Source organism: Rutidosis leptorrhynchoides, chromosome 9 (genome assembly GCF_046630445.1).
Source record: "Rutidosis leptorrhynchoides isolate AG116_Rl617_1_P2 chromosome 9, CSIRO_AGI_Rlap_v1, whole genome shotgun sequence".
In the NCBI taxonomy this organism is placed as follows: Eukaryota; Viridiplantae; Streptophyta; class Magnoliopsida; order Asterales; family Asteraceae; genus Rutidosis; species Rutidosis leptorrhynchoides.
Window position 1 is genome coordinate 104,296,753 of NC_092341.1, and position 144,179 is coordinate 104,440,931.

Here is a 144,179-nt window from a genome sequence, read left to right on the forward strand (position 1 = left end):
TAGAATAAAAATCTATGTCCTAAAACTAGAATAGCGAGAAATAAGAAAGAAAAAGAGTTCGTCGAAAAAGGTCGAAAAAGAAAAATGGTTGAAAAATAAAAGGTGACGGAAAAATAAAAGAAACTTATAACACTTAAAAACACTTGACTAACCTAACCTTATTACTACAACTAACTTAAAATTATAATCGCAAATTGAGATTACTAATTGGAATGATAATTGATACATAGGTAAAAGTCGTCTAAAAATATTAAAGCTTACAGGAAAAACTATATCCCAAATGGAAATAACTTAAAAAGAAACTAAAACTTAAAAAGGCGTCGCAAAATTCTAAAATACCTAAATCTTAGTCTAAAGAAAAACACTTAAGGAATTCTACGGCAAAGCCTAAATATCTAGAAGTAAAAATAACTATGGCAAAACTAAGTTTAAAACTAAATATGAGCGAAAAATACAAATATTACGCTAAAACAATTAAAAAGGGACAAAATATAAAAATATACAAAAAGTTGTAAAAAGTTACAAATTTTTATAAAAATATTATTTTTATATTATTTATTTATTAAAACTATTAATTTTATATTTTATTTAAACTAATTTATCTAAATAAAACAAATAAATAAAAACTAAACTAAACAATATAATATAAATAAACTAATTAGGGTTTAAAATTAATTAAAATTAATAAAACCCGTAATTAATGCGAATTAGGGTTCCTGTGTACCCGTGTCAGGTCTGCTCCGCGAGTCGCGGTATTCGATGCTTCAAACTCCGCGAGTCGCGGGGTTTCAAAATTCAACTCAGGTACAGTTTTGAAATTCGACACGTTTTTCTTTTTTATTTTTTTATTTTATATTTTCTGTTTTATATTTTCTGTTTTAAAATCTAAAATATTTATATAATAAAAACTTATATTTTAAAAACTAGAATAAAAATAGAACTACTTTATAATTTTATAAAAAAATCTTAAAACTAGATTTATATATATATATTTTTTCGGTTTTTTTTATGTTTTAAATAAAAACAAAATATTTAAATAAAACTTATATTTTTATAAAATAAAAATAAAGAAACTTTATAAAACTTAAATATTTAACAAACTCTTAAAAATATTTATATTTTTGTTTTCTTTTTATATTTTCGAATAATTTAAAACGTATTTTTTTAAAAAAAAACGTATTTTTATAAAAGTAAACTAAAAATAAAAATCCTTTTTTTTTATATTAGCGTTGCGCTTCCGGATTTTAAGCGATTCCCCGGCAGCGGCGCCAAAAATACTTGATGTCGTGCGAGGTGTACGTGAAATACTATATATTTTTGATACGAAAAGCGATACAAATTACACAAGTTTTAATTATTTAGAGAATGGATATACTTAAACCTTGCTACAACACTTATAGGCAGTGTACCTAATCGTACAGTAGTGTAGTTTTTAGTAAGTCCGGTTCGTTCCACAGGGAAAATCTTTACACAAAGCTTAACGCTATATTAGTTTACTTTTGTAAAAATACAAATATATATATAAGTAATATTATTATTATAAAGGGGGGTTTTTACCGTTTAATGACCGGTTTGTCGATTTTAAAACTTTAGTCGCAGTTAAAACCAAATGTAAAATAATAAATAAATACAAGACTTAATTTAAAGCATAAAGTAAATAACGATAATGAAATTGCGAATAATAAAAGTGCGATAAAATAAACTTGCGATAATTAAAAAGTACGATAATTAAAAGTGCAATTAAATACAATAACGATAAAAATGCGATAATTAGAAGTGCAATTAAATATAAAATAAAGGAAATTAAATATGAAATAAAAGAATTATGCTTATTTAAACTTCGGTAACCATGATGTTTGACGTGTTGATTTTAGTTTTATGCCCATGGGTTAATTGTCCTTTGTCCTGGATTATTTAATATGTCCGTCTGGTTTTTGTCCATAACAGTCCATCAGTCATAAATATAAAGTGCGGGTGTCCTCGTCAAATTATCCTTATACCCGAAGTTAAATATTCCAACTAATTGGGGACTTAAACTGTAACAAGATTTTAATACTTTGTTTAATAATTACACCAGGATGTCGACTGAGTGTAACCCAAGGTTTTAATATTTTGTTATCAATTATACCAAGTGTCCTTGTACATAATTTCACCCCTGTTTTAATTATTCTAGTGGCTATTAATCCATTCCCGTGTCCGGTTAAATGAACGATTATTCGTACATATAAGTACCCCGCCCATCGTGTCTGATCGAGTGTATATGGTAATTTATAGGGACGCCCAATTGTAAATCTTTATATTAACATTAACAAACTATCATTTAGTTAAACAAATATAAAGCCCATTAATAGCCCATAGTCTAATTTCCACAACTGTCGTTCTTTTGTCCAAACCCCAATTATGGTACAAAGCCCAATTACCCAATTTTAGTAATTAGCCCAACATCATGATTACTTCGGATTAAATAAGCATAATAATAACTTAGCTACGAGACATTAAATTAAAAAGGTTGAACATAACTTACAATGATTAAAAATAGCGTAGTGTTAGATGGACAGAATTTCGACTTACACCCTTACAACATTTGCTAACATACCCTTATTATTAGGATTAAAATTAAAATTAAAATTAAAATATAAATTATAAATATAAATATTACGTATATATTGAGAGAGAGATAGATTATTGATGAAAAATTGATCAAAATTCGTTGGGCTTTATAGGGAGTTTCAGTTTTGGGGGCTCCGCGACTCGCGGCCCATTCCTTCTTCAAACTCCGCGAGTCGCGGAGTTTGTAAATACAGCTCACTCCATTTTGGCTCTTTGTTTACTGACGGTTTATTATATAAATATAATATATATATAATTTATATAATTAATTATATATTATATTATATTTATATACATAGTTAACTTGTAATTTTTAGTCCGTTGCGTCGAGCGTTGAGAGTTGACTCTGGTCCCGGTTCCGGATTTTCGAACGTCCTTGCGTACAATTTAATATCTTGTACTTTGCGTTTTGAATCTTGTACTCTTGTAATTTCGAGACGTTTCTTATCAATAATTGGAACCTCTTTGATTGTCTTTTGTATTTTTGAGCTTTTTGGTCGTTTGCGTCTTCAATTCGTCGAATCTGTCTTTTATCTTCACCTTTTATTATTTAAACGAATATCACTTGTAAATAGAACAATTGCAACTAAAAGCTTGTCTTTCTTGAGGAATAATGCTATGAAATATATGTTCGTTTTTAGCATTATCAGTAAGTTATATATGTGTATGTATAATTGTTGCACTCACTAAGCCTTGCTTACCCTCTCGTTGTTTACCATTTTATAGGTTCCGGCTTGGACAAGGGTAAGGGCATACGGTTGGATTAGTTGTCTCCCGCTTATTTTAACAGGGGGTGCTTTTGGGTTAGCTTTTGAAGTTGGCCTAACGTTTTGGGTAGTTTAGCCCCAAACCATGCTCGAGTGTCGTTTGGATTATAAACTATCATTGTAGTGGGTTGAACTTGTATTAAACTTAATTAATGGCCTTCGTGCCTTTTGCAAACATTTAAATTGTTGTACGTTTAAATGGAACTTGTGAAATGGTCTACATATTTAATTGGCGCGTAAATGTGTATTATAAAAAAAAAATTTATCGTATAGAATACGGGTTGGGTTATTTCAAGTGGTATCAGAGCATGGTCTAAGGGATTTAGGCGACTCGAGATAGGTGCCTAGACTTAGACTTTGTTGTGTGAGTGCTTTATGTGGGACTTGTAGGACTTTGGGTCTAATCGAAAATTGTTAGTGCTTTGGTTTATGTGAACTAACCTTGTGCTAATTATTTTGTGTTGTGTTTAGCAATCATAAAGCAAGGCGGACGTTGTACTAGCAAGTTAATGCGACGTGCTCGCGTAACAACGATTAGCTACCGTTGTTACGGGTGCAAATCGTGTCAAACGAGTAATGTACGATGATTGTTGAGCAAGATGGAGTAGTGTGGTGCGCATGTATATACTTACGTGTTATGCCTTTCGTTCATGGTTTATCCTTTTCCATTTTATAGAATGAAGACGAGAAACGGACACGATAACGATATCGGTGGTATAAGCGAGGACCCCGAATTCACGGCCAAAGTTGAGGCCATCTTGAAGAACTACAAGGAGGATTTTCTTGTTAGCGTGAGAAAAGTTTTCAAGGAATCGGTTGACGAGCATATAACTGATTTAATTAATGAACGAATGAAGGCCATTGTCGATGAGGCTCTTGACACTAGAAACATTTATCCTCGTGGTGAAGGAGGTGAAGGAAGGCGGGACTTCCACTACAAAAACTTCAAGGATACTCAACCTCCGATGTTTAATGGGGTGAGGGATCCATTGAAAAGCACTTGTTGGATTTCCGATATCGAGGGGGCGTTCTGTACCGCAGAGTGTCCTCCCGAGAAGAAGACGAGGTATGGGTCTAGCATGTTACGTGAAGAAGGCAAGTTGTGGTGGGACGATAAAATCAATTTATATGGTGAAGAGCAATGCATGAGTTTGACATGGGAGGAGTTTAAAAAGGAATTCTTCCAAGAATACCGAACTTCTTCCGACCTTGATAGAATCTGGGACGAGTTGCATCATTTGCAACAAGGTTCAATGGACTTGGTTACTCTCAAGTCTACCTTTTTGGCAAAGACTCGTTTTTGCCCGGAATATGTTGGTGACGATCACAAGCTAATGAAAGATTTCTACCGTACCTTGAACGATGAGTTAAAGGGTAAGATTAGTCGGGGAATGGCTAAGACTTTTGAAGAGCTATTCGAGTTGGCTCGGGGTTTTGAGCCAGAGGTCCCAAGAAAAAGCGATTTCACTTTTTCAAAAAGAAAGTTTGAAGGTTCGAGTCATTCGAATTTTTCAAATAAAAAGAACAAGAACAAGAAGGGTTCCGAAAGTGTCAATAGTGTGAAGAAGGGCGCTACCGGTGATTTTGGGAACTTTGTCCCTACTTGCTACAATTGTGGGGCATGTGGACATATGGCTCGAGATTGTCCGAAGCCAACTTCAACAAACAAGCTCACTTGTTTTAATTGCAACAAAGAAGGACACCGAAAGTCAGAGTGTCCCGATTTGAACAACGATAATGTTAAAAGGCTAGAGAAGGCGGCGGGTACGGCTCGAGGGCGAAACTATTTGATGACTAACGACGAAGCCAAGCAATCCAACGAAGTTGTCTCAGGTACTTTCTGAAATGTCCCGTTCTTATTGGTTAAAAACGTTCCATATTAATTGATTTCGTTGCGAGGTTTTGACCTCTATATGAGACGTTTTTCAAAGACTGCATTCATTTTAAAACAAACCATAACCTTTATTTCATCAATAAAGGTTTAAAAAGCTTTATGTAGATTATCAAATAATGATAATCTAAAATATCCTGTTTACACACGACCATTACATAATGGTTTACAATACAAATATGTTACAACAAAATAAGTTTCTTAAATGCAGTTTTTACACAATATCATACAAGCATGGACTCCAAATCTCGTCCTTATTTAAGTATGCGACAGCGGAAGCTCTTAATAATCACCTGAGAATAGACATGCTTAAAACGTCAACAAAAATGTTGGTGAGTTATAGGTTTAACCTATATATATCAAATCGTAACAATAGACCACAAGATTTCATATTTCAATACACATCCCATACATAGAGATAAAAATCATTCATATGGTGAACACCTGGTAACCGACATTAACAAGATGCATATATAAGAATATCCCCATCATTCCGGGACACCCTTCGGATATGATATAAATTTCGAAGTACTAAAGCATCCGGTACTTTGGATGGGGTTTGTTAGGCCCAATAGATCTATCTTTAGGATTCGTGTCAATTAGGGTGTCTGTTCCTTAATTCTTAGATTACCAGACTTAATAAAAAGGGGCATATTCGATTTCGATAATTCAACCATAGAATGTAGTTTCACGTACTTGTGTCTATTTTGTAAATCATTTATAAAACCTGCATGTATTCTCATCCCAAAAATATTAGATTTTAAAAGTGGGACTATAACTCACTTTCACAGATTTTTACTTCGTCGGGAAGTAAGACTTGGCCACTGGTTGATTCACGAACCTATAACAATATATACATATATATCAAAGTATGTTCAAAATATATTTACAACACTTTTAATATATTTTGATGTTTTAAGTTTATTAAGTCAGCTGTCCTCGTTAGTAACCTACAACTAGTTGTCCACAGTTAGATATACAGAAATAAATCGATAAATATTATCTTGAATCAATCCACGACCCAGTGTATACGTATCTCAGTATTGATCACAACTCAAACTATACATATTTTGGAATCAACCTCAACCCTGTATAGCTAACTCCAACATTCACATATAGAGTGTCTATGGTTGTTCTGAAATATATATAGATGTGTCAACATGATAGGTCGAAACATTGTATACGTGTCTATGGTATCTCAAGATTACATAATATACAATACAAGTTGATTAAGTTATGGTTGGAATATATTTGTTACCAATTTTCACGTAGCTAAAATGAGAAAAATTATCCAATCTTGTTTTACCCATAACTTCTTCATTTTAAATCCGTTTTGAGTGAATCAAATTGCTATGGTTTCATATTGAACTCTATTTTATGAATTTAAAAAGAAAAAGTATAGGTTTATAGTCGGAAAAATAAGTTACAAGTCGTTTTTGTAAAGGTAGTCATTTCAGTCGAAAGAACGACGTCTAGATGACCATTTTAGAAAACATACTTCCACTTTGAGTTTAACTATAATTTTTGGATATAGTTTCATGTTCATAATAAAAATCATTTTCTCAGAATAACAACTTTTAAATCAAAGTTTATCATAGTTTTTAATTAACTAACCCAAAACAGGCCGCGGTGTTACTACGACGGCGTAAATCCGGTTTTACGGTGTTTTTCGTGTTTCCAGGTTTTAAATCATTAAGTTAGCATATCATATAGATATAGAACATGTGTTTAGTTAATTTTAAAAGTCAAGTTAGAAGGATTAACTTTTATTTGCGAACAAGTTTAGAATTAACTAAACTATGTTCTAGTGATTACGAGTTTAAACCTTCGAATAAGATAGTTTTATATATATGAATCGAATGATGTTATGAACATCATTACTACCTCAAGTTTAATAGGTAAACCTACTAGAAGTGACAAGAAATGATCTAGCTTCAAAGGATCTTGGATGGCTTGAAAGTTCTTGAAGTAGGATCATGACACAAAAACAAGTTCAAGTAAGATTTTTACTCGAATTAAGATAGTTTATAGTTATAGAAATTGAATCAAAGTTTGAATATGAATATTACCTTGAATAAGAAAGATAACCTACTGTATATAACAAAGGTTTCTTGATCTTAGATGATTACTTGGAATGGATTAGAAAGCTTGGAAGTAAATTAGTAAACTTGAAGGGATTTTTGAAGTGTTCTTGAAGTGTTCTTCCTATGATGATTATAGCTTGATTCTTGAAGTGATTTTTGATGAAGATGATGATTAATTACTGGAAAAATACGTTCATAATAGTGTGGGTGTGTTGAGAGAGAATTAGAAAGAGAATTGGAAGTGAAATGGAGTGAATGATGAGTGGTAATTGGTGAGTGGTGAGTGGGGTTAAAAGGAGTTCTAGTTAGTTGACTAGCTCATGGTAGAAGTTAAAATTGATTAGTCATACATGACATAATCAAGAGTGGAATCCCATGCTAGTTCCTATTGGTATATACCCATAGTAAGTACGTTTTGAAGCTGTGTATAATACGGGTAAAAATACGACTAGAATTCTTGATGAAAGAAAAGAATGTGAAAGTAACTTTAACCATTTTCGTTAAGTATGAGTGTTTTGATATATGTCTTGAAGTCTTCCAAAAGTATTTTAATACATCTAAATACACTACATGTATATACATTTTAACTGAGTCGTTAAGTCATCATTAGTCGTTACATGTAAGTGTTGTTTTGAAACCTTTAAGTTAACGATCTCAATTAATGCTGTTAACCCATTATTTATTATATCTAATGAGATGTTAAATTATTATATTATCATGATATTATGATATATTAATATATCTTAATATGATATATATACATTTAAATGTCGTTACAACGATAATCGTTACATATATGTCTCGTTTCGAAATCCTTAAGTTAGTAGTCTTGTTTATATGTATATAACTCATTGTTAATATACTTATGGAGATACTTACTTATCATAATCTCATGTTAACCATATGTATATCCATATATATATCGTCATGTCGTTTTTACAAGTTTTAACGTTCGTGAATCGCCGGTCAACTTGGGTGGTCAATTGTCTATATGAAACATATTTCAATTAATCAAGTCTTAACAAGTTTGATTGCTTAACATGTTGGAAACATTTAATCATGTAAATATCAATCTCAATTAATATATATAAACATGGAAAAGTTCGGGTCACTACACTTTCTTGGTTAATTCTAATCCGGCAAGGATTCTTTTTGATAGCGGTGCAAATTTATCGTTTGTGTCTCCAAAATTTGTGCCTAAACTTGATAAACCGTTAGATAAGTTAGGTCGTCCAGTAGAAGTTGAAATAGCGGACGGCAAGATGGTGCTAGTGGTTGATGTGTGTAAAAATTGTGATGTTGTGTTTGGTGCCGAGAACTTTGAAATTGATCTTATCCCGATGACTTTGGGCGACTTTTATATCGTTGTTGGTATGGATTGGCTCGATAAAAATAGAGCCGATATTGCATGCCATGAGAAATTTATCCGTGTGAAGACCCCAAGTGGGGGAGAGTTAATTATTCACGGCGATAAACGAAGAAGACTTGTGCTGATATGTTCTTTTGCACGGGCACGTCGTTTTCTTGTTAGTGGTGGCATGGCTTTTCTTGCCCATGTTGTTGATACTCGTGATGAGCCACCACCCATTCGTGAAATTCCGGTGGTTAGTGAATTCGAAGACGTTTTTCCGGACGAGTTACCGGGTGTTCCGGCGGAAAGACAAGTTGAATTTCGCATTGAGTTGGTTCCGAGAGCTACTCCCATTGCTAAAAATCCTTATCGTTTAGCACCACGGAAATGCAAGAGTTGTTAAATCAAACCCAAGAATTGCTTGAGAAGGGTTTTATTCGACCGAGTGCTTCGCCATGGGGCGCTCCGATTTTATTCGTGAAAAAGAAGGATGGTAGTATGCGGATGTGCATCGACTACAGGGAGTTGAATAAAGTGACGATCAAGAATCGTTATCCATTGCCTAGGATCGAAGATTTGTTTGATTAACTCCAAGGTGCGACGTTTTTCTCAAAGATTGACCTACGGTCCGGCTATCACCAAATGCGAGTCCGTGAGGAAGATATTGAGAAAACGGCTTTTCGAACGCGTTATGGGCATTTTGAGTTTGTAGTTATGCCTTTTGGTCTTACGAATGCACCGGCGGCATTCATGGATCTTATGAACCGAGTGTGCCAACCTATGTTGGACAAGTCAGTGATTGTGTTCATTGACGACATACTAGTCTACTCGAAAAGTATGAACGAACATGAACGCCATTTGCGTGAAATTTTGAAGACGTTACGAAGGGAGAAGTTGTATGCTAAGTTCTCCAAATGTGAATTTTGGCTAAGGGAAGTTCAATTCCTTGGCCACATTGTGAACAAAGATGGCATTCAAGTGGATCCGGGGAAGATAGAGACGGTGAAGAGTTGGAGACAACCGACTACTCCTACGGAGGTCCGAAGTTTTCTCGGATTGGCCGGTTATTATCGTCGGTTTATCCAAGACTTTTCTAAAATCGCTTCTTCATTGACGAAGTTGAAAAGGAAGAACGCGAGATTTAATTGGGAGGACGAGCAAGAAATTGTTTTTTAATTGCTTAAAGAGAAGTTGTGTCAAGCTCCGGTGTTAGTGTTGCCGGAAGGAGTGGAAGACATGACGGTTTATTGTGATGCTTCGTTAAATGGGCTCGGGTGTGTTCTAATGCAAAGAGGTAAAGTCATCGCTTATGCCTCTTGATAATTAAAGGAACACGAGACGAGATATCTGACTCATGATCTTGAGTTGGCGGCGGTGGTGCATGCGTTGAAAATTTGGCGCCATTACTTGTATGGTGTCAAGTGTACTATTTATTCGGATCATAAGAGTTTGAAACATCTCTTTAATCAACGAGATTTGAATTATCGTCAACGCAGGTGGATGGATGTGGTGAAAGATTATGATTGTGAAATACTTTATCATCCGGGCAAGGCAAATGTGGTCGCGGATGCGTTGAGTTGAAAGAGTCATCACCCGGCGTTACGATTGGGATTGTTACGTATGATTATTACTAACGATTTTCTTGAAAAACTTAGTGTGATTCAAATAGAGGCTTACGTTCACAACAAGCATACGGAACGAATTGTGGGGCAATCGGAGTTCATTACTATGGGTTCGCGTGGTCTGTTGTCTTTTTAAGGAAGAGTGTGGGTACCTAAGATGGGTGATTATCGACAAGTGCTACTTGATGAAGCACATAAGTCAAAGTATTCCATTCACCCGGGCGCGACGAAAATGTATCTTGATTTAAGGAAAGATTATTGGTGGTCGGGCATGAAACGTGATGTTGTGAAGTATGTTGAGCAATGCGTCACGTGTTTGCAAGTTAAAGACGAGCACCAAAAGTCGTATGGTAAGTTACAACCGTTAGAAATCCCGAAATGGAAATGGGAGCACATTACCATGGATTTCATCACGAAGTTACCTAAAACGGCAAGAACCCAATTTGATTCGATTTGGGTTATAGTAGATCGATTGACGAAAAGCGCTTTGTTTCTTCCCATTAAAGAAGCAATATAGTCGGAGACCTTGGCTAAGTTGTTTATCAAGGAAGTTATCTCTCGACACGGAGTTCCTATATCTATTATTTCGGATCGAGATACCCGTTTTACATCTCGGTTTTGGGAGAAATTTCATGAAGATATGGGTACGCAATTAAAATTAAGCATGGCGTATCATCCTAAAACGGACGGTCAAACCGAACGTACGAATCAAACTTTGGAAGATACGTTACGTGCGTGCATTATTGATTTCGGTGGTAGTTGGGATGAGCATTTGCCTTTGGTGGAATTCTCGTACAATAATAGTTATCATACTAGTATCGGGATGCCGCCATATGAGATGCTTTATGGGCGTAGATGTCGAACCCCGATTTGTTGGGGTGAAGTGGGACAAAAGGAAATCGGGAGTACGGATTTGGTTTTAGAGACGAATAGTAAGATTGATATGATTCGAGAGCATTTGAAGAAGGCTCAAGATAGGCAAAAGTTGTATGCCGACAAACGTAGATGAACGATCGAATTTCAAAAAGGTGACATGGTGATGCTTAAGGTTTCGCCATGGAAAGGTATTATTCGATTCCAGAAATGAGGAAAGTTAGCTCCTCGGTTTATTGGACCATTTAAAGTTTTAGCTCGTGTTGGTGAAGTCGCATATCGTTTGGAATTACCCGAAGAGCTTGCGGGGATCCATAATACATTTCATGTTTCCCATATCCGTAAGTGTCTTGCGGATGATTCATCTTGGGTACCATTAGACGAGATCGAGCTAAACAATAAGTTAGAGTATATTGAGGAGCCGGTTGCTATACTTGATGAGAAGGTCAAAAGGTTGAGACATAAAGAGGTTAGGACTTTTAAAGTTCAATGGCATCGTAGTAAGGTTCCGAGTTTACTTAGGAGCCCGAAGAGTTTGTGTTGGTTTATCTTCCTTCTTGTCATGCGGCTTGGATCGCGAGGACGCGCTCCGATTTAAGCGGGGGAGAGTTGTAACATCCCGTTTTCCCATACGTATCGAAAGGAACTTACTTAATCATTTGTACGTTTATAACTCATTAGCTTATGCATAAATGTATGAATATATGTGTAGATATACATATATATATACACACACACATATATGTATACTTGATAATGTGTGCATGTATAAGTTTAAACATGGGTTTGGTTAGCGTTAAGTCTTGTGAGACTATTGTTGAAGGCTAGGTGAATATAGGAAGCGGGTTTGGAATGTACAAATTAAATAAAATTGAAAATTGTTTAAGTTGGTCGAGCTGTTCAAATACAGCCTTAGGCCGCGCCGCGATAATTGGGTCCGCGCAGCGGCATATCAAGAAAATCTGGATCAGAAGTTGGGTTAAAAGGGGTCGTTTTTCCTTCGATAAGTCGCGCCGCAACAAATTGGCCGCGCCGCGGCATCTCTGCTGTTCTGACTCCGATTTCTACTCAATTTAAAAGGGTTTTAGGGGTAATTTGGTCTTTTTGCTTGTAGATCAGATTGGAGCATTAAATCACAGCCACTTATTCCATTTATTTCATTTCCTTTTCTCTTTTCTTTCCAATTTCTCTCCCAAAATACAAAACCCACTTAGATTAATCTTGGAATTTGAAGGTGAAGATTTGTGAATCAAACCTAGGAGCAAGAATTAAAGTTGTTCTCCTTGTTGTTAGCTACAAGAGGATAGTCTTGATAAGTTCTAACTTTATGTTTTAAGTTTTAATTGGGTAATGGCTAGGGTTTTGGTTACTAGAGATTTGTAAGACCCATTTGGGGGTAAAATGGGTGAATTTGGGTTATGTTGTTGTAATAAAACCCTAATAGCCACAATCTAGGGTTTTAGCCTTGTGATTTGAAGTTGTAAGTGTTAAATGGCGTTTTTAGTCACTAACATACTTGTTTAAAGTTAAAGAGATGTTATTGGGTCATGTTTGACTAAGTTGGTAAGTGTGGGTGTTATAATGGGTCAAATGGGTAATGTTGACCTAGTTTGGGTGAAATGGGTATGAATTACCCTAAGTTCATGTTAGTTGAAGTTGGCAAACTTTAATTCACTAGCTTTAGTGATTAAAGTCGGGTCTTGGCCATTTAAGGGCGGTTTTGGGTGTGGTTGAGTCATTTAATGCTAATTGGGTCATTAAATGCTCAAAGTGTGAGTAATGTGGTAATTGCCATTAGTTGTGTATTGAATGTGTAACTATGTATTAGGTACTTTGCTCGAAGTATACGGAAGCATTTAAATCACCACCGAAGTGTTAAGGTGAGTGGAATTATTATATATGCATGTATATAATTTATTTGCTTGTGGGGTATGGCTTGAAGTTCGTTGTTGACGATACCATACCCTAGAGTATATTATGTTGTTGACGAGGGTTTAAAGTTTGTTGTTGACGATACCTCACACGTATGGACTTAAAGTTCGATGTTGACGATGCCATACAATTATTATAGTGACGTTGATGAGGGTTTAAAGTTCGTTGTTGACGATACCTCATATGTGGGTTTAAAGTTCGGTGTTGACGATACCAAATTAATATAGGCGAATGGGATTTAAGTTCGATGTTGACGATACCATTCTTTGGGCTAGCCTTGAGATCTTGAGTACTATGAATGTTGTGAACATCATCGTTATACTTGTGTTGTAGCATATTGTATTGTTGTGTTATATGCTATTGTTATACTAGCCTTGTTATCGTGGTACTTAGCGTTATACATGTTATACTAGTATGTATGCGGATTTGGTAAGTGTTTGCATGTAAGTAAGTTATATATGTGTATGTATAATTGTTGCACTCACTAAGCCTTGCTTACCCTCTCGTTTTTTACCATTTTATAGGTTCCGGCTTGGACAAGGGTAAGGGCATACGGTTGGATTAGTTGTCTCCCGCTTATTTTGACAGGGGGTGCTTTTGGGTTAGCTTTTGAAGTTGTCCTAACGTTTTGGGTAGTTTAGCCCCAAACCATGCTCGAGTGTCATTTGGATTATAAACTATCATTGTAGTGGGTTGAACTTGTATTAAACTTAATTAATGGCCTTCGTGCCTTTTGCAAACATTTAAATTGTTGTACGTTTAAATGGAACTTGTGAAATGGTCTATGATAATGCTAAAAACGAACATATATTTCATAGCATTATTCCCCAAGAAAGACAAGCTTTTAGTTGCAATTGTTCTATTTACAAGTGATATTCGTTTAAATATTAAAAGGTGAAGACAAAAGACAGATTCAACGAATTGAAGACACAAACGACCAAAAAGCTCAAAAGTACAAAATACAATCAAAGAGGTTCCAATTATTGATAAGAAACGTCTCGAAATTACAAGAGTACAAGATTCAAAACGCAAAGTACAAGATATTAAATTGTACGCAAGGACGTTCGAAAATCCGGAACCGGGACATGAGTCAACTCTCAACGCTCGACGCAATGGACTAAAAATTACAAGTTAACTATGTATATAAATATAATATAATATATAATTAATTATATTAATTATATATATATATATATATATATTATATTTATAAAATAAACCGTCGGCAAACAAAGAGCCAAGGCTGAATGAGCTGTAAAAACGAACTCCGCGACTTGCGGAGTTCGAAGGCTAAAAGAACCGCGACTCGCGGAGCCCCAAAAAATAAAAATGCCTATAAAAGCCAACGCAGTTCGATGAATTTTAATATCAATAGATATCCATCCATCTATCTATACGTAATATTTATATTTATAATTTATATTTTAATTTTAATTTTAATTTTAATCCTAATAATAAGGGTATGTTAGCGAATGTTGTAAGGGTGTAAGTCGAAATTCTGTCCGTGTAACGCTACGCTATTTTTAATCATTGTAAGTTATGTTCAACCTTTTTAATTTAATGTCTCATAGCTAAGTTATTATTATGCTTATTTAAAACGAAGTAATCATGATGTTGAGCTAATTACTAAAATTGGGTAATTGGGCTTTGTACCATAATTGGGGGTTGGACAAAAGAACGACACTTGTGGAAATTAGACTATGGGCTATTAATGGGCTTTATATTTGTTTAACTAAATGATAGTTTGTTAATGTTAATATAAAGATTTATAATTGGACGTACCCATAAATTACCATATACACTCGATCGGACACGATGGGCGGGGTATTTATATGTACGAATAATCGTTTATTTAACCGGACACGGGAATGGATTAATAGCCACTAGAATTATTAAAACAGAGGTGAAATTATGTACAAGGACACTTGGCATAATTGATAACAAAGTATTAAAACCTTGGGTTACACTCAGTCGACATCCTGGTGTAATTATTAAACAAAGTATTAAAATCTTGTTACAATTTAAGTCCCCAATTAGTTGGAATATTTGACTTCGGGTATAAGGATAATTTGACGAGGACACTCGCACTTTAAATTTATGACTGATGGACTGTTATGGACAAAAACCAGACGGACATATTAAATAATCCAGGACAAAGGACAATTAACCCATGGGCATAAAACTAAAATCAACACGTCAAACATCATGATTACGGAAGTTTAAATAAGCATAATTCTTTTATTTCATATTTAATTTCCTTTATTTTATATTTAATTGCACTTCTAATTATCGCACTTTTATTTATTGTTATTGTATTTAATTGCACTTTTAATTATCGTACTTTTTAATTATCGCACTTTTATTTATCGCAATTTCATTATCGTTATTTACTTTACGCTTTAAATTAAGTCTTTTATTTATTTTTAATATTTTACATTTGGTTTTAACTGCGACTAAAGTTTTTTAAAATCGACAAACCGGTCATTAAACGGTAAAAACCCCCCTTTATAATAATAATATTACTTATATATATATTTGTATTTTTATAAATTTAAACTAATATAGCGTTAAGCTTTGTTTAAAGATTTTCCCTGTAGAACGAACCGGACTTACTAAAAACTACACTACTGTACGATTAGGTACACTGCCTATAAGTGTTGTAGCAAGGTTTAAGTATATCTATTCTATAAATAAATAAATATCTTGTGTAAAATTGTATAATATTTAATAGTATTTCCTTGTAAAATATAAGCTATTTTATATACACCTCTGCTTTGACATCAAGTTATTTTTGACGCCGCTGCCGGGGAAAATCTAGCTTAAAAGCCGGAAGCGCAACGCTAAATATATAAAAAAAATTATTTTTAGTTTACTTTTATTAAAATACGCTTTTGTAAAAATACGTTTTTAATTATTCGAAAGCATAAAAAAGAAAACAAAAATATAAATATTTTTAAGATTTTGTTAAATTTTTAAGTTTTATAAAGTTTCTTTATTTTTATTTTATAAAAATATAAGTTTTATTTAAATATTTTGTGTTTATTTAAAATATAAAATCAAAATCCGAAAAAAAAGAAAAAAAATTATATATATATATATATATATATATATATAAATCTTGTTTTAAGATTTTTATTTATAAAATTATAAAGTAGTTCTATTTTTATTTTAGTTTTTAAATATAAGTTTTTATTATATAAATATTTTTATTTAAAACAGAAAATATAAAGCATAAAACAGAAAATATAAAAAAAAAAACGCGTCGAATTAAAAACTGTACCAGAGTTGAATTTTAGATCCCCGCGACTCGCGGAGTTTTCCTGCTTCGGGCACCGCAACTCGCGGAGCAGCCCTGACACACGTGACAGAAACCCTAATCAGCATTAATTACGGGTTTTATATTTATTAATTAACTTTTAACCCTAATTAGGTTTAATTTTAATATATTAATTAGTTTTACTTTTTATTTAATTTATATATTTAGTTAAATTAGTTTAATTAATGTAAAATTAATAGTTTTAATAAATAAATATTATAAAAATAATATTTTTATAAAAATTGTACTTTTTACAACTTTTTGTATATTTTTATATTTTGTCCCTTTTTAATTGTTTTAGCGTAATATTTGTATTTTTCGCTAGTTTTTAGTTTTAAACTTAGTTTTTGCCATAATTATATTTTTATTTCTAGATTTTTAGGCTTTGCCGTAAAATCCCTTAAGTACTTTTTCTTTAGACTAAGATTTAAGTGCTTTAGAATTCTGCGACGCCTTTTTAAGTTTTAGTTTTTTTTTAAGTTATTGCCATTTGGGATATAGTTTTACTTGTAAGCTTTAATATTTTTAGACGCCTTTTACCTATGTATCAATTATCATTCCAATTAGTAATCTCAATTTGCAATTATAATTTTAAGTTAGTGATAGTAATAAGGTTGGGTTAGTCGAGTGTTTTTAAGTTCTATAAGTTACTCTTTTTCTTTCTTATTTTTATTTTTCGATCTTTTTCCGACACGCTCTTTTTCTTTCTTATTTCTCGCTATTCTAGTTTTAGGACATAGATTTTTATTCTACATCTTATCTAAATTTCTTAAAATTACGAAAATTTATTTTAAGTGGTTAAATTGATAGATATCAAAATTTTCTGGTTCGTAGTAATAGTTGGATTTGTATGTGGACCGGGTTATTGGAGCCAAACAGTCCTCAATTATATTGAGACCAAACGAATCCTGCCCCTCTGCTGCATCTTTTGGCTATTCGAAACGTGGGCAAAATCAGAAAAGTCTATTAATTGGATAACTTAAATAATTTTTCTTTCCTTTTAAAAAACTAATAGGATATTCAGTGAATGCACCGAGCAAGACGTTCACCACCTGTAACTAGATCAAGACATCTAGCTAATATTGTCGCCGTTGATAATCCATTTTTTGAACCCGACCTCACAATTGAGAATCCGGAGAATATTCAGGGACAATTCATAGATCCTGAACCATTAAATTTTCCTCCGGAACCACCAATCATTCAAACAGAGATTGTTGAGGAACGAACCATTAAATCAGAATCCTTTAGTGATTCCTATTCTACAAATTCAATTATGGAAGTAACAGAACCTTTAAGTATGGAAGACCGAATGAGAGCTAAACGCACTGGCCAAGGTCACGCAATTACTCATCCAGACATTAATGCGCCAGATTATGAAATCAAAGGACAAATTCTACACATGGTGACTAATCAATGCCAATTTAGTGGTGCGCCGAAGGAAGATCCAAATGAACATCTTCTTACCTTTAATAGGATCTGCACACTATTTAAAATAAGAGAAGTAGAAGATGAACAAATATATCTCATGTTATTTCCCTGGACTTTAAAGGGAGAAGCCAAAGATTGGTTGGAATCGTTACCTGAAGGGGCGATCGATACATGGGACGTTTTAGTTAAAAAATTTCTTAAACAATTCTTTCCGGCATCTAAAGCCGTAAGACTTCAAGCAGAAATTGTTACGTTCACACAGAAACCGAATGAAACTCTATATGAGGCGTGGACCAGATTTGGAAAATTATTAAGAGGATGTCCGCAACATGGTTTAGACACCTGTCAAATAGTACAAATATTCTACCAAGGATGCGACATCACTACAAGAAAAGACATCGATATAGCAGCTGGTGGTTCCATTATGAAGAAAACCGAAACTGATGCTTATAAAATTATTGATAACACTGCTTCCCACTCACATGAGTGGCACCAAGAAAAAGATATCGTTAGATCATCTAAAGCAGCTAGAGCCGATTCTAGCCATGACTTAGATTTCATTTCCGCAAAGATAGATGTTGTCGAGAGACGAATGGAAAAGATGACTAAGGATATTCACTCAATACGAATTAGTTGTGAGCAGTGTGGAGGACCACATTTGACAAAAGATTGTCTCAGTATTGAATTAACAATGGAACAAAGAGAGAATATTTCATACATAAACCAAAGGCCTGGAAATAATTATCAAAATAATTATCAACCGCCAAGACCGATTTACAATCAAAACCAGAACTATAACCGAAATATTCCATACAACAACCAACAAGGTCCTAGCAATCAACAAGTATCTAACAATACTTACAATCAGCAAAGACCTAATTTTCAAAACAAACCACCACAACAAACCGATGATAAAAAGTCAAATTTAGAAGATATGATGACGAAGCTAGTTGAAACTCAAACGCAGTTTTTCACATCTCAGAAACAAACTAATGAACAAAATGCTCAAGCATTTAGAAATCAACAAGCTTCTATTCAAAACTTGGAACAAGAAGTAAGTAACCTAGCAAGGTTAATAGGTGAAAGAAAACCGGGAAGCCTACCTAGTGATACAAATGCTAACCCCCGGAATGAAACAGCTAAAGCCATTACCACAAGAAGTGGTACAACACTTAAACCACCTTAAATACCTGTAACTTCTGATGAAGCTATTCCTACTCCACAAGAACCACAACCTGAACAAGATAAGGAAAAAGAACAGGTAGTTGAGAAGGTTAATGAAGATAACACAGTTAAGGCTAAACCTTATGTTAAACCATACCAACCACCACTTCCTTACCCGAGTAAAATGAAAAAAGAGAAACTTGAAGCCGAGCAATCCAAATTCTTGGATATGTTTAAACAGATATATGTAAATCTTCCTTTCATTGATGTGATTTCAGGAATGCCTAGATATGCTAAATTTCTGAAAGATCTAATCTCGAATAGAAAGAAAATGGAAGAACTCTCGGCCGTTACTATGAATGCTAATTGTTCAGCAGTGCTGTTGAATAAGATACCAGAAAAACTATCTGATCCAGGAAGTTTCACAATTCCATGTTTTCTGGGTAGTCTTAGTTCAATAGAAGCATTGGCAGACTTAGGTGCTAGTATAAATTTAATGCCGTATTCACTATACGCTAAACTAGACCTTGGAGAATTGAAACCAACAAGAATAAGCATACAACTAGCCGATAGAACAATAAAATATCCTAGAGGGATAATGGAGAATATGCTAGTTAAAGTTGGTACTTTAGTATTTCCAGTAGATTTTGTTGTTCTGGACATGGAAGAAGATTCTCAAGTTCCACTCATATTAGGAAGACCATTCTTAAACATGGCTAAAGCAATGATAGACGTGTTTGGTAAAAAAACTGACCCTAAGTATAGAGGATGAGAGTGTTACCTTTTCAGTTGATAGAGCAATGCAACAACCGCAATCTGCAGATGATACATGTTATTATATTCAAACTATAGATTTACATGCAGAATTATTAGAAGAATTTCCAGAATTACAAGGAACAGGAGAATGTTCTTTAGGAGAAGGTAATGAACCAATTGATGAAGCTGAAATGTTAGCTACACTTATAGCTAATGGATATGAACCAACAACAGAAGAAATTCAAATGCTAAAAGAAGAAGACATATATCGATATAAATCATCGATAGAAGAACCTCCGAAATTAGAGTTAAAGTCACTTCCAAAACATTTGGAATACGCTTATTTACATGGTGAATCTGAATTACTTGTAATAATATCGTCTTCTCTTAATGAAAATGAGAAATCACAACTCATTTCTGTGTTGAAAGCTCATAAACCAGCCATTGCATGGAAGATTCATGATATTAAAGGAATAAGTCCTTCGTATTGCACACATAAAATCCTTATGGAAGAAGGTCATAAAACGTATGTGCAACGCCAACGAAGACTAAATCCTAATATGCAAGATGTAGTTAAGAAAGAAATTATTAAACTGCTAGATGCAGTTTTAATATATCCAATTTCTGATAGTCCATGGGTAAGCCCAGTTCAATGCGTGCCTAAGAAGGGTGGCATGACTGTCATTACAAATGAGAAAAATGAGCTTATTCCTACTAGGACTGTAACAGGATGGCGTGTATGTATTGATTATAGAAAATTAAATGACGCCACCAGAAAAGATCACTTTCCCTTACCTTTCATTGATCAAATGTTAGAAAGATTAGCCAGAAATAGTTACTATTGTTTTCTAGATGGATTTTCCGGATATTTTCAAATTCCAATAGCACCCGAGGACCAAGAGAAAACCACGTTCACGTGCCCTTATGGTACTTTTGCTTACAAACACATGTCATTTGGACTTTGCAACGCCCCTGCAACCTTTCAAAGGTGTATGATGGCGATTTTTCATGACATGATAGAAGAATGCATGGAAGTTTTCATGGATGACTTTTCAGTCTTCGGTGATACATTTGAATCATGTCTAGTTAATCTGGAACGAATTCTTATTAGATGCGAACAATCAAATCTAGTACTTAATTGGGAGAAATGCCATTTCATGGTTAAAGAAGGCATCGTTCTTGGTCATAAAATTTCAAAGGAATGAATTGAAGTGGATAGAGCTAAAGTAGATGTAATTGCTAAACTTCCACATCCAACCAATGTTAGAGGAGTTAGGAGTTTTTTAGGGCATGCCGGTTTTTACCGACGCTTCATAAAAGATTTTCTAAAATTGCCACTCCTATGAATAAACTCCTAGAAAAGGATGCTCCATTCATCTTTTCAGATGAATGTATCAAATCTTTTAATATTCTTAAAGAGAAACTCACTAATGCGCCGATCATGATAACATCAATTTGGAATCTACTGTTTGAACTAATGTGCGATGCAAGTGATTTTGCAATGGGAGTCGTTTTAGGACAAAGGATTGAAAAACGAGTTCAACCTATATATTATGTTAGTAAGACGTTACAAGGAGCACAAACAAATTATACAACTACTGAAAAAGAACTCCTTGCTATTGTCTTTGCTTTTGACAAATTTCGATCATATCTCGTTCTAGCTAAAACGGTGGTCTATACCGACCATTCTGCTCTTAGATACCTATTTTCGAAACAAGATGCTAAACCAAGATTAATCCGTTGGATCTTACTCTTACAAGAGTTCGATATTGAAATCCGAGATAAAAAAGGAGCAGAAAATCTCGCCGCTGATCATCTTTCTCGTCTTGAAAATCCCGAATTAGAAGTTCTAAATGAATCAGCCATACAAGACAACTTTCCTGATGAATATCTATTGAAGATAGATTATAATGAAATCCCATGGTTTGCAGACTATGCAAACTACTTAGTTTGTGGATTCCTTGAAAAAGGATTATCATACCAAAAACGAAAGAAATTCTTCAGTGATATAAAACACTATTTCTGGGAAGATCCACATTTGTTTAAAAGTTGTCCCGATGGAATAATACGCCGATGTGTATTTGGAAATGAAGCTAGTAAAATCTTAAACCATTGTCACACAGGACCAACAGGAGGGCATTATGGGCCTCAATTAACAGCAAGAAAAGTTTATGAAGCTGGATTCTATTGGCCTACAATTTATAAAAATGCACACCTTCTTTGCAAATCCTGTGATGCTTGTCAAAGGGCCGGAAAAATAAGTCAACGTGATGAAATGCCACAAAATGTCATTCAAGTATGTGAAGTATTTGACATTTGGGGTATTGACTTTATGGGTCCATTTCCAAAATCTCATAATAATCTCTACATTCTCATTGCCATTGATTATGTATCTAAATGGGTGGAAGCACAAGCTCTCCCAACTAATGATGCACGAGTTGTAGTCAACTTTTTAAAACGTCTTTTTGCAAGGTTTGGAACACCGAAAGCTTTAATAAGTGATCGGGGTACTCATTTCTGTAATAATCAACTTGAGAAATTTCTTAAAAGATATGGAGTAACTCATAAAATCTCCACTGCTTATCATCCACAAACAAGTGGACAAGTTGAAAATACCAACCGAGCTTTAAAACGTATTCTAGAGAAAACTGTAGGATCAAATCCGAAGGAATGGTCCATTAAATTGGAGGATGCACTCTGGGCTTTTAGAACAGCCTACAAAACTCCAATTGGAACTACACCTTTTAAACTCGTTTACGGAAAAGCATGTCATCTTCCAGTAGAAATTGAACACAAAGCATTTTGGGCTTTGAAGACATGTAATCTTGATTTACATGAAGCCGGACGTCTACGATTAAGTCAACTAAATGAATTAGAAGAATTAAGACATGAAGCATACGAAAATTCGTTAATCTATAAGGAAAGAACGAAGAAATGGCATGATAAAAGAATCAGAAGTTCAAAAGAATTTAAAGAAGGAGACAGAGTTCTTCTTTTCAATTCACGATTCAAGCTATTTTCTGGAAAATTGAAATCAAGATGGTCTGGACCATTCATAGTCAAAAGAGTTTTCCCATACGGAACGATAGAATTAATAAATTCAAATGGGATTGAATTTAAGGTTAATGGTCACAGAGTTAAACATTACATAGATAGTCCAATGGAAGTTGACAATGAAGTTAATCACAATTTCGATACCACAGCTAACTAAGTGTGGGGAGATTCAAGTCTTTTAAAGGATAATATGTATTTCTGTTAGAGTTAGATTTTCTGTTTTCGTGTAGTTCTCGAAAATGGAACCCGAATGGTCTTTCCCTAGCAGACCCTAAAGAACTAGTCTTCTTCCCCCATTCTGAATTTTTATTTTTATTTAGGAAATGAAGACTGCCTGTGAACTAAACCATGGTCTAATGCTACACGCTTTGATCACTAAACGTAATAATGATACACTACCGAGTGAAATTGTATCAGTAATCAGAGAAAGATTGGACGGAGTAAGAAAAGAATCCAGATGCGAAGATAATAAGTTACAATTTGGTAAAGGAAAATCAAAATCCGTAGCGAAAAGAAGAGCACGACACCTTGAAAGATGTCACATATGCGGAAAATGGTCACATGGAGGTAAATGTTCAAATAATCAAACCTATTCAAATACCGAATTTGTTACTTTATGCAGAGACGGACCGTTCATATGTTTAGAAGAAAAAACACTGAATGCTCGAGGTTACGCCTATGTAGCCATGGAAAACCAATTAAACCGACTATCTTATGAATGGGATAGATCATATAACTAAGAATACTATCTCACAGGTAAGTCTGTACAGTTTTTTTTGTTTCTATTTTTATTTTTATTTTTAACCTTTTGATAATAAACGCTAATTTGTTTGCTATAAAGTATTAAATTGGTATTGAATAAAATTAGGTTTGGCGACCGAAATTATTGATATCATACAAAAATTTATTACATCACTGTGAAATTTAACGTTTATTCTTAAGGTATAAATATCTTTAATCAATCAACTTAAAATATTTTAAAAATTCATCATGAGTTAAATTAGGTCATGAAACCGAAATTACTTTACCGAAAAGAGGGGCGCATGTTTTTGATAATATTTGATTGATTAAAGTGGGATAAAAGCCAAAAAGATTTTTAATTTTATTTTTACAATGTTTTAAAATTAATATATAAAAATTAAAATAATATTGTAAACTTTTTAAAATTAATATATTTAAAATTGTAAATATTTGAAAAATTAATCTTTTCAATATAAGTTTGTATGTTTAAAAACAAAAATATAATATAAGTTTGGTGTGAATTTTTAATTTTTATTATATGAATTTTGAATTTTATGCATTTTAAATTTAAGTTTGGTGTGAATTTAAAAACAAAAATTTACTTTATTTCGCTAAGTTAAAAATATGATTTTTAAAATTTGTCGTAAGTTGAAGACTAGGTCTTTGAACCGAAATTGCTTTACCCGAGGAAGGGACGAGAACTTTTATTACCATTATTTTTAATCTTATTGAATTAAAGTATGCCAAAAACATTAAAAAAAAACCCAAAAATCTAAGCTTTTAAAACAATCGCTACAAAAAGACAAATTTTAAAATTTTGTCGAAGGACGGACTAGGACATCGATCCGAAACGACCTCGTCCTAAATAACAAAGGAAAACAAAATTTTAAATTTATTTTATATTTGTTTTATAAGTTAAGATTTTATTTAAAAAAAAATATCAAACCCCGCGACTCGCGGAGTTTGAAGGGTCAAACACCGCGACTCGCGGAGGGACCAAAACCCAGAAAAAAATAAAAACGTAAACTGATCAGTCCACACACCACACCACAAAAAAAAATTGCGAAATAAAACCCGAAAAAGACCTCCCAAATTCACAATTTTTCACCGTTAATCATCAAATCTTTTACTAAAATCATGTTAAGAAGGATGCTATCAAGGAATTACTCAAGAAAAAGGGTAAATTTCTACACCTAAACACCATTTAATCCGAAAATTGGTGTTCTTGAGCAATTTTATACCCAATTCGATTTTGATGCTTTTTAGTGTAATTATGCTTAAATTGCTTATGTATTATGCTTGTATAACCTAGATTGATGCTATTTAACATGATTAGAAGCCTTAAACTTCAAATATTGAGTAATCTAGGGTTTGTGTTCTTGAGCAATTTGGGGCTTTTTGATATAAACAGGTTATGGCCGATTTTTGTCATGAATTGTTGCTAAATTAAGTAGTATAACATGTTTAGGTAGTTAAATGATCCAAACTTTGAGCCTAAACATGATTTTGAGAATTAAAGTGGACTTTTTCAAGTCTAAAATTCATGAACTTGATTTTTGAGAGATAATGCCAATTGAGACTTGTTTAATTGCTAGTAATGATTATTTTGACATGTTATTTGATTTGAATGCTTATGAACTTGGCGAACATTTTCGTATATGCTTATTTGAAAAAGTGTAGATTTGATAAATATATGAAAATGAGCTTAAGTTTGATATAAATTGAACATGTTATTGTAATTATTTTGATTGATGATTTTGCTGACATTAATGCACATTTGGATGCACAAAAATTGTGTTTGATGTGTTTTGCAGACTGAAAGGGGTGAATTTTCATCCCAAGCTCGCAATGCTCCTCCTGAGAATGCGGACCAACAGGAGGTGGATAACTACTACAAGCAAGATATACCTCATCCAGTAATGACATTTTCTGATATGCACTTAGAAGATTTGCACCCGAACTTGAGATTTGACAGACGTTGGATAGATTATCCAAAATACCAAAGAGGATTGCATACTCTTCATTCTAAAGCTGTTGAGGTACCTAGGGTCATAGAATGGGGACCATTAGAAGCTGTAGAATTGGCCGGGCCAATTAGGGAATTACTTGCACAGAGGTATGGTAATTCTACTTTCAACGATTGGGTACGGTTATTCAACATGCGTAGACCTGTATATAAAGTATGGTGTGAAGAATTATTGTGTAGTATAGAAATAAATGATCGGGTAGCTAGTTTAACCGATCGATCTTTTATTAGATTTTTGTTAGGAGGTTCGATGCGACACATGTCTTTACTAGACATGGCTCAGGCCTTACGTATATATACGCCTGAGGAGTTAGCATCTGCCGATTGTAGAGGGTTGATACTAAATGGTAGAAAGATAGACGAAAATTTTGATACGCATGGTGTATGGAGTCAAATGACTAGCCATCCCCGATTTAAAGGGGGAAATTACTCTTATTTGGATATAGATAGAGCTGAATTAAGAGTAATTCATAGGTTTTTAGCTAATTCGATTACACAAAGAGGTAAGAATAAGGAAAAGGTAAATGAACAGGATTTATTTTACCACATGTGTATTCGAGACCCACAAAGCGCTGTAAGTATACCATATTGTATGGGTTATTATTTATCAGCTATGGTTAGGGGGATGAGACCACATAGCATAATAGGAGGTGGTATATTTATTACTTTGATTGCTGAATATCTCAATGTGGATATAAGTCGGGGGGATTATTAATCGAAGAACCAGAACCCCAAGATACAATAGGTTTAAATCTATACCATGGTGCTAAAGTTTTGAAGAGGCGAAATAACGCCGCAGTACGATATAATGGTAGACATCCACAGGTTGAGAGAAACCAACAGCAAGGTAATGTAGGAGGGGGAAATGAAATGGCAGAAATGCAAAGGTTTATAGCTTCACAAGAGTATGAAAATGCTAGACATAGAGCATTTGAAGATTGGCAAGTTCATCAAAACCAAATCATAGCTTATTGCCAACATATAGGTAGAAACTATATTCCTACCCCAACGCCCACATTCCCTCCCTGGTCTATAGAGATGCAACCACTGTATCCTACGTATAACCCAGGAGAAGCATTTTATAGCACATATGGTTATGCATGGAACCCCTTCTGGTATCAGTATCATCCCTAGTCTACTTAGTTTTTTTTTTATTATTATTATTTGTAATGTTGATACATTTAATACTTATGTTGGATTTATAATAGTTTTATAATTTTCTAAATTTTATTATTAGATTTTAATAATTTTTGAATGTGGGGTAATATACCAAACTTCAAAAATATGTATATATGTTTGCAGTTTATCTTATGTACACAACAGGGTAAAACAACGCATTTTCAAAGACTGGCATTAAGTTCAGCAAAAGCAACTAATTTTGACGACAAGATGCAAAATATATGTGAAATAACAACAAGACGGAATGAACAAATGATATGCACCATTTATCATTCAGCAAGCAAACACAAATATGTTTGGAAACTTTGGTAAAATTTAATCATTTCTACGCTAATTACCCTCAATAATTTAAATTGTTACTGATTTCTTGCAAATGAGGGCATTGCAAGATCTTAAGTGTGGGAAGGGGTTAAATTCTTTCGGATTTTTAATATTTTTTACTTCATACACTTGATTACCATTAAAAATACTAGTAAAGCAGTAGTTGTATTAGAATCTAGTGCTCTCTGATAATAAAGAACAGCCCTAGTCTTATATACTGACTACCCACTTCTAGTAAAAATTTTCAAAATTTTCAACTAAATGAACTCAAAATCATGTTTATACATATTTATGAATGATAAAACTAGGTGTTAACACCGAAATTATTGTTACCTCGGAAAGGACATAAATTGAGAAACAAACCAAAATGTTAAAATTCATTTAAAATGGAATAGAGGACAATAAAAAGGAAAATAAAAGCCAAGTGTGAGAAAATTCTCCAAGTTATTCAAAACATATGTCACATATTTCTGTAACAAATAACTGAAACTACTTTTGCTTTGGACCAAACTAAAAAGTTTTACCTGATTTACTGTAAGAAAGATGGATCTACACGATGAATCAATTCCATCGTTAAAAGGAAGTAAAGTCTTTCGAAAAAGAAACGCGCTTCTTGATTTAGGTCATGAAGTTGTCGTCCAGACCAGCTGTAGGTTGACGAAAAACCTAGAAAAGTCATCACTAAAATTAGCAGGAAATCCACGGACCTCAGCATTAAACAGGGTCGCCAAGTGGTCAGATTTATCCTAACCATGAGAAGGATTTATCTCGTACAATGGGGGGGCACCGTGCAAATTAGCTTGATAAGACTAATGAATCAGATCCCCAGAAAGGATAATCTCCTTAAAGATCAAAAATCAGCTTTTAAGACTGATATTACTCAATCCTAGAGATTGACCTTAAAGATTGAGAATTACAAACTCATGGAATTCGATGATATCTAAACTCGAGCTTGAACGAGAAAATATTTTGATCAAATTATAAAACGATTTGTTTTCTGAAAACCCATTTTCAATGCGTTCATTACCATTGAACGTAAAATCCTAGGAATTCACCTGGAATTCATTAGGTCGCCTGAACCAAATCGGGTGTCAACCGTAAGAACGGTGGTTGCATAGCATTGTCGAAGAAAGGACCTTGTGCCAGACCGGAAAAATTATAAGGGTGAGCTTTACTATTGCTCCTACAAAGGATAGTAATTGCGTCCGACACGTTAAAAGACCATAATTAAAAGCATGTCAGAGGACATTGCCTTAACAGTTGCTTGTTCAACGCTTTCCTTTACAACCGGACGGTAGTTTATCGAAAGGTAATATACGGAGCAAGTAAACTGGACGTGTTGCTTTCCTAATACAAGGTTAGCAAGTGGATGACACAAAACCGCAAGTTTTGAGCTATAATTTTCAAATCTGAAACCCACCAAACCCACAAAAAGAACTTGCAAACACCGGTGAAGGGTTATTCCGGAAAACTTATCTAGGGTAAAAGCTAGATTTAATTTTCAAAAGATCAAATGTTTTCATAAAGATCCAATTTCCTTAAAGGATCTAAATTTTTATAGTCATATGGGACTGTAAACCACAACGTTACTACCATTGTTTATACCGCCGTAAAGAAATCACTGATGTACAAAGTGTGAAGAATAAAGAAGTGATTCTAGTATTTCAAGACTATATTGCTTGAGGACAAGCAACGCTCAAGTGTGGGAATATTTGATAATGCTAAAAATGAACATATATTTCATAGCATTATTCCCCAAGAAAGACAAGCTTTTAGTTGCAATTGTTCTATTTACAAGTGATATTCGTTTAAATATTAAAAGGTGAAGACAAAAGACAGATTCGACGAATTGAAGACACAAACGACCAAAAAGCTCAAAAGTACAAAATACAATCAAAGAGGTTCCAATTATTGATAAGAAACGTCTCGAAATTACAAGAGTACAAGATTCAAAACGCAAAGTACAAGATATTAAATTGTACGCAAGGACGTTCGAAAATCTGGAACCGGGACATGAGTCAACTCTCAACGCTCGACGCAATGGACTAAAAATTACAAGTTAACTATGTATATAAATATAATATAATATATAATTAATTATATTAATTATATATATATTATATTTATAAAATAAACCGTCGGCAAACAAAGAGCCAAGGCTGAATGAGCTGTAAAAACGAACTCCGCGACTTGCGGAGTTCGAAGGCTAAAAGAACCGCGACTCGCGGAGCCCCAAAAAATGAAAATGCCTATAAAAGCCAACGCAGTTCGACGAATTTTAATATCAATAGATATCCATCCATCTATCTATACGTAATATTTATATTTATAATTTATATTTTAATTTTAATTTTAATTTTAATCCTAATAATAAGGGTATGTTAGCGAATGTTGTAAGGGTGTAAGTCGAAATTCTGTCCGTGTAACGCTACGCTATTTTTAATCATTGTAAGTTATGTTCAACCTTTTTAATTTAATGTCTCGTAGCTAAGTTATTATTATGCTTATTTAAAACGAAGTAATCATGATGTTGGGCTAATTACTAAAATTAGGTAATTGGGCTTTGTACCATAATTGGGGTTTGGACAAAAGAACGACACTTGTGGAAATTAGACTATGGGCTATTAATGGGCTTTATATTTGTTTAACTAAATGATAGTTTGTTAATGTTAATATAAAGATTTATAATTGGACGTACCCATAAATTACCATATACACTCGATCGGACACGATGGGCGGGGTATTTATATGTACGAATAATCGTTCATTTAACCGGACACGAGAATGGATTAATAGCCACTAGAATTATTAAAACAGGGGTGAAATTATGTACAAGGACACTTGGCATAATTGATAACAAAGTATTAAAACCTTGGGTTACACTCAGTCGACATCCTGGTGTAATTATTAAACAAAGTATTAAAATCTTGTTACAGTTTAAGTCCCCAATTAGTTGGAATATTTGACTTCGGGTATAAGGATAATTTGACGAGGACACTCGCACTTTATATTTATGACTGATGGACTGTTATGGACAAAAACCGGACGGACATATTAAATAATCCAGGACAAAGGACAATTAACTCATGGGCATAAAACTAAAATCAACACGTCAAACATCATGATTACGGAAGTTTAAATAAGCATAATTCTTTTATTTCATATTTAATTTCCTTTATTTTATATTTAATTGCACTTCTAATTATCGCACTTTTATTTATTGTTATTGTATTTAATTGCACTTTTAATTATCGTACTTTTTAATTATCGCACTTTTATTTATCGCAATTTCATTATCGTTATTTACTTTACGCTTTAAATTAAGTCTTTTATTTATTTTTAATATTTTACATTTGGTTTTAACTGCGACTAAAGTTTTTTAAAATCGACAAACCGGTCATTAAACGGTAAAAACCCCCCTTTATAATAATAATATTACTTATATATATATTTGTATTTTTATAAATTTAAACTAATATAGCGTTAAGCTTTGTTTAAAGATTTTTCCTGTGGAACGGACCGGACTTACTAAAAACTACACTACTGTACGATTAGGTACACTGCCTATAAGTGTTGTAGAAAGGTTTAAGTATATCCATTCTATAAATAAATAAATATCTTGTGTAAAATTGTATAATATTTAATAGTATTTCCTTGTAAAATATAAGCTATTTTATATACACCTCTGCTTTGACATCAAGTTATTTGATAGTGCTCCAAATGAACATATATTTAGTAGCAATATCCTCCCAACATGTAAATTATTTAGTTGTAATTGTCCTATTTTAAGTTGTAATCGTTTATATTACATAAGTGCGAAGACAAAAGGCGAAAACGACGATTTGAAGACGCAAATGACCAAAAAGCTCAAATGTACAAGATACAATCCAAGTGGTTCAATTTATTGATAAGAAACGTCTAAAAATGACAAAAGTACAAGTTGCGGAACGCAAAGTACAAGATATTAAATTGTACGCAAGGACGTTCGAAAATCCGGAACCGGGACATGAGTCAACTATCAACGCCCGACGCAACGGACCAAAAATTACGAGTCGGTTATGCACAAGAATATAATATAATATATAAATAATTATATTAATTATTTATATTTTATATTTATATATTTATTATGTCGACAAGCTAGGAGCCAAAAGTTTGTGAGCTGGATTTTCAAACTCCACGACTCGCGGAGTTTGAAGGCCAAAAAATCCACGACTCGCGGAGCTGCCAAATTCCAAAATGCCTATAAAAGGTCACGAATTCTGCGAGTAAAAATAATAAATAATAATAATAATACTCTGTAATAAATAAATAAATAAATATATATATAATATATATAGTATAGGGTAGTTTTATATTAGATTAGTTCGGGTTATGTAAAGGTTATTTTACGGGTTTTTGAAGTCAAAATTCTGTCCGTGTAACACTACGCGATAAATACTCAATGTAAGTTATGTTCTCCTTTTTAAATTAATGTCTCGTAACTAAGTTGTTATTATGCTTATTTAAATTGAAGTAATTGTGATATTGGGTAAATATTAAAAATGGAGTAATTGGGCTTTGTACCATAATTGGGGTTTGGACAAAAGAACGACACTTGTGGAAATTAGACTATGGGCTACTAATGGGCTTTATATTTGTTTAACTAAATGATAGTTTGTTAATTTTAATATAAAGATTTACAATTGGACGTTCCTATAAATAAACATATACACTCAATCGGACACGATGGGCGGGATATTTATATGTACGAATAATCGTTCATTTAACCGGACACGGGAATGGATTAATAGTCTATGGAATTATTAAAACAGGGGTGAAATTATGTACAAGGACACTTGGCATAATTGATAACTAAGTATTAAAACCTTGGATTACACGCAGTCAATATCCTGGTGTAATTATTAAATAAAGTACTAAAACCTTGTTACAGTTTAAGTCCCCAATTAGTTGGAATATTTAACTTCGGATATAAGGATAATTTGACGAGGATACTCGCACTTTATATTTATGACTGATGGACTGTTATGGACAAAAACCAGACGGACATATTAAATAATCCAGGACAAAGGACAATTAACCCATGGGAATAAACTAAAAATCAACACGTCAAACATCATGATTACGGAAGTTTAAATAAGCATAATATATTTTATTTCATATTTCCTCGTACTTTTATTTATTGTCATTTTAATTATTGTTATTTATTTTATATTGTTATTTAAATATCGTCATTTACTATACGCTTCGCTTAAAATATAAATCGACAAACCGGTCATTAAACGGTAAACCCCCTTTTATATATTATTATATATAATTATATATATTTTGTACAAATATAGTTGTTTAAAAATATAGTGTGCAATAAGCCCGCTCCCTGTGGAACGAACCGGACTTACTAAAAACTATACTACTCTACGATTAGGTACACTGCCTATAGTGTTGTAGCAAGGTTTAGGTATATCCCATTTGTAAATAAATAATTAAAACTTGTGTAATTTGTATCGCTTTTCCTAGTAAAAATATAAACTATTTCATACCCCCACGCTACGACATCAAGTTTTTGGCGCCGCTGCCGGGGAACTTGGCGAAACGCTAGATTTTTAATTTATTTTTGTATAAATATATTTATATATCATTTTAGAAAAACAATATAAAATAAAAAAAACCCCCAAAAATGCAAACTCCACGATTCGCGGAGTTTGCAGGCTTAAAACTTCACGACTCGCGGAGCCACCCTGACAGACGCACCCAGAACCCTAATTTGGCATTTATTACGAGTATAATTTAATTATTATTATTAAAACTTAATTAGGTTTATATTTAATATTAATATTTAGTTTTAGTTTTTAAATTAATTTGTATTTTAAATATTAATTAGTATTATTAAATATATATATAAATTAATACTTTTATAAAATAAATAATATAAAAATAATATTTTTATAAAAATAAATAATTTGTATAACTTTAAGTTTATTTTTATATTTTGTATCTTTTCATTTGTTTTAGCGTAATATTTGTATATTTTTCGTTCGTAGCTAGTTTTAAGACATAGTTTTTGCCGTAGCTTATTTTTATTTTCTAGATTTTTAGGCTTTGCCGTAAAATCCCTTAAGTGCTTTTTCTTTAGACTAAGATTTAGGTGCTTTAGAATTTTGCGACGCCGTTTTTCGCTTTAGTTTTAAATAGATTTTAGTGCCTTTAAGTAATTGCCGTTTTCTGAATAAAATTGCATTTACCTTTAGACCTTTAGGCGCAACTTTTTAGATATAATTTTTAGACTTTTAAGTTACGACGCGCTATTTTCTTATTTTTATTTTTCGACGTTTTTCGACGCGCATTCTTTTTCTTTCTTATTTCTCGACGCTTTAGTTTTTAGGACTTAGAAATTTTCTCTATTTCTTATCTAATATCTCAAACGGAAAGAAAAATTATTTAAGTGGTTAAATTAATGGACGTTGACAATTTTCTGCTTCGTAGTAATAGTTGGATTTGTTAGTGGCTGAGTTGTGAGCTTCCGATTTAAAGGGTTCTGGCTCCCTGCTGCATCTTTTGGCTATTCGAAACATGGGCAAAAGCAGAAAAGTCTATTAATTGGACAACTTATATAAGTTTTTCTATTTTTATAACTAATAGGATAATTAGTAAATGCACCACATTGTAGCTAAAATTTGGCCATCGCAATAAAATGGAAAATTTTGAAAACAAGGCTATGGAAACCCTTTTTGATATCCAAAATCAATTAAATCAATACTCTCAAACGAGTGTTGATGACAATTCGTTCGGTCAATCTTGGATCACGAATGACGAAACAAAAACTGGTTGTGAAATCTGTGGAGATTATCACTCAACATGGGAATGTTATTATTACGTTCCTATGGAAAATTACGCACCCACGGAACCTGAATGGAATGATTATGAAGAATACAATTCAAATTGGGATTATTCCCAAGAATATATCCAAACTCAACAACCAGTAGACGAGGAAAATTACGTGTCTGAAAATTTATTAGACAATATGAAAATCAAACTCGAAGAACTCAATGCTCAAAATGAACAAATGAGAGAGTTTGTAAACCGGCAAGCTGAAACTCTATCAGACTACACACCTGTTGATCTGAGGAGTATTGTGCAAGAAAATCTCATATCATCGAATTTTAATGAATTCGAGAGCTCCGAAATTACCAACTATCCCGATGATACTTTTTATTCAGTCTTACCAATTTCACAACATATCGACACATTAGCCTCTACCGACGAAATCATCGATCCATCAATGGATAAAGAAGAATTAAGGGTGACAAATTGGTACTCTTGGGATACGATAACGTTGAAAATTTTACCCCCGAGGCCAAACCGAACTTCACCATTCCACAACCTTCCAACCCAATATTCTCAATAGACGAGTCATCCACCGGAAATGAACTACGAGCTGTAATAGATAATGACACCTCGAATTTCACTCAATTGGGTAATAGAGGTGAAAACTTTGATCCTGAGAATAAAAGGAAGGAAATATTAGGAATTGTCCACCCTATAGAAATAAGTATGTCGGTGTATATCGATCCATTTGACCAAGAACCAGAAAAGAGACATATCCATTTACTAAAAGCTACACTTAAAAAAGAATTAAGTAGTGACGATCGGGTGAGTCTAAACTTTAAACCCACTGATATATTATACACCACCCGAGATGTAAATAACTGGCTCACTATTTTAATTCGTGGAACTTATTCTACCGACTTCACATGTCGTCAGCTAAGTGTGGAGAAGTCTAACCTCACTTAACGTTAAATTCGGGGTTCGGGTTAATGCATAACTCGTTAATAAAAATGCATGATAAGTTAGGGTAAAAGACGCATTTTCAAAAATTATCAAACAGTTCAGAAAAGCAACCGTTTTTGAAGAAAAACATGTGTGATAAAACAAGATGGAATGAACGATGAGGTGCACCATCTATCATCCTGCAATTTTATGGTATCTTTAACTAATTTCTACACTAATAACCCTCGTGAATTTATAATTATAGTCTGATTTCATGCAAATGAGGGCATTGCATGATCTCAAGTGTGGGGAAGGGTTATAAATTCTCTCGGGTTTGCACTTAGTTTATTTGCCAAATTTTGTGAAAATTTTAAAAATTTTCAAATAAATGAATTCAAAATCATGTTTATACATATTTATGAACGATGAAAATTAGGTGTTAATACCGAAATTATCGTTACCTCGGAAAGGACATAAATTGAGAAACAACCCAAAACGCTTGAATTCATTTAAAATGGAATATAAGAGAATAAAAAGGCAAAGAACATAATAAATAAAAGCCAAGTGTGGGGAGAATATACCAAGTTATTCAATAAAAAATTATCTATCACATGTTTCTGTAAAGTTATTGCAGGTGCTTTTGTTTTGGACTAAATTAACTGTTTTACCCGATTTACTGTAATGAAAGATGGATCTACACGATGAATCAATTCTATCATTAAAAGGAAGTAAAGTCTTCCAAAAAAGACACGCGCTTCTTGATTTAGGTCAAGAAGTTGTCGTCCAGACCAACTGTAAGTTGACGAAAAATCTAGAAAAGTCATCACTAAAATCAGCAGGAAATCCACGGACCTCAGCATAAAACAGGGTCGCCAAGTGGTCAGACTTATCCTAACCATGAGAGGATCTGTCTCGTAAAATGGGGAGGGCACCGTGCAAATTAGCTTGATAAGACTAATGAATCAGATCCCCAGAAAGGATAATCTCCTTAAAGATTAAAAATCAGCTTTTAAGACTGATATTACTCAATCCTTGAGATTGACCTTAAAGATTGAGAATTACAAACTCATGGAATTCGATGATATCTAAACTCGAGCTTGAACGAGAAAATATTTTGATCAAAATTAAAACCGATTTGTTTTCTGAAAACCTATTTTCAATGCGTTCATTACCATTGAACGTAAAATCCTAAGAATTCACCTGGAATTCATTAGGTCACCTGAACCAAATCGGGTGTCAACCGTAAGAACGGTGGTTGCATAGCATGGTCGGAGACAGGACCTTGTGCCAGACCGAAAAACTATAGGGTGAGCTTTACTATTGCTCCTACAAAGGATAGTACTAGCATCCGACACGTTTATAACCATAATCAAAAGCATGTCATTAGACATTGCCTTAACAGTTGCTTGTTCAACGCTTTCCTTTACAACCGGACGGTAGTTTGCCGAAAGGTAATATACGGGACAAGTAAACTAGACGTGTTGCTTTCCTAATACAAGGTTAGCAAGTGGGTGACACAAAACCATAAGTTTTGAGCTAAAATTTTCAAATCTGAAACCCACAAAACCCACAAAAATATTTTGCAAACACCGGTGAAGGGTTATTCCGGAAAACTTGTCTAGGGTAAAATCTAGCTTGAATTTTCAGAAGATCAAATATTTTCATAAAGATCCAATTTCCTAACAGATCTAAATTTTCATAGTCATGTGGGACTGTAAATCGCCTTTCAAATGTGCACTTTGCTTTGGAAACTGAAAGTAAATCGGCTATTTGATTACAAGTGTCGTTGACCTAAACCCGAGGCAACTGTGGATGACACACCCACCTTTAACCATGGTTCTATCATTACTACCATTGTTCATACCACGATCTCAAAATCACTAATATATAAAGTGTGAAGAATAAAGAAGTGATTCGTGTGATGTATTATATTTCAAGTTCTGTATTGCTTGAGGACAAGCAACGTTCAAGTGTGGGGATATTTGATAGTGCTCCAAATGAACATATATTTAGTAGCAATATCCTCCCAACATGTAAATTATTTAGTTGTAATTGTCCTATTTTAAGTTGTAATCGTTTATATTAAATAAGTGCGAAGACAAAAGGCGAAAACGACGATTTGAAGACGTAAATGACCAAAAAGCTCAAATGTACAAGATACAATCCAAGTGGTTCAATTTATTGATAAGAAACGTCTAAAAATGACAAAAGTACAAGTTGCGAAACTCAAAGTACAAGATATTAAATTGTACGCAAGGACGTTCGAAAATCCGGAATCGGGACATGAGTCAACTATCAATGCCCGATGCAACGGACCAAAAATTACAAGTCAGTTATGCACAAGAATATAATATAATATATAAATAATTATATTAATTATTTATATTTTATATTTATATATTTATTATGTCGACAAGCTAGGAGCCAAAAGCTTGTGAGCTGGATTTTCAAACTCCACGACTCGTGGAGTTTGAAGGCTAAAAACTCCACGACTCGCGGAGCTGCCAAATTCCAAAATGCCTATAAAAGGTCACGAATTCTGCGAGTAAAAATAATAAATAATAATAATAATACTCTGTAATAAATAAATAAATAAATATATATAATATATATATAGTATAGGGTAGTTTTATATTAGACTAGTTCGGGTTATGTAAAGGTTATTTTACGGGTTTTTGAAGTCGAAATTCTGTCCGTGTAACACTACGCGATAAATACTCAATGTAAGTTATGTTCTCCTTTTTAAATTAATGTCTCGTAACTAAGTTTTTATTATGCTTATTTAAATTGAAGTAATCGTGATATTGGGTAAATATTAAAAATGGGGTAATTGGGCTTTGTACCATAATTGGGGTTTGGACAAAAGAACGACACTTGTGGAAATTAGACTATGGGCTATTAATGGGCTTTATATTTGTTTAACTAAATGATAGTTTGTTAATTTTAATATAAAGATTTACAATTGGACGTCCCTATAAATAACCATATACACTCAATCGGACACGATGGGCGGGATATTTATATGTACGAATAATCATTCATTTAACCGGACACGGGAATGGATTAATAGTCTATGGAATTATTAAAACAGGGGTGAAATTATGTACAAGGACACTTGGCATAATTGATAACAAAGTATTAAAACCTTGGATTACACGCAGTCGATATCCTGGTGTAATTATTAAACAAAGTACTAAAACCTTGTTACAGTTTAAGTCCCCAATTAGTTGGAATATTTAACTTCGGATATAAGGATAATTTGACGAGGATACTCGCACTTTATATTTATGACTGATGGACTGTTATGGACAAAAACCAGACGGACATATTAAATAATCCAGGACAAAGGACAATTAACCCATGGGAATAAACTAAAAATCAACACGTCAAACATCATGATTACGGAAGTTTAAATAAGCATAATATATTTTATTTCAAATTTCCTCGTACTTTTATTTATTGTCATTTTAATTATTGTTATTTATTTTATATTGTTATTTAAATATCGTCATTTACTATACGCTTCGCTTAAAATATAAATCGACAAACCGGTCATTAAACGGTAAACCCCCTTTTATATATTATTATATATAATTATATATATTTTGTACAAATATAGTTGTTTAAAAATATAGTGTGCAATAAGCCCGCTCCCTGTGGAACGAATCGGACTTACTAAAAACTATACTACTCTACGATTAGGTACACTGCCTATAGTGTTGTAGCAAGGTTTAGGTATATCCCATTTGTAAATAAATAATTAAAACTTGTGTAATTTGTATCGCTTTTCCTAGTAAAAATATAAACTATTTCATACCCCCACGCTACGACATCAAGTTTTTGTTTGGTGCCACATCAAGTTATTTGATAATGCTAAAAACGAACATATATTTCATAGCATTATTCCCCAAGAAAGACAAGCTTTTAGTTGTAATTGTTCTATTTACAAGTGATATTCGTTTAAATATTAAAAGCTGAAGACAAAAGACAGATTCGACGAATTGAAGACACAAACGACCAAAAAGCTCAAAAGTAAAAAATACAATCAAAGAGGTTCCAATTATTGATAAGAAACGTCTCGAAATTACAAGAGTACAAGATTCAAAATGCAAAGTACAAGATATTAAATTGTACGCAAGGACGTTCGAAAATCCGGAACCGGGACATGAGTCAACTCTCAACGTTCGACGCAATGGACTAAAAATTACAAGTTAACTATGTATATAAATATAATATAATATATAATTAATTATATTAATTATATATATATATTATATTTATAAAATAAACCGTCGGCAAACAAAGAGCCAAGGCTGAATGAGCTGTAAAAATGAACTCCGCGACTTGCGGAGTTCGAAGGCTAAAAGAACCGCGACTCGCGGAGCCCCAAAAAATGAAAATGCCAATAAAAGCCAACGCAGTTCGACGAATTTTAATATCAATAGATATCCATCCATCTATCTATACGTAATATTTATATTTATAATTTATATTTTAATTTTAATTTTAATTTTAATCCTAATAATAAGGGTATGTTAGCGAATGTTGTAAGGGTGTAAGTCGAAATTCTGTCCGTGTAACGCTACGCTATTTTTAATCATTGTAAGTTATGTTCAACCTTTTTAATTTAATGTCTCGTAGCTAAGTTATTATTATGCTTATTTAAAACGAAGTAATCATGATGTTGGGCTAATTACTAAAATTGGGTAATTGGGCTTTGTACCATAATTGGGGTTTAGACAAAAGAACGACACTTGTGGAAATTAGACTATGGGCTATTAATGGGCTTTATATTTGTTTAACTAAATGATAGTTTGTTAATGTTAATATAAAGATTTATAATTGGACGTACCCATAAATTACCATATACACTCGATCGGACACGATGGGCGGGGTATTTATATGTACGAATAATCGTTCATTTAACCGGACACGGGAATGGATTAATAGCCACTAGAATTATTAAAACAGGGGTGAAATTATGTACAAGGACACTTGGCATAATTGATAACAAAGTATTAAAACCTTGGGTTACACTCAGTATTATGATATCCTGGTGTAATTATTAAACAAAGTATTAAAATCTTGTTACAGTTTAAGTCTCCAATTAGTTGGAATATTTGACTTCGGGTATAAGGATAATTTGACGAGGACACTCGCACTTTATATTTATGACTGATGGACTGTTATGGACAAAAACCAGACGGACATATTAAATAATCCAGGACAAAGGACAATTAACCCATGGGCATAAAACTAAAATCAACACGTCAAACATCATGATTACGGAAGTTTAAATAAGCATAATTATTTTATTTCATATTTAATTTCCTTTATTTTATATTTAATTGCACTTCTAATTATTGCATTTTATTTTATTGTTATTATATTTAATTGCACTTTTAATTATCGTACTTTTAATTATCGCAAGTTTATTTTATCGCACTTTTATTTATCGCAATTTCATTATCGTTATTTACTTTACGCTTTAAATTAAGTCTTGTATTTATTTTTTTTTTACATTTGGTTTTAACTGCGATTAAAGTTTTAAAATCGACAAACCGGTCATTAAACGGTAAAAATCCCCCTTTATAATAATAATATTACTTATATATATATTTGTATTTTTATAAAAGTAAACTAATATAGCGTTAAGCTTTGTTTAAAGATTTTCCCTGTGGAACGAACCGGACTTACTAAAAACTACACTACTGTACGATTAGGTACACTGCCTATAAGTGTTGTAGCAAGGTTTAAGTATATCCATTCTATAAATAAATAAATATCTTGTGTAAAATTATATAATATTTAATAGTATTTCCTTGTAAAATATAAGGTATTTTATATACACCTCTGCTTTGACATCAAGTTATTGCGTTGATAGTTGACTCATGTCCCGGTTCCGGATTTTTGAACGTCCTTGCGTACAATTTAATATCTTGTACTTTGTGTTCCGCAACTTGTACTTTTGTCATTTTTAGACGTTTCTTATCAATAAATTGAACCACTTGGATTGTATCTTGTACATTTGAGCTTTTTGGTCATTTGCGTCTTCAAATCGTCGTTTTCGCCTTTTGTCTTCGCACTTATTTAATATAAACGATTACAACTTAAAATAGGACAATTACAGCTAAATAATTTACATGTTGGGAGGATATTGCTACTAAATATATGTTCATTTGGAGCACTATCAAATATCCCCACACTTGAACGTTGCTTGTCCTCAAGCAATACAGAACTTGAAATATAATACATCACACGAATCACTTCTTTATTCTTCACACTTTATACATTAGTGATTTTGAGATGGCGGTATGAACAATGGTAGTAACGATAGAACCATGGTCTACACTTTATAAATTATGTGCCTTTTACAAACATTTAAATTGTTGTACGTTTAAATGGAACTTGTGAAATGGTCTACATATTTAATTGGCGCGTAAATGTTTATTATAAAAAAAATTTATCGTATGGAATACGGGTTGGGTTGTTTCATCACCTAACTCTGGTTACGGTGCTAAGACGGTGGATCTCACCCAACTCTGGTTCAACGAACTCTTGTTTATGTTGATCTTGTGAGAGTATGAGTTAAAACATCTACAAATTTAATAATCATTGATGAACACAAAACTTTCTTTTCATATGAGCTCGAAATCTAAAATCATGATTTACAAAGTTTTAGATGTTAGATTCCAACATAAAAGACGTTGCAAATAAACATCTGAATGTTCTTGATTTTTTTCTCAAGCAGATTTGAGGTTTCAAATAATTGTAGTAGATGTAAATGAACTTGAATCTATGTTTAATTTGAGTTACACTAACCAAATCGTTCGAGAGACCAAAGTGGATCTCTAATTAATAACTGAATCGATTCTTCTATTCTTTTGCTCGATCTGTTGTTGTCATGTAGAAATTTAATAGTAATCTCATTTTGATTTGTAGGCAAGGATCAAGGGAAAAGGATTTTGTTACAAAAAAAATGATGAATAGAACTCAGATCCAAAAATTTTGTTTTTGATTTTATGTTTTAATGAAAATTGCTGTTGGTTGGATGATAATAATGATGAAATCTAATGATAAAATGTTTTGTGTAACAGAGGGACCAATGAAATTAAGATTTATAAATCTGAGGGATCAATAATGTAAATGTCTAGAAATGAAATTAAGATGACCTGGAAGATTACCTGTTATAACAGGTTAAATACATACAGTATAGCAATTTTAATAGTTGAATGCATACAATAGGTAATTTGAAAGTTGGATGCATACAATAAGAATTTGGTAAAAGTTCAATGCATTTTGAAATAATTTTCCCTAAAACTTCAGTAGAGCCAGTAGGTCCACATGGTTTAGAAATAGATGGAACAGAGTGTTCCATCTCATCATCAGAAAACCCAGCAACTTGGATTGGAGAGGGAAATGCTGCTGGTTCTTCTTCATCATCAAGAGCTTGCTGAGTAGGCTCTTCAAACAATAACTCTTCATCTTCTTGACTAGTAGATGAAATAGGGGCAGTTTCATCAAATGTAACATTAATGGATTCTTCAAAACAACTCCTTCTTTTATTGAAAACCCTATATGCCTTTGACATGTTGGAATATCCCAAGAATATACCTTCATCAGCCTTAGCATCAAACTTGCCTAGCTGATCCCTATTGTTTAGAATGAAACAGGGAGTGCCAAATATATGAATAAATGAAATTGAGGGTCTTCTGCCTTTGAGAACTTCATAAGCAGTTTTCTGATGTCTTTTCACAATTAAAGATCTATTCTGGGTAAAACAAGCAGTGATCACAGCTTCTGCCCAATATGAATTTTTCAACCCAGACTCAGCCAACATAGATCTTGCTGCTTCAATGAGAGTTCTGTTTCTTCTTTCTGCAACACCATTCTGTTGAGGTGTTCTCACAGCAGAAAAGTTCTGTGAAATACCTTTGTCAGCACAAAATTCTTCCAATGTTGCATTTCTGAATTCTGTACCATGATCACTTCTAAGCTGCTTTACCAGTTGCTCATTCAGTAGTTTCATTCTTTTGATAAAATTGATAATTTCATCAGCAGCTTCACTCTTTTGCTTCAAAAAGAACACTCAAGTGTATCTGGAATATTCATCAACAATCACCAGTGTATACTTCTTCCCACTACAGCTGGCTATATTAACAGGACCAAAAAGATCCATATGAAGAAGGTGAAATTGTTTCTCAACAGATGAAATCTGCTTTGATTTGAATGAGGCATGGTGATGCTTCCCTTTTTCACATCCAGGACATAATCGGTCCTTCACATAAGACATTATGGGTAGCCCAGACACCAAGCTTTTACTAGATAACTTATGAATATCTTTGAAGTTGAGATGTGAGAGTCTCTTGTGCCATAACCACTTGAGGTTGTCTACTGCCTTTGAATAAAAACAAGTATCAGTTGTTGTGACTGCTGTGTTCATGTCGATTTGATACGTGTTCTCATGTCTTTTTGCTATCAGCAGTGGCTTCCCTGTCTTATCAAAAATAGTGCCATTTTCCTTCTGAATTAGACTATCTTACTTTTGCTTGTCAGTTGGCTTATGCTGAGTAAATTATGTTTAAGCCCAACGACATATGCTACATTTGAGAATGTAACATTACCATTTGTTAAAGTACCAAAACCCTTTGTGTAACCCAACAAATTATCTCCATATGATACAACTGGACCATCCTTTTCTTGATAGTCCATCAGCAGGGACTTACATCCGGTCATATGTCTCGAATAACCACTATCGAGATACCAGATTTGCTTGTTTTGAATGCCCAGTATAGTAGCTAAGAGATTAGTTCTTTTTGGGAACCCATCTAAGGATGGGTTCTGGAAGGGTCATCTTTGATGATCTCTTCCTGTTTGCTGGCTTGCTTGAAGAGGCAGCAACAGTTGGGTTTAGGGTTAGAGTACACCGGTTGGTTAAGTGAAACTTGCTGCCACACTTGTATAATTTTCTCACATTTGGTATCGGTGATTGGTCATAAACGGAGTAAATGGGTGCTGATAATGCTAAAAATGAACATATATTTCATAGCATTATTCCTCAAGAAAGACAATATTTTAGTTGCAATTGTTCCATTTTCAAGTAATATTCGTTTATATTAAATAAATGCGAAGACAAAAGGCGAAAATGAAGATTTGAAGACGCAAAGGTCCAAAAAGCTCAAAAGTACAAGATCTAATTAAAAAGGTTCAAATTATTGATGAAGAACGTCTAAAAATGACAAGAGTACAAGTTACAAAACGCAAAGTACATGATATAAAATAGTACGAAAGGACGTTCGAAAATCCGGAACCGGGACATGAACCAACTCTCAACGCTCGACGCAACGGTGTAAAAATTACGAGTCAACTATGCACAAGAATAAAATATAATATTTAAATAATTCATAATAAGAATAATATTAAATAATAAAAAGTTGTTAATTGAGCATAGTTCAGGGGTCGTAAATGAAAATTCAAATTTTCATTTCACCTATAAAAGGCTTTGCAATTCATCGATTTAGAACCATCCCTTTTTATCCCAAAAATTCAATCTCTCTCTCTCGTTTATATGTAACATAAATATATATATATTTATAATATTAATTTTAATTTTAATAATAATTTTAATTATGATTTAGTTAAGTTATGGTACAAATTAATTACGGGTTTTAAGTCAGAACTCTGTCCGTGTAACGCTACGCTATTTTTAACCACTGTAAGCTATGTTCTTCCTTTTTAATTTAATGTCTCGTAACTAAGTTATTATTATGCTTATTTGAGCCGAAGTAATCGTGATGTTAGGCTAAAATATTAAGATGGGGTTATTGAACTTTGGACCATAATTAAGGTTTGGGCAAAAGACCGACACTTGTGGAAATTGGACTATTGACTATTAATAGATGGGGGTATTGTCTAATTGAGTGACAACTCATTGGAGTCTGTCGAACCTATCTTCAAATTAATTAACCTAATAATTAATAATGATTATGGTTGTCCTATTTAGTGACGTTCATATGGAATCTGTTATAATCATTTAATTAATCAATTGGGTTGGGTAATTGATTATTCATTCTGATCAAGTGGATGAATTAATATTCATAAACTAATTAAAACAGGGGTGGATTACATACAGTGATAACTGGTGTAATTGTTGACAGAAGTGATAACTGCGTCACAGTTTAAATCCTTAATCAGTTGGAATATTTGACTTCGGGTATAAGGGTAATTTGACGAGGATACTCGCACTTTATATTTATGACCGATGGACTATTATGGACAAAAACCAGATAGACGTATCAAATAAACCAGGACAAAGGACAATTAACCCATGGTAATAAATTAAAATCAACACGTCAAACATCATGATTACGGAAGTTTAAATAAGCATAATTCTTTTATTGTATTTCTCATCGTATCTTTATTTACTGTCATTTTATTACTCGCAATTTTATTTACTGTCATTTTATTTATTGTCATTATTTTACGCACTTTAATTATCGTCATTTATCTTTGCGCTTAAAATATAGAATCGACAAACCGGTCATTAAACGGTAAAACCCCCCTTTTATAATAATATTACTACTTATATAATTATATATATTTTGTATAAATATAGTTGTTAAAAATATAGTAAGTATCACCAGCTCCCTGTGGAACGAACCGGACTTACTAAAAACTACACTACTCTACGATTAGGTACACTGCCTATAGTGTTGTAGCAAGGTTTAGGTATATCCTACTCTATAAATAAATAAATAACTTGTGTAATTTGTAACGTATTTTGTATTAAAAATAATAGTATATTTCGTACCCCCACGCTACCACATCAAGTTTTTGGCGCCGCTGCTGGAGAACACTAAAACGCTATATTTTTAATTTATATTTGTAAAAATATAATTATATAAAACAAAGTAATTTTGGGGACAAGTTGTGTCTAATAGATTTTTTTAATTAGTTTTTATAGATTTTTACTAGATTTCACTAGATTTTCACCCTTCTTTTTATTTGTTTCTATCGTGACCACCAAAAGCAAAAGCAAAAGCAAAAGCATTGGGTCCCACTTCTTAATTGCCTACTAAAAATACCTTATTCATTTTCTTGGATGTTGTGCTTTAATAGAAATCAAAAAAAAAAAAAGAACGAAATGAGATTTGGTACAAGTTAATGACTGTAATTAATTTAATTGTTAATAAATCTAGTCGCAGATCATTTATATGAGATTTGGACTTATTTCATTTTACAAAATTTGAAAAAAAAAATATTTTTTTAAAAAAAAAAATATTAATTTCGTAAAAAAAAATTAAAAAAAAAATCTTAAAATCGTTAAAAAAAACGTTTTTTTTTAAAGAAAAAAAATTAGTTTAAAAAAAAAAAAAAAAAAAAAAAAAAAAAAAAAACGAGTTTTGAGCCTACATCAATTTTGAATCTGCATTATTTTGAGCCTGCATAGTTTTGAATCTGCATCAGTTTTGAACCTGCATCAGCTTTTGAACTTGCATTCAATTTTGAATCTGCACTCCCATTTTGAGCCTGCATATTATAAAAAAAATATATATATATTTTTAAAAAAATATTTTTTTTAAGATTTTGTCTATAAAAAAAAATGTTTTTTTTTAGTTTTATTACCTTTAGATTTTTAGACTATATTCGCAACTTTTAGTATTAAGTTTAGTTTTGCCATAGTTATTTTTACTTCTAGAATTTTTAGGCTTTGCCGTAAAATCCCTTAAGTGCTTATTCCTTAGACTAAGTTTTAGGTGCTTTAGAATTTTACGACGCCGTATTTCGCACTACTTTCTTATTTTTATTTTTCGACGCCTATTTTTCGACCTTTTTATTTTTCAACATTTTTCGACGCGCAATCTATTTCTTCCTTATTTCTCGACGCTCTAGTTATAGGACATAGAATTTTATCTACTTCTAATCTAATATTTCTTAAACGGAAAGAAAAATTATTTAAGTGGTTAAGTTAATAGACGTTGACATTTTTCTGGTTCGTAGTAATAGTTGGATTTGTACGTGGAACGGGTTGTTGGAGCCAAACAGTCCTCAATTATATTGAGACCAAACGAATCCTGCCCCTCTGCTGCATCTTTTGGCTATTCGAAACGTGGGCAAAATCAGAAAAGTCTATTAATTGGATATCTTATATAAGTTTTTCTTATTATTTTTATAACTAATAGGATATTCTGTGAATGCACCGAGCAAAACGTTCGCCGCCGGTCATACGTTCACCACCTGTAACTCGATCAAGACATTTAGCAAATATCGCCGCCGTTGATTTTTCTTTAGAATCGTCATCCAGTCGACCAAATACTCCAACTCAAATTTCCGATAATCCAGTTTTTGAAACAAACCTCACAATTGAGAATCCGGAGAATACTCAGGGACAATTCCGAGACCCTGATCCACTAATTATTCCTCCAGAACCTCCAATCATTCAAACAGAGATTGTTGAGGAAGAAACCATTAAATCAGAAACCTCTAGTGATTCGGATACAACACATCCAATCATGGAAAATCTAGAACCTCTAAGTATGGAAGACCGAATGAGAGCTAAACGTACTGGCCAAGGTCATGCAATTACTCAACCAAACGTTAATGCGCCAGATTATGAAATCAAAGGACAAATTCTACATATGGTGACTAACCAATGCCAATTCAGTGGTGCGCCGAATGAAGATCCAAATGAACATCTTCGTACGTTCAATAGGATCTGTACACTATTCAAAATCCGAGAAGTGGAGGATGAACAGATCTATCTCATGTTATTTCCCTGGACCTTAAAGGGAGAAGCCAAAGATTGGTTAGAATCGTTACATGAAGGGGCGATTGATACATGGGATGTTTTAGTTGAAAAATTTCTTAAACAATTCTTTCCGGCATCTAAAGCCGTGAGACTTCAAGGAGAAATTGTTACGTTCGCGCAAAAGCCAAATGAATCACTATATGAGGCGTGGACAAGATTCGGAAGGATGTTGAGAGGATGTCCTCAACACGGATTAAATACTTTTCAAATAGTGCAAATCTTCTATAAAGGCGTAGACATCGCTACAAGAAAAGACATCGACATAACAGCTGGTGGTTCCATTATGAAGAAAACCGCAACTGAAGCTTACAAAATTATTGATAACACAGCATCCCACTCTCATGAGTGGCACCAAGAAAAAGATATCGTTAGATCATCTAAAGCGGCTAGAGCCGATTCTAGCCATGACTTTGATTCCGTTTTCGCAAAAATAGATGCTTTCGAAAGACGAATGGAAAAGATGAATAAAGATATTCACGCAATACGAATCAGTTGTGAGCAATGCGGTGGACCACACTTATTGAAAGATTGTCACTTTGAACCAACCATGGAACAACGAGAGAATGTTTCCTACATGAACCAAAGGCCGGGAAATAATTATCAAAATAATTATCAACCGCCAAAGCTAAACTTTAATCGAAATCAAAACATTCTTTACAATCCAAATGGACCAAACAACAACTCGTATAACCAACAAGGTCCGAATAACCAACCAACTCAAAACAACACTTTCAATCAACAAAGACCTAGCTTGTATAAACCACCACAACAAACCGAAGAGAAAAAGCCAAATCTAGAAGAAATGATGGCAAAGCTAGTTGAATCTCAAACACAATTTATTACATCTCAAACCCAAACAAATGATAGGTTTGATCAGTCATTAAGAACTCAACAAGCTTTCATTTTGAATCTAGAAAAACACGTAGGTACTCTTGCTAGCATGATAAGTGAGAGGGAACAAGGAAAGCTACCGAGTAATACTGAAGTAAATCCTCGAAATGAGAATGTTAATATGGTTTCAACAGACTCTGAAAAACCAACTCCAGAAGATGGGAAGGTTTTAAATGTTAGTAACAATGAAGAAGTTACACCACCACCACCACCACCCAAGTATGTAAAGCCAGTGGTGGCACCATATAAACCACCCATCCCGTTTCCAAGAAAAGGAGTTGAGTATGAGCAAGTAATAGGTAATAAAGTTGGTGATACCATTGGAAAGAAGAAGAAGAAGAAGAAGAAGAAGAAGAAGAATAAGAAAGTGCAAGAAACAAAAGCCGTAGAAGTAAACCCGGTGAAGACAGTTCCACCAAAACCTCCACCTAGGGTAGGTGATCCGGGTGAATTTATTGTTCCTTGTCTACTTAGTGATTGTGTCATGTATGATGCACTAGCAAATTTAGGTGCGAGTGTAAGTGTTATGCCTCTTTCCTTATATAAGAGATTAGGTGTAGGTAAGTTAAGTCCAACGGATATGAGTGTTCGACTCTTTGATCAAACCATTAAGCACCCAGTTGGAATTGCTGACAACCTACCCATTCAAGTAGGCAATTTAACCTTTCTAGTCAAATTCATTGTCATTGACATAGAAGAGGACCCAAACATTCCTCTAATTTTAGGTCGACCATTCTTAGCGTCCACTGGGGCGTTCTTTGATGTAAGAAATGGTAGAATGACACTTAGTAGTGGTGACAAATCGATCACCTTTATGATTCGAAAGTCTAAAACTCCACCAACCAAAATCGTTGAACCAGCAAAAACGATTGGTAAGAACCATGTTGTTTTACCAACTCCAACGGTAGTTCTTAACAATAATAAAACGCCTAAGTGTGGGGAAAATGAAGTAACACCTAATGATGACATGATAACAAAGAACCCCGTTGTTGATACGAAATTAGATAATCCCGTTATTAATAGTTCAATGAAGAAACTTATTAAACGGATTCGCGATACTAGAACCAAGGGGAACTTTAAGTTATGTAACCGGTTAGTATCCAATCTATCACCTAAAGAAAAGGAGAAACTAGTTGAAATTATGGATATTACACAGGAATCCGACCAATGGCTTAAAGAAAAAGTCACGGATATGCAAGTTGATTATGGACCAAGAGAAATTGACGATGAAGTTAATCACAATTTCAACACCACAGCTACCTAAGTGTGGGGAGATTCAAATGTTCTAAAAAGAAGACGATGTTATCTAGAATTAGTTATTCTGTTCTCGTGTAGTTCCGAGAATGGAATCCGATTGGTCTTTTCCGCTAGCAGACACTAAAGAACTAGTTTTCTCCCTCCATTCTGAATTTTTTTTTTAGGTTTTATATGAAATTAATATGCTTTTTAAATTTAATTTTTGTGTGTATTTAAAAACAAAAATTTACTTTATTTCATTAAGTTTAAAAAAAATGATTTCTAAAATTCGTCGTAAGTTGAACACTAGGTCATTGAACCGAAATTGCTTTACCCGAGGGCGGGACGAAAAATTTTGTTATCATTATTTTTAATTTTATTGATTTAAAGTATGCCAAAAAATACTATGTTTTATAAATTTTTGAACGTGGGGTTATATACCAAACTTCAAAAATATGTATATATGTTTGTATTTTATGTTATGTACAAAACAGGGTAAAACAGCGCACTTTCAAAGACTATCATTAAGTTCAGCAAAAGCTAATAATTTTGACGACAATATCAAATGTGAAATAACAACAATATGTTTGCAAACTCGGTATTTTTAATCACTTTTCTACGCTAATCACCCTCATGAATTTATAATTGTAGTCTGATTTCATGCAAATGAGGGCATTGCATGATCTCAAGTGTGGGGAAGGGTTATAAATTCTCTCGGGTTTACACTTGGTTTATTTGCCAAATTTTGTAAAAATTTGAAAAATTTTCAACTAAACGAATTCAAAATCATGTTTATACATATTTATGAACGATGAAAACTAGGTGTTAATATCGAAATTATCTTTACCTCGAAAAGGACATAAATTGAGAAACAACCCAAAACGCTTAAATTCATTTAAAATGGAATTGAAGAGAATAAAAAGGCAAAGAAAGAAACTAAGTGTGGGGAGAATGTACCAAGTTATTTAATTAAAAAACTATATATCACATGTTTCTGTAAAGTTATTGCAGGTGCTTTTGTTTTGGACGATACTAATCAGTTTTACCCGATTTATTAAAATACTTTTGAAAGAAAAGATGGATCTACATGATGAATCAATTCCATCATTAAAAGGAAGTAAAGTCTTCCGAAAAAGACACGCGCTTCTTGATTTAGGTCATGAAGTTGTCGTCCAGACCAGCTGTAGGTTGACGAAAAATCTAGAAAAGTCATCTCTAAAATCAGCAGGAAATCCACGGACCTCAGCATCAAACAGGGTCGCCAAGTGGTCAGATTTATCCTAACCATGAGAAGGATTTATCTCGTACAATGGGGAGGCACCGTGCAAATTAGCTTGATAAGACTAATGAATCAGATCCCCAGAAAAAGGATAATCTCCTTAAAGATTAAAAATCAGCTTTTAAGACTGATATTAGTCAATCCTTGAGATTGATCTTAAAGATTGAGAATTCAAACTCATGGAATTCAATGATATCTAAACTCGAGCTTGAACGAGAAAATATTTTGATCAAAACTACAAACTGATTTGTTTTCTGAAAACCCATTTTCAATGCGTTCATTACCATTGAACGTAAAATCCTAGGAATTCACCTGGAATTCATTAGGTCACCTGAACCAAATCGGGTGTCAACCGTAAGAACGGTGGTTGCATAGCATGGTCGGAGACAAGACCTTGTGCCAGACCGAAAAATCATAGGATGATCTTTACTATTGCTCCTACCAAGGATAGTTGATGTTTTGCGAGGTGTATATAAAATAGTTATTAATTTTAGCAGGAAATACTATTAAATACGATACAATTTTACACAAGATATTTATTTATTTATAGAATGGATATACTTAAACCTTGCTACAACACTTATAGGCAGTGTACCTAATCGTACAGTAGTGTAGTTTTTAGTAAGTCCGGTTCGTTCCACAGGGAAATCTTTAAACAAAGCTAAACGCTATATTAGTTTACTTTTATAAAAATACAAATATATATATATGTAATATTATTATTATAAAGGGGGGTTTTTACCGTTTAATGACCGGTTTGTCGATTTTAAGACTTTAGTCGCAGTTAAAACCTAATGTAAAATATAAAATAAATACAAGACTTAAATTAAAGCGTAAAGTAAATAACGATAATGAAATTTCGAATAATAAAAGTGCGATAAAATAAACTTGCGATAATTAAAAAGTACGATAATTAAAAGTGCGATTAAATAACAATAAATAAAAGTGCGATAATTAGAAGTGCAATTAAATATAAAATAAAGGAAATTAAATATGAAATAAAAGAATTATGCTTATTTAAACTTCCGTAATCATGATGTTTGACGTGTTGATTTTAGTTTTATGCCCATGGGTTAATTGTCCTTTGTCCTGGATTATTTAATATGTCCGTATGGTTTTTGTCCATAACACTCCATCAGTCATAAATATAAAGTGCGAGTGTCCTCATCAAATTATTCTTATACCCGAAGTTAAATATTCCAACTAATTGGGGATTCGAATTGTAACAAGGTTTTAATACTTTGTTTAATGAATACACCAGGTTATCGACTGCGTGTAAACCAAGGTTTTACTACTTTGTTAACAATCACACCAATTACCCTTGAATGTAATTTCACCCCTGTTTTAATTATTCTAGTGGCTATTAATCCATTCCCGTGTCCGGTTAAATGAACGATTATTCTTACATATAAATACCCCGCCCATCGTGTCCGATCGAGTGTATATGGTAATTTATAGGGACGCCCAATTGTAAATCTTTATATTAACATTAACAAACTATCATTTAGTTAAACAAATATAAAGCCCATTAATAGCCCATAGTCTAATTTCCACAAGTGTCGTTCTTTTGTCCAAACCCTAATTATGGTACAAAGTCCAATTACCCAATTTTAGTAATTAGCCCAACATCATGATTACTTCGTTTTAAATAAGCATAATAATAACTTAGCTACGAGACATTAATATAAAAAGGTTGAACATAACTTACAATGATTAAAAATAGCGTAGCGTTACACGGACAGAATTTCGACTTACACCCTTAAAACATTCGCTAACATACCCTTATTATTAGAATTAAAATTAAAATTAAAATATAAATTATATATATATTTATATCGTATATATGAGAGAGAGATATATTTTCTGTGTTTAAACTCGGCAGAAAACTGGCTTTATATAGGACCTGACCAGCATTTTCACTCCATGCGACTCGCATGGATTTTGTGCCTCTGGCCATGCGAGTCGCATGGCCACCCTGGATCCAGCCAAATTGCTTTGTTTTCTTCTTGCCGACGTAATATAATAATAATATATAATATATAATTATATATAATTATATATATATTATATTATATTCTTGTGCATAGTAGACTAGATATTTTTGGTCCGTTACGTCGGGCGTTTCTTCTAGGCTCAGGTCCCGGTTCCGGATTTTCGGACGTCTTCGCGTATTATTTTAAATCGCGTACTTTGCGTCTTGTAACTTGTACTCTTGTTATTTTGAGACGTTCCTCATCAATAATTTGAACCTTTTTGATTGAATCTTGTACTTTTTAGCTTTTTGGACCTTTCCGTCTTCAATTTGTCGAATCTGCCTTTTATCTTCACTTTTTAATATTTAAACGAATAGTGCTTGTAAATCGAACAATATCAACTAAAATCTTGTCTTTCTTGGGAAATAATGCTGTAAAATATGTGTTCATTTTTAGCCTTATCAATATTCCCACACTTAAGCGTTGCTTGTCCTCAAGCAATATAGTCTTGAAACACTTGAATCACTTCTTTATTCTTCACACTTTGTACATAAGTGACTTCAATACAGCGGTATAAACAATGATAGTAACGATGTGGTTAAAGGTGGGTGTGTCTTTTTATGGTTGCCTCGGGTTTAGGTCAACGACACTGGCAATCAAATAGCCGATTTATTTTCGGTTTCCAAAGCAAAGTGCACATTTGAAAGGCGATTTACAGTCCCACATGACTATAAAAATTTAGATCCTTAAGGAAATTGGATCTTTATGAAAACATTTGATCTTTTGAAAATTCAAGCTAGATTTTACCCTAGATAAGTTTTCTGATTTAATCCACCATCGGTGTTGCAAAATATATTTGTGGATCAATAGTTTGGCTAAAACTTTTAGGTTCGTGTAATCCACTGCTATCCCGGTATCGGAAAGCACACATCCACTTTACTTGTTCCGTATATTACCTTTTGGTAAACTACCGTCCGGTTGTAAAGGAAAGCGATGAACAAGAAACTGTTAAGGCAATGTCCTATGACATGCAGATGATTATGGTCTTATTAAACGTGTCGGATGCTAGAACTATCCTTGGTAGGAGCGATAGTAAAGATCATCCTATGATTTTTCGGTCTGGCACAAGGTCCTGTCTCCGACCATGCTATGCAACCACCGTTCTTACGGTTGACACCCGATTTGATTCAGGTGACCTAATGAATTCCAGGTGAATTCCTAGGATTTTACGTTCAATGGTAATGAACGCATTGAAAATGGATTTTCAGAAAACAAATTGGTTTGTAATTTTGATCAAAATATTTTCTCGTTCAAGCTCGAGTTTAGATATCATTGAATTCCATGAGTTTGAATTCTCAATCTTTAAGGTCAATCTCAAGGATTGAGTAATATCAGTCTTAAAAGCTGATTTTTAATCTTTAAGGAGATTATCCTTTCTGGGGATCTGATTCATTAGTCTTATCCAGCTAATTTGCATGGTGCCCCCCCATTATACGAGATAAATCCTTCTCATGGTTAGGATAAATCTGACCACTTGGCGACCCTGTTTAATGCTGAGGTCCGTGGATTTCCTGCTGATTTTAGTGATGACTTTTCTAGATTTTTCGTCAACCTACAGCTGGTCTGGACGACAACTTCATGACCTAAATCAAGAAGCGCGTTTCTTTTTCGGAAGACTTTACTTCCTTTTAATGATGGAATTGATTCATCGTGTAGATCCATCTCTTCTTTTCTTTCATCGGGTAAAACAGTTTAGTTTAGTCCAAAGCAAAAGTATTTTCAGTTATTTGTTACAGATATATGTGACATATGTTTAAGATAACTTGGTAAATTTTCCCACACTTGGCTTTTTATTTTTCTTTTTATCGTCCTCTATTCCATTTTAAATGAATTTTGACATTTTAGTTTGTTTCTTAATTTATGTTCTTTCTGAGATAACAATAATTTCGGTGTTAAAACCTAGTTTTATCGTTCATAAATATGTATAAACATGATTTGAATTCATTTAATTGAAAAATTTTACTAGAATTGGGTAGTCAGTATATAAGACTAGGGCTTGTTCTTTTTTATCAGAGAGCACTAGATTCTAATACAACTACTGCTTTACTAGTATTTTTAATGGTAACCAAGTGTATAAAGTAAAAAATTTTAAAATCCGAAAGAATTTAACCCCTTCCCACACTTAAGATCTTGCAATGCCCTCATTTGCAAGAAATCAGAAACAATTTAAATTATTGAGGGTTATTAGCGTAGAAAAATGATTAAATTTTACCAAAGTTTCAAACATATTGTCGTTTGATTGTTGAATGATAAATGGTGCACGTCATTTGTTCATTCCGTCTTGTTGTTATTTCACATATATTTTGCATCTTGTCGTCAAAATTACTTGCTTTTGCTGAACTTAATGCCAGTCTTTGAAAACGCGTTGTTTTATCCTGTTTTGTGCATAACATAAAATACATGCAATACAAATATAATCATACATGCAATTTGAAATGGAACTTTGGCATCCCACTTTCAAATTATAAGAAAAATATTAGTACACAATAATAATAGAAATATCAAACATTACATAAATGTAATTAAAATGTTAAGTGTTTAAAATAATAAAAATATAAATTACCAACTTATCTCTACTGATCAGGAGGTGGGTTATGAGGAAAATTAGGATATGGATCCCAATTCATGTTCGCGTCCGGGTTCCATGGCTGTTGATAGGTGAACTGGTATGCTGCGTCATAATCATATAAATCATAAGGTGGTCTCATTTCTGGCTGATGTGCAGGATAGTATGCGGGTCGGGTCGGATAATCCCATCGGCCATGCTCTCGTTGCCGGGAATGCTCGTAGTCATTCCGACGTTGCCATGCCTCGTACTGCATATGCCTATCATAGTTCGTCATGTATTCATCCTCCATACGAACGCCTAAATCAAGAGCAGTCTCCCGAACAACTCCTATAATGTTGTTCGCCTCTTCCATTTCGTCATCCGAACCTCTTTCTACCTGTCGCTGAGGTCCCTCGTATCGATATACCCGACCACGTCTCATCAATAATACCCTTGCACCGTGATAAAGGTTTGAACTTATAGTTTCACCTTCGTCCTCTATTTCGTTCATTGGACCCCCTTGGTGCTTATCCACACCTAAATACTCTCCAATGAGAGTAATGAAAATACCACCACCTATAATACTCCCCGATTTCATCCCCGAAACTACATTAGCGAGATAATAACCAACACAATAGGGAATGTTAACGAAACTCCTCGGGTCTCTAATACACTTGAGGTAGAACAAATCGTTTACGGTCAATTTCTCTTTATTCTTACCCCTTTGTGTAATTGTGTTTGCTAAGAATCTATGAATCACCCGGAGTTCAGCTCTATCTATATCTAAGTATGTATGATTTCCACTGGCGTGAAATTCATTAAAGTGGGACATACGCCTCCAGACGGCGTTAATATCAAATTCCCTATCTATCCTTTCTCCTTGGGCAATCAGGCTATTACAGTCGGGGCTCAAAAGTTCAGCAGGGGTGTAAATCTGTAAGGCCCTGGCTAAATCTATCATGGACATTCTGTACATGCGTCCACCTAACAGAAATCTAATAAAGCTTCTATCATCTATCCTCCTAACATCACTGTTTAACTTAATAGTACTAAGTAATTCTATACACCATTCCCTATATATGGTTCTACGAATGGAAAATAGGCGCATCCAATCGTTAAACTGAGAATTACCATACCTTTGCACCAATAATTCCCGAATCAGTTCGGCAAGGTCAACTGTTTCCAAAGGTACCCAGTCAATTGCCCTTGGTATTTCAACAACCTTAAAGTAGAGAATGTGCATGTTCTTTTGATAATCTGGATACTCTATCCAACATCGATCAAATCTCAGATTTGGGTGTAACTGATCTTCATTAATGTCTAAGCTCAGAATCATTTGATGTGGAGCGAATTGACGAAACTGATTCATGAATAATTGATCTTGATCGTGATATGGAATATGTTGATCCTCATGTTGTTCTTCTTCTTGTTGCATATGTTGTTCTTGTTCATAAAACATTTCCTGTTCGGGCTCTGGTTGTCTGGACGATGATGCACCGTCCGTATCTGTATTTCTCTGCAAAACACATTAAACACAAAATTTGTGCATCCAAATATGCATTAGTGTTAGCAAAATAATAACTTGAAACAATTATGATGACATGTTCAATTCATAACACATTTTATACACATTTTCTTAACAATAACAATTCTACACTTTTACATACGAAAATGTGTACAATGTTTTATCACATTTAAACTCTTAAACATGTCAACAATAATCATTATAGCAATTAAACACTTGTTACATGGCATTCAAATCAAACTAGTGCTCATTTTCATATTTTTGTCAAGTCTACACTTTGTCAAATAAGCATATACGAAAAATGTACATCAAGTTCATAAGCATTTATCTCAAATAACATGCCAAAATAATCACTACTAGCAATGAAACAAGTTTCAAATGGCCTTTATATCAAATTATCCAAGTTCATTAATTTTTAGACTTAAAAAGTCCACTTTAATTCTCAAAAACATGTTTAGGCTCAAAGTTTGGATCAATTAACTACCTAAACATGTTACACTACTTAATTTAGCGACAATTCATGACAAAAATCGGCCATAACCTGTTTATATCAAAAACCCCCAAATTGCTCAAGAACACAAACCCTAGATTCTTAAAATTTTGAAGTTTTTAGCTTCAATTCATGTTAAATAGCTTCTATCTAGGATATACATGCATAATATAACATTAATTTAACACTAATTTCACTAAAAATTAACAAAAATTAAATTAGGTAAAATGGCTCAAGAACACACATAATTCGAATTTAAAGAGATTAGGGGTGAAATCTTTACCGTTCTCCTGAAGGGGTTGAGACTACTGAATCTAGGCATGATTATTGTGAAATTTTTGCAAAAAATTTGGTGAAAATTGGTGAAAAATTGAGAGAGTTTGGGAGGTTTTCGTATGTGTTTGTGTGTGTATTGTGAAAGAAGCAGAACTCGACTGGAACTTGTACCTGGCCTGTTTTTAACAGCCATGCGAGTCGCATGGTTTTGTGCATACCCCCATGCGAGTCGCATGGGGTGTAATTTCTGGTATTTTTTTTTTTTTTTTTTTTTTTTAATAATAAACCTTATACTTTTAAAACATAAAATTAATAAAATTTTAAAAATCTTGTTTCTTTTTAAGACGAGGTCGTTTCGGGACGATGCCCTAGTCCGTCCCTTGACAAAATTTTAAAATTTTGTCATTTTCAAGCGATTGTTTTAAAAGCTTAGATTTTTGGAATTTTTAATTAATTTTTTTTTTTTTTTTTTTGGCATACTTTAAATCAATAAGCTTAAAAATAATGATAATAAAAATTCTCGTCCCGCCATCGGGTAAAGCAATTTCGGTTCAAAGACCTAGTCTTCAACTTACGACGAATTTTAAAGATCATATTTTTAACTTAATGAGATATAGTAAATTTTTGTTTTTAAATTCACACAATTTAAATATAAAATTCAAAATTAATATTAAAAAAAATCACACCAAACTTAAAATTTGAAATGCATGAAATTAAAAATTCATATTTTAAAAATTCACACCAGACTTAATTTAAAAATTCATATTAAACTTATATTAATTTTTCAAATATTTACAATTTTAAATATATTGTTTTTACAAAGTTTACAATATTAATTTAAGATTTATATATCAATTTTAAAAATATGGTAAAAATAAAATTAAAAATCTTTTTGTCTTTTTATCCCACTTTAATCAATCAAATATTATCAAAAATATGCGCCCCTCTTTTCGGTAAAGTAATTTCGGTTCCAAGACCTAATTTGACTCATGACGAATTTTTGAAATATTTTGGGTTGATTGATTAAAGATATTTATACCTTAAGAATAAACGTTAAATTTCGCAGTGATGTAATAAATTTTTGAATGATATCAATAATTTCGGTCGCCAAACCTAATTTTATTCAATACCAATTTAATACTTTTTAGCGAACAAATTAGCGTTTATTATCAAAAGGTTAAAAATAAAAATAAAAATAAAAACTGTACAGACATACCTGTGAAATAGATTTCTTAGTTATATGATCTATCCCATTCATAAGATAGTCGGTTTAATTGGTTTTCCATGGCTACATAGGCGTAACCTCGAGCATTCAGTATCTTTTCTTCTAAACATATGAACGGTCCGTCTCTGCATAAAGTAACAAATTTGGTATTTGAATAGGTTTGATTATTTGAACATTTACCTCCATGTGACCATTTTCCGCATTTGTGACATCGTTCTAGGTGTCGTGCTCTTCTTTTCGCTGCGGATTTTGATTTTCCTTTACCAAATTGTAACGTATTATCTTCGCATCTGGATTCTTTTCTAACTCCGTCCATTCTTTCTCTGATTACTGATACTAATTCACTAGGTAGTATGTCATTATTACGTTTAGTGATCAAAGCGTGTAGCATTAGACCATGGTTTAGTTCACAGGCAGTCTTCATTTCGTAAAAACCTAAAAAAAAATAAAAATTCAGAATGGGGGGAGAAGACTAGTTCTTTAGGGTCTGCTAGGGAAAGACCATTCGGGTTCCATTTTCGAGAACTACACGAAAACAGACAATCTAACTCTAACAGAAATACATATTATCCTTTAAAGACTTGATTCTCCCCACACTTGGTTAGCTGTGGTGTCGAAATTGTGATTAACTTCGTTGTCGACTTCCATCGGACCATGTATGTAATGTTTAACTCTGTGACCATTAACTTTAAATTCTATCCCATTTGAATTTATTAATTCTATCGTTCCGTATGGGAAAACTCTTTTGACTATGAATGGTCCAGACCATCTTGATTTCAATTTTCCAGGAAATAGCTTGAATCGTAAATTGAAAAGAAGAACTCTGTCTCCTTCTTTAAATTCTTTTGAACTTCTGATTCTTTTATCATGCCATTTCTTCGTTCTTTCTTTATAGATTAACGAATTTTCGTATGCTTCATGTCTTAATTCTTCTAATTCGTTTAGTTGACTTAATCGTATACGTCCGGCTTCATGTAAATCAAGATTACATGTCTTCAAAGCCCAAAATGCTTTGTGTTCAATTTCTACTGGAAGATGACATGCTTTTCCATAAACAAGTCTAAAAGGTGTGGTTCCAATTGGAGTTTTGTAGGCTGTTCTAAAAGCCCAGAGTGCATCCTCCAATTTAATGGACCATTCCTTCGGATTTGATCCTACCGTTTTCTCTAGAATATGTTTTAAAGCTCGGTTGGTATTTTCAACTTGTCCACTTGTTTGTGGATGATATGCGGTGGAGATTTTATGAGTTACTCCATATCTTTTAAGAACTTTCTCAAGTTGATTATTACAGAAATGAGTACCCCGATCACTTATTAAAGCTTTCGGTGTTCCAAACCTTGCAAAAAGATGTTTTAAAAAATTGACTACAACTCGTGCATCGTTAGTTGGGAGAGCTTGTGCTTCCGCCCATTTAGATACATAATCAATGGCTACGAGTATATATAGATTATTATGAGATTTTGGAAATGGACCCATAAAGTCAATACCCCAAATGTCAAATACTTCACATACTTGGATGACATTTTGTGGCATTTCATCACGTTGACTTATTTTTCCGGCCCTTTGACATGCATCACAGGATTTGCAAAGAAGGTGTGCGTCTTTGTAAATTGTAGGCCAATAGAATCCAGCTTCATAAACTTTTCTTGCTGTTAGTTGAGGCCCATAATGCCCTCCTGTTGGTCCTGTGTGACAATGGTTTAAAATTTTACTAGCTTCATCTCCAAATACACATCGGCGTATTATTCCATCGGGACAACTTTTAAACAGATGTGGATCTTCCCAGAAATAGTGTTTTATATCACTGAAGAATTTCTTTCGTCTTTGGTACGATAATCCTTTTTCATGGAATCCACAAACTAAGTAGTTTGCATAGTCTGCAAACCATGGGATTTCTTTATAATCTATCTTCAATAGATATTCATCAGGAAAGTTGTCTTGTATGGCTGATTCATTTAGAACTTCTAATTCGGGATTTTCAAGACGAGAAAGATGATCAGCGGCGAGATTTTCTGCTCCTCTTTTATCTCGGATTTCAATATCAAACTCTTGTAAGAGTAAGATCCAACGGATTAATCTTGGTTTAGCATCTTGTTTTGAAAATAGGTATCTAAGAGCAGAATGGTCGGTATAGACCACCGTTTTTGCTAGAACGAGATATGATCGAAATTTGTCAAAAGCAAAGACAATAGCAAGGAGTTCTTTTTCAGTAGTTGTATAGTTCGTTTGTGCTCCTTGTAATGTCTTACTAGCATAATATATAGGTTGAAATCGTTTTTCAATCCTTTGTCCTAAAACGGCTCCCATTGCAAAATCACTTGCATCGCACATTAGTTCAAATGGTAGATTCCAATTTGGTGTTATCATGATCGGCGCATTAGTGAGTTTCTCTTTAAGAATATTAAAAGATTTGATACACTCATCTGAAAAGATGAATGGCGCATCCTTTTCTAGGAGTTTATTCATAGGAGTGGCAATTTTAGAAAAATCTTTTATGAAACGTCGGTAAAAACCGGGATGCCCTAGAAAACTCCTAACTCCTCTAACATTGGTGGGATGTGGAAGTTTAGCAATTACATCTACTTTAGCTCTATCCACTTCAATTCCTTCTTTTGAAATTTTATGTCCAAGAACGATGCCTTCTTTAACCATGAAATGGCATTTCTCCCAATTAAGTACTAGATTTGATTTTTCGCATCTAATTAGCATTCGTTCCAGATTAACTAGACATGATTTAAATGTATCACCGAAGACTGAAAAGTCATCCATGAAAACTTCCATGCATTCTTCTATCATGTCGTGAAAAATCGCCATCATACACCTTTGAAAGGTTGCAGGGGCGTTGCAAAGTCCAAATGGCATTCTTTTGTAAGCAAAAGTACCATAAGGGCACGTGAATGTGGTTTTCTCTTGGTCCTCGGGTGCTATTGGAATTTGAAAATATCCGGAAAATCCATCTAGAAAACAATAGTAACTATTTCCGGCTAATCTTTCCAACATTTGATCTATGAAAGGTAAGGGAAAGTGATCTTTTCTGGTGGCGTCATTTAATTTTCTATAATCAATACATACACGCCATCCTGTTACAGTCCTAGTAGGAATAAGCTCATTTTTCTCATTTGTAATGACAGTCATGCCACCCTTCTTAGGTACGCATTGAACTGGGCTTACCCATGGACTATCAGAGATTGGATAAATTAAACCTGCATCTAGCAGTTTAATAATCTCTTTCTTAACTACATCTTGCATATTAGGATTTAGTCTTCGTTGGCGTTGCACATACGTTTTATGACCTTCTTCCATAAGGATTTTATGTGTGCAATACGAAGGACTTATTCCTTTAATATCATGAATCTTCCATGCAATGGCTGGTTTATGAGCTTTCAACACAGAAATGAGTTGTGATTTCTCATTTTCAGTAAGAGAAGACGATATTATTACAGGTAATTCAGATTCACCATGTAAATAAGCGTATTCCAAATGGTTTGGAAGTGGCTTTAACTCTAATTTCGGAGGTTCTTCTATCGATGATTTATATCGATATCTGTCTTCTTCTTTTAGCATTTGAATTTCTTCTGTTGTTGGTTCATATCCATTAGCTATAAGTGTAGCTAACATTTCAGCTTCATCAATTGGTTCATTACCTTCTCCTAAAGAACATTCTCCTGTTCCTTGTAATTCTGGAAATTCTTCTAATAATTCTGCATGTGCATCTATAGTTTGAATATAATAACATGTATCATCTGCAGATTGTGGTTGTTGCATTGCTCTATCAACTGAAAAGGTAACACTCTCATCCTCTATACTTAGGGTCAGTTTCTTACCGAACACGTCTATCATTGCTTTAGCCGTGTTTAAGAATGGTCTTCCTAATATGAGAGGAACTTGAGAATCTTCTTCCATGTCCAAAACAACAAAATCTACTGGAAATACTAAAGTACCAACTTTAACTAGCATGTTCTCCATTATCCCTCTAGGATATTTTATTGATCTATCGGCTAGTTGTATGCTTATTCTTGTTGGTTTCAATTCTCCAAGGTCTAGTTTAGCGTATAGTGAATACGGCATTAGATTTATACTAGCACCTAAGTCTGCCAATGCTTCTATTGAACTAAGACTACCCAGAAAACATGGAATTGTGAAACTTCCTGGATCAGATAGTTTTTCTGGTATCTTATTCAACAGCACTGCTGAACAATTAGCATTCATAGTAACAGCCGAGAGTTCTTCCATTTTCTTTCTATTTGAGATTAGATCTTTCAAGAATTTAGCATATCTTGGCATTCTTGAAATCACATCAATGAAAGGAAGATTTACATTTATCTGTTTAAACATATCCAAGAATTTGGATTGCTCGGCTTCAAGTTTTTCTTTCTTCATTTTGCTCGGATAAGGAAGTGGTGGTTGGTATGGTTTAACATAAGGTTTATCCTTAACTGTGTTATCTTCATTATCCTTTTCAACTACCGGTTCTTTTTCCTTATCTTGATCAGGTTGTGGTTCTTGTGGAGTAGGAATAGTTTCATCAGAAGTTACAGGTATTTCAGGTGGTTTAAGTGTTGTACCACTTCTTGTGGTAATGGCTTTAGCTGTTTCATTCCGGGGGTTAGCATTTGTATCACTAGGTAGACTTCCCGGTTTTCTTTCACCTATTAACCTTGCTAGGTTACTCACTTCTTGTTCTAGATTTTGAATAGAAGCTTGTTGATTTCTAAATGCTTGAGCATTTTGTTCATTGGTTTGTTTTTGAGATGTGAAAAACTGCGTTTGAGTTTCAACTAGCTTCGTCATCATATCTTCTAAATTTGGCTTTTTCTCGTCGGTTTGTTGTGGTGGTTTGTTTTGAAAATTAGGTCTTTGCTGATTGTAAGTATTATTGGATACTTGTTGATTGCTAGGACCTTGTTGGTTGTTGTATGGAATATTTCGGTTATAATTCTGGTTTTGATTGTAAATCGATCTTGGCGGTTGATAATTATTCTGATAATTATTTCCAGGCCTTTGGTTTATGTATGAAATATTCTCTCTTTGTTCCATTGTTAATTCAATACTGAGACAATCTTTTGTCAAATGTGGTCCTCCACACTGCTCACAACTAATTCGTATTGAGTGAATATCTTTAGTCATCTTTTCCATTCGTCTCTCCACAGCATCTATCTTTGCGGAAATGGAATCTAAGTCATGGCTAGAATCGGCTCTAGCTGCTTTAGATGATCTAATGATATCTTTTTCTTGGTGCCACTCATGTGAGTGGGAAGCAGTGTTATCAATAATTTTGTAAGCATCAGTTTTGGTTTTCTTCATAATAGAACCACCAGCTGCTATATCTATGTCTTTTCTTGTAGTGATGTCGCATCCTTGGTAGAATATTTGTACTATTTGACAGGTGTCTAAACCATGTTGCGGACATCCTCTTAATAACTTTCCATATCTTGTCCACGCCTCATATAGAGTTTCATTTGGTTTCTGTGTGAACGTAACAATTTCTGCTTGAAGTCTTACGGCTTTAGATGCAGGAAAGAATTGTTTAAGAAATTTGTCAATTAAAACGTCCCATGTATCGATCGCCCCTTCAGGTAACGATTCCAACCAATCTTTGGCTTCTCCCTTTAAAGTCCAGGGAAATAACATGAGATATATCTGTTCATCCTCCACTTCTCGTATTTTAAATAGTGTGCAGATCCTATTAAAGGTACGTAGATGTTCATTTGGATCTTCCTTCGGCGCACCACTAAATTGGCATTGATTAGTCACCATATGTAGAATTTGTCCTTTAATTTCATAATCTGGCGCATTAATGTCTGGATGAGTAATTGCGTGACCTTGGCCAGTGCGTTTAGCTCTCATTCGGTCTTCCATACTTAAAGGTTCCAGATTCTCCATAATTGAATTTGTTGAATCGGTATCACTAGATGATTCTGATTTAATGGTTCGTTCCTCAACAATCTCTGTTTGAATGATTGGTGGTTCCGGAGGAAAGTTTAGTGGTTCAGGATCTACGAACCGTTCCTGAATATTCTCCGGATTCTCAATTGTGAGGTCGGGTTCAAAAAATGGATTATTGGAAATTTGAACTGAAGTTCTTGGTCGACTGGATGACGATTCTAAAGAAAAATCAACGGCGGTTATATTTGCTAAATGTCTTGATCTAGTTACAGGTGGTGAACGTACAAAAGGTGATGAACGTCTTGCTCGGTGCATTCACTGAATATCCTATTAGTTTTAAAAAGGAAAGAAAAATTATAATAAGTTATCCAATCAATAGACTTTTCTGATTTTGCCCACGTTTCGAATAGCCAAAAGATGCAGCAGAGGGGCAGGATTCGTTTGGTCTCAATATAATTGAGGACTGTTTGGCTCCAATAACCCGGTCCACGTACAAATCCAACTATTACTACGAACCAGAAAATTTTGATGTCTATTAACTTAACCACTTAAAATAAATTTTCGTAATTTTAAGAAATTTAGATAAGAAGTAGAAAAAATTCTAAGTCCTAAAAACTAGAATAGCGAGAAATAAGAGAGAAAAAGAGTTCGTCGCAAAAGGTCGAAAAAGAAAAAATGGTTGAAAAATAAAAGGTGACGGAAAAATAAAAGAAACTTATAAAAACTTAAAAATACTTGACTAACCTAACCTTATTACTACAACTAACTTAAAATTATAATCGCAAATTGAAATTACTAATTGGAATGATAATTGATACATAGTAAAAGGTGTCTAAAAATATTAAAGCTTACAGGAAAAACTAAATCCCAAATGGAAATAACTTAAAAAGAAACTAAAACTTAAAAAGGCGTCGCAAAATTCTAAAGCACCTAAATCTTAGTTTAAAGAAAAAGCACTTAAGGAATTCTACTGCAAAGCCTAAAAATCTAGGATTACTACGGTAAATACTATGTCTAAAAACTAAGTACGAATAATAAAAATATAAAAATTACGCTAAAACAATTAAAAGATACAAAAATATAAAAGTTATAAAAAGTTATAAAAATATTAGATTTTATAAAAATATTATTTTTATATTTTTTTATATTATAGTATTAAGTAAATAAATAATAAAACTAAACAAAAGTAAAAATAACTAAATAAATTAAAAACTTAATTATAATAATAATAATAGTTTTAGGATTTAAATAATAATAATTAAATAATATCCGTAATTAATACGGAATTAGGGTTCGTTTGTGGTCTTGTCAGACCCCTCATGCGAGTCGCATGGAATAAGGGGGTGGGTCATGCGAGTCGCATGGCCATTCTGAACTGGTTCAATTGGACTGGTTCAAATGACAGGTCACGTAATTATTTAATATTTATTTTTAATTTCTGTTTTATATATAATATAAGATAAGATATAAATATATAATTTAAATAAAAACTTAATAAAATACTAAAATAAAATACAAATACTTTAATATTTTGTAAATAATAAAGAAAAACTTAAAATACACTTTAAAATATAATTTTTTTTTTTCGATTTTAAAAGATTTTTTTTTTTATATTTTTAATTTTTAAACAAAAATATAAATTTTACAAAAACTAATTATAACTAAAAAAAAATATATGGCGTTTTGCTTCGGCGTTTCCCCGGCAGCGGCGCCAAAAATACTTGATGTTTTGCGAGGTGTATATAAAATAGTTATTAATTTTAGCAGGAAATACTATTAAATACGATACAATTTTACACAAGATATTTATTTATTTATAGAATGGATATACTTAAACCTTGCTACAACACTTATAGGCAGTGTACCTAATCGTACAGTAGTGTAGTTTTTAGTAAGTCCGGTTCGTTCCACAGGGAAATCTTTAAACAAAGCTCAACGCTATATTAGTTTACTTTTATAAAAATACAAATATATATATATGTAATATTATTATTATAAAGGGGGGTTTTTACCGTTTAATGACCGGTTTGTCGATTTTAAGACTTTAGTCGCAGTTAAAACCTAATGTAAAATATAAAATAAATACAAGACTTAAATTAAAGCGTAAAGTAAATAACGATAATGAAATTTCGAATAATAAAAGTGCGATAAAATAAACTTGCGATAATTAAAGAGTACGATAATTAAAAGTGCGATTAAATAACAATAAATAAAAGTGCGATAATTAGAAGTGCAATTAAATATAAAATAAAGGAAATTAAATATGAAATAAAAGAATTATGCTTATTTAAACTTCCGTAATCATGATGTTTGACGTGTTGATTTTAGTTTTATGCCCATGGGTTAATTGTCCTTTGTCCTGGATTATTTAATATGTCCGTATGGTTTTTGTCCATAACAGTCCATCAGTCATAAATATAAAGTGCGAGTGTCCTCATCAAATTATTCTTATACCCGAAGTTAAATATTCCAACTAATTGGGGATTCGAATTGTAACAAGGTTTTAATACTTTGTTTAATGAATACACCAGGTTATCGACTGCGTGTAAACCAAGGTTTTACTACTTTGTTAACAATCACACCAATTACCCTTGAATGTAATTTCACCCCTGTTTTAATTATTCTAGTGGCTATTAATCCATTCCCGTGTCCGGTTAAATGAACGATTATTCGTACATATAAATACCCCGCCCATCGTGTCCGATCGAGTGTATATGGTAATTTATAGGGACGCCCAATTGTAAATCTTTATATTAACATTAACAAACTATCATTTAGTTAAACAAATATAAAGCCCATTAATAGCTCATAGTCTAATTTCCACAAGTGTCGTTCTTTTGTCCAAACCCTAATTATGGTACAAAGTCCAATTACCCAATTTTAGTAATTAGCCCAACATCATGATTACTTCGTTTTAAATAAGCATAATAATAACTTAGCTACGAGACATTAATATAAAAAGGTTGAACATAACTTACAATGATTAAAAATAGCGTAGCGTTACACGGACAGAATTTTGACTTACACCCTTAAAACATTCGCTAACATACCCTTATTATTAGAATTAAAATTAAAATTAAAATTAAAATATAAATTATATATATATTTATATCGTATATATGAGAGAGAGATATATTTTCTGTGTTTAAACTCGGCAGAAAACTGGCTTTATATAGGACCTGACCAGCATTTTCACTCCATGCGACTCGCATGGATTTTGTGCCTCTGGCCATGCGAGTCACATGGCCACCCTGGATCCAGCCAAATTGCTTTGTTTTCTTCTTGCCGACGTAATATAATAATAATATATAATATATAATTATATATAATTATATATATATTATATTATATTCTTGTGCATAGTAGACTAGATATTTTTGGTCCGTTGCGTCAGGCGTTTCTTCTAGGCTCAGGTCCCGGTTCCAGATTTTCGGACGTCTTCGCGTATTATTTTAAATCGCGTACTTTGCGTCTTGTAACTTGTACTCTTGTTATTTTGAGACGTTCCTCATCAATAATTTGAACCTTTTTGATTGAATCTTGTACTTTTTAGCTTTTTGGACCTTTCCGTCTTCAATTTGTCGAATCTGCCTTTTATCTTCACTTTTTAATATTTAAACGAATAGTGCTTGTAAATCGAACAATATCAACTAAAATCTTGTCTTTCTTGGGAAATAATGCTGTAAAATATGTGTTCATTTTTAGCCTTATCAATAGTACTAGCATCCGACACGTAATTAGACCATGAACAAATGCATGTCATGAGATATTGCCTTAACAGTTTCTTGTTCATCGCTTTCCTTAACAACCGGACGGTAGTTTACCGAAAGGTAATATACGGAACAAGTAAACTGGATGTGTGCTTTCCGATACCGGGATAGCAGTGGATTACACGAACCTAAAAGTTTTTAGCCAAAATATTGATCCAAAAATATATTTTGTAACACCGATGATGGATCAAATCAGAAAACTTGTCTAGGGTAAAATCTAGCTTGAATTTTCAAAAGATCAAATGTTTTCATAAAGATCCAATTTCCTTAAGGATCTAAATTTTTATAGTCATGTGGGACTGTAAACCGCCTTTCAAATGTGCACTTTGCTTTGGAAACCGAAAGTAAATCGGCTATTTGATTGCAAGTGTCGTTGACCTGAACCCGAGGAAACTGTGGATGACACACCCACCTTTAAACCACATCGTTACTATCATTGTTTATACCGCCATATCAAAATCACTGATGTATAAAGTGTGAAGAATAAAGAAGTGATTCGTGTGAAGTATATTTCTATTTCAAGACTATATTGCTTGAGGACAAGCAACGTTCAAGTGTGGGGATATTGATAATGCTAAAAATGAACATATATTTCATAGCATTATTCCTCAAGAAAGACAATATTTTAGTTGCAATTGTTCCATTTTCAAGTAATATTCGTTTATATTAAATAAGTGTGAAGACAAAAGGCGAAAACGAAGATTTGAAGACGCAAAGGTCCAAAAAGCTCAAAAGTACAAGATCCAATTAAAAAGGTTCAAATTATTGATGAAGAACGTCTAAAAATGACAAGAGTATAAGTTACAAAACGCAAAGTACACGATATAAAATAGTACGAAAGGACGTTCGAAAATCCGGAACCGGGACATGAACCAACTCTCAACGCTCGACGCAACGGTGTAAAAATTACGAGTCAACTATGCACAAGAATAAAATATAATATTTAAATAATTCATAATAAGAATAATATTAAATAATAAAAAGTTGTTAATTGAGCATAGTTCAGGGGTCGTAAATGAAAATTCAAATTTTCATTTCGCCTATAAAAGGCTTTGCAATTCATCGATTTAGAACCATCCCTTTTTATCCCAAAAATTCAATCTCTCTCTCGTTTATATGTAACATAAATATATATATATTTATAATATTAATTTTAATTTTAATAATAAATTTAATTATGATTTAGTTAAGTTATGGTACAAATTAATTACGGGTTTTAAGTCAGAACTCTGTCCGTGTAACGCTACGCTATTTTTAACCACTGTAAGCTATGTTCTTCCTTTTTAATTTAATGTCTCGTAACTAAGTTATTATTATGCTTATTTGAGCCGAAGTAATCGTGATGTTAGGCTAAAATATTAAGATGGGGTTATTGAACTTTGGACCATAATTAAGGTTTGGGCAAAAGACCGACACTTGTGGAAATTGGACTATTGACTATTAATAGATGGGGGGTATTGTCTAATTGAGTGACAACTCATTGGAGTCTGTCGAACCTATCTTCAAATTAATTAACCTAATAATTAATAATGATTATGGTTGTCCTATTTAGTAACGTTCATATGGAATCTGTTATAATCATTTAATTAATCAATTGGGTTGGGTAATTGATTATTCATTCTGATCAAGTGGATGAATTAATATTCATAAACTAATTAAAACAGGGGTGGATTACATACAGTGATAACTTGTGTAATTGTTGACAGAAGTGATAACTGCGTCACAGTTTAAATCCTTAATCAGTTGGAATATTTGACTTCGGGTATAAGGGTAATTTGACGAGGATACTCGCACTTTATATTTATGACCGATGGACTATTATGGACAAAAACCAGATAGACGTATCAAATAAACCAGGACAAAGGACAATTAACCCATGGTAATAAATTAAAATCAACACGTCAAACATCATGATTACGGAAGTTTAAATAAGCATAATTCTTTTATTGTATTTCTCATCGTATCTTTATGTACTGTCATTTTATTACTCGCAATTTTATTTACTGTCATTTTATTTATTGTCATTATTTTACGCACGTTAATTATCGTCATTTATCTTTGCGCTTAAAATATAGAATCGACAAACCGGTCATTAAACGGTAAAACCCCCCTTATATAATAATATTACTACTTATATAATTATATATATTTTGTATAAATATAGTTGTTAAAAATATAGTAAGTATCACCAGCTCCCTGTGGAACGAACCGGACTTACTAAAAACTACACTACTCTACGATTAGGTACACTGCCTATAGTGGTGTAGCAAGGTTTAGGTATATCCCACTCTATAAATAAATAAATAACTTGTGTAATTTGTAACGTATTTTGTATTAAAAATAATAGTATATTTCGTACCCCCACGCTACCACATCAGGTGCAGTAAGATCGGGTCTACTTTCAGATATAGCAGTTATGAGCTGGTCTAGCTTAACAGTCATTATCTCAGTGATAGATGACTCAGCACATGATTCCACAATTTGATTCACTTTAGCTTTTCCCTTAGGGACAGTTTTCTTTTTGGAACCAGTACCATAATCATGGTATACTGCTTTGCCTTTGTTGTTCGACGAACTAGTGTAGGAAGTTACTGACCCGTCAGCTGATGCTGGTCAATTCTTGTGAATCTTGATTGCTGCCTTTGACTTGCCAGTATTGCGTTTTGCTGGCTTGTCAGCAGCTACTGGTTGACCAGTACAATTTTCATCAGCTGGCTCAGTATTGGTAGAATTTGAACATGAAGGGGAATCGATTGATTTTAACTTTCTTTGATTGTTTTCAGTGATTTCCCTTTTAATATGTCTTTCCTTTGGATTCATATAGTAAATGCTTGAGGGATCAGTAGTTTCATCAATTGAAGTACTGGTTTCCTTCAATTTTACTTCATCCTCCAAAATTTCTTTCATGGACGGTGGTGGGGTCTCAGTAGGTCTGACAAACTTATTTGTTAAGACCTTTTTACCCTTAACTATCTTGGCAAAGGTATTTGGCAAGACAGCTTCAGGATCTGTTTCAAGAATGGGGTCCATGTAAGTAACTTCTGCGAGAGCAGCAGCAGCAAAGAAAGCTTTAACTTAGGCAGGCACCTGCTCATTTACACACTTAGCTATGCGCTGAGCAGATGTACACCATGAAGCAACAACCTTCTTGAGGTCGTTTAGCTGGTTCTTAACATCTGCTGCCTCAACGTGAAGAGAATTTAAAGCAAAATTTTGTTTTTCAAGTTTTGAAATTTCATCCTTCAAGATCTTAATTTCATCAGTTTTGCTTTTAAGTTTATCATTTAAAGATTTGTCATCATTTTTCAAAACTTCTTCACGTTTACTGCCTCTACATAAATCAACTCTTAGATAGTCAAACATTTCAGCTTTTTCATCATCAGTATAAGTTCAAAAATTATCAACCTTATACAGCATTTTAGATTTCCATTGAGGTGAATCCTTTTTCAGATCAGATTCCCTCATATCAGCCAAAAACATACTACCATTATCATCCTCATCAGACTCCTCGACCTCCTTGGCCATCAAACACAGCTTTTTACCAGAAGCATAACCAGCATCATCATCATCATCAGTATCACTGTCAGAAGATGAAGAAGAGCTGGTTTCATCCCAATTATCATGCTCAGCAACTAGAACCTTTTCTGGCTTCTTTCCCTTCTTATCAGCCTTTGCACTTTCCTTCATCTGAGCCTTCATAGCTTTGTACTTATTCTTGTACTTATAAGCTTTTGAGAAGGAGTTAGCATGTGATGTTGAAGGTTTCCTGGACATGCATTCAGCAGAAAATGTCCAACCTTCCCACAATTGTAACACTCAGATTTAGGACCCTTGACTGATTTACTGATATACCTAGCACTAAGTTTCTTACTCCCTTTGTATAGCTCGCTGGTTCTATTATGATTGAACCTTTTGAACTGCCTAGCCAGCAAAACCATACCTTCAGCAAACCCTTCTACATCATCTTCATCATCACTGCTTTCTTCAGACCCAGTACCACTATCCACCACATCTTCAGCTGCCATCAACTTTTGAACCAGTAAAGCTTTTTGAGCTTTCTTTTTAGCAGCAGCAATAAGAGCATTATCATCAGTTTTTGAGGATTTTGAGGTGGTGGGGGCAGACTTAAAGTTTTCTTTTAAATTCAGTTCAAGTTTAGCTTCTGCCTTCTCATAGTTCCAAAGTGTACCATAAAGAGAGGACATGTTAAAATTATTTAAGGTCTGGGTGGTTCTTAAGGGGTCAGTGACAGGTTTCCATTTAGTAGGCAGTGAGTTAATGAATTTGTTTACTTGTTCAAAATCAGTATATGTGATTTTTAAAGTAAGCAGGTCAGCAACTAAGGAGTTAAACCTAATGAAGGTTTGCTTAAGGGTCTCATTCTTATAGGCAAAGAACATTTCATACTCTCTTTTCAAAGTAATAATCTTGTTCTGCCTAACCTCATCCATGCCTTCATAAGTAACATCTAGATAGTCTAATATAAGCTTAGCATTCAGCTTTCCCTTAATCAGTTTGAACAGGTGGTTAGGTAAAGTTATAGCTAACAGAGTTCTGATCTTAGGGTCAAGTCCAACACGACGTTTGTCCTCAGCATCCCATTTGGCTGGAGTGAGAATAACCTCTCTGCCAGGAATGGCAGGAGTGTCAGCAGTGGCTGGAATGCTATCAATAGTTTCAGTTGGGACAAATGGACTGTAACATCCTGCCTTTTTCCGTTCACTTTTCCGTTTACTTATTTAAAGTTCGTTATGTAATTATAACAACTTCTGTTAAAACGCGTTCTAAAAATAATTCGTTTAGGTAATTCACGCACCCGCAACCGAACTCGAGGGACTAGTTTCGTCAATTGATCAAAGTTGTGACTAGATGGACTAGTCAACACCCACCTCCTCCATTCATTATCCTTTACTTTTTCATTTTTCTTTAATACTTTCACATTTTCTCTCAAACTCAAATCTAAAGAATCATCATCCAAATCCGATATAGCAAGTGTCTTACAAAACAAATTACGTATTTGGAATCCTTGAAACTTCCTCTTCAATTCCATACCGATTTCATCAAGTTTGGGTAACTTTCTAAAAACACTAGATTTTGTGTTCTTGATGTTTTTGACTTATAAAAGTGTTAATTAGTGTCTATGGCTCAAGTCTAACATGAATATGTGATTTATATGCTCGATCTCGTTATTTTAGGTAATTAGCATGAACTTGAAAGTTTGGTGTGTTTGATCTTGAGATTTGGTTGCTTAAATGTTGTTAGATGTTATAAATGCATGTATTAATTATGTTACTAGCATCACTAGCTTCAATTTGATGTGTAGGTTGACTTGGAAAGACTCCATAAACTTAATTGCAAAAATTGTGATTTTAGGTTAGGGTTTGATAGGAGTAAAATAGATTTTTGATGCACCAAATGCTATGCAATGTTATTTTTAAGTGATTAGTTGTATTGTATACGTAATTACCTACGAAACGGCGTATTATATGTGTGCATTTATTTTCCGAATCATCAAAGTGCAATTATGAATTTGAAAGCATTTATGGTGAACATTTAATGAACTTTCAACTTGGAAATTCGATTTTTGCAAATGATGCTTTCGATTGATGAAATGTGTTTAGTTGTGTTCCACATCAAATTACCTTTCCAATGATATAAGATACGTGTTCTAAGTGTTTACGGTTTGTGAATTGTGCTAAATTGAAGATTGGATTTAGACTTGAACAATTGAAACTGACCAGGCACCAGACCACGTTAAGTGTCGCGGCGCGGCCCTCTTTGGTCGCGGCGCGGCATTTGTCGTGTTTGGCTTGTGATCACCATGACACTTTTACGAAAAATGTTTGCTATGCTACGCACCTCTGTTTCACATGTAACTTGTTCTAATATGCTTATATATGATTAAAAACCTCAGAAAAATAGTTCGAGACCCGACCCGAACGTGTTGACTTTTTCGTTGACTTTGACCCGACCAAAGTTGACTTTTAATCAAACTTAACCAAATGTTTGTGCAATCGTTCTAACTTGCTTTTATACTTGTATCTTGCGTGGAACTTGAAAATTGATTTCACATGCTATATAATCGAGTCGTAACGAGCCATAAGACTAATTGAACATCTTTGACCAACCGTGTTTACCGTTAGTGATACAATCTATTTGTTTAGGTCAAGACTAGCATTCGTTCTTGCATACGTTACTTTGCGAAGTACCTTATTTTACTCGTGCACTCAAGGTGAGATCATAGTCCCACCTTTACTCTTTTAAACTTACATTTGGGATGAGAAAACATAAACGTTTCATTTTACAAAGTGAACACAAGTACAAAAACGAACATTCTACATACGAGTTAAAACAAAATTCCTCAATTCGATTATCATTAGTTACACTTGCCGGGTGTAAGCGAGAACTTATGTTGTATGGCCATATGGGTTTGACAAACCCTCATTCGGACGGTTCGCTACCGTTATTCGGATGAAATATATTTTCGAGAAACAGTGTATGTTCTAACACTATTGTGATGGGGTTCTATGGATGGAAAGTTAAGCCTTGATAATTAGGTGCTCGTGATAACAAATTTTAGAATGGTTAACTATTATTCAATGAAACAAATCTTGTGGTTCATTTGTACTTACTTACTTAAACCTATGATTTCACCAACGTTTTCGTTGACAGATTTCTATGTTTTTCTCAGGTCCTTGAACGTGTTGTGATACATGCTTCCGCTCATTACTTTTGATACTTGCATTGGATGTCGAGTATATATGCATACATGGAGCGTATTTTTGCTACTTTTAAATTGTGTCGCATATGTTTCAATTGTACTTTAAACTTTGTAATGTAACTAGTTGTCGAACTACTTTGTAAACCTTGAAACATCCTTACTTTTGAAATGAATGCGACATACTTTTGGTCAAACGTTGTTTTAAAGACTTATGACCACGTAAAGGGACCTAAGTAGATGGCGCTGCCAATAACGATTTTGTCGGGTCGCTATAGATGGTATCAGAGCGTTGGTTGTAGGGATTTAGAGTTCATTGGTGTCAACCCCAAGTCATAGGGTACATTAGTGAGTCTAGACTACAACCATCATATAGACTTGAAGTAGGAATTACTTGACTACTTGTGCATTTATAATCGAACGTTTCTACTCATATCTAACTCTTATTTCATCTTAATCTCACGTTGTTTAATTTGATTGACACACCACCTTGACTATATGAAATGATGTCGAATGCACATATGAATCAGGGTAATATAATTTCCGGGATTATATGACGGTGACTCATATGAACGTTCCGACATTATGACATAAAGAATTTAAGGTGAGTCAAGGAAAAATTTTCTCTCTATCCTTATTCCACATCACGGTTAGTATTATTAAGAATACTAATCAACGATATTCTTGTGTTTTGAAGGAACAATGCCTCCTCGCCGTGTGCCATGCCATGAGACTCCCGAACAAGCCCTTCAACGGATGATAGCCACCACCGTGGATGCGGCCATGGCCGGTCACTCCTCCAACAACAACAATAACAACAACCACAACAACAACAATCAAGGGGCCGGTAACTCAAGCGAAGGGTGCTCCTACAAAGCCTTCATGGTGTGCAAACCTCATACTTTTGATAGGACCGGGGGACCGGTTACTCTCACTCGATGGTTCGAACAAACAGAGGCCGTTTTTAGCATAAGTGGTTGTCGGGACCAAGATAAGGTCAAATACTCCACTCACACTTTCGCCGGTGTCACCCTCATATGGTGGAACACCTATGTACAATTGTTGGGTACCGATGAAGCTCACGCCCTCTCTTGGGCCGACTTAAGGGAAAAGATGATCGTCGAATATTTCCCTCGTGAAGAAACCCGAAGGCTCAAACAAGAGCTAAGAACTTTGAAAGCGGTCAGAAACGATCTCAAGGCCTATAATCAACGATTTTCTGAACTAGCCTTGATGTGCCCAAACCTTGTGAACATAGAATCCTTAAGGGTTGAACTTTACATGGATAGTCTTCCAAAGAGCATCAAACATGGAGTCATGTCATCCAAACCCACTAATCATCAAGAAGCTTTGAACATGGCCAGCAAATTGATAGAAATGGTGGACGAAATTGTAGTGCCGGCACCTAAAGCCGAGGATAAGTCGGGTAACAACAAAAGAAAATGGGAAGCCTCCCAATCAATCAACAACAAATTTGCCAAGAAGCCTTTCACCTCCGACGGCAAGAAGGGTTATGCCGGAAACCTACCGCTTTGTAACAAATGCAACAAGCATCACTTTGGTAAATGTGGCAAGCTAATTTGCCATCAGTGCCAAGGAATTTGTCATAAGGCCAACGAATGTAAAAGTGCCGCCCCCGTCGCTAGAAAGGGGCCCAATGCACCAAAGACGATCACTTGTTACGAATGTGGCCAAACGGGCCATTATAGAAATGCATGCCCGAAGAAGAAAGATAACCCCAACACACGCGGCCGAGCTTTCAACATTAACACCGAGGAAGCCCGAGATGACAAAGAACTAGTCACGGGTACGTTTCTTCTCAACAATTCTTATGTCTCATGCTTATTCGATTCGGGTGCCGATAAGAGTTTTGTATCCAAGACTTTGACTCATTCTTTTAGCACTCCACCACTCCCACTAGATACTATTTATACCATTGAAGTGGCCAACGGGAAACTATTGAGTGCCGACAAATTTTATCGGGGGTGTACGTTAAACTTAATGGGTAAAGAGTTTGAAATTGACTTGATACCTATGGAACTAGGGAGCTTCGATGTAATAATTGGTATGAATTGGTTAGCAAAAACAAAATCTCACATCCTTTATGATCTTAACGCAATCCGAATTCCTATCGAGAATGGTGAACCTTTGATTGTTTATGGTGATAAGAGTTGCACCGGACTCAACCTCGTCTCGTGCCTTAAAGTTAGAAAACTACTTCGTAAGGGTTGTTTTGCGATCCTTGCCCACGTTTAGAAAGTCGAGTCCGATGAGAAGCATATCGATGATGTGCCAATTGTTAGTGACTTTTTCGATGTATTTTCCGATGAATTGCCGGGTCTTCCACCTCATCGACCGGTAGAATTCCAAATCGATCTTATTCCGGGAGCCGCACCCGTAGCACATGCACCGTATAGACTTTCTCCCTCCGAAATGCAAGAATTGCAAAGTCAAATCCAAGAACTACTTGACCGTGGTTTTATACAACCTAGCCATTCACCATGGGGCGCTCCGATTTTATACGTTAAGAAGAAAGATGGATCCCTACGAATGTGTATCGACTATCGTGAACTAAACAAATTGACGGTTAAGAACTGATACCCTCTTCCACGCATCGATGACCTCTTCGATCAATTACAAGGATCTCGTGTATATTCGAAAATCGATCTCCGCTCAGGTTATCATCAATTAAGGGTTAAGGGGGAAGATGTCTCCAAAACCGCTTTCCGGACTCGTTATGGTAGTTATGAATTTCTTGTAATGCCATTTGGTCTCAATAACGCACCGGCGGTGTTCATGGACCTTATGAACCGCGTGTGCAAACCGTATCTCGATAAATTCGTTATTGTGTTCATCCATGACATCTTGGTCTATTCTAAAAGCGAAGAAGAACACGAACAACACCTCCGACTCATACTCGAACTCCTTAGACAAGAACGACTCTAGGCCAAATTCTCCAAGTGTGAATTTTGGTTGAAGGAAGTTCAATTTCTTGGTCATGTTGTAAGCGATCAAGGTATTAAGGTCGATCCCTCAATAATCGAAGCCATTAGCAAATGGGAGACTCCTACTACTCCTAGTCACATACGTCATGTAACATCCGTGTTACATTCGTCCCACATCGGTTGGAAAGGGGAATGAAGCATGCCTTATAAGGGTGTGGAGACCTTTCCTAGCATGACGCGTTTTGGGACCACAAGCACAGCAGATCCCATGAGAACTCTACAGTTAAGCGTGCTCAGGCGATAGCACTACCAGGATGGATGACCTCCTGGGAAAGTGCTCATCGTGTGTGGTTGCCAAGAAAAATCCGTACGCCTACGGGCAAAGCGGACAATATCATGCTACGGGGAACGTTTACCTGGGATGTTACACGTCAATTCTTGGGTCTCGTCGGGTACTATCGTAGATTCATCGAAAACTTCTCTTTGTTTGCATGTCCTTTAACCGCGTTAACTCACAAGGGAAAGAAATTCATTTGGGCGACCGAACAAGAGTCCGCGTTTCAAATCTTGAAGACAAAGCTAACCACCGCTCCTATCTTGTCACTTCCCGAAGGCAATGATGATTTTGTTGTATATTGCAATGCCTCGAAACATGGTTTTGGGTGCGTATTGATGCAACGAAAGAAAGTCATTGCTTATGTCTCTCGACAACTCAAAATTCATGAACGAAACTACACGACACATGATCTCGAACTCGGAGCCGTTGTCTTCGCACTTAAAATGTGGAGACAGTATCTTTATGGAACCAAGAGTACTATCTTCACCGATCACAAAAGCTTTCAACACATCTTCGATCAAAAGCAACTAAACATGAGACAATTACGGTGGATTGAGACTTGAACGATTATGATTGTGAGCTTCGTTACCATCCCGGGAAGGCAAACGTAGTAGCCGATGCCTTAAGTCTAAAGGAAAGAGCGGTGCCTCTTCGTGTCCGAGCTTTAAACATCACCATTCACACCAACCTCAATAGTCAAATTCGTGAAGCCCAAGACGAGGCTCTCAAGGATGAAAACATCTCTCTCGAACACTTGAACATCCTCACCTCTCGATTCGAAGTTAAGGAGACCGGACTCCGATATTTTGCCAGAAGGATTTGGGTGCCTAGTTATGGGGATTTACAAAACCTCATTCTAGATGAAGCCCACATGTCACGATACTCGATTCACCCCGGTGCCAATAAGATGTACCACGACCTCAAGGAACAATATTGGTGGCCGAACATTAAAAGGGACGTCGCTACGTATGTTGGAAAATGCCTAACTTGCTCCAAAGTCAAAGCCGAACATCAAAGACCGTCCGGACTACTTCAACAACCCGAAATCCCGCAATGGAAGTGGGAAAGGATAACGATGGATTTTATCACCAAACTACCAAAGACGGAGGGCGGTTATGATACTATTTGGGTTATTGTTGACCGTCTCACCAAATCCGCTCACTTCCTAGCCATGAAGGAAACCAACAAAATGGAGAAACTTGCACAACTTTACATTAAAGAGATCGTCGCCCGTCACGGAGTACCCTTATCGATTATTTCCGATCGAGATGGCCGTTTTGTTTCTAGATTTTGGCGTACCTTACAAGAAGCATTTGGAACGCGTTTAGACATGAGAACCGCATATCATCCGAAAACCGATGGACAAAGCGAACGCATAATTCAAACGTTGGAAGACATGCTATGAGCTTGCGTTATCAATTTCGGAAAAGCTTGGGACAAGCACTTACCTCTCGCCGAATTCTCCTACAACAATAGTTATCATGCGAGTATCAACGCCGCACCATTCGAAGCGTTATATGACCGAAAATGTCGTTCTCCTCTTTGTTGGGCCGAAGTAGGCGACACACAAATCACCGGACCTGAACTCATTCATGAAACAACCGAGAATATCGTTCAAATCCGAGATAGGCTTAGGATGGCCCGAAGTCGTCAAAAGAGCTATACCGATAAACGACGCAACGACCTTGAATTTCAAGTCGGTGATCACGTAATGTTAAAAGTCGCACCTTGGAAAGGTGTAATCTGTTTCGGGAAACGTGGGAAGCTAAATCCGCGATATATTGGTCCTTTCAAAATCTTGGAGCGTGTTGGAACCGTTGCTTATCGTTTAGATCTTCCGCCTTAACTGAGCTCCGTTCATCCTACTTTCCATGTATCGAACTTGAAGAAGTGTTTCGCTGAACCCGAACTCGTCATCCCTCTTGAGGAACTTACTATTGATGACAAACTCCACTTTGTGGAAGAACCGGTTGAAATTGTGGACACCTCCGTCAAGACGCTAAAACAAAGTAGAATCCCGATCGTTAAGGTCCATTGGAATGCCAAAAGGGGACCTGAGTTTACTTGGGAAAGACAAGATCAAATGAGATTCGGAAACGTAAGATCTCGAGGAAGAAACAACGACTACTACGCCTACTTAAATTTCGGGACGAAATTTCTTTTAAGGAGTAGGTAATGTAACATCCCGCCTTTTTCTGTTCACTTTTCCGTTTACTTATTTAAAGTCCGTTATGTAATTATAACATCTTCCATTAAAATGCGTTCTAAAAATAATTCATTTAGGTAATTCACGCACCCGCAACCGAACTCGAGGGACAAGTTTCGTCAATTGATCAAAGATGTGACTAGATGGACTAGTCAACACCCACCTCCTCCATTCATTATCCTTTCCTTTTTCATTTTTCTTTAATACTTTCACATTTTCTCTCAAACTCAAATCCAAAGAATCATCATCCAAATCCGATTTAGCAAGTGTCTTACAAAACAAATTACATATTTGGAATCCTTGCAACTTCCTCTTCACTTCCATACCGATTTCATCAAGTTTGGGTAACTTTCTAAAAACACTAAATTTTGTGTTCTTGATGTTTTTGACTTATAAAAGTGTTAATTAGTGTCTATGGCTCAAGTCTAACATGAATATGTGGTTTATATGCTCGATCTCGTTATTTTAGGTAATTAGCATGAACTTGAAAGTTTGGTGTGTTTGATCTTGAGATTTGGTTGCTTAAATGTTATCAATGCATGTATTAATTATGTTACTAGCATCACTAGCTTCAATTTGATGTGTAGGTTGACTTGGAAAGACTCCATAAAGTTAATTGCAAAAATTGTGATTTTGAGTTAGGGTTTGATAGGAGTTAAATGGATTTTTGATGCACCAAATGTTATGCAATGTTGTTTGTAAGTGATTAGTTGTATTGTATACGTAATTACCTACGAAACGGTGTATTATATGTGTGCATTTATTTTCCGAATCATCAAAGTGAAATTATGAATTTGAAAGCATTTATGGTGAACATTTAATGAACTTTCAACTTGGAAATTCGATTTTTGCAAATGATGCTTTCGATTGATGAAATGTATTTAGTTGTGTTCCTCGTCAAATTACCTTTCCAATGATATAAGATACGTGTTCTAAGTGTTTACGGTTTGTGAATTGTGCTAAATTGAAGATTGCATTTAGACTTGAACAATTGAAACTGACCTGGCACCAGACCACGTTAAGTGTCGCGGCGCGGCCCTCTTTGGTTGCGGCGCGGCATTTGCCGTGTTTGGCTTCTGATCACCATGACACTTTTACGAAAAATGTTTGATATGCTACGCACCTCCGATTCACATGTAACTTGTTCTAATATGCTTATATATGATTAAAAACCTCAGAAAAATAGTTCGAGACCCGACCCGAACGTGTTGACTTTTTCGTTGATTTTGACCCGACCAAAGTTGACTTTTAATCAAACTTAATCAAATGTTTGTGCAATCGTTCTAACTTGCTTTTATACTTGTATCTTGCGTGGAACTTGACAATTGGTTTCACATGCTATATAATCGAGTCGTAACAAGCCATAGGACTAATTGAACATCTTTGACCAACCGTGTTTACCGTTATTGATACAACCTATTTGTTTAGGTCAAGACTAGCATTCGTTCTTGCACACGTTACTTTGCGAAGTACCTTATTTTACTCGTGCACTCAAGGTGAGATCATAGTCCCACCTTTACTCTTTTAAACTTACATTTGGGATGAGAAAACATAAACGTTTCATTTTACAAAGTGAACACAAGTACAAAAACGAACATTCTACATACGAGTTAGAACAAAAATCCTCAATTCGATTATCATTAGTTACACTTGCCGGGTGTAAGCGAGAACTTATGTTGTATGGCCATATGGGTTTGACAAACCCTCATTCGGATGGTTCGCTACCGTTATTCGGATGAAATATATTTTCGAGAAACAGTGTATGTTCTAACACTATTGTGATGGGGTTCTATGGATGGAAAGTTAAGCCTTGATAATTGGGTGCTCGTGATAACAAATTTTAGAATGGTTAACTATTATTCAATGATACAAATCTTGTGGTTCATTTATACTTACTTACTTAAACCTATGATTTCACCAACGTTTTCGTTGACAGATTTCTATGTTTTTCTCAGGTCCTTGAACGTGTTGTGATACATGCTTTCGTTCATTACTTTTGATACTTGCATAGGATGTCGAGTATATATGCATACATGGAGCGTCTTTTGGCTACTTTTAAATTGTGTCGCATATGTTTCAATTGTACTTTAAACTTTGTAATGTAACTAGTTGTTGAACTACTTTATAAACCTTGAAACATCCTTACTTTTGAAATGAATGCGACATACTTTTGGTCAAACGTTGTTTTAAAGACTTATGACCACGTAAAGGGACCTAAGTAGACGGCGCCGTCAATGACGATTTTGTCGGGTTGCTACATGGACCATCTGTGGCAATACCAGGCATATGTGGGTCAATAGACTCCAGGTGAAGCATGAACCTTGCCTTCCAAGTTTCATACTCATCTTCATCGAATTTGGGTGATCTATTGGATGAGCCATTTTCAAGGTAAGCTGTATTTGAGTATGCAGCCATGAGAGAAATCAGATCCAAGATATTAAATTATCAAGACTGAAGTTCTGATACTAGTTTTTGGTCCCTTGATTAACAGCAGGAGTATTGAAGAGGGGGGTAAATACTATTTCTTTTGATTAACTAACCAATTAAACACAGTTTAGTATTCAAGCATGTAATTTAAATAGAGTCAAAGGTAATTTTTCAACTGTTATTCTTTATTGATTAAATCACAAAGAATTACAACTATCCTTGGTAGAATGATAGTTGGTTGATACAGATTTACCTAAGTATAGCTATGAGGATAAACTTAAAGCTATTACACGTTTTGGACTCTAAATAACAAAACCCACACCACTAGTTGTTACAATAGTGGATACAACAATTTATAGCAGTCCTATTAACCGTGTAATGGTTCTATTGTCCACTGGTACATAGGATGTCTGTACTTGTGGGGACAACTGCATCAGAGAGCGTGCTCTCCTCTTTCCTCTTTGGTAGCTATTTGCAGGAACACCTCAATTCGGTTTGGCACCACTATTTGCTTAAACAAATAGAATGTTGTGTTCCCTAGGCGTTGACAAAGTATAGCACATGTCTGCACATGCGTTAAACTTCTGCATTCCCACGTGGTCTTGTAAGGTCACTTGTCAGCCACTGACGCGTGTCCTTTCCTGTTCAACTTTGTCTTTGACTTCTGTTGAATAGTACAATTGATGTAGACCACTCGGAAACCACCATGCTTGTAATGGAGCATGGCTGTCTTGTGTTGTATGCTGCTTACCAGGTTTACTGGTTCTTCTTATGCTGAGTCACTTGATATTCTTGAATTGCTGGGTACTCATCCTGTGTTGATTTGAAGAATACACTCTACCTTGTGCTGGCAGACTAGGCAGCATACTGAACACTTGACATAGCAATATTTGTTGTCTATACATAAACAAACTTGTGCTGGCTGCACATAACATTTTAGTGCAAATAAATTACAGTTTTGTCATAATTAAATCCTTAATTATTTTGGGTTACAAAAAGATTTATGAATGCAAGTTTAAACATTATAACACATGCATGCTGACTGTAATCTTGGTCATTGATACCATGCAACAATGGAAGCTTTTTAAAAATTACCTGAGAATAAGACATGCTTAAAACGTCGAAAAAAATGTTGGTGAGTCATAGGTTTAACCTATATAATAAATCGTAATAATATACCACAAGATTTCATTTTCATAAATAACATACAGGCATCTTGCAATCTATATAAAAATCATTCATATGATGAACACCTGGTAACCGAACTTAACAAAATGTATAACACCCCTGATTTATTTTTTATTTTTTTAAAGTCACAGCAGAAGTCCTGTTTATAAAATATGATACGTAATATAAACGACACCTGTATTACATTACAGTAATATCATATCAAATATTAAAAGTCCATTACATATATTAAAAACTGGGTGTTACGTTAAAACAACGACACTAGTAACAAAAGATGCGACATCAGAGTTTCGACTTGTCAAACATATCTTCCAGCATACCATCTTCACCCTGATATCTAACATACAACAGAACTTAAAATGCAAAGGGTGGAAATATGGGGGATTAGCACAACTGCTAAGTGAATGGAATCTATCTAATGGATCAAGTCTAAGCATCAATCCAGCAACCAAATAAAAGTATGCTAACGTCCTAACCGCATACAAATAAAGACAATGACAATATGAGGATCGGCGGCTTGTACGAGCACACGACTCCTAGCTGATCGGGTGTAACGACCCGGCTTTTTCGACTTGCTTTTGTGCTTTGTGCTTTCACGAAACTGCGTATATGTGCGTACTGAGCTAGTTTATGCTCTGGGATCTTATTTAATGATTAATTACTTTCATTAATATCTTACAATGTGCTATTAAGTGTGTAATCACTTAACTTGATCCCCGAATGCTTTTATGACGATTTGTGTCACTTGACGTTTGAAACGAGCTATGTACTTGGTACACGTTTAACTTTGGTCATAATCGGAATATTATGACTACGAAACACTAATTGTTATTTTATAATAACAATTACTTGGGTTTTTGGATGCTTAATTACGCTTAGTAATTTACTAAAGCACACTAGTTAGTCTTGTTGGACTTTCTACCTTGTTGGACTTTAGCCCACCCTACACTAGCTAGTGGACTATTAAATTAGCCCAATTTTAATAAGTTAGTTACCCATATTAATGTAAGACAAATGCCCATTTATTAGAGGGAACATACTAGCATTTTTGTTAAGCATTATCCTTAATGTTGCATGAGATCCTAACATAAGCACCTACTTTAGACAACCATTAACCAAAAAAGCAAAAATGTGTCCCCCTTGTCCCCCCACCAACTCACGGCCACCATCACCCTCCCACCTCTTCACCACCTATAAATACAAGCCTTATTTCACTCATTTCACACTTGATCTCATTTGAAATTTACACACACTTACTCTCTAATTCTCTCTCTAGTCTTTCTCACTCAAAAAATGTAAGTTTTGATTTTTTTCTTCTTTTTCTTCCCTTCATCTACACGACATCATCATCATCATTTTATGGATCTAGCTTTTAGCTTTTGATCTTGTTATATCTTAAAGATTCAAACTTGGGTTTGAATCATTCAAGAACATGGAAGATTCAGGCTTTCTAGCTTTAAATCTTCACTTATTTTGTAGATCTAAATCTTTTTAGCTTTAATCTTGTTATTTTGTTATAAAGATTCAAACTTGTGTTTGTAATCTTCATGTATCTTAAAGATCCAAGCTTTATGCTTCAAGATCTTCAAGAACACTAAAGATCCAAGCTTTTTAGCTTAGGGTTTCATTATTATGTTAAAGATCTTAGCTTTTTAGCTTATGGTCTCATTACTTTCATTATTTTGTTAAAGATCTTAGCTTTCTAGCTTATGGTCTCATTAATCTTGTAAAGATCCAAGCTTTCTAGCGTAGGGTTTTCTTAATACTTGAGATCTAAGATATTATCGTAGATCTCACTTACTTGGAACCTTTTTGTATTTGTTGTGATGATAAAGATCAAGTCTTCATCATCACATATGATATAGATGCATGAACTTGTGTAAAATGGACAAAGGTTGAAGCTTTATTGGATTTATGCAATAAAGAGGCAATCTTGATGTTCAAAACTTATAGAATGATAGATTTTACTCTTAGTTATGTGTTGATGGTTGAACGTTGGTCAAAGTGATGCTAAAACATCAAAGAGTTGTACACTTAAAACTTACAAGCATCAAGGATGAGAACCGTGATGAGCATCAAGCACCAAGAACCTCACTGGAGCACTTGTTTGCTGTTTCTTGGGGTCTGATCAGACTCCTAGGCTTCTGTAAAACTGATTTTCAGATAGTTCGTCTCAAGTATATGACTTTCCGTTTAGTCCTCGACTTAATCCGATATACGGTTTAGGATTTATAGCCTTCCGAAAATCACTACGCCTTTGTAACGTTGTGCTGAAATTTCTGACCTACTCGCACTTAATCCTTCGCCACGGTCAAACGAAGATGAGTTAGGTTCTGAAAATTGGTCAGCGGTTAGAGGACTCACATACAGAGCCATGTCCACTGACTACGCGTATTTTCGATTTGTATAGAGGTCGTAACAGCTGTCCGAAGTCAGCCTATTGTTTCGATCTCTATTCTTGTTAAACTTACCTTAGTGTTGATGAAAGATGATGATAATGATGATTTCGATGATGACACTTAAACTTAATTTATTCAATTTTACACTTATGGGGACAACATACTCACCTAGTGACCTTTGACTTAGGTTGACGACCTTTCGGACCGACTTACTACCTACATACGTTTCGTATCGACTTTTACTGCTTATTCACTGTGAGTTATAGCTTCCATTTTTCTACTTAACTATTTTCGGACTGAGAATACATGCGCTTTTTATGTTTTACTTACTTGATACGAGAACTTAAACCTTACATATGTGTGGATTATATAACGGCATAAAGATTCCCCTTAGCACGGTAATGTTTAATCATTGGTTTTGAACCGATGAACACGAATATTAGATATGGATCCATAGGGTTTGACATCCCCACTCGGGCTAGCCGCACTAGCATTTAATAGGTGTTTGATACTTCGAGGACATACGCACTCGCCAAGTGTACTTTTATGGGGTATTACTACTACGTTAAGTTAGTTACCGGGTGCCCACGGATAAGCATATACTGTTCATACCGTTTTAAAACACTGATTTAAACTGCTGGTTGAAGCACTGAAATCTCATGGTCTACATTCCATTACTGATTACAAACTATAGCTCACCAACATTCGTGTTGACTTTTAAGCGTGTATTTCTCAGGTGCTTAGACGATGTTGCTTCCGCTGTTAGAATTGCTATCTTGGTGTTATAGACTTGCTGTTATGGACCTGCTGTGTTAGATTTCCTCTGCATTACTTAGAAATGTCTCAATCATGGAACTTTTATCTTGCATTCGTAACTTATGTTATTTTCAAATAATGACTTTGTAACGACCTTTGTGTCACGTTATCTTTTGTAAATGCTATCTTTTTATGAATGCAAAACTGGTTTTCAAACAGCATGTAGTATTTGACCGTGTAAAGATCCTGTTGTTAACGAATCGTACACGATGGTTTTGTACGGGGCGTCACATTTGGTATCAGAGCATTGGTTGTAGGGAATTAGGTTTCATTAGTGAGTCTTGACCGAGTCGAGTAGGATTCGCTAATAGGACTAATCTACAACTTGCTCGTTTACTTGTTTCTGCGGAACCTGCTGCATGCTACTGTGTTATATTACTGCATGATACTGCTTACTACTACTGCATGCCACTGCTTACTTCTACTACTGTATGAACTTGCTACATGCTACCGTTTCCTTGTACTACTATGTAAACACGCTGTATGCTTTTGCTTATTCTCGCTACTGCATGCTACTATCTGCTTTTAGCATGTTACTTTGGTACGATACTGTTACTATTGCCATGCTGCGTACTGCTGTAGATGATCTAGGCTGCTGTAGTTGTTATGCCTGATTACGCTCTTGCTACATGTCTGCTATTCGCTGTACCGACTTGGAGAACTTATCCTTCCCAGTTCAGATGTTTTTCTGAACTACTTTCCCACTCGTCTAACCCTAAGAACTAGTAATGTAATTTACCTGTTACTACTGATCCACCGTTCCAGAGATCGAAACATTACTTTACTTAATCTAGAAGGAGTACCCCTCGAATTACACGCCCGTTAAAGTTAATCCTCGGAGGAGGAGATATGTGAGGACTTATCGGAGTAACCGCATCCCGAGCTCACCCTAATTAGCCACGTACAACGTATGAACATTAGAAGGATGTTCATTTTCTGCAAGATGACTCGTATCTCGTACACTTTCATGACCGTCCCTTATCTCTTTCATCCTTCACCGCTGCTCGACGATCTAACGACACTTCTGGACTTAGGTCCCCAACACTCTTAGGCATTGGAAGAAGTCGGGAGGACATCTCCTTTCACAAGGTCAGAGTGCCTTCTACTGATGCTCAGCCATACCCAAAGACTTGGGAGTCACCTCAAGACATATCGTATTACTACTTGCTACATGTACAACTCGACGCGATACCCAGATTGAATTTCTAGAAAGGAACCTAACGACATTACCTGAACCCGAACATTTTGAAGAAATTTCGGGACATTTAGGCATTGGTGCATGACCTACGAAACCTACGCACCCACATCGAGAAACCGTGAGATTAATTATGTAGATTTTGTTTTGAGATAGCATAGATAAAGCACCGTTAGATGAAATTGAGTAGAACTCGAAGTGATCACGTTACATTAACCATATGGAGTGATATTAGAATGAACGTACGATTTAGTACAATATAATGACGCCAGGCCAGCGTAATTATGTTGAAGTAAATCATGCAGAAGTCCCAATTTCACTATATAAGGGAGATGAAGCAATTCAAGGGAAATTTTGGTAGGAACCACTTGAGTTTACGCATTATGGTCTGTTAGAGGTAGGGAAAGAATAACCACTTAGCCCAGATACTGTACAAGAAGGGCCTTGATTGCAGAATTGATAACCTGAAAATCTGTTATAGATATAGACATCCAGGACACTTAAGGAAAACGTTCTCAAATAGGAAAAACTTTAGACTTACTTGCGATAGAGCAATCGTTATGAAGACTCGCATGGATCCTGATTATAGTTAGGGGACGATTTGTCACAACATTTTATTTTCTCGAGGTTGTTTATTACTAGAGCGATAGAAACCTTATATCTAAGGACCTTAGTGTAATGACTAATAAGCCATTAACAACCATGAGGGTTAAGTATTCTATAGGACAAGCAAATGGTAAGCTGGCAGAGATAGAGGAATAATTTAAGGTAGTACCTTAAAATTAACAGGTGGGTCATTTGGAGATGACCTCATGTCAACAAAACTTGAAAGTTTTAAAGTAGTAGTTGGAAAGGATTAGTTACCTACGCACAAGCAAATGTTATTTGAGAAGTTTGATAGAATTTTCCACGGTAGTATAATAAGATTTAGTTGGAATGAACCTTAAGATTAACCTATCACCCATCAATTTGAGAAGCTTAATGTAATAGATGGAATGGACTTTAGGATTAATCTAATACTCATCAAGTTAGGAAGCTTTGATGAAATAGTTGGAACAGACTGGCTTTCAAGGATGAAAGTGAAAGTTAATTATAGTGAGAAGATTATTCGTATACCTCGCGAGAATGGTGAACCATTAATAGTTTACGAGGAGAGAAGTAGCCGAAGTTAAACCTTATTAGTTGCATGAAGGCACAAAAGGTCAAAGCTGAATACCAAAAGCCATCTGGGTTACTTCAACAGCCCGAAATCCCACAATGGAAATGGGAATAAATAACAATGGATTTCATCACGAAGTTACCAAAAACGGTAGGCGGTTAGGACACTATCTGGGTTATTATCGACCATCTCACCAAATCTGCTCACTTTCTAGCCATAAAAGAAACCGATGCAGTGGATAAACTTGCACAATGATACATAAAGGAAATTGTATCCCGTCACTCCATCGATTAAAATTCTATATTAAAGACTACCCAAGAGTCTTATTTGATACTCATTCTTACGCGACTCTGAATCCTAACTTATTTCGAGAGATTTCTTATTTGATGATAATCACACCATCATCCTTCTTACTTCGATATTAGTCATACCAATTCGAAATTTTCCAAAATCAATGGGTAGTTAATTCCCATCCTCATGCTCTCCCTTTCGTATCTCACTTATAAGCAACAAATTTACACTTAAGCATTTTTAGTCGAAAGACTTATGCCCTACCAATAGTCATCAACCACATTTAAACTCAATGGTTTTTATTACCTCAAAGATCACCCAAAATTTTCAAAATCTTTTACTCAATCCTCATCAATCTTTTTCCAACTTGTAACCTCCAAAATATAAAAATTTTGTTTGCCAAAATTTTTCACACACTATTTTACGGTACGATCCCCTCAAAGTTTTATAAAAGTAAATTTATTTTATTTGCCATTCGTGCAAATTTTTAAAATCGTATATGTTATATAAAATAAAGTAAATGATTACTTATCTTTGACAAATACATATGAAATTTTACTTTCACTTTTACAATTCAAATCTTTTATTCAAAAGATATCTTACTTTGAATGGTACGTGTTGTACATAACCCCAGTTTACTAAGAACTTCGTTTCTTTTCTTACGTTGTTACCTTAAATGATTTCTATAAAATTATCGTTGCTTATTATATAAAATTTTTCGTTGCTTATTCGTATCCAGGTCATCATGAAGAATGACAACCGTCGAAATTGAGAAATTCATGTGTGTGTGTATGTGTGTATGTGATGAAGGCACTTACTACCACATCATGCAGAGCCTTCGGGCATCCACTAACACTTAAACCATTCAAAGCTATTGCGTTACCCCAAGGATCTTATTTGCCACGCCTGTTGGAACGATGCTCTTTCTTACATAACTTGAGGTCCTGACTTATTCCAATAGATTCTCATCTAGCGATATTAACACCATCAGTATTCCGAATTTAGTATTAGTCATAACCTGTTTGGCATTTTGCAAAGTCAAGAAGTGATTAACCTCTTATCCTCATGCTCTATCCTTCATACCTCACTTTTCAGCAACGGCTTCACACGTGAACATTTTTTGGCCCAAAGACTTGTGTCCTGATAATTATCAAAACTATATTTAATTCATTAGTTTTCATTACCTAGTTACATGTCACCCAATGATTCAAAGATTTTTCACTCGATCTTTTTCAACTCGTAACATCTGAAATGCGAAAAACTATGTTTATCAAAAATTTTACACGTTTATTGTGCGGTCCTCACGAGATTTATGGATAAATGAAAGTAACAAAATCTTTTTCTGTCACTTATGCGATTTATAAAATCATATATGTATGTATATAATTAAGTTAATAAGTTTACCCTTACTTATTTTGGTTAGTACATACTAAGTTATGCCTTCAATTTTTTTTTTAAAAATCGCTCCTTTATTGAGTTGTTCAACTTAAGTCAAATAGTTTTGTGCAAAATGGTACACGTTGTACATACTTCTAAATTTACTAGGAACTTCGTTCCATTTATGTTGCCACATCAACCGTTTAAAGGTTTTTCAAAACTTCCTTGGTTGATTTTATTAAAGGCTTTCGTATTAGACTACACCATGTATGGATCACACTTCTTCTCGTCCTCCGTTAGGGATGAAGCTTACTATTAAGATCTTTGTTAAAAACTCTTGAGCCACCTTGAATGGCAATTTTACAAAATTTATTAAGAAGTCTTTGCGCTCATGAAATGTTCCGTTTAAGGTAAGACATGGTAAAAACGCGGGCCGATAAATTAGTTTTCTGGGGTATACTTAGTGGTCACCCTATCGTAGGAAAGGCAGTAGGTGGGTTTCTACTTTCAATGTTTCACAACTAATCGCAACACCCTCGTAAACATCAACTCTATGAATCGATATGCTGACGTACAAGAAATCACTTTTGGGATTATTTTCACTCGGAGTAAACCATTCTTTAGGACCAAGAGTTCACGTATCTTCTCATCCGCGCATCCACTAAGTATAAGGATAAATTCAGAATAAACCGCTCAAAGAGTTCACTCTCGTTCAAAGATCACACCTTTCGTGCGATTCTCTTTCAGAAATGTAATATAGGATACTTTAAGAATCTATGAATCTTGTTATCCTCTTGGAAGGGACTGCTTATAACATCTATGACACTGATGTGGTTACTCTATATACTCCTTACTTCGTAGGTTGCAACTATATGTTGCTCTAAGTTAATGTTAACCCTACTTCAACATGTAACTGAAAGGATAAGGTTACGTTATGGAACTATGCTTTCATTCCATCTAAGGATAAGTTCACCTGCAGTATGGTAAACTGAGTGATATCCTTCATTGTTCGTTCAGACCGTCCTGAAGACACTATAAATAATTATGGCTTGCATTGCATATAAGTCCGATTAGTCACTTTCAGCTAAAATTTCAATTCATTTAGTCAAATGAAACATTCTTAAATATCGGGTTCTTTATGCCTAAGGTCTCCTTTCGAAATTTAGGGGGTTAGTAAAATCCGTGGCTAACACTATCCAGACATCAAATCGCATGGTTGTGATCACCATGCTCTCCATTCTATCTGTCAGCTTTGTATTGCGACGTAAGCGCTCAATATTTTAGATGAGTTTGGTAACATTCATGATGCATTTCATGCATCCAGCTTACTGAAGATGCCTGTAAGGCTAAAAACATCATCTTTCCTCTTGTGGGGATATATTCAGAGGACATGTTCATGTTAACAAGAAACGAAATCAATGTGTTGATCTCTTTGGACAAGATACTTAATCAATGGCATATACCTATTCTTACGCCCAGGCACCTTTCAAGGTAAATAACTCACTTCTGAGCCCACGAGTCTCACGGAACTTTGATACGCTCTTTCTTATTCAAAAACGGTACCATTGTTTGTCACTTCTCAAAATTTCAGGACGAAATTTTCTTTAATAGGTGGGTAATGTAACGACCCGGCTTTTTCGACTTGCTTTTGTGCTTTGTGCTTTCACGAAACTGCGTATATGTGCGTACTGAGCTAGTTTATGCTCTGGGACTTATTTAATGATTAATTACTTTCATTAATATCTTACAATGTGCTATTAAGTGTGTAATCACTTAACTTGATCCCTGAATGCTTTTACGACCGTTGGTGTCACTTGACGTTTGAAACGAGCTATGTACTTGGTACACGTTTAACTTTGGTCATAATCGAAATATTATGACTACGAAACACTAATTGTTATTTTATAATAACAATTACTTGGGTTTTTGGATGCTTAATTACGCTTAGTAATTTACTAAAGCACACTAGTTAATCTTGTTAGACTTTCTACCTTGTTGGACTTTAGCCCACCCTACACTAGCTAGTGGACTATTAAATTAGCCCAATTTTAATAAGTTAGTGACCCATATTAATGTAAGACAAATGCTCATTTATTAGAGGAAACATACTAGTATTTTTGTTAAGCATTATCCTTAATGGTGCATGGGATCCTAACATAAACACCTACTTTAGACAACCATTAACCAAAAAGCAAAAATGTGTCCCCCTTGTCCCCCCACCAACTCACGGCCACCATCACCCTCCCACCTCCTCACCACCTATAAATACAAGCCTTATTTCACTCATTTCACACTTGATCTCATTTGCAATTTACACACACTTACTCTCTAATTCTCTCTCTAGTCTTTCTCACTTTAAAAAGTGTAAGTTTTGATTTTTTCTTCTTCTTCTTCCCTTCATCTACACGACATCATCATCATCATCATTTTATGGATCTAGCTTTTAGCTTTTGATCTTGTTATATCTTAAAGATTCAAACTTGGGTTTGAATCATTCAAGAACATGGAAGATTCAAGCTTTCTAGCTTTGAATCTTCACTTATTTTGTAGATCTAAATCTTTTTAGCTTTAATCTTGTTATTTTGTTATAAAGATTCAAACTTGTGTTTGTAATCTTCATGTATCTTAAAGATCCAAGCTTTATGCTTCAAGATCATCAAGAACACTAAAGATCCAAGCTTTTTAGCTTAGGGTTTCATTATTATGTTAAAGATCTTATCTTTTTAGCTAATGGTCTCATTACTTTCATTATTTTGTTAAAGATCTTAGCTTTCTAGCTTCTGGTCTCATTAATCTTGTAAAGATCCAAGCTTTCTAGCTTAGGGTTTTCTTAATACTTGAGATCTAAGTTATTATTGTAGATCTCACTTACTTGGAACCTTTTTGTATTTGTTGTGATGATAAAGATCAAGTCTTGATCATCACATATGATATAGATGCATGAACTTGTGTAAAATGGACAAAGGTTGAAGCTTTATTGGATTTATGCAATAAAGAGGCAATCTTGATGTTCAAAACTTGTAGAATGATAGATTTTACTCTTAGTTGTGTGTTGATGGTTGAACCTTGGTCAAAGTGATGCTAAAACATCAAAGAGTTGTACAATTGAAGCTTACAAGCATCAAGGATGAGAACCGTGATGAGCATCAAGCACCAAGAACCTCACTGGAGCACTTGTTTGCTGTTTCTAGGGGTCTGATTAGACTCCTAGGCTTCTGGAAAATTGATTTTTCAGATAGTTCGTCTTGAGTAGATGACTTTCCGTTTAGGTCTCGACTTAATCCGATATACATTTTAGGATTTATAGCCTTCCGAAAGTCACTACGCCTTTGTAACGTTGTGTTGAAATTTCTGACCTACTCGCACTTAAACTGTCGCCACGGTCAAACAAAGACGAGTTAGGTTCTGAAAATTGGTCAGAGGTTAGAGGACTCACATACGGAGCTTTGGCCACTGACTACGCATCTTTTCGATTTGTATAGAGGTCGTAACAACTGTCCGAAGTCATCCTTTTGTTTTGATCTCTATTCTTGTTAAACTTACCTTAGTGTTGATGAATGATGATGATAATGATGATGTCGATGATGACACTTAAAGTTAATTTATTCACTTATACACTTATGGGGACAACATACTGACCTAGTGACCTTTGGCTTAGGTTGACGACCTTTCGGACCGACTTATTACCTGCATACGTTTCGTATCAACTTTTACTGCTTATTCACTATGAGTTATAGCTTCCCTTTTTCTACTTAACTATTTTGGGATTGAGAATACATGCGCTTTTTATGTTTTGCTTACTTGACACGAGAACTTAAACTTTACATATGTGATGACCCGGATATTTCCGACCAAATTTTAAACTTAATCTTTATTGATTTCGACACGATAAGCAAAAGTCTGTAGTGTTGAGCCTCGAAAACTTTTGAACAGTACATGAATGCAATTGCCCTTTTTACCATTCCTGACGGTTCATGAACGATTGTTTGTAAATAAATATATATGTGTGTGTATATATATATATATATATATATATATATATATATATATATATATATATATATGTATGTATGTATAAATGTATGTATTAGAAATAATAAAAGATAATTGATCATTAAAATTAAATTTATATAATAAAATACAAGGTAAGAAAATTTTTTTTTAAAATGAATCTATGAATAGATTTATATATATATATATATATATATATACATAATAATTATTATATCATATGTATATGGGTATATATATAAACGTCATGAGTATTATGTGTTGAAATTATACTATTTATTTCTATGATGAAATAAGATGATATTTTAAATAAACATATATACAATACTTATATATATATATATATATATATATATATATATATATATATATATATATAGGTAAGACAATTATATTTTCATTATGAAAATGCAATCATATATTATATAATGTATTTATATTAAAATGCATAAATATTAAAAATTTAAAAGATGTTATCATATAATATACATTGTATAATTATTAAACATTATATAAATAATAATATCAGTATTATTAATACTATTAAAATTATTATATACGGATATAAAGTATGATACATGTAAATTGTTACATTAATATTATTATTATTACTTTTATAAAATTTTGTAACTATTATCATTAAAAATCATCATTTTATTAGTATAAGTTATCATCACTGTTAATTATTACTAAACTTATTATTATCATTCTTGTTAGCATTAATATTATCATATATTTATTTTTATCATTTACTATTATTATTAAAATACCTTTTTACTTAATTATTAATACAAATTATAAAATAAAAAAAAGGAAAAGAAATAAGAACAGATATGTATGCGTGCCAGATAACTCTCAGTCTCTATCACCTTATTTTTTTTTTTCTTTCCCTCTTTCTCTGCTCGTGACCCTGGTCGAATCCAACATCCCTACACCCAATTATCAATCAATTAATTGTTCAAATATCCATTATCATTCTCAATCATAAGCTGGGTCCTGACAATTAATCGAATTAAAAAAAAATGGGAAGTCGACCAAAACACCCTGTTCGTGATTCTATTTAGCCAAAGCTCAAAATCAAAAGAAATTTCAAAATAGGTAAATGCAGTGTTGTCCTAAATCCTTCACTTAAACTATCTGAAAAATCCCAGGTTCCAATTCGTTCGATTAAATTCTAATTCTTGAAGTCAAACTTTTATTTACAAAAGTCAAACATTATGTTCTTGATAAAATTCGATCGTTCTGTTATGTTTTGGGATCAATTGATAAGTCAGATAGTTTAAAGGAGTCATTTGAAATACAAGTTGTGTTGAAAGGTTTATCTAAAACGTTCTTATTTATAAAATCAAAAAAAAAAATTTGTTTTCAATCGACGAGCAGCAACTGCTGTTATGATTTCATTTTTTTTTTTTGCTTGCTTAATCGAATGCTGAATCAATTACAGGCTGGTTACATTTATGTTTTAGGTTTAATTCAAACCTCATATTTGTTGTGATATTTGTTAATTAGTTGCCATTGTCGATGTCACGATGATGATGATGATTGAACAAAGAAAACAGAAACATAATACATATAAACGGGTATAAATCAGAAAGAAGGATTAGACTAGATGGTTTGATGAGAGTGTTGGGATTCAAGAGGTCGCGGGTTCAATTCTGACCTTGGACAGTTTCTTTTTAAAGAATTTCTTAAGGTAGATTTACATGTTAAAAATCATTATTATTGTTATTATGATTATTATTATTGTTATTATTATTATGATTAATATTATTTAGTTAAAAATGAATTAAAGATCATGATGCAAACTATAAATAAGATGTAATTAAATGAAGTATTATCATTAATTATTATTAATAAAATTATTATTATTATTATTATTATTGTTATTATTGATTAAGATAATTACTATTATTATACATTTAATATTATTATCATTATTATTAGAATTAGTAATATCATTAATTGTATAAGATTATTAATATAAGTATTACTACTAATATTATCATGGTTATCATTATTATTATTATTATGATCATAGTTAAAATTAAGAGTATCGATATTATAATTATTATTATGATATCTATGGACAACTAATGTATGTATTATCATTATCATTATGTAAACATATAAACAATGAATAAAATTATTATTATAATTAATAAAATGATGCAAATTATTATCATTTTCATTAACATTAGTATTAGTATCTTTTCTATAATTACTAGTATTATTATCATTAACATAATTATCATTGTTAACAATATCCTTTTTATTAGTATTATTAGTATTATTAATATAAATAAAATTGTATTATTATTATTATTATTATTATTATTATTATTATTATTATTAGTAATTCATTAATATCAAAATTATCGTTTTTAAACAAATAAATATTACGTACATAGAACATACTTAATATATATATATATATATATATATATATATATATATATATATATATATATATATATATATATATATATATATATATATATATATATATATATATACTACAATCATATTAATATTCCATATAACAACATATAAACGATATTAACATTTCTTAGATAAAAACTTACATACAACAAAATAGGTATTTTTAATATTATACTAAATGTATATATATATATATATATATATATATATATATATATATATATATATATATATATATATATATATATATATATATATATATAATATAAACATACTAATCACTTAAATACATATACAAATAAATATATATAACATATGATTTAAGATATAACATAAAATATATGTTTTAAATGGAATTTAGTATAAATCTTATATAACTACAAAAAAAAAATATAAATAATATATATTAACAATTGAAATTATGATATTTCAATTATATGTTTTAATAGAAATGCAATTAATATAGGTTCGTGAATCCGAGACCAACCCTGCATTGTTCAGTTGTTCAATATAGTCATATGTATTTTTACTACAAAATACATTAGGTGAGTTTCATTTGATCCCTTTTACATTTTACATTTTTGAGCTGAGAATACATGCAAATGCTTTATTAACTGTTTTACAATATTTATATGCGTGAGTTACATTTGCTCCCTTTTTAAATGCTTTTGCAATATATATTTTTGGGACTGAGAATACATGCGCTACTTTTATAAATGTTTGACGAAATAGACACAAGTAATCGAAACTACATTATATGGTTGAATTATCGAAATCGAATATGCCCCTTTTTATTAAGTCTGGTAATCTAAGAATTAGGGAACAGACACCCTAATTGACGCGAATCCTAAAGATAGATCTATCGGTCCCAACAAGCCCCATCCAAAGTACCGGATGCTTTAGTACTTCGAAATTTATATCATGTCCGAAGGAGGATCCCGAAATGATGGGGATATTCTTATATGCATATTGTGAATGTCGGTTACCAGGTGTTCAATCTATATGAATGATATTTTTTTGTCTCTATGCATGGGACGTATGTTTATGAGAAATGGAAATATGAAATCTTGTGGTCTATTAAAATTATGAAATGATTATTTATGTTAAACTAATGAACTTACCAACCTTTTGGTTGACACTTGAAAGCATGTTTATTCTCAGGTATGAAAGAAATCTTCCGCTGTGCATTTTCTCATTGTAAAGACATTATTTGGAGTCGATCATCGCAATGGAATAAGATGTTGGTGACTTCGTCCGGACGGATTAGGACGGGGTATGACATGTGGTATCAGAGCGGTGGTCTTAGCGAACCAGATCTTGCATTAGTATGTATAACTGATAGCTGTTTAGATGCATTAGTGAGTCTAGACTTCGACCGTGTCTGCATGTTAAAAGTTTTGCTTATCATTTCGTGTCGAAAATTACCTGCTTATCATTCTTAGAGAATCACTTGCTTATCATCCTTAGTCTAGACACATCTTATTGTATTGATTGCATGATTAGTGTATAGACAAAAATTCATATCTTAGCATATCTGCTAATTCATATCTTAGCATATCTGCTAATTCATATCTTAGCGTATCTGTTATTGTAAACTTTGCCTGACATTTTCTGTAGATTCCTCCGTAACTTATGAGATTTTAGTATTATATATGCATATGTAAATTATGTATTGCAGGATACTAATCTACATTCTATTCTATTTCTTATCGAAAATCCTTCATCTGATCGTACGAGATGAATCCCTCAACCAGTTCGAGTCCTTTAGATTCCTATAGCTATTCCGATAGTTATTCCGACAGCTATTCCGACATAGAGTTTCACTCGGACTCCGAAAGCAGTGTCACCAGAATGAATCAACCAATCATCCATCCCCAATTCATCTGATGGGTTCGTAGTCAACTTAACCGATGGAGACGAGCAGAAGGCGATCCTTTCCATCCACTAAATTGCCCTCTTGGCGGTGAACCTGAAGCACTTACCGGCGAACCTGTTCGAGATACTATTTTCTCACTCATTTCCCGAATATCTCGCCACGATTATATTCTATCTAAAATTCTAAACCTTATTCATCCGTTCGTTCCGACCGACAATCATCTTGGAGTAATGGGAGAAGTCAACGAGCTTCGCACTCGATTAATAAATTTGGAGAATATGGTGCAAAATTTACCAGCTTCAGCAACATCACCGGTACCAACAGTACCATCGGAAACAGCACCAGTATCATCAACAATCCATGCCTCAACATCTCATTCTGTACCTCAAGCATAATCATCGTTCTACATGATGTTCTACATCATTTATCCCCGTTCGACATGGCAATTAAGTAATCTCTAAAGTTTTGGAGATTATCCATTCTAGTTCTAACGGTAAATCAAATGAGTTTAATATCATATTAACTCATTAAATCCATGATTACATCTGAAGAAAATATATATGTATATATATTTTCATAAAGATTGTAATTAAAAATTCTTTCGTACAAACTGTTAATGGTGAAAATATTTTAACGGGTAGGTAATACCCGAGGAATATTTAGATTTCACACTAATAAGTTACATTGTACATTCTTCGAATCTGATTCAACAGTCATTTACTATCCTACTTACAACCACAGATACACGTATCCATTCACCGCAGAATAACCATTTTCATTCAATTTCATATTTGGATTTTGACCTATCAGAATCCAACAAGTGGCATAATGAAGAAAACATTGGAAAAATAAAATTTGTTAGAAACAAACAATTTAACTATGAAAAGAATTTTGTTAAGAATCCACGCTAACTGTTCCTAGCTAACTGGTTACATTTTATTTATCGCAATTTACATTATCGCAATTTACATTCTCGCAATTTACATTCTCGCAATTTACATTCTCGCAATTTACATTCTCGCAATTTTATTTATTGTCATTTAATTTCTGTATTTATTTTACGCACTTTAAATATCGGGACACGTATACAAGGTTTTGACATATCATATCGACGCATATATATATATATATATATATATATATATATATATATATATATATATATATATATATATATATATATATATATATATATATATATATATATATATATATATATATATATATTATTTGGAATAACCATAGACACTCTATATGCAGTAATGATCGAGTTCTCTATACAGGGTTGAGGTTGATTCTATAATAATATATATACTTTGAGTTGTGATCGAGTCTGAGACATGTACACGGGTCACGATACATATTAATTAATTCGAATATTATATATTAAACTATATATGAATTATTGGACTGTCAACTGTGGACTATCGACTGTGGACTAATGACATTGGACAATTAAAATGAATTAAAATATTGATTATAATATATGAAACTAAATAATTCTTCAAGTTGCCACTTGATTTCATCTTAAACCTCAATTGTATCTTAACGATTACAATCTGCGTTCAAACCTTTCATGATTCTTGAAAACATCTCAATCGAGAGGATGAACCAACCGCACATCATTTACAAAAGGAAAGAGTGATGCATATAACTATGTACCTGAAAACACTTGGAACCTGAGTAAATGTTTAACATGTATCTGTGTTAGATCCTTTACCATTATTAGTACCCAAAATAACTTTACAATCCCTTTTCAAGGTAGTAAATTTTGTCATAGCTCCATCAAGTCAACTGTGACTTTTCACTCGGATTAACTTATTATAGCCCTGATATAAAAGTTGCCTTTCGTCATCAATACCGGAAAACTGTTTATATCTCACTACATTAGCAGTAAACTTACCAGCAACATCATTGATCTTTAACCTTATGAAAAGTTATTATATTCATTAAAATCCTATCATCTACTCATCTGCATCTGATAATGAGAATTGCCGTACCAAATACCGAGAATCGGCAATCCGTATTTTGAAATCTCGCAGTATGACTACATCAACAGTTATATGTAAACATATAACATTTATCTCTTAGAATTATGATCTTCCATTCTGAAAAGCACCCAGTCTACAAATCAATACCATAAATTCTGAAGAAAAAAAAAACCGAATACAGCAGCAAATACTGTATACGTCCTTAACCGTCGAAAGTTTGATGATAAAGAATGGAGTATTGGAAACACTCAATAGAAAATTTAGTACCGAAAAGCGGATTATGCGAAACTATGAAGGAAACCGTAGACAAATCACAAAGAATAAGTTTGACTTCAAAGAATCCTGAAGATTCTGTTTCTGATGAAATCTTTAGCGAATACCTTGCTTCTGAATCCAAACTCTTGCGGAAAAATCTTCTTCATCATCCATCGATATTAGAAATTCCAAGATATCATCGTATCTTTCATTATAAATGTCCTCCATATTTCTGAAGATATTTTTCATAACTATTCTTATCTAAAATCATTAATTACTTCGTGCTATCAGTGTTACATCATATAGAAACTGTTAGTTTCTATATTCTGTAAACTTTCGAGCTTAAAATATGAATGTTATTGAAGTAATGTTGGGAACTGATGTATGAGTTAGTATAATATAATGACACTTGATCAACGTGATTATATTACAGTAAGTCATGCTGAGTTTCTATATGGAATGTAATGATTCACAGATCATAACGTCATCATGTGCCATGTTACATGACTCTTACATTCGATCTAATCTCTAAACCTATCAAGAACATAACGTTCTAATAGTTCTATCTTTTCCCTTAAATTCTGGTAATTTAACCAATCAAGATAATACTATTACAATTTCTCTCTTAGAACATTAGTCATGTTCATTCGAAACTCCATACCAACGAATTCTGGACCACTACTCGCTGTGCTTAATGGCAAGTAGAGAAAGCAAAAATCATGAAGCTTCGAAGTATAAATGGGAGTATAAATCACAGTAAATTGGAGAGAGCATTAACTGTGGATGACAATGATTATAGGAGACAGAAGCAGGGACATCAAAATATAAGAGAAAATATAAAGCCCAATAACAACACAAAGATTACAAACCGTGGATATTAATACGGATAGCAGTATAAAGACATGGTATAATTAAGAATAGTATCACCCCAAGATAATAGCAGAAGTAAACAGATTCTTCTGGTGGAAGATTGAAAAGAAGGATGACAGAAATGATAATTAGAAAAATATCAAGGATTAGAACTGGATTAAGCATTTTCAAATTCTTTTGGATGTATGAACTAAGAAAGAAAGTATAGGACTGGTGAGAATAATGGAACGGAAGAGCTTAATTTATAATGGAAATATCAGACGGAGTAATCGAGGCAGATCACCGTATTTAATTATAGAAATCTTAATTTCCTTACTCGCCGAAGAATTAGATCTTTTAGATTTCGAGGATTTTCTTTAAATCCCTTGAATTCTGGAATTCAACCCTGACTCTGTCAAAAGTTAAGATGAATCTTTACTTTCCTATTTCACTCTTTGGTGATAGCTTCATTTGTACTCTTCGAAAAATCGAATTATTTTTATCCATATTACTCAATGATGATAAAACTCAAGTTATCAACTCATATTCGTCATGAAAACAATTTTATTGTTAGCCATGACCACCTCACTCAAATTTCGGGACGAAATTTCTTTAACGGGTAGGTACTGTGATGACCCGGGAATTTCCGACCAAATTTTAAACTTAATCTTTATTGATTTCGACACGATAAGCAAAACTCTGTAATGTTGAGCCTCGAAAACTTTTGAACAGTATATGAATGCAATTGCCCTTTTTACCATTCCCGACGGTTTATGAACGATTGTTTGTAAATAAATATATATGTATATATATATATATATACATATATATATATATATATATATATATATATATATATGTATAAATGTATGTATTAGAAATAATAAAAGATAATTGATCATTAAAATTAAATTTATAAAATAAAATACAAGGTAAGAAAATTTTTATTTAAAATGAATCTATGGATAGATTTATATATATATATATATATATATATATATATATATATATATGTGTGTGTGTATATATATATATATATACATAATAATTATTATATCATATGTATATGGGTATATATATAAACGTCATGAGTATTATGTGTTGAAATTATACTATTTATATCTATGATGAAATAAGATGATATTTTAAATAAACATATATATATATATATATATATATATATATATATATATATATATATATATATATATATATATATATATATATATAGGTAAGACAATTATATTTTCATTATGAAAATGCAATCATATATTATATAATGTATTTATATTAAAATGCATAAATATTAAAAATTTAAAAGATATTATCATATAATATACATTGTATAATTATTAAATATTATATAAATAATAATATTAGTATTATTAATACTATTAAAATTATTATATATGGATATAAAGTATGATACATGTAAATTGTTACATTAATATTATTATTATTACTTTTATAAAATTTTGTAACTATTATCATTAAAAATCATCATTTTATTAGTATAAGTTATCATCACTGTTAATTATTACTAAACTTATTATTATCATTCTTGTTAGCATTAATATTATCATATATTTATTTTTATCATTTACTATTATTATTAAAATACCTATTTACTTAATTATTAACACAAATTATAAAAAAAAGGAAAAGAAATAAGAACATATATGTATGCGTGCCAGATAACTCTCAGTCTCTATCACCTTATTTTTTTTTTCTTTCCCTCTTTCTCTATTTGTTCCCTGCTCGTGACCCTGGTCGAATCCAACATCCTTACACCCAATTATCAATCAATTAATTGTTCAAATATCCATTATCATTCTCAATCATAAGCTAGGTCCTGACAATTAATCGAATTAAAAAAAAAGATGGGAAGTCGACCAAAACACCCTGTTCGTGATTCTATTTAGCCAAAGCTCAAAATAAAAAGAAATTTCAAAATAGGTAAATGCAGTGTTGTCCTAAATCCTTCACTTAAACTATCTGAAAAATCCCAGGTTCCAATTCGTTCGATTAAATTCTAATTCTTGAAGTCAAACTTTTATTTACAAAAGTTAAACATTATGTTCTTGATAAAATTCGATCGTTCTGTTATGTTTTGGGATCAATTGATAAGTCAAATAGTTTAAAGGAGTCATTTGAAATACAAGTTGTGTTGAAAGGTTTATCTAAAACGTTCTTATTTATAAAATCAATTTTTTTTTTCAATCGACGAGCAGTAACTGCTGTTAAGATTTCATTTTTTTTTTTGCTTGCTTAATCGAATACTGAATCAATTACAGGCTGGTTACATTTATGTTTTAGGTTTAATTCAAACCTCATATTAGTTGTGATATTTGTTAATTAGTTGCCATGGTCGATGTCACGATGATGATGATGATTGAACAAAGAAAACAGAAACATAATACATATAAACGGGTATAAATCAGAAAGACGGATTAGACTAGATGGTTTGATGAGAGTGTTGGGATTCAAGAGGTCGCGGGTTCAATTCTGACCTTGGACAGTTTCTTTTTAAAGAATTTCTTAAGGTAGATTTACATGTTAAAAATCATTATTATTGTTATTATGATTATTATTATTGTTATTATTATTATGATTAATATTATTTAGTTAAAAATGAATTAAAGATCATGATGCAAACTATAAATAAGATGTAATTAAATGAAGTATTATCATTAATTATTATTAACAAAATTATTATTATTATTATTATTATTATTGTTATTATTGATTAAGATAATTACTATTATTATACAATTAATATTATTATCATTATTATTAGAATTAGTAATATCATTAATTGTATAAGATTATTAATATAAGTATTACTACTAATATTATCATGGTTATCATTATTATTATTATGATCATAGTTAAAATTAAGAGTATCGATATTATAATTATTATTATGATATCTATGGACAACTAATGTATGTATTATCATTATCATTATGTAAACATATAAACAATGAATAAAATTATTATTATTAATAAAAAGATGCAAATTATTATCATTTTCATTAACATTAGTATTAGTATCTTTTCTATAATTACTAGTATTATTATCATTAACATAATTATCATTGTTAACAATATCCTTTTTATTAGTATTATTAGTATTATTAATATAAATAAAATTGTATTATTATTATTATTATTATTATTATTATTATTATTATTATTATTATTATTATTATTATTATTATTATTATTATTAGTAATTCATTAATATCAAAATTATCGTTTTTAAACAAATAAATATTACGTACATAGAACATACTTAATATATATATATATACTACAATCATATTAATATTCCATATAACAACATATAAACGATATTAACTTTTCTTAGATAAAAACTTACATACAACAAAATAGGTATTTTTAATATTATACTAAATGTATATATATATATAAATATTAATATAAACATACTAATCACTTAAATACATATACAAATAAATATATATAACATATGATTTAAGATATAACATAAAATATATGTTTTAAATCGAATTTAGTATAAATCTTATATAACTACAAAAAAAAAATATATATATATATATATATATAAAAATAATATATATTAACAATTGAAATTATGATATTTCAATTATATGTTTTAATAGAAATGCAATTAATATAGGTTCGTGAATCCGAGGCCAACCCTGCATTGTTCAGTTGTTCAATATAGTCATATGTATTTTTACTACAAAATACATTAGGTGAGTTTCATTTGATCCCTTTTACATTTTACATTTTTGAGCTGAGAATGCATGCAAATGCTTTATTAACTGTTTTACAATATTTATATGCGTGAGTTTCATTTGCTCCCTTTTTAAATGCTTTTGCAATATATATTTTTGGGACTGAGAATACATGCGCTACTTTTATAAATGTTTGACGAAATAGACACAAGTAATCGAAACTACATTATATGGTTGAATTATCGAAATCGAATATGCCCCTTTTTATTAAGTCTGGTAATCTAAGAATTAGGGAACAGACACCCTAATTGACGCGAATCCTAAAGATAGATCTATCGGTCCCAACAAGCCCCATCCAAAGTACCGGATGCTTTAGTACTTCGAAATTTATATCATGTCCGAAGGAGGATCCCGAAATGATGGGGATATTCTTATATGCATATTGTGAATGTCGGTTACCAGGTGTTCAATCCATATGAATGATATTTTTTTGTCTCTATGCATGGGACGTATGTTTATGAGAAATGGAAATATGAAATCTTGTGGTCTATTAAAATTATGAAATGATTATTTATGTTAAACTAATGAACTCACCAACCTTTTGGTTGACACTTGAAAGCATGCTTATTCTCAGGTATGAAAGAAATCTTCCGCTGTACATTTGCTCATTGTAAAGACATTATTTGGAGTCGATCATCGTAATGGAACCAGATGTTGGTGACTTCGTCCGGACGGATTAGGATGGGGTATGACATGTGGTATCAGAGCGGTGGTCTTAGCGAACCAGGTCTTGCATTAGTATGTATAACTGATAGCTGTTTAGATGCATTAGTGAGTCTGGACTTCGACCGTGTCTGCATGTCAAAAGTTTTGCTTATCATTTCGTGTCGAAAATTACCTGCTTATCATTCTTAGAGAATCACTTGTTTATCATCCTTAGTCTAGACACATCTTATTGCATTGATTGCATGATTAGTGTATAGACAAAAATTCATATCTTAGCATATCTGCTAATTCATATCTTAGCATATCTGCTAATTCATATCTTAGCGTATCTGTTATTGTAAACTTTGCCTGACATTTTCTGTAGATTCCTCCGTAACTTATGAGATTTTAGTATTATATATGCATATGTAAATTATGTATTGCAGGGTACTAATCTAAATTCTATTCAATTTCTTATCAAAAATCCTTCATCTGATCGTACGAGATGAATTCCTCAACCAGTTCGAGTCCTTTAGATTCCGATAGCTATTTCGATAGTTATTCCGACAGCTATTCCGACATAGAGTTTCACTCGGACTCCGAAAGCAGTGTCACCAGAATGAATCAACCAATCATTCATCCCCAATTCATCTGATGGGTTCGTAGTCAACTTAACCGATGGAGACGAGCAGAAGGCGATCCTTTCCATCCACCAAATTGCCCTCTTGGCGGTGAACCTGAAGCACTTACCGGCGAACCTGTTCGAGATACTATTTTCTCACTCATTTCCCGAATATCTCGCCACGATTATATTCTATCTAAAATTCTAAACCTTATTCATCCGTTCGTTCTGACCGACAATCATCTTGGAGTAATGGGAGAAGTCAACGAGCTTCGCACTCGATTAATAAATTTGGAGAATATGGTGCAAAATTTACCAGCTTCAGCAACATCACCGGTACCAACAGTACCATCGGCAACAGCACCAGTATCATCAACAATCCATGCCTCAACATCTCATTCTGTACCTCAAGCATAATCATCGTTCTACATGATGTTCTACATCATTTATCCCCGTTCGACATGGCGATTAAGTAATCTCTAAAGTTTTGGAGATTATCCATTCTAGTTCTAACGGTAAATCAAATGAGTTTAATATCATATTAACTCATTAAATCCATGATTACATCTGAAGAAAATATATATGTATATATATTTTCATAAAGATTGTAATTAAAAATTCTTTCGTACAAACTGTTAATGGTGAAAATATTTTAACGGGTAGGTAATACCCGAGGAATATTAAGATTTCACACTAATTAGTTACATTGTACATTCTTCGAATCTGATTCAACACTCATTTACTATCCTACTTACAACCACAGATACACGTATCCGTTCACCGCAGAATAACCATTTTCATTCAATTTCATATTTGGATTTTGACCTATCAGAATCCAACAAGTGGCATAATGGAGAAAACATTGGAAAAATAAAATTTGTTAGAAATAAACAATTTAACTATGAAAAGAATTTTGTTAATATACTACAATCATATTAATATTCCATATAACAACATATAAACGATATTAACTTTTCTTAGATAAAAACTTACATACAACAAAATAGGTATTTTTAATATTATACTAAATGTATATATATAAATATTAATATAAACATACTAATCACTTAAATACATATACAAATAAATATATATAACATATGATTTAAGATATAACATAAAATATATGTTTTAAATGGAATTTAGTATAAATCTTATATAACTACAAAAAAATATATATATAAATAATATATATTAACAATTGAAATTATGATATTTCAATTATATGTTTTAATAGAAATGCAATTAATATAGGTTCGTGAATTCGAGGCCAACCCTGCATTGTTCAGTTGTTCAATATAGTCATATGTATTTTTACTACAAAATACATTAGGTGAGTTTCATTTGATCCCTTTTACTCTTTACATTTTTAGGCTGAGAATACATGCAAATGCTTTATTAACTGTTTTACAATATTTATATGCGTGTGTTTCATTTGCTCCCTTTTTAAATGTTTTTCCAATATATATTTTTGGGACTGAGAATACATGCGCTACTTTTATAAATGTTTGACGAAATAGACACAAGTAATCGAAACTACATTATATGGTTGAATTATCGAAATCGAATATGCCCCTTTTTATTAAGTCTGGTAATCTAAGAATTAGGGAACAGACACCCTAATTGACGCGAATCCTAAAGATAGATCTATCGGGCCCAACAAGCCTCATCCAAAGTACCGGATGCTTTAGTACTTCGAAATTTATATCATGTCCGAAGGAGGATCCCGGAATGATGGGGATATTCTTATATGCATATTGTGAATGTCGGTTACCATGTGTTCAATCCATATGAATGATATTTTTTTGTCTCTATGCATGGGACGTATGTTTATGAGAAATGGAAATATGAAATCTTGTGGTCTATTAAAATTATGAAATGATTATTTATGTTAAACTAATGAACTCACCAACCTTTTGGTTGACACTTGAAAGCATGTTTATTTTCATGTATGAAAGAAATCTTTCGCTGTGCATTTGCTCATTGTAAAGACATTATTTGGAGTCGATCATTGCAATGGAACCAGATGTTGGTGACTTCATCCGGACGGATTAGGACGGGGTATGACAACATATGTGTGGGTTATATAACGGCATAAAGATTCCCCTTAGCACGGTAATGTTTAATCATTGGTTTTGAACCGGTGAACGCGAATATTAGATATGGATCCATAGGGTTTGACATCCCCACTCGGGCTAGTCGCGCTAGCATTTAACGGGTGTTTGATACTTCGAGGACATACGCACTCGCCAAGTGTACTTTTAGGGGGTATTACTACTACGTTAAGTTAGTTACCGGGTGCCCACGGATAAACATATATTGTTCATACTGTTTTGAAACACTGATTTAAACTGCTGGTTGAAGCACTGAAATCTCGTGGTCTATATTACATTACTGATTACAAACTATAGCTCACCAACATTCGTGTTGACTTTTAAGCGTTTATTTCTCAGGTGCTTAGACGATGTTGCTTTCGCTGTTAGAATTGCTATCTTGGTGTTATAGACTTGCTGTTATGGACCTGCTGTTTTAGATTTCCGCTGCATTACTTAGAGATGTCTCAATCATGGAACTTTTATCTTGCATTCGTAACTTATGTTATTTTCAAATAATGACTTTGTAACGACCTTTGTGTCACGTTATCTTTTGTAAACGCTATTTTTTTATGAATGCAAAACTGGTTTTCAAACAGCATGTAGTAGTTGACCGTGTAAAGATCATGTGGTTGACGAATCGTACACGATGGTTTTGTACGGGGCGTCACATCGGGCTAGAGTCTACCGATAGTACTCGCTACTCGATTCACAATATAGTCATTCGGACGCAGGGGATGCGTCATTCAAACTATACTCCACAATCAGTAGCCTTTGGACCCAACCTCCCCAGGCTCGGTTGACCTCATACGGACTCTACCCTCCCCAGGCTCAGTTATGAGTCCCCAGCCTCCCCAGGCCCGGCTGGCGTCATACTCAGTGCACATAATATCACACAATATCATCAACATGTAATAATTCACTAACATGTTAACCATTATCTAAACATGGTAATCGGATATAACACTAATATAATAAATAGAGTAAACAACAATAGCAAGTCTTGCTACTCAAACTCTATCCGGAGATAGACTCACTCACCGATCGCCGACAACTCGGTAGTCTAATGTCACCGAGTCTTCTCCTCGTCTGTATCACTTGAGAATAAACACTGAACAAGTTAGTAAACCGCACCACATTTACTAACTATATCTCGTTCTATATATATATATATATATATACACACACACTACATACATACACACATATGTACACAATATATATTTATACACATATATATATTCATATATATATATATATATATATATATATATATATATATATATATATATATATATATATTCATATACAAAACGCCTAAACCCATTCGAACGGATCGCAAGAAAAACGGTTAATCAACACATATATGCACACTTATATATACGTATACATACTTATATATGCATATATATATATATATATACTCTTACATATATACACTTTTATATACCCTAAACATGTCCAAACGAGCGGGTCATGAGCCACACGGGGGGTCAAACAACATACACAAACCACAAAACCAAGATACGAGCAACCGAGCTGCGCACCATGCCAAGCCACTGCGCGCCACGCAGGCGAACAACAGCAAACAATGGCGGACAGCAGCTATTAAGCTGCAACAGTAGCTGAAAACAGCAGCAACAAAAGCTACACATCAGGTAGAGAAACAGCAGCAGCAAACGCTGTTGTCCAGCTGGGTTTCGACCCTAAAATTTATGTTTCGAGCAGTGTTTTAGACAAGAAATATATTCACAATGATACACAACATATATACAATATTTAACTAACATCTAACAAGTTAAATGACACACTTATGAACAAGATTTAACACAAATTGTACACATAAACCTATTAAAACCCAAGTCAAAACCAACAAATGGGTCACGAGCTAAATGGGTAACCAACACCCTATAAGCACACTTAAACATATACATACACTTATATAATCATATAAGTCAATCAAATGGGTCAACGGTCAATACGGGCGATCACGTATACTTATATATATATATATATATATACATACACATATATAATCATACATATATATTTATACGAAATGCCTAACACCGTTTGACCGGGTCACGAGTAAAATTAGTAATCCAAAAAAGTCCGCATTTACCACTTATAACCAAATTTATAGACTAATAAATGGGTCACAATAAAAACAAGCACTCCTAAATTAATATGAATGGGTCGGGGTCCAAACGGGTAACCAAAACACCTCACGCATAAAAAAAGACGCAAACCACTGCCACCGACCGCCAACCGCCACCACTGACTACCAGCTGCCGCTGGCAGCCATGGTGGCAGTGGTGGCAGCTCACTGAATAGCAGCAACAGCAGCTTTTAGCTGCTGTCCACACCTATGGTACCTCAAATATTATTGTTTCTTGCTATTTCAAATTCAATACAAATCCACAAACAATCACTAGTAATTATCTAAGTATAATCTAGCATAAACCAAGCAATTACATCAACCAATTCCAAGATTCAAGCACAAATTATCACTTTTTCATCTTTTTCACTAAACTAATATAAACACTAAAATAATAATGATTAATGCACAAAAGAGGACTAACCTTGTTAGGAAAGCAAGAAGACATGAATTAAAGCTAGCAATTCTTTCAATTCCTTCATTAATCAAAACTAGGGTTTCATGGTGGTGGTGATGGGTTCGTGACAGAGAAAACGAGATGGAGAGGGAAGGAACAACCACAAAAAAAGATTACAATTGACTTCGTCATCTTCACAATTTAGGAGATTAAATTTCACGTATGTGTGTGTGTTTTTGATCGATAGAAACAAGGGAAGGGAAAGAAAACACGAACAGTAAAATAACCAAGGGATGAGGCCGTTTTTGACTATAAAATGGGTATTAAATCACTTACCCGATAAAACACGGGTATTTACCTGTTTTTAGAAACGCAACCCACCACAGTCGGGAGACCAAACGAAGTCCAAATTTAATAAATAAAATATCACTGTGACCCTTGTCATAAAACACACTCACTGAACTAATAATTAATTAAATACACCCAATAATTAATTCATTCATTAAAATGCTCTTTAAAACATTAAACGGACAAAAAGGGAAAAATAGGTAATTTCACCTAGACCCGACATCAAGATGTTACAAAATGCATATAGAATATCCCCAATATACAGGCATCTCGCAATCTGTATACTAAAACTCGAAGTACTAAAGCATTTCAAATTCTCTGAATGTGGTGTGTTAATGCACATAGATCTATCTTTATGATTCGCGTCAATTAGTGGCCAGTTCACTAATTCTTAGGTTACCAAATAAAAATAGGGATATCCGGTATAATAATTCAATCATAGAATGTAGTTTCAAGTACTTGTGTCTATTTTGTAAAACATTTCAAAAACAACATGTATTCTCATCCTGAAATAATTAGATAGTAAAAATGGGACTATAACTCACTTGAATAGATTTTTCAAATCGTTGAAAAATTAAACTTGGCCTCGATTATGATTCACGAACCCATAACATATATATATATATATATATATATATATATATATATATATATATATATATATATATATATATATATATATATATATATATGTAGTGGTAGGATCAAGAGGGAAGTAACCATTCGGGGGGAAGCGGGGGGAAGCAAAAACTTTTTTTTTTCATTTTTTGAAAAAACTTTGTTCACGAACATTATAGATGAGATGAAAATATGAACATTTAGTAGAGACACTTTGTGATAAATGTTTTTATTTTGGCGGGAAAACGCTCGAAGAAGTAATATATAACAATTGTCGTGTTTTTCGAGCGTATTTTGAGGTTTTAGCTATTGGGGTTTAGATATTAGGGTTTAGATATTAGGGTTTATAGGGTTTAGATATTAGGGTTTAGAAATTTAGGGTTTAGGGTTTAGATTTAGGGTTTAGATTTAGGATTTAGCACGAGCGGTTTAGAGTTTAGGGTTTGGTGTTTTGGGTTTATGTAATAAAACCAAAACACCAAACCCTAAACCCTAAACCCTAAACTCTAAATCGGGCTAAATTTTACTTCACAAAACATGAAAAAAAAACGTTCATATTCTTCACGAACAATATTATCTTGAATGTTATTTTTGTCGATCGTTTTCCCGCCTAAATAATAACATTCATCACGAAGTGTCTCTTCTAAATGTTCATATTTTCGTGTAATCTTGATGCCGGAAAAAAAAAAATTTCAAAAAAAACGAATTTTTTTTTTTTTTGCTTCCCCCGCTTCCCCCCGATTGGTTACTTCCCCATTGATCCTGCATATATATATATATATATATATATATATATATATATATATATATATATATATATATATATATTATATATATATATATATGCATATACATATACATATAAATCGGTAAGCTGTCCAAATGTCATTCAGCCCTTCATTTAAGGTCCATGTAGGAGAGAAGTTTGTCTCACAAAAAACTATACATATACACTATTTGTTGCTGTTTTTTTTACCTTACAACAAACCTATACATATAATAGATACACCACATTAGCCATCCACATGGCTTTAATTTATTTTTTTAATTAATTATTTAAATTGTCAAAGTGTATGAGGAAGATACCAAGACTTACTTTTTATGACACACCATGTGATCAAGTATACACATCTACCAAGAAATTTCAATGTATGTGTGTAGGTTTTAAAAATTTGAAATTTAAAATAAAAAATTTCAAATTGTAGATCTATAAACTCAATTGTATTTTCCAATCTCTTTCTTCCTTATCTTCTGTCAACTATATACGACCTTTTTTTCCCGGTGTTCATCCTAATTGTTCTCCAATAATCTCCAGGTAATTAATCGTATTCTCACTAATCCTCTTATTAATTTCAGTATTTTGATTTAACATCGCTATTATTTTGCGCCTTAATATCATATTTCAACCACTTAAATGTTTATACAAGGTAATATCTAATTATTTATATATTTTTATTTTGCGTTTTATGTTTGTTTCACGTGATGATAAATGGACAGTTAAACAGTCCGATCCACCCAAAAATTCAACATATTCCAGCTATACTCTGCAAACAGATTATCACTTCAACCGCCGGGATCGAGGGTTCATGTGGAACGCTTCTTCTAATCGATCATCATTCTGATTCAAAATATAGGTGCGTTAACATTTTTTCTTTTCTTTGCGATCTAATAATTCTTAATGATTGATTTCACAATTATTATTTTCGAAATTAGGTTAAATCCCTAAGAAAATCTATAATATCGTAAAATTATAAATCATACAATTTTTTAATGTTCATACGTGTTTCAGGGTTGACGAAATGACGATGATTAGTTCCATCTTCTTCAAAAAAAACTTTATGGTAGGTCAGTCGGATAAAAAATGTCACCGGACTAATTTAATTGATGTTTATGTTATCTTGATTAGATTTATCGTTGTTTACTAAGGTTTGTTATGTCAATTTCTGATTTTTTTGGGTATCTAGATAAATCTTTAAGTCTTATATGTCATGTTCTTCATGTAGCGACACATAGATAGGAATTTACTGGATTAAAAAAAAAGTTTTTTTTCTTAGTGTCTACAAGTTGTTTGTTAAAATGTCTGAAAGAGTTTTTTTTTATTTTTATTTTTTTCAATCAAGGATATAACACTAACTATACATAACATGCCGATTTGATTTTTGTTTATGTTAAATTCTGTGCATCTCCCTTTTCCTCATAATGTACATTTATTAAAGTATCACTCGGAACGTTTAAATAAAGCAATTAGACAAATGCTTACATGTTTCTTTCTTATTTGAAAGTTCTTTATCTTTCAAAGATATTGATTTTGATATTTATCTATTGCTTTATTTAATCGTTTAAAAGGTTGTCTTTGTAGTTAAATGAATAAGGCTAAACTACCTTTGTATGTTTTATCACTATCTATTGAGGTTGCATTGTCTGACTAAAAATTTGTGCTATTTGATGAGAATTTGGTATTGGTGGTAGCCTGATAAGACAAGTTTGTTTTGGGAATTCAGTTCAAATATTAGGCTGTTATTAATTGCATTAGCTTCTTATATGCAATTTTTTATTTTGAAAATGAAAAAGTAAATTTATTGATTAATTATAATATTTACAAGGGTTGCAATATGGGCATATGACTCAGACTACTGTGTTGTTTTATGGTACTGATGTTTATAATCATTTGTATATCAGCTATATTCAGGTTTTTTCCGGAGCTGTAATTGATGTTCAAGTGTGTGTTTGTTTTTTGCTTTTCTTTTAGGTAATGTGTATTGTAGACTTTTGCGACGGAGTAATGGCATACGTACAACCAGGAAGAGAATGGTACTAATGAACGTGCAGTGAGTGCTGAAAGAAAGTTATCCCGATTCCCGATTGGTTCAACGATTCAGTGTGTAAACCACAAAGAGCAAACCAATCGCACACTCAGGTTCCAAATTTACACTGCACGACTAAGAATTTGATTTAATACTTACACACGTTTACATCAATTCTGTCAGGCCAAAAAACAATCCCAACGGCTTCTGATGTATTCATTTTCATTTCATTTTTTTGTATGTTGCGGTAGTTAACTTGAAGTTGTTGGTGTTTTCGTCAAGAATGATCCACTTGCTGTCGTTGAGTATGTTGATGAGACTTGGTGTCACTATCGAAAACAAGAGGTAATATTTACAAGTTTATGTTGATATTAGAATCAATAATTACGATTCAACATCACTTTTATATTTATACCTTTTAAAATATATGGTGTATTTAGAAAGTGGGTTGCAATTTCCACCCACTTTTCAATTTAATGGAATGCTCACTTTTGGAATGCACATGTAGTAGCTTTATGTTACAATGAGACTGTTGGAATGCTATCTATGACAAGTCCTAAGCTTATGGTTAACAGGTATTTACAAGTAATTTTTTTTTTGGCTTTCCGATAATAGAGTGTCGGTTTTGACCCATCTACGTCCATACAAATGTGTTTATTTGTTTTATGCTTATCTACAACGGATCAACTGGGTCAAACCAGTCAATAGCTACCAAAGTTTTTTCTTTTGTATGTAAATTCTTATATGCTTTTTATTTGAATAATTACATAATCTTGGAAACGATATGTTTTTTAGTAATCATATACGAGACTTACATATAAAAGATGTATGTTGATGTGTTGTACATAAACTTTTTGTTTTAATCATCTTTTTCTCAATTTTCAATTTTTTGTTCTTTCTTTTTTGAGACAAATTATGGACCCATGAAAGTGTTGATTTTGATTTATGTGTTAACTTCAATTAAGGAAGACACGATTTTGATTTTGATTTCATTCTTTTGTAACAAATTAATTATGTCACGTTTGCGGTTGTTTGTTAGTCTGAAAAAAGATTTGGCATTAAAAGAGTTCAGCTTTACTTTTTTTGTCAGGCTTGATTTTCACAGAGGCCTAATATGGGCTAATTTTGAATTTCCATGGAGACGCAGCTCATTGAGTCAATGGTTATGCAAAGATGATGGATTAATAGCTGACTTCAGATAGTCAACATTCAGTGGAGGTGTTGAAGATGAGGATAACGTAAATGTAAAAGATACATAGTATAGATGTTAAGTATGTCTACATGGTGGTTATATGGGTTAGTTTCTTTTCTTATACGGTTTGTTTCTATGTTAGTCATTTTAATGTTACCCATAATCAAAAAATTAACTCATTTTCAGATTTTTTTTAATTAATTGATGTCGTTATCGTTAAAGGAGTAAAAACACGTTTATGAGTAGATATGGGGACGGGTACCTAATAATGATGATGGGGTTTCAGGTTTCTGTTCTGATTTCAGTTTTTGCAATTGTTTCAGTTGGCTTATATGCAATTACTATTTCTTTGGATAAAGGTATTAGCAAATACTATTGAGGTAAGTTTCTTACAATTGGGCTAAGGTACTGTAAGTCTTAAGTCTATATTCTTTTTCAAGTTTTGAACTTTAAAGTGTTATTTTGTTGTTTTATGCCTAAAGTAAAGTGGGTTGATTTTGGGGCTTTGAATAAGTTTTGGGTCAAGAGTTCCTGGCTAGATTTAACTCATATGCAGTTATCTTTTTTATCAGTTCCCGAACCATCCTGATGTGTTCTGCTGTAATGAACTTATGATGAAATAAGTAGGTTCAGTTTCGTGTTGAATTGTAATTGTATTGTATGGGATTTTTTAGTTTTGGTGTTTTTCTTTACTGCATTTTTTTATATTGTTTGTTGCTCACATAAGTATGTTTTAGAGAGTGTTAGGTCAAATCCATTATTTAACGATGGTGGATCAGGCCATCTTGCTGCCCAAACAGTTACGTTTAGTGAATTGGCGGCTGCTACTAAAAAATTTAGGGGTGATTGTCTTCTTGGTGGAGGCGGCTTTGGCAGAGTGTCTAAAGGCCGCCTGGATAGTTCCAATCAGGCTAGTTCAGTTTTCTTACACTCATTATATTAAATCTAGAAACTAATAATTACATTAATACTTATTTATAGTTGTTATCGTTTTACATTAATACTTTTTTTGAACTTTTGGAACGTAAGGAAGAAGTTATAGCAGTGTTTATGGTGGCATTTATTACTCTTTTTTTTAGAAAATTGACGAGTAAGATATCATCTAATGGTGTGTTTATAAATGAGTGCAAGTGTTGTTATGGTGTTAGGTTGCCGCCCTTGTGCCTAAAAGTGAACTCGATGGCGAAATGGGTTAATTTATGGTCGTTTATATATGTTGGTTAATTTATGATCGTTTATTTATGAATATAATTATTTTTGATGATTTATGTTGATCCCGGTTGAACAAATATATTAATAAGATGCAGTGATGGTGATGTCCAAGATAAGTGTCTTCTTTATTTGTATTTGCATATATGTATATTTTTAGGGTTATTTGTTGATTTTGGAATTAAATGCTAGAATTTTGTTGATTTGATAGTTACAGTGTAAAACGGATAATTACAGTTTAAAACAAATTGTATGATTATATTTTTGGTTTATAACGTTTGACCCGTTTGACTTCCCATTGATTATTGCTTTTATTGCAACTAACACATTATTTGTCTTCTCTATTTTCGCTCTTGCACCCTTTGTTGGTTTCAATTTACTGATTACATTTGTATCCTTTGTAGTAACTAATATTATCCAATCCAATATAGATAGATGTAATTTACTACTCTCTTACCATATTTTATTTTTTTTTGAACAGCAAAAACAGAAAATTTTATTGATCAAAACATGGTTACAAATACATGAAAAAGATGAAAACAAAAGAGAAAACTACAACACTATGTTGAAACGCTTTAGACTATATCGCACCATCTACATGCTGAGGTAGTATATATGTTACAACGCCTCAAGGTAAACTTGCGGATTTGAAAGCCATGAGCACCAATCTAGCCGCACACCTTTGATCCTTCGCGAAATCCAATCGAAGCTCATGATTTGAATTTCATTTAGGATAGTCGGAACGCACCAAGACTTGTTTTTGAAAACTTTTTGATTTCTATTTTTCCACAATGTATACCCCAAACGTCCATTCCACCGCCTCCCATATATTTTCTCCCAATTTCGAAGTCGACCTGTTTACTTTCCCAACAAAAGCTTCACTTATGCTTAGGTTGCAAAAGTTTCCCAAACCCCACCATTTGTAAACTCTCGACCACACATCAAAAGCATAAGAGCAAAAAATCATAGCATGGTCTACCGTTTCAATGTCATTTCCGCAGGTGGGACATAGTACCGAATGGAGGTCGATATCGCGTCTGTCAAGCTCATAGAGAACCGGAAGTTTCTTTTTTCGGACCCGCCAAATGAAGATTTTCACCTTTTTTGGAACTAGGGAGTTTCTCAAAGTTGTCGGTTGGCTTCTAAATTCGAACATCATCTTCCCAGCAATGATGTCATTAAGCTTTTTTGTCGTGAAATTTCCGTTTGTAGACATCGCCCAAAACCACTTTCCTGCATCCCTGTTGTCTCGTTCGAAAGACCTTAATTGATTCTGCAGTTCTTCCAACTCCTCATGCGCTCTGCCCAATAAATCTCTTGTCCAGTCCCAATTGAAAACGCACCCTGTATCAGTCCACGAAACTCGATCGGCTATTAACACATCTTTCTTGCTATCTAACTCGAATAATCTTTTGAATTTGCGCTGAAGACAATCATCAGAGATCCATTTTTCTGTCCAAAATAAAGTTGCTGACCCGTCACCGACGCCTTTTTCAAAGGATTTGCTGAAGGGCACGTCGATATCTTCTAATGAGTTTCATGCACATACAATAGATCGCCACGTACTAGAAAAGTTAAGGTTAGATAGGGGCCGAAGTTGAACAAGCCCACCCGAAGGTCCATACAAGCTAACAATGACTTTGACCCATAACGAACTTGGTTCATTATGAAGCCGCCACCACCATTTGCCAAGTAAGGACAAATTTTTGCATTTGAGTGAGCCCAAGTTTAAACCATCGTGTGAATAAGGAGCCATAATCTTTTCCCATTTTTCCCAATGAATTTTTTTCCCCGTCCCAGAAACACCCCAAAAAAACTCTCGTCTTACTCTCTCTAATTCTTTTAACACACAACCCGGGGCACGGAATAAAGAAAAGTAGTACAGTGGTAGACTCGAGAGGACCGATTTGATTAGTGTTACTCGACCGCCAAAAGAAATCATTCGTGCTTTACACTCCGAAAGTTTGGACTTGAACTTTTCAATGACCGCCTTTCAATCATTTAGTTTGTTCATCTTAGAACCGATTGGGAGACCAAGATACTTAAAAGGGAAATTTCCAATGCTACACCCCAAGTTGCTTGCAAATTGATCGATCTCATTAGAGTCGACTCCCACGCCAAAAATACAACTTTTATTCATATTTATCTTGAGACCCGAAGTTAGCTCGAAGCACTTTAACAAATGTAGAAGATTTTGAAGATTTTAGTGTTCCCATTCGCCGAAAAAGATGGTATCGTCCGCGTATTGCAAGTGCGAGACCATGATTTTATCGTTCCCTACCTCCATACCCTTGAATAGCTTCCTATCAACCGCCGCCTTTGCCAAAACATTAAGACCTTCTACCGCCACAATGAAGAGAAATGGTGATAGATGATCGCCTTGTCTAACCCCTCTACCCATATGAAACTCGGTTGTAGGTGCACCATTAACTAAAACGGATATAGAGGCCGATGTGAGGCATGCAAGAATCCATTTACACCATTTCTCACCAAATCCAAAACACTTCATGATTTCCATCAAGTAATCCCAATCTAAGCTATCAAAAGCCTTTTCAAAATCCACTTTAAAAACAAGACCCTTTTTCTTTGATCTCTTCATGAACTCAACCGTCTCATTCGCGATTAAAACCCCGTCTAAAATGTATCTTCCTTTAAGAAAAGCACTTTGTTCTACACCTACTATATTTGGGACTACCTTACGCAATCTATTCGACAACACCTTCGATAGTATTTTGTAGACACCACCTATTAAGCTAATGGGTCTATAATCGTTCAAACCGAGTGGGTCTTTTACCTTTGGAATCAAGGAGACGAAGGATGCGTTACATCCTTTGGAGATTTCTCCTTTTTCCCAGAACCATTCTAGTGCCTTCATAAGATCGCATTTAATTAGCTCCCAATATTTCTTGAAAAAATTCATATTGAAACCGTCGGGACCTGGCGCTTTATTCCCATCACAATCCGTAATTGCCTCAAGTACTTCTGACTCGGTGAACCTGCCTTCTAAATCGCTTGCTTCACATTCGGATAGGGCAGTGTGTTGAAACTGTCGCATGGAGGGGCGGTGAGCTGCTCCTTTTTCGAAGATCATACGAAAATGTTCCTTCATGGCGTCTTTTATTTCAACCGGGTTTTCGTTCCACAAGCCATTAATAATCAATCCCCTGATGTTACTTTTATTGTACTTGCGCTTAATGACAGCGTGAAAGAATCTCGAGTTTTCGTCTCCATCTACGATCCATTTGCCTCTTGCTTTTTGCTTGAGCATGTTACTCTTCATTCTCTCTTTATCTAACCAAGTTTTCCTACAATCCATCCATAGTTTCCTATCATGCTCACTTAGACTACTGACTTCGGCTTTGGACTCCCATGCCTTAACCTTTTCTTTCAACTCAATAACCTCTTTTTCTAAGCTGCTCATGTTTGATTTGCTCCATTCTCTTAAGGCACTCTTTACATTCTTTAATTTATTTCGAAAAACACAATCCTTTCTGTATCCACTCACTTCGACATCCCAAGCTTTTTTTATCAGTTCATCCACCTCTTCATGTTCCAACCATTCATCAAAGATTTTGAAAGGTCGAGGTCCAAAGTCAAGTACTTTATCCCTAATAACTATTGGGCAGTGATCTGAAAATTTTCTATCCAAGACTAACGCCGAGAGATCATCCCGCTGATTTAGAAAGTTATCGGAAGCAATAAACCTATCAAGTTTACTCAATTTCACTCCATTATCACAAACCCTAGTAAATTTCCTTCCACCAAGTGGGATCTCCACTAGACTATTGTCACTTATGAAATCATTGAAACGTTTCGCCCTACTCGGAATAAAGATGCTGTTAAGTCTCTCGTTTTCTTCTCATACTTCATTGAAGTCACCACACAATAACCAACTACTATCTATGCTTCCCAATAGAGCACTCAAAGAATCCCACATCCTAATCTTACTTGCATCATCTTGTGGACCGTAAATGTTAACAGTGATAGAATCACAATTTCTTGTCTTCCATCTGCCTTTTATTGCAATGTAAAATTCACTTTCCACATAATTTTCAACCTCAAAACTGTCTAAATCCCACAGGATCATCAATCCACCAGAATAACCCATAGCCTCCTTTTGCACTATGCCTACCCTATTCGACCACCATAAACAGGAAGCCCATTGCTCACTAACCCTACTTGATTTTGTCTCTTGAAACGCAAAAATATCAGGCTTTTCTTCCCCACATAAACTTCTGACCCACCTATATGCACCTTCCTTCGCAAAACCTCTGATATTAAAAGATATGATCTTCATTGATAACATGCTTTCGAAAGAGAAAATAAACAGAGAAGCTTACAACTTTTGCCGTGGCACATCCGGCCATTGCAAACCAAGTTTTTTACCATACTCATACAAAACATCTTCCTCGTTTTCTTTTGATTTGAGACTTCCACCTCTACAATTTATACTGCTACTCGAAGCCTGTGATGCTGTCCTTTTGGTTGTCTGATTATCACCCTAAGCCACCACCCCTTTTTCCTTGTTATCTCTGTTTACTTTCACAGTTCTCCTTGTGCATTTACTACAGTCGTCCTTTTTCTTTTGATTGGGTAACCTCGCTACAGACTTCATATGCATTAATCTTGAGGACGATTTCCAATTCCTAGGAGTGTTTCGAATGCAATTGACACACAGAGTGTACGCGGTGGTTTTGGATGAGTTTGCTTTGCTTTTTGAATTTGGTTTTGGTTGGCTTGTTTTCATCTTGGGTTTGGACAATGTTACTTCATCAATTAGTCTACACTTAGAAATAGGGCTAGGTTGTGTTGAATAAGGAAGATCTTGGTGTGGTTTTGGGTATATGATACGGGTTGGGTGTGGGATCTCAGATTTGGTATGAAGCTTGGTCTTGTGGTGTTAATAGGTGATGAAGCAAGGTCTCGAAAATTGTGTTTTGTGGATGGGGTAGATGGGACAGGAGAGCATTTAGGGTTTAGATCTAATGCAGTTTTGATTGGAGAGGGAATCAATTTGGGCAGAAAGCAGGTTTCTGGAATAAAATTTGGGCTAGCGTGATTGGGCTCAAGAGTTGAAATGAGGTTTGGGCTAGTGGGTGGGGGTGAACAGTAATGGGTATTGCATTTAGCTGGGCTGACAGATTGGGTTTGAGTGACTAAGTCATGTGGGCTATTCCTAAGTGGACTGACAAGTTGGGTTTGGATATTAGCGGATGGGTTATGCTTAGCGGGGTTATTAAGATTGGTGGTGTTACTAGTTACCTCTTTACCTGCACGCGTAGTAAAATCAACCCTAGCTCCTTGTTGCGTTTCCAAGATAATCTCCTCCTCTTCTACCTCATAATTACCTTTGGAATTAACAGAATTGCTATGTGACTTCTCGAGGTGGCCATAATAATTGTTTCCCCTTTTTGAAAAATTACTGTTCCCCATGCAAGACCCTTCATCTTCTGCTCTTTGATCTCTGATCGGTATTCCGGCACTGATGTTATCGGAATTAGGACCTTCACGCAAGACTGGACTACCTTCCTCATCATCTTCCATAACTGGATTTACATCATCATCATCGGTATTGAACTCATCATCAAAGATGTTGTCGTCATTTTCTTCATCCTTGTTTCCAGTTTCATCACCTACATGGCCAAATTCAGAAGACATGGGGCTGGAGTTCTCATCAGACCAAAAAATACCTTCACCCTTTTTTCCGAAGTCTATCTCCAATATGCTTCCGTCTTCTTCAAACACATTAACATGAACCACTGATGATTTATGATTAAGCATTATTTGCTCATTGATTTTCTTTAGACCATGGCACTTAATCTGCACTTTTTCGAAAACCAGATTTTGATGTTGCTTTTCAACTATGTCGCAATTTTCCATATCGAGAATCGTGCCCCACCACAGGGCAATGGAAGAGAATTTATTGGCATTCCAACATGAGACTGGAACTCCTCTGATCGTAATCCATGTAATTCTACTATTGGACCAACATAAATCTTCCCAGCTTCTAATGTTTCGTAACCAATTGCTGATGGAATGGTTTGAGTTTGACAGGATATTGGTAGCAGTTTCAACCGAGTTTAGCATAATCATAATTTGCAATCCCCCAAGATACTTTATAGTGTAATCAATCAGACCTTCCATCATACAAAGTTTATCAACTTGATTTAACATCTCTACCTTTATTACCTCACCAACTATGGCTGACTTCAATAGAGAATCATTTGAATTCTTTTCTTCAATCTCCACCAACATTGGAACATTAACCTTGTGTGAGTGGGTTGTTGCTTGAGAGTGATTGTGACCCTTGAAACTCTGTGCTTTTTTGTCATCGATTTTATCTTTCAAATCCTTGTATCCTCCTTTTAGGTTTGCTTCATTCCTCCTGTTTAGTCTGTCCCTAAAATCGCTGTTTCCATACGCAGCCTCTCTGAAGGATCGCCCGTTGTTTCTCCCATCTTCTTGATACCCAGGTTTTGGGTAATTTCTGAAATAGTCGGCTTGGTTTAGGGGTGGTTTGTAATTGTTTGCTGCATCTTCATCTTTCTTTTTCCTCTCAGTTGCTTTAAAAACCCTAATAGGGTTTCCCCCAAATTTAATCCTTTCCAGCTGCTTGAGCAATCTTACCTCATCCCTAACATCGCCAAATCTCACAAAAGCAAACCTAAAACCGTTTTTCAATCTGTTTTTCACAACATAGACATCCCTAACCGAACCACAAGTCTTGAAAGAACGCCATAGATCAGTCGTTGTCCATTCTTCCGGAAAGTTAAAAAACTTAAAAGACATCAATTTTGAGTCGAAGTAACGTTTGTAGTTGATCCCTGAGTCACCATTGCAAAACCCTCGGATAACGCCGTGCCCCGCTCTCGATCTCTCCCTCACAGAAGTAATCCCTCTTTGGAACTCTCTCTCTCTAGGATAGCCTCTCTCTCTCACCATTCTCTCTCTCGACAATTGTAGTTTTACGTTAACAAAATTAGACAATAGATGGGTTATTTCTTTACCATTTTTTATGTTTTAAGTGGTTCTTTAATATCAAACTAATAGCTCTTAAATGTAAATTGCATGTCATGGATAACTAATGGATTTAGCAACACCAACAATACTATTAAAGGCAACAACGTAACGAAATTGTTCCTCATTTAAAATTTCAATGTTAGGCAAAATGAATATTTTCATGATCAAAAAATGTATATTGAATTTTCTCTTATAGCTTATATTATTAATCTTATATACTAAACCTCCTCCGAAAATCTGTCGTTTCTTATTATTCCGATTGTCGTTTCCTACTTCTTTTATTAAATTTTTACGGACATTATCAACTAATGTTTTCTGAAGCAGCCGGTTATGCACTGTCTTTGGAATGGAAGTGTCCCAGGTTCGATTCTTGGCCTTTTTTCTTTTTGTACGACATTTTTTGGGGAGGGCACGTGGGTATTACGTGTCTTATGACGTGGTTCCACTTTCCCTTTTTTCATTCTTTTATCTTTTTTGATCTTTTTCTCCGTTCCAAATTCTTACCTGCTAAAATCATCTCTCATCTTCAAATCCGATTTCTTTACTTGCATGTTTCTATTTGCCTCAAGTTTTAGGGTTTTTAGTATCCGATTACCGTTCACCGCTGCTGTTACTCTATCGATTGTCTTCAAACTGCAAACGGGTATGTTTAGGGGTTTTTATTACGATTTTGATTTATGTTTTATAGTCCGAATGTTATCCGTTGCTATTTCTATAAATTTCTAGGGTTTTTGCTGTTTGATTAGGCTTTGTTGCTGCTGCTATTTTTCTGATTTTATGTGTTGCTATTTGCATAAAGTTATTGGGTTTTTACTGTTTCATTAGGCTTTGTTGCTGTTGTTGTTTTGTGGATTTCTCTTCAGTTTACACCATATATGGGTCAATGGGTCAGATGGGTTAGCGGGTCAAGTGGGTCAATTTGGTGGTTCAAAACTGACAAAAAAAAAAACAGCAATTTGGGTTGTAGAACCTATTGACACACCTAGAACTATATCCTGCTTTTAAGAAATTTAATTAAAATATTATGAAATGTAATGTCAAAGATAAAACTCTAAAAAGAAGCTTTTTGGTGGGGAAATATATATTAAAAGAAGTAAATGTTTATTACCAGTTTATTCTTGAAAGCAAAGATGACTGCTCCTGCATGCTGGGCTGCGTTTCCAAAATTAGTAGCACTATGATGCTAATGAGAGTACTAAATGTTTTAATTGATGAAGTTGAGGTTTTAGTTAGAATTATCACTTATAAAGATGACTGAATAAGTTTCAGTAAAGAAATGGTGTCAAACCTCAATAGTGTCCACCAAGTATTCAGATTACAATGAGGTAATTGTATAGAAACTTTTTAGATAGCCATTAGCCATTAATAGTTACAGACGTTTTAGTTCTATCGCATCGTAAAAAATTGTGTTGCTATGTTGCTGTAAGACCTAGAATGACTTTTTTGGATGAACAATATAGTAATTGTTGTGGCGACCCGACAAAATCGTCATTGACGGCGCCGCTAACTTAGGTCCCGTTACGTGGTCGTAGTCCCTATATGAGACTCGTTTGACCAAAATTATGTCGCATTCATTTGAAAAGTACAAGACTTGCAAATTTTAGTTTACCGAACGGATCGACAACAAGTTTAAGTTTACAAGAGTATAAAGTATAAATGAAATAACTTGCGACATAATTAGTTTAAAATCACGGTTGCTATAAATAGCGTAAATATGTAAACAATATGTTTGAATCTAAAGGTGCTATCACTAGCGTATGTATGTATGTATGCTTGACTCCAAGCAAGTATGAGTGTACGCGGAAGCATGTATCAAAATAGCCAAGTATGAACCTGAGAAACATATAGAAAACTGTCAACGAAAACGTTGGTGAAATCATAGGTGTTTTAGTAAACGTTGCATTTGAACCACAAGATTTAATATAATATGATTATCTAAATCATTTGCATTCCAAAGTTGTTGTTTGTATCGCGGGCACCCAATTATCAAACTTAACTGTTTTGCACCCTTTGCGTAGTGTTAAAACATACACTAGACCCGGAAATATATTTCATCCGCTAACGGTAGCGAACTGTCCGAATGAGGCTCGTCAAGCCCATGTGATCACATAATATAAGTTCACGTTTACACCCTGCAAGTGTAACTAATGATAATTGAATTGAGGCTTTTTGTTTAAACCCGTACGTGGAATGTTCGTTTTCGTACTTGTGTTCAAAGTGTAAAAGTATGATACGTATATGTTTCTCATCCCATAGTTTAAAGCATAAAAGTTGTTTGAAAGATGGGACTATGATCTCACCTAGAGTGCACGAGTATAAAAGTACTTCACAAAGTAAACGTGTGCATGAAAGTTGCTTAGCCTTGACCTAAACAAGTAAGTTGTATCAATACCGGGTAAGACACAAACAAGGTCGGTCGAAATGTGTTCAATTAGTCCTATGGCTCGTTACGACTCGATTAAATATAGCATGTGAATCACGTTGTCAAGTTTCATGCAAGAATCAAGTATAAAATAAGATTTGAACGATTGCATAAGTGTTTGGTTAAGTTTGACTAAAAGTCAAACTCGGTCAAATCAAAGTCAACGAAACCTAATAGGTCGGGTCCCGAACTATTTTTATGAGGTTTTTAATCATATATAAGCATGTTAGAACAAGTTACATGTGAATCGGAGGTGCGTAGTGTAGCAAACATTTTTCTAAACTTTGACCATGTAGGTCAGAACCCAAACACGGCAAATGCCGCGCCACGACAGAGGAGGGCCGCGCCGCGACATTAGGCGTGGCTTGGTACCTGGGCTGTTTCAATTGTTCAAGTCTTGATCCAAAATTCAATTTAGCACAAAACACAAACCGTAAACACTTAGAATACGTATCTTATATCGTTGGAAAGCTCTTTTGACAAGGAATACAACTAACTACTTTTCACCAAGCAAAAACATCAATTACAATAACCGAAATCTCGTCAAGTGATCAATAAAGGTTTATTTTCAAAGTTTCAAGTTCATCAAATGCATTTTAAGTTTCGGGAATCCAATTCACACATATGATATGCCGTTTTGAAGGTAATGAAACATACATTAAAACTAAACACTTACTAATAACATTTCATGACATTCGAAACATCAAAAGCTCGTTTTAAGTCTATCAAACACTAACCAAAATCCACAAAAATCAATATTCATGTTTTTGAAGTTTTCTTAATCAACCTACGCATCAAAACGAAGCTAGTGATACTAGTAACACAATTAAAACATGAACTTTAATAATTTAACAACATTAACTCATCCAAAATCAAAGATTAAGCAAACCCATTTCAAATGTTCAAACTAGTTACCCAAAACAACAAATCGAGCAAACAAATCACATATTCATGTTATACACGAGCCATAAACACTAACTAACACAATTTCAAGTCAAAAACACGAATTTAGAGAAATCTAGAGTTTTAGAAATGTTACCCAAACGAGAAAAAATTGGTACCAAAATGTAGAGGATGAAGAGAGGATCACGAATATGTAATTTGTTTTGATGTTTGCTTCTTGATTCGGTTTTGGATGATGAATCTTTGTTGAGAGGATTTGAGAGAAATGGTGAAAGTGTTAAGGAAAAGAAAAAGAAAAATGGTGGATAATAAGTGGTGGTGAGGATACCTTGACTAGTTGACCTAGTCAAGAGTTTAGTCTCTTGGCAAGGTTAGTCCCTCAAGTTTGTAGTCGGGTGAGGGAATTAACCGAACGAATATTTTAAAAACGCTCGAGTAACCGAGTGATGTTATAATTAAATAGCGTGAATATTATGAACGTTTGTCAACGGAATCTACGAATATAAATAACGAAAGATATTTATTTAAAAAAAGACAGTGTTAAAAATAAATTTAACGGAAAAACGCGGGATGTTACAATTGTTATGACTAAGTACATATTTTACTAAAGGGGAGTAGTTTGTATGTGTATGACCTCTATTTTGAATCAACAATATAGACCCGGATCAACTCTTATAGTTAAGTTCATTATGAGGTTGCTATACATACTTGCTTACGTGTTGTTTAACTCACTGTTTAATATCATTGTTTATATACATGTATAATTGATACTATTTTTAACCATCTAAGTTAAAGTTGTGCCTATATTCTTAATTTATTCAAGATGGTAAGTTTGACCATTTACTTTTTCTGTTGTTCATAATGTTTTTGCAATAACTGTATTAACTTCTTTAGGATCTTCTTTGTATATCAATCTGGATACATCTATTGTTTTATTTTGTTGTCCATTATCCTTCATAATTCAACTTACCTCTTTGTTTCAAATACTGCATATTGATCAGCTTACATATATGTTGTTTTTTTTTTTTGTTAAACTCACTTTAACACACTTTTAGAGGTATTAAAATATTATGATTAATTTAGTATATATGTATGTGTATGTTCCCTTTCTTGCTCAATTGAGTATTGTATTTGTTGAACATTATAAGTAGTATGTTTGTTGGGATTTTAGCATTTTGATTTAATTGTTGAATATTAAGTAGCAATTTTGAGATTTTTTTTATTACTGTTGATTTTTTACCGATTTTATCTGTTGCTATTTGCGTGAAGTTATAGGGTTTTACTGTTTCATTAGGCTTTGTTGCTGCTGCTATTTTGCCGATTTCGCTTCGGTGTACTTCAAAATCTCTCCTTCTCGATTATAGTCGGGTGTATATATATATATATATGTGTGTATGTGTGTGTGAGTTCTTTTTTTTTACTCTATTTCGTATTGTATAACATCATAAGTAGTATGTTTGTTGGGGGCTTAGCATTTTGATTTAACTTGGTGAATATTAAGTAGTGATTTTGAGTTAGGATGATGATTCGAGATAAAATAGAATAACGATTACTTAGAATGATGATTCGAGATGCTCAATCAGAACTTGGTTTGAGTTTCAAAACATTCATTTCGCCGGAAAAAATGACAATTACTTAAGAATCTGTTTTAAAAGTGATGAATTTTGTTAAATAGAATGTATCCTTACAGGTCTTTCATATATATAGGTGATGATTTTGTATGATTCATTGTTAAATTTATTCCTACAAATATTGATTTAAAAAGTTTAGATGTGTAATTTATATTTGACCTGCAACCAGTAGGTTAAAATGACTTCTTTAGCATCATTTATACCTCTGATGCATATTTGTGTCATAACGTATATCTTGCTCCTTTAATTTCATTTAAATGGCAGATATGGGCTTTAATTACGTACATGTAAGACTAGAAATTTTGAGTAGCTGAAAGTAAAACAAAGAATCTGCAGTATTATCATTATTATAATTATCCAAACGGATCCTTATCGTACAAAAATTGCAGTTATTCATTCAAGGCAACAGTCATGGACGACACCGCCTCAACAATTCTCACATTCTTCTCAGACTCAGCTGATCCATTGGTAGGCATCAACTGCAAGACCATGGTAACAACAATGGGACATGATAACAAGAAGGAGATACCGCCTCAAATCAAACAATTAGAAGGAACACATCATATTATCGAGATGAGCATCAGTACCGACAAATATAGAAAACCCAACTATGTTTTCAAACGCCATTTCCCATCATCATCACCAACGAAAACAATGACGGAAACACAACAGCCAACAACAACCGCAACAACTCCATCATCACCAGGTAACAAATTTAGACGACTATCGACTACTTTATCCAACAACCAACCAAGCATGAACAAACAGCCAATCTAATAACATAATAAAAACCGAGAAGGAAAGCTATACCATGCACAAGAAATAACATGTTTTAATATTCAGTAGCACTAACAACCGATTACCATATCACAATGCAGGGGAAAAAACAAGAAGAAATTCAGCAGCTAGCTTCAGAGACCTGTCCCTCAAACTCCAGCAAAGGAACAAGAACAAATGACAACCCACCCTGCAACAACTTCAACATCACCAGGTTAGCGTTTTGCAAAATGTTTATAAAAATGACGTAGTCTAACCTCAACTAATAATTCACCCCTTCATAACTCCAGGTTGTGCAAATAAGCAAACTGCTAACCAATAAAACACATTCAGTAAAATACATAACTAATTACCACACCACAATGCAGGAAAAAATCAAGAAGAAATCAGTAACCAGAGTCATACGACAACCCCTCCCACCCCAGCAAAAGAACAAGAACAAAAAACAACCCGCACAGACACAAAAAGATCACTCGCACCCCCACCAGAAGAAGAAGCGTCAAAAAAGGAGAAAGACTATGCAGTAAATCGATCTGCAAAAACAAGAAAAACAAATCCGTAGTATAATAAGCACAACAATTTTCATTCTGTACATATTAAATGTTGCACAAGCAAACGTATCTCGGATAATACGTACTCCAGTCTGTAATTCCAGCCATTTTCACTGTGAATATATATAGTTGCATTATGCATATAAACCATAAACTATCTCAGATAAATACGTACTCCTATCTATAATTGCAGCCATTTTCATTGTGAATATAGCTGCATTATGCATACAAACCATGTCGAAACCGGATCATCACAGAAACGACTCCCATTTCTAGTTTGAGACTAAGAAGTATATGGTGTGAAATTGGGTTACAATTGTACCTATAAATATATAGGGATAATGTCATCGCCTAAATTTCAACTTAGACATACATTAAGCTCAATTATGCATAACATAAACGTATCTTACCAAGACTATTTATCTATAACTCATTATTAGATACACCCTTAATAATTTTGCACATTATTTTATCCACCCGTGCAACGCACGGGCTCTATGAGTGATATATGCATATGGTTAACAAGTTATGCGTTGAAGCACTGGATCGTTCTATCTGTGATATATGTCGGGTTCAAAATCATTTACTTTCTTTAAAGATGAAGTCACTTGATCATTTTTCAACTGCACTGGTTCAAAATCATTTACTTTTTTTTGAAGATGAAGTCACTCGATCATTGCAGTTTTATTTATTTATTTAGATTTATAAGTTCTAAATGCTATTTTTTTAGCATGATAAGCTAATGATGACACGAATATATTAACCCATTCATTATTTATTTACTTTTGATCTTTTTGTGAAGAGTACCATAATTGGTGTTCTCATATACTTAATATTATCACATTTATACTTTTGATCTAAATCAACATTCGGGTGTTTCTCAAGTGGACCAAAACAATAATCACGTGTTTTAAGTATAATCAATTTTTTTAAATTATATTTCATTGTTATCATATATATATAAGAAACGTAATCTATTTTTTAATGTTATGTTACTAATATTATACGTACGCTATCTTTCAGAGAGTTAGAAAATAAAACAAATTCTTAAACTCAAAAGAATTTTTAAAATTTGTCAATACCAATTATTATAAATAAATTAGCTACATCAAATTTTTTTTGAGATTTAATGTTTCACATATGTTATATATTAGTGGTTTTTTGGATTTGAAAATTTTGTCAACACCACGGACTGTTAAACTCAAAAGAATATCCAAAATTTATCAACATTACGGCCTTTTAAATAATTCTTATAGACTTAAGTTTTAAACACGAGCTCTTAAACATATATTATAGACTTATTTTTTAAACATGAATTAAATAATTTTAATTTGTATGATATCTATGAACTATTATGTATGTAAATGTTATTTTTTTGTAAATATTTGAAATATGTTTCATTATTATGAGATCCATCAAGTATAATCTATTTTTTAAATATGTTTTATTTTTATCATATATAAGAAACATAATCTATTTTTAATGTTATGTTACTAATATTATACGTACGCTATCTTTTAAATAATATAAAATTCAACGTGCAACGCACGGGCTCTTAAACCTAGTATATATATATATATATATATATATATATATATATATATATATATATATATATATATATATATATATCTCAAAATATAATACAATTATATTCACATAATATTTTCAATTACGTGTGATGATTTACGTTGTCAAGACGTAATGTATACGTATTGTTCAAGACTCAATCGCGACCCATTGTACACGTATTGTCTTGGAATTAATCAAGACGTATTGGTACATGGTGTCTTATGATTTATCCGAACGTATTGCATAACCGTTGTCTTAACTAATCAAGATTATATTATATTGTCTCGTAATTAACCAAGACTAGTATATTACAAGGAAATAGTCATGACATGTATAAATACATGTAGGATATACAAAGAGTTAGCTAGGATATGGTTAGTATAGATTTTTAACAAAATTTCAAGTAGCTAAAACTAGCTTTTGATAATGCTAAAAACAAACATATATTTCATAGCATTATCCTTCAAGAAAGACAAGCTTTTGGTTGCAATTGTTCTATTTACAAGTGATATTCGTTTAAATAATAAAAGGTGAAGACAAAAGACAGATTCGACGATTTGAAGACGCAAACGACCAAAAAGCTAAAAAGTACAAAGTACAAAGTACAATCCAAGTGGTTCAAATTATTGGTGAGAAACGTCTAATAATTACAAGAGTACAAGCCGCAAAACGCAAAGTACAAGATACTAAATCGTACGAAAGGACGTTCGAAAATCCGGAACCGGGACATGAACCAACTATCAACGTGCGACGCAACGGGTCTAAAATTACAAGTCAACCATGTACAAGAATATAATATAATATATATATATAATTATATATATTATATTATATAATAAATAAATCAAGAGCCGCCCACGTTTTTGGAAGCATTTGGAGCTGGAAAAGAAGGCCATGCGATCGCATGGCCTGGAGGAACAAGCTCCATGCGATCGCATGGAGTGAGAAGTCAGGCCAGGTCTATAAATTCAGCATTTTTCGGACGAGTTTGATACACCATTCACTGATCTCTCTCATTCTCTCAATATATATTTATATTTATATTTTAATTATAATTTTAATATTAAGTTAATAATAATAAGGTTATAGTGGCGAATGTTTTAAGTTTGTAAGTCAAAATTCTATCCGTGTAACACTACGCGATTAATACTCATTGTAAGTTATGTTCAACCTTTTTACATTAATGTCTCGTAGCTAAGTTATTATTATGTTTATTTAAGCCGAAGTAATCGTGATGTTGGACTAAATATTAAGACGGGGTTATTGGGCTTTGGACCATAATTGGGGTTTGGACAAAAGACCGACACTTGTGGAAATTTGACTATGGGCTATTAATGGGCTTTATATTTGTTTAACTGAATGATAGTTCGTTAATTTAATATAGAGATTTACAATTTGACGTATCTATAAATAACCACATACACTCGATCGAACTCGATGGGCGAGATATTTATAAATACTAATAATCGTTCATTTAACCGGACACGGGAATGGATTAATAGTCAATGGACTCATTAAAACAGGGGTGGATTACATACAAGGAAACTTGGTGTAATTGTTAACAAAGTATTAAAACCTTGGGTTACACGCAGTCGATAACTGATGTTATGCGAGGTGTATACGAAATAGTTATATTTTTATTACGAAATACTATTAAATACGATACAATTTTACACAAGTTATTTATTTATTTATAGAGTGGATATACCTAAACCTTGCTACAACACTATAGGCAGTGTACCTAATCGTAGAGTAGTGTAGTTTTTAGTAAGTCCGGTTCGTTTCGCAGGGAGCTAGCCAAGTTTAACGCTATAAAAGGGGATTTTTACCATTTAATGACCGGTTTGTCGATTTTATGTCTTAAGTCACAACTAAAACCTAATGTAAAATATTAAAAATAAATATAACTTAATTTAAAGCGTAAAGTAAATGACGATAAATAAAATTGCGATAATTAAAAGTACGACAATTAAAAGTGCAATAAATAAATTGACAGTAAATAAAAGTGCGATGAGATATAAAATAAAGGAATTATGCTTATTTAAACTTCCGTAATCATGATGTTCGACGTGTTGATTTTAATTTATTACCATGGGTTAATTGTCCTTTGTCCTGAATTATTCGATATGTCCATACGGTTTTGTCCATAATAGTCCATCGGTCATAATTATAAAGTGCGAGGATCTTCGTCAAATTAACCTTATATCCGAAGTCAAATATTTCAACTAATTGGGGATTCGAACTGTAACAAGGTCTTAATACTTTGTTTAATGAATACACCAGGTTATCGACTGCGTGTAATCCAAGATTTTACTACTTTGTTAACAATTACACCAATTACCCTTGAATGTAATCCACCCCTGTTTTAATGAGTCCATTAACTATTAATCCATTCCCGTGTCCGGTAAAATGAACAATAATTTGTATTTATAAATATCCCGCCCACCGTACCCGATTAAGCGTATGTGGTTATTTATAGATACATCAAATTGTAACCTTTATATTAAATTAACGAGGTATCGTTCAGTTAATATAAAACCCATTAATAGCCCATAGTTTAATTTCCACAAGTGTCGTTCTTTTATCCAAACCCCAATTATGGTGCATAGCCCAATTACCCCGTCTTTAATATTTAGCCCAACATCACGATTACCTCGGCTTAAATAAGCATAATAATAACTTAGCTACGAGATATTAATTTAAAAAGGTTGAACATAACTTACAATGAGTATTAATAGCATAGCGTTACACGGACATAATTTCGACTTACAAACTTACACCATTCGCTACCATAATCTTATTATTAATCTTAAATTAAAATTAAAATTATAAATATATATATATATATATATATATATATATATATATATATATATATATATATATATATATATATATATATATATATATATATATATATATATATATATTTGAGAGATAGAGAGTAGATAATATATTATGTATTAAACTCGTCCGAAAAATGCTGAATTTATAGAACCTGGCCAGCTACAGTAAGCCATGCGATCGCATGGTTTTAAGGCTACCAGGCCATGCGATCGCATGGTAGCCATTTCCTGGTCACATTACATTTTAAACGTGGGCTGCTCGTATTTATTTAATATATAATATAATATATATAATTTTATATAATTATATATATATATATATATATATATATATATATATATATATATTATATTCTTGTGCATCGTTGACTTGTAATTTTAGGTCCGTTGAGTTGCGCGTTGATAGTTGGTTCATGTCCCGGTTCTGGATTTTCGAACGTCCTTTCGTATGATTTAATATCTTGTACTTTGCATTTCGTGGCTTGTACTCTTGTAATTTTGAGACATTTCTTATCAATAAATTGAACCTCTTGGATTGTACTTTGTACTTTTTAGCGTTTTGGTCATTTGCGTCTTCAATTCATCGAATCTGTCTTTTGTCTTCACCTTTTAATATTTAAACGAATATCACTTGTAAATAGAACAATAGCAACTAAAAGCTTGTCTTTCTTGAAGGATAATGCTATGAAATATATGTTCGTTTTTAGCATTATCAAATATTCCCACACTTGAGCGTTGCTTGTCCTCAAGCAATATAGAACTTGAATATAACTTTACTAGAATCACTTCTTTATTCTTCACACTTTGTACATCAGGGATTTTATTACGGCGGTATGAACAATGCTAGTAACGATGTGGTTTACAGTCCCACAAGACTATGAAAATTTAGATCCTTTAAGGAAATTGGATCTTTATGAAAACATTTGATCTTTTGAAAATTCAATCTAGCTTTTACCCTAGATAAGTTTTCCGGAATAACCCTTCATCGGTGTTTGCAAATTGTTTTTGTGGTGTCAGATTTGAAAATTATAGCTCAAAACTTGCGGTTTTGTGTCACCCACTTGCTAACCTTGTATTAGGAAAGCAACACGTCCAGTTTACTTGCTCCGTATATTACCTTTCGGTAAACTACCGTCCGGTTGTAAAGGAAAGCGTTGAACAAGCAACTGTTGAGGCAATGTCCCGTGACATGCTTTTAATTATGGTCTATATCGTGTCGGATGCAATTACTATCCTTTGTAGGAGCAATAGTAAAGATCACCCTATAGTTTTTTGGTCTGGCACAAGGTCCTGTTTTCGACCCTGCTATGCAACCACCGTTCTTACGGTTGACACCCGATTTGGTTCAGGTGACCTAATGAATTCCGGTGAATTCTTAGGATTTTACTTTCAATGGTAATGAACGTATTGAAAATGGGTTTTCAGAAAACAAATCGGTTTGTAATTTAATCAAAATATTTTCTCGGTCAAGCTCGAGTTTAGATATCATCAAATTCCATGAGTTTGAATTCTCAATCTTTAAGGTCAATCTCAAGGATTGAGTAATATCAGTCTTAAAAGCTGATTTTTGATCTTTAAGGAGATTATCCTTTCTGGGGATCTGATTCATTAGTCTTATAAGCTAATTTGCACGGTGCCCCCCATTGTACGAGACAGATCCTCTCATGGTTAGGATAAGTCTGACCACTTGGCGACCCTGTTTGATGCTGAGGTCCGTGGATTTCCAGCTGATTTTTGAGAAAACTTTTCAAGGTTTTTCGTAGACTCCTACAACTGGTCTGGACGACAACTTCCTGACCTAAATCAAGAAGCGCGTGTCTTTTTCTCTCGGAAGACTTTACTTCCTTTTAAATTCCATTTATATTATAATAAACTGGGTAAAACTGATTAATATCGTCCAAAACAAAAGTATCTTCAATTATTTTTACAAAAATATGTGATATATGTTCTAAATAACTTGGTAAATTTTTCCCACACTTGGCTTTTATTTTCCTTTCTTTGCCTTTTTATTCTCCTCTATTCCATTTTAAATGAATTCTAACATTTTGGGTTGTTTCTAAATTTATGCCCTTTCCGAGGTAACAATAATTTTGGTGTTAACACCTAGTTTTATCGTTCATAAATATGTATAAACATGATTTTGAATTCATTTAGTTGAAAATTTTTAAAAATTTTACTAGAATTGGGCCGTCAGTATATAAGACTAGGGCTGTTCTTTATTATCAGAGAGCAGTAGATTCTAATACAACTACTGCGTTACTAGTATTTTTAATGGTAACCAAGTGTTTAAATTAAAATTTTAAAAATCCGAAAGAATTTAACCTCTTCCCACACTTAAGATCTTGCAATGCCCTCATTTGCAAGAAATCAGTAACAATTTAAATTATTGAGGGTGATTAGCGTAAAAAGATGATTAAAATTTTACCAAAGTTTCTAAACATATTGTTGTATGCTTTGAATGATAAATGGTGCACATCATTTGTTCATTCCTGCAGTTGTTATTTCACATTTATTTTGCATCTTGTTGTCAAAATTAGTTGCTTTTACTGAACTTAATGTCAGTCTTTGAAAATGCGCTGTTTTACCTTGTTGTGTACATGAGATAAAATACATACAATACAAATATAAACATGCATGGTAATTTAAAATGGGACTTAATATCCCACTTTCAAATTACAAAAATGAAATATTAGTACAAATTAATAAAAATATTAAACATTACATTAAAGTATCAAAATGTTAAATGTTTAGCATAAATAAAAATAATAAAAGAGAAGACATCACCAATGGAACACTATTGATTTGTATAGGGGTTCCAGTTCATATCATCGTTTGGGTTTCATGGTTGGTGATAGGTGTTCTGGTATGCTTGATTGGGGTCGTACAGGTCATAGGGTGGTCGCATGTCGGGCTGATGCGGTGGATAGTAAGCAGGTCGAGTCGGGATGTAGTTATTTGGTACCTGATATGATAGCTGGCTCATGATTTGGTGCTGATGAACTTGCCAGCTATCGTGTTGGCGTCGCCTGAAAGTCTCATACTCATTCGCGGCTTGCCACTGCTCATACCGACGATGCCTATCCTCATTAGTCATTTCTACCTCATCTATACGCTGGAAAACGTCAGTAGCACTATCCCTAATGACATCCCTAATGTCATTCGCTTCCTCCATTTCCTCATCCGAACCCCTCTCTACCTGTGGATGGCGGCCCTAATATTGTACTGCCTGATTGCGTCTCCTAGTCAATACCTTTACACCTTGATTGACTTGCAAACCTAAAGTATCATTCTGTTCCCTACATACCATCATCGGACCCCTTTGATCCCTATCTACACCTAAATACTCTCCAATGAGAGTAACAAAAATACCTCCTCCTATTATTCCCCCTTCCTCTATACCTTCCACCATTTTGGACAGATGAAAACCAACACAGTAGGGGATATTAACAAAGCTTCTAGTGTCTCGAATACACTTAAGGTAAAATAAATCGTGTAAGGTCATTTTCTCCTTGTTGTTACCTCTTTATGTAATCAAGTTTGCTAAGAATCTATGTATTATACGAAGCTCGGCTTTATTAATATCTAAATAGGAGTATCTTCCTCTCCGCGTAAACACATTAAAATTTGACATACGCCTCCAGATGGCGTTAGCGTCAAACTTTATATCAACCCTCTCACCATGATAATTCAAATTTGTACAATCGGGTGATAGTAATTCAGCGGGAGTGTAAATCTGTAAAGCCCTGACCATGTCCAGCATGGATATTATGTACATCCTACGGCCAAGTAAAAATCTAAGAAAACTCTTATCGTCTAACCTATCTACATCCATATTAAAAGCTATAGTACTCATTAGCTCAACACACCACTCTTTATATACAGGCCTACGAGTGGTAAATAAACGTTCCCAATCGAAAAAGAAGAGCTGCCATACCTTTGGATTAGATGCTGCCTAACTGGGTTAGCTAGGTGGACCCTTTCCAAAGGCTCCCAATCTATTACCCTTGGTACTTCTACATTTTTGGTCCAAAGCTTAAATTTGTTACTTTGGTACGTCGGGTAATCTCTCCAACTTCTATCAATCCTTAAATTGGGATGTCGGGTAATCTCTCCAACTTCTATCAATCCTTAAATTGGGATGCAACTGTTCTTCATGAATTTTTGGGTGTTCTATTATATGGTGAACGGGAAATACTACGTAGGCAATAAAAAATTGTGGCTCCGGCTCATAGTATGGCACGTGTTGATCATAATGTTGTTGTTGTTCAGGTTGTTGTTCAGGTTGTTGTTCCGGTTCGTGATATTGAATCTCTGGCTGTGGTTTCGGAACAGGTTGCCTGGATGATGATGATGCACCATCAGTATCGGTATTTCTCTGTAAAACACATTAAACACAAAATTTGTGCATCCAAATATGCATTAGTGTTAGCAAAATAACAAATTAAAACAATTACAATAACATGTTTAATCCATATTAAACTTATACTCATTTTCATATTTTTATCAATTCTACACATTTTCAAATAATCATATATGAAAATGTTTACAAAGTTCATAAGCTTTTATCTCAAATAACATGTTAAAATAATAATTACTAGCAATTAAACAAGTTTCAAATGTCATTTACATCAGTTTAATCAAGTTCATGAATTTTAGACTTAAAAAGTCCACTTTAATTCTCAAAAATCATGTTTAGGATCAATGTTTGGATCATTTAGCAATCTAAACATGTTACACTAATTAATTTAGCAATAATTCATCACAAAAATCGGCCATAACCTGTTTAAATCAAAAAGCCCCAAATTGCTCAAGAACACAAACCCTAGATTTCTAAAATTTTTGAAGTTTTAGGCTTCAAATCATGTTAAATAGCATCAATCTAGGTTATACATGCATAATATACTAACAATTTAACTCTAATTACACTAGAAATTAATAAAATCAAATTATTGGAATTAATTAAAATTATCACAAAAAGTAAGAAATTTATGAGTTTAGGGGTGAAATTTTTACCTTCCTACTTCCCCATCTGATAAAAGACATGTTTGTAGCAGATTATTGTGACGAATTTCGTTGATTTTGGTGAAAAATTGGTGATTTTAGGGGTGTTTGTGTATATGTGTTCGTGGATGTGTGTGTGTGAAAGTGGAACAGAGAGCAGCTCACTGGAACTTTTGTTCCTGACCAGCATTCTGGGGCCATGCGATCGCATGGCTACCCTGTGCAATTCCCATGCGATCGCATGGAGTCCAGTTTTTTTTTTTTTTTTTTTTTTTTATAAAACCTTTGACTTATAAAAATAAAAATGAAATAAATTTAAAATTTTGTTTTCTTTTATATTGAGGGCGTTTCGGTACGTTAACCTAGTTCGTCCCTCGAAAATTTTTTAAAAATTTGTCTTTTTAAAGCGTTGTTTTAAAAGCTAAGGTTTTTGGATTTTTTTTAATGTTTTTGCATACTTTAGGTCAATGAGATTAAAAATAATGATAATAAAATTTCTCGTCCATTCCTTGGGTAAAGCAATTTTGGTTCAACGACCTAGTCTTTAATCATAACGAATTTTTAAATATCAAAATTTTAAATTAATGAAATAAAGTAATTTTTGCTTTTAAATTCACACCAAACTTAAATTTAAAATGCATAAAATTAAAAATTCATATTAATATTAATAAAATTTTTATACATTAATTTTACAAACTTATATTGAAAATATTAATTTTTAAAATATTTAAAAACTTAAATATATTGATTTTAAAAATTTATAATAATAATTTAATATTAATTTAAAAACAAGGTAAAAATTAAAATTAAAAATCTTTTTGGTCTTTTATTCCACTTTAATCAATCAAATATTATCAAAAATATACGCCCCTCTTTTGGGTAAAGTAATTTCGGCTATTTTACCTAGTTTTACTCCTGAAGAATTTCTGAAATATTTTGGATTGATTGATTAAAGATATTTATACCTTAAGAATAAACGGTAAATTTCGCAGTGATGTAATAAATTTTTGTATGATATCAATAATTTCGGTTTCGCATACCTAATTTTATTGAATATCAATTTAATACTTTATAGCAAATGATTCAGCGTTTATTATCAAAAGGTTAAAAGCAATAAAAATAACATAAAAAAAAACTGTACATACTTACCTGTGAGATAGAATTCTCAGAGACCTTCTTTAGCCGACTCATAGGAGAGTCATGTGATTTGGTTTTCCATAGCTACATAAGCGTAACCTCGATTCTTCAATAACTTTTCTTCTAAACATATGAACGGTCCTTCTCTGCATAGAGTAACAAATTCGGTATTTGAATATGTTTGATTGTTCGAACATTTACCTTCGTGTGACCATTTTCCGCATTTATGACATCTTTCAAGGTGTCGTGCTCTTCTTTTTGTTGCGGATTTTGATTTTCCTTTACCAAAATGTGTCTTATGATGATTGTTCCTGAGTTCTCTCCTTACTCCGTCCATTTTGCTTCTTATGAATGATACCAGTTCACTCGGGAAAGTGTTATTATTACGTTGAGTAATCAAAGCGTGTAGTAGTAGACCATGGTTCAGATCAAAGGAATTCTTCATCTCGTAAAACCTAAAATAAATAAAAATTCAGAATGGAGGGAGAAGACTAGTTCTTTAGGGTCTGCTAGGGAAAGACCATTCGGATTCCATTCTCGAGAACTACATGAAAACAGAAAATCTAACTCTAACAGAAATATATATTATCCTTAAAAAGACTTGATTCTCCCCACACTTAGTTAGCTGTGGGCTTGAAATTGTGATTAACTTCATTGTCAACTTCCATTGGACCATGTATGTAATGTTTAACTCTGTGACCATTAACTTTAAATTCAATCCCATTTGAATTTATCAACTCTATTGTTCCATATGGGAAAAATCTTTTGACTATGAATGGTCCAGACCATCTTAATTTCAATTTTCCAGGAAATAGCTTGAATCTTGAATTGAAAAGAAGAACTTTGTCTCCTTCCTTAAATTCTTTTGAACTTCTGATTCTTTTATCATGCCATTTCTTCGTTCTTTCCTTATAGATTCACGAATTTTCGTATGCTTCATGTCTTAATTCCTCTAATTCGTTTAGTTGACTTAACCGTAGACGTCCAGCTTCATGTAAATCAAGATTACATGTCTTCAAAGCCCAAAATGCTTTGTGCTTAATTTCTACTAGAAGATGACATGTTTTTCTGAAACGAGTTTAAAAGGTGTGGTTCCAATTGGAGTTTTGTAAGCTGTTCT

The 144,179-nt window shown here is 33.5% G+C and overlaps 2 long non-coding RNA genes across 2 annotated transcripts; both read left to right on the forward strand.

The window, feature by feature from the left end:
• The first annotated feature begins 115,217 nt into the window (after positions 1-115,217).
• LOC139865873 (uncharacterized) lies at positions 115,218-116,851 on the forward strand. The gene is made up of 4 exons (XR_011765136.1): positions 115,218-115,309; positions 115,492-115,628; positions 115,784-115,835; positions 116,744-116,851. It is a non-coding gene; the product is annotated as an uncharacterized lncRNA (long non-coding RNA).
• A 424-nt stretch (positions 116,852-117,275) lies between these two features.
• On the forward strand, positions 117,276-119,197 carry LOC139869209 (uncharacterized). The gene is made up of 3 exons (XR_011766027.1): positions 117,276-117,373; positions 117,889-118,094; positions 118,314-119,197. It is a non-coding gene; the product is annotated as an uncharacterized lncRNA (long non-coding RNA).
• Positions 119,198-144,179: the final 24,982 nt, after the last annotated feature.